Genomic DNA, 121896 nt, shown 5'->3' with positions numbered 1-121896 from the left:
TGTGGTATATGGAGCTGCCTGAAGTGTACATATGAAGTAGACTTGCTCCCTCAGCCAAAATCGAGGGAGCGAGGGTCTGTCCATATAAACTTCCCTCGTCCACTTCACGAAGTGGAACACACTTCAAAATGGCAGCAGGGATTCCCCTGAGGGGAAGTGCTTAGAGAGAAGTTCGCAAGTGCGTGTCTAAAAGGGGAGTGGAACACGCAGCCCTGGGCTGAATTTGAAATAGCATACTATATGCTATTGTAAATTAATTCAAGTGATGCCAAAATTCAGAACATTTGGACCAGGTTTCACAGACAGGGCTTAGATTAAGCCAGGATTAGGCATTAGTTCAATTGGGACATTTAAGAAGCTTTAATAAACATACCCTAGAAAACAAAACTGGTGTACATCTTGAGACAAAACAATGGCAGTGACATATTTAAGATATGTCAGTGCAAGTTGCTTTCAGTTAAAACAGCTCAAACATGCATTTTAGTCTGGTCTGGGACTATAGGCTTAAGTCTTGTCTGTGAAACCGGGGGCTGGTGTCTTTGTTGATAGGACTCAATAAGTTAAAATAAACTACAATAATCACTTTATTTATTATAATGCAGTTTGTAAAAAACAGGATTCAGAGGCAGCACAGTACATACATTAATCACATTTAAGTCATATGTATGGGACACATGAATATACATACACAGTCAAACAGAGAGAGAATTTCTAAAAATAACTAAGTATTCATTTTTAATGTATTTTATCCATTAAACTCCAGACCATAAAATTATAAGAATTACAATACTTAAATAGTATAGATTATGTGTCCATTGTCTATTTAAAAACATATAAATCTGCTATTTAGCATGTGGAAAGTGCAAAAGTGCAAAACCTTTTAGTAGTTCAAAGACTAGTGGCGTCATCTTCACTTGCTACGCTGGTGCAGTCGCCTTCCACAGTGACTCTTGGGATGGCCGTATTTCTTTCCCACACTTTTCTAATGGTCTCTGGAGTCAAGGAAGCCAGAGGCTCAATCACAGACACTTCAGTCTGTTGTACTGCAGTCCCAAGATGCTCAGGGGAGTCAGTATCTAAAGCCCACCTATAGGCTTTGTTAGCTGGGGTGGTCGGTGACACAACATTATCACAGAGTGGTCCACCTAACCCCTCATTTTGGGTCCAGGAGGGTGCAGAAGGGGTGAAAAAACTACCTACACCAAGCAAGTGGGCATGATGGAGGGCGCTGTCAATGCTACGATGCAGGTTGATGGGTGAAGGGGGATGAAGATCAAACTCAATAAGTGAGAGAACGTACTCATGTTCTTGCCATTCCACACCGCTTGTCCACAGAGGAGAGGCATGGTGGTTGTAACTGCTGCTGTACAGGACACCTCCGCCAATAACTCCCACATTCTCATGCACTGTCATGATTGAGGTCACTGGAGTTTCTTGGTTTTGGATCACTGACTGGATGACAGACTGGTTGACATTTGCACGGGACTGCCTGTGACCTTTCCAGTTATTTGGCAACAGTTCAGCCCAATTCTTATCCGGACTCCTCCAATGCCCCATTTGTAACCTGTCCAACAGCCTGTTCCTGCATTTCCTTTTCCCTCCTCTCTTAGCTGTCTGCTTACTTCCTTGTGGTTTCCAGAACACCCTAGATCCCAGTAGTAGAAGAGAGAAACTCCAGGCCACCTCAAGCAGTCGTGCTGAGAGTTGCCCGAGCCACCAACCCCAACTAAATCTGCGCCAGTCACCAAGTAACCCATACAGCCAGAGGAAACTATAGATTTGCAGAGTGCAGGAGAAAACCCCTAGGAGGGCACACAGCACCAGTAAGCGCCTGACACTGTTTTCTAAGCGTTTCAGAGCACTCAACCTTGGTAGAGGGGACATGTGGGAGATGTAGAGTTGCTTTAGACACTGGAAAAAGATTCCTAAACAAAGCAGTAGTCCCCAGGAAATAGTAAATGTTTGTAACATTAATGGCAGTTCTGGCAACAAAGTTTTGGATAGAAGGTCAGTCAACAGGAGGGAGATACAGTGCAGTGCTGCTAGTACCCCTGTCACTGAAACCCGTTGGGGAGATGTTTCTTCCCTCAGAGCAAGAAGTGCCAAGGTGGCTTGGGCCCAGAGCAATAAGGGAATTGGTAAGTTATACAAAGCAGTGAGGGCAGGGCGAGGCAAAATATTTCTGGTACCGTACGGGTCAATTATGAGCTGTACAAATCGAAGCAGACCTGTTAGCAGAAGCAGGATGTTGGCAAGAATTAATGACTTGCAAAAGGGATGGAGCATATTAGTCCCACCAATCACTCCAAAAGTTGCAGCAACCACCACCAACAGAAACAGTACAGCTGAGCCAAACACATGGACCTCCCAAGCAAAGATTAGTGTCCGTTTCAAATCTTCCCACTGTAGCCGGGTCACATTACCACTGGTGGAGACCACGCATGGACCTAGTATGCATGTACCTATGACGCTAGATGGGTCACTCTTTGTTAATTGTCCAAACAAACGTCCTAACCATTTTGGCTTTTCGTCATCTATAATGAAAAGAGAGAACATTTAAGTTAGAACCCTCAACAAGTTGTTTTCACAACAGTTGTCAATAGTTTGGAAGAAAATTGACATATTTATATGGTATATTCATACCTTTGTTTGAGTAATCTCTATCTGTGCCCCTGGTTTTTGCCTGCAAAACAGATGTAGCTGTGGACGATGACTCCACAGGTAAATCAGATGAAGTCCCTTCATGATCCTCCTTACCTAAAATTCATACAAATAATCAGTGTTTCTTGCCTTGATTTTTTTGTTATTCAGTACTGACATTGGCAGTGGTTATTCAAAAAACATTGCCACTGTTTAACAGAAGAAACCTCTCAGATAAATACTAACCAGTCTTTAATGGATGTGTGGCTGCAGGCAGATGGCTGGTGACATAACGTTCCTCTCCCACCACGAGATTCTCAAAGGACCCTTGAATGGAGCCAGACTGTGTCATAAGAGTGCCATTGTGTCCTGATGTTTCAGGCTTTGTGATGGAACTTAAAATCTGTGTGAATGCAATATACTTTGTATCTTGAGTCTTCCTGTTTTCCTTGTTGTTCACCTCTACATTTGTATTAAATGTCTCTAAATACATATTGACTGGAGAGTTTTCAGTAGTGTTTTCCTCTGTAATTGGTTTGATGGTTGTCAACAAAGGTTGGTCTTTGTTCATTGTCTCATTGCTATTTATGTGGGTGTGTGAAGTCAACTGAACAACCATTGTGGAAGTGGCTTCATCAGGAGCACTGTTATTTTTTGCTAAAATGGTATCGTCATCTTCACCATCATTATCATCATCAATATACTGGGTTAGTTTTTCTGGAATTGGAGGGGCATGGTGAGCACCTAAATCTTCCACTTCAAAATATTGTTTCTCTGCTCTGTCTGGAATGAACATGTCCATCTCCAGTGAACCACTAGAGGGCATCATAACCTCAAGGCTCTGGTGAAGTCCACTTCCCTCCCCAGAGCCCTCATTTATGCTAAAGTTGGGCCCAAGAGGTAAAAGCAAGTCTTTGGACAAGCTAATGCCTCTTTCCTCAATCCAGCTTGCGTGACGTGTCGTGGGTAGATTTTTCGGAAAGACATCAATTGCCTGAATGCTCAGGTTGTTGTGGTTCAAGGATTGTGTTGAGTTAGAGCCAAGGGAAGTGACAGGTTTCTGGAGAAGAGGCAGTCCAAAAATCAGAGGGAGGAGTAAAGCCATTTTGTTCCAATAATTTCCAAAGGCCGTCAAGTAAAAACAGTGCCAGGAGCTGAATGGTGACAGAACAGGATTTACATAAATCAAAAAGACTTTTAGAGGCTAGACTTTTCAAAGTGAATAACATTTCCCAAATCAAAACCTGGATAAATTGGATATTAATAGATATATTAATAGGAAATTAAAATAGTGGAAAAATAATGCAAAGGTGAAAAAGATTGGTCCACATTTAGGTCCCAAACCAGGGACTACAGACAGTTAATACAATCATATTCGGCTCTATCACTTTTTACTTGTTGATTCTTTTACTGAACAATTCTTCTGCATTGTGCTATTTTTCAATTTAGTTCCAATTTTACAATGTATGTAAATAACTTGACTGCACAATAACTTTTGATTTGTTTATACGACATTTGCAAAACAACTTTGGAGCATTTTCGAGTGAAGAATATGACCTGCTAAAAAGGGCTAAGAGTTGATGAACCACCACTAAAATTGACATGTTACCTTTAAAAAATACAGTAGGATACCATTCTGTACACCTCGTATATGTTAAAATATAATATATATAATATATAACAGTAATGATGATTTGAGTGTTCAACAAACATCAATATACAACCTATACAAACATATCCTATTGTTTTGATACGGTCAATAATTGTTTAAATGTTTTGTGTAAATGTCTACCTCTCCATCATACTGTTGGTGGACTACATTGTAATAATTGACTACAAAGATTTGATAGTATTAAAACAGAAACTCCAAATACTCCTCACGGAAGCCTTTGAACACGTACCTGAAGTTCCTGAGGTCAGCCGTAAAGTGAATATCACAGTTCTCTTGAGTATTTCTCAGATGTGAATCATGTTGATGTATTACTGTTGCTGTCGTCATTGAATGTAGTCCTCTTAAAACTGCTGTATCTTTGTGCTGACGCTTGTTCAGCCTACCTGACGTTTCACTGTAATCTTGCTGCCATCTGGTTGATGTCCTGCTGGACTTACATCTTTAAACAGGCTTTTGTTGCCCAATCCTAACAACAAAAGCTACAAAACTCAGGAGTTTTGAAATGTTAATGTAAAATTTAAACAAAATAATGTGAAGTCAAGGTTTATAAATATATATTTGCAGTCTTAAAAAATACAGGCACTTTCCTCTTTCAATTTTGTGTGTCCGTTCTGGTATCACAGATGTGGAAAGGTAATCTCTTCGATATAAAGGATTTCAGTAAGACCATTAGTTCACTAAACCAGTCTGTTCCTACATAACATAAAAGCATACTGAAGGCAAACAGAACAAGAAAACAAATGTTTTTCTGATTCGACACAGTAATTCAAATCACTAGTGCCAGTTCCCCTTTGCCAGTTCGACCATGTTAGGCTAACATCACTGCTTGGTTCTTGATACAAACCTGCCATGTGGGGCTTAACGTGTTACTCAGCAGAGACAACATGTTGGATTTAACCAGGTCTTATTTGAATGTATGTCAAACACTCACGCACAAAACCACATAAAGAAGAGGGATTTTTTCCTTCTTCTGGCATTAAAACATGTTTTAAAGTAAAAATAGTTTTTAATTAAAGGGTTAGTTCACCCAAAAATGAAAATTCTGTCATTAATTACTCACCCTCATGTCGTTGGACACCCGTAAGACCTCCGTTCACATTCGGAACACAAATGAAGATATTTTAGTTGAAAGCTGATGGCTGAGAAAGGCTTCACACAGGCCTCCATTGGCATTCAGTACATTGACACTTCCAAGATCCATGAAAGGCACTTAAAACGTCGTTACAAAGTCTATCTCACCACAGTGGCTCTACAATAATTTTACGATGCGACAACAATAGTTTTTGTGCGCAAAAAAAAATCAAAATAACACCTTTAACCAAATTGTTCTCGACTTCCGTGTGTGCCTCCACGACGCATGCGCGAGAATATGACGTAGCGCCGGCGTTCGGGAATCCATGAAATACACACTTTAACCCCATTTTGAGAACTACGCCGAGACCTAAAGCACGATCAATGTAGAATCCAACAGCTTAGACACGAGCGTCTTCCTCTGCTCGTAAACAAATCGCTTCTGGGTCATATGTCCGAATGCCGGATCTGCGTCATATTCTCGCGCATGCGTCGTGGAGGCATACACGGAAGTCGAGAACAAGTTGGTTAAAGGTGTTATTTTGATTTTTTTTTGCGCACAAAAACTATTGTCGTCGCATCGTAAAATTATTGTAGAGCCACTGTGGTGAGATAGACTTTGTAACGACGTTTAAGTGCCTTTCATGGATCTTGGAAGTGTCAATGTACTGAATGCCAATGGAGGCCTGTCTGAAGCCTTTCTCAGCCATCAGCTTTCAACTAAAATATCTTCATTTGTGTTCCGAATATGAACGGAGGTCTTACGGGTGTCCAACGACATGAGGGTGAGTAATTAATGACAGAATTTTCATTTTTGGGTGAACTAACCCTTTAATGTACATTATTTGATGTATTACTGTATTGCAAAAATAATATTGAAGTAAAAAAAATAATGCTTTGAGTAGCCTATATACTTTAATAGGTGTTTGAATAGGTTATATACAAATTGTATGCAAATAAAAACAGAAATAAAAATAAAAATAAAATCATTTAAAATGCATTCATATATATATATATATAACCAAAAATTATTGGCTTGAAGTCTTTTCATCATTTTAAGGCGTATACATATGGGCAGGTTAAACAGTTTGTGTGATGCTTTAAAAAATATATATATACTGTATATATTTATAACAAATTATCTATTATCAGTCAAAATTTCACAATATTCCAAGCAGTTTTCCCCGATTTTATCCAGTTGTGTATACATTGTAAATAATAATAATTATAATATTAATAATAATAATAATAAAGACAGTTTCTACATACAGTTTATTTGGCATGTGTTTGTTAACATTTACTGTCATGTAGTTAAATGTGCAGCTCTTTGCAAAAACAAGGATAGGGAATTTGATAGGCCTACTTACTTATGATTTCACATAGGCCTACCGATTTTCTGATATTTATAATTGTGCTCATGCTGCGAAAATATGTAAATTTTTAAATGGCTTGTGAAGAGTCATATATTTATCCAAATGATAAGACAGGTCATTGTGGGGTTAAGAGAGAGACCGTGGGAATTAACTCTTTCTGAACTCATAACAGTCATATGACATACGACATACAGCATATCTCACCCGGTCCACCTTAAGAGCTCAGTCAGGCAGGCTTTTGCTGGGCGATCAGGGGGAGGCCCTCACAGACACATGCTTAGCACTTTAAGGCGGACTGGAGCGAATAATGCTTCGCTTAAAGGCACAAGCACGCTGAAATGACATATACTGAATGACTTTTTTTTACAACTTCATCTCGCTCTCTTACGTACATTACGATACGCAACGTATTTTTAATGCATAAAAGCCGTTTGAGATTGTTTTGTTGTTGTCTTTTCTATATAGCCTATTTCTTTAAAACCTTACTCTCATTAATATAAGCAGAGTATTTTACAATGCAATCATAAGCAGTTGGTCCAGAGAGTATGGAAAACAAATACATGAAGAAAAGCATGTAATTTACCTCGGTTTAAGAATACCAAACATCCTTTTTAACGTGTTTCATCATATTAGTGTAGCATAAGTCATATCAACAGCATAGCAATGGGCAGCGTAGTAGGTCTGTATTTTATGTTACAGTGAAGCCGTTTAACATAAAGTGCCATAGGCTACAGATCGAATGCGCGCACCCGTGCAGGTTGCTGACGGGCTCAACCAGTGTTGCCATGTCCGCTAAATTAAAACATTATGGAATTTTTATTTACATTTATTATAATTATCACATAATTATTATTCATTATAGTTACAATCGCTGCCTGGTTGCGTATGCCCCCCATCCCGCCCCCCAATAGCAAGATAAAGTGACCCACAGTGAATCTATGAAATATCCCTTCTTACTATTGACGTAATAATCATTATAAAAATTGTTACATCATTTTAGAAATTGTGAAATTAACCTAGAAACCAATAGATTAATTAAGAAATCTGCAAATCAAGTCAGCATTGAAATTTGATGCTGTTGAAAAATAGATCAGAGCCTGAAATTTGAACTAAAGATATCTAAAGATAAGCATGAATAAACAAATAAAAAATAATAATACTTAGTTTCAGAATTCATTTTTGTATACTCTACATATTAATAGACTACTATATATATATATATATATATATATATATATATATATATATATATATATATATATATATATATATATATATATATATATATATATATATATATATAATTTTGTTATCTAAATATTGCATTTTTAACCTGTCTAATGGTATTATTATTAATTTGATTATTTGTATGCGTTTTGATTATCAAATTGTTATTACTGTCTTGCTATGCATCCTTGTGTTACGAATTAATTGATTTATCAATTTCTCAGTTGATTATTGAGCAGTATATACGTGTTCCCGATAAATGTAGCTTACCTCCTGATTTTCTTCTTTTTAACACTACAAACTTGAATTTGTATCACTCGTATAAAGAAAACTGCATATAAATTAATGTATTGGTTCTCCTCGCGATCTGGCAAGATCTGGCAACACTGTGCTCCGCGTTCATGGCATTGTGAATGTGAGTGCGGCAGCAGTGGAGCCGGAAGGGGGAGCTGCGATTCCGTCCGAGCCTTCACGCTACAGGACAGCCCGGGGTCTAGCGCTGTCACAGCAGGCCTACTTCCGTCAGCTCTATCGCAAACATCATTATTAAAAAATAACATTTACAGCCATTCAAGCCGTCCAAGCAGCGCGTTTGTGTATTTTTCAATACGGTAGGACATATTTGCAATCGGCCTCAGCGGGGTTTTAACCGTTTCATTTATGTGTGTACGTTAGCAGAATAAGCACACGTCACGACATAAATCGCACTTAAATAAAGGCAAATGTGTTTGATTGCGAAAATAACGAGATATAGCAAAGTAAACCGACTTTACATGTGCACGGTCAGATTTTGTTGAGCTTTAGTGGGGTTTTTGTTTTTTGAACGGCGTGTTTTGGCGGAAATTGCTTTGGCTTTTATTTAAGGTAGCATGGGAGGGTTAGCACGCGAACTCGCGTTAGCCATTCAACTGCGCGCGCGTTGCCGCATTTTCTGTAGCAATAAAGCTAATATCACATAGCAGCATATCATACATATATTTGCTATTGCAATGCAAGTCCTTGCACTCTTTTGTGTTTTTGAAGTTTCGTTTGACAAAGGTTAGCGAGTTAGCATTGATGCTAGCATTTTCTCCAGGCAAAAGCATTGAGTGGTCCCAGTATGCGATTGACCATAAACAGCGCTAGTATACAGTCACATGCAATCTTAATTATTGCTCATGTTCTTGATTCAAAAAGGTGATATTTGATCATTCAGAACGAGGTTTGCTTTGTGATTTGAGAACAGCCTCAATGTAACTAATTTATTTTTACTCGAGGGGGTCCAAAGTCCGGCAAGGTTATAGAATGTTTCTATCTGAAGAGTTTTTCACTACTAAATCACATGAAACGCATTTAACCTCCATTTTATACAGCTCTATCTAAATTGCACAAGGATGCATGCAGATTGCATGTGTATGGTGGGTTGGCTGCTGGTGCAATTGTTCATATGCCAATGTACAACTAGATGTGATACAAAATATCTTCTTACCGTTTCACCTACGATACAGTATATCTTTGTTTGGATTGGCATATTTTTAAAAAGCTTATAAGCTTTTGTTCACCTTCATGTGTATGGTTGGTTTTAAACTGTTAGTCTATAGTCTAGAGCAGTATGTAGAATTTGTACATGAATAAAAAAATAAAAAATTATATATATATATATATATATATATATATATATATATATATATACATACATACACACACATATTACCTGTCAAAACTCATGATTAATTGTTATTTCAAAGAATAACAATGCTTTTAATTTAAAGTGCTTCGAAGTTCATGAGAAACATCAATTTAATTTGTCCAATTTTGACTGGTAGTGTGTTTATATAATTTATACCCCTTGTGTTCCAGGCTCCTGTGCAGGGTGGATTGACCTGTCATGAATGAGCCCATTGAAGGCGGTGCGATCTCGTTCGACGAGTATGTGCGGCAGAAGGCACGCACTATACCTCAGCACCGCATGAAAGAGTTTCTGGAGTCGCTGGCCTCCAAAGGCCCAGAGGTGCTGCAGGAGTTCAGTCAGCAGACCAGCGGCACCACCACCACTATGGTGTACCAGCAGGGTGCCAACTGCATCTACACGGACAGCACAGAGGTGGCAGGCTCATTGTTGGAACTGGCATGTCCGGTATGAAAATGATCACACTTTATTGTCTTTTTAGCTGTAATTTTAAGAAGTTAAAACTAGTAGTCACTAGGGATGAAACGATTACCGGTTTCACGATAAACCACGATAAAATTTAGTGACGGTTAGTAATATCGTATAAAATTTTATTATCATTAAAACCGCGTGTGATTATCACGGTTGTGAAAACTCGAGGTAAATCCTGTGTAGTCAGCGTCAGTCAAGCGCAGCACCGCTGTTTTTTGAATGATAAGAAATGGCAGAAGGCAGTGACAGCACTTCTGGGGATTGTTCAGCCTCTAAAAGGACCAAATCTGAGGCGTGGTCATATTTTGGCTTTTACAAAAGTCCTGAGGGAAACTTAATCTAAGATGGTCACCCTGTCTGCAGAACATGCCAGAAGAAAGTCACTGTAATAGGGGAAACACTTCAAAACTACGAACGGCAAGTGGACTTTGACCTCAATACCAAAACTACATCTGGGAAATAATAACGTGAAGCGAACGAACAAATTTAGTCAAGACTAACATTTAAGGGATAATAATCAGGGCTTGACATTAACAACCGCCATTTGGGGGTGTAACGTTATTTCGGCTGCACACTAACCACTCTGGCGGTTGAACTTATAATAGTCTTCTCAAAAGTCATCTGTTATAATCGCGTTGCGCATTATAACCACTCACACGTGTTTCTATTGAGTTTATGAATGCAATGTCTCAGAGGCGTTCAGATTAGCCGGAGTTTCATTCAGAGCGCGCGCCGCTCTCACACGCTGAAATCTACACTAAAAGCAGAGATAAACGTGCGATGTATGCAGGAGATTCATTCATCATATAGTGGTTGTACTGTTTTTGTTCTATTTCAGCAGCGAAAATGGTTTTAAAAACACAGCAGAAACACAGCGCGTCTGATATGACTGGCATAACGCTGGTGAATTTAGGGACCGTCTCTAAAGTTACATACAACATTGGTAACGTTACACGTTTCAAACTTCAGCATTTGAAGAGAATGACAGTCATAAAACTGACTGTAAAGTGATCATTTAGGTGTCAGGTATGATGCACACATTTTGATATTTAATAAAATAAACTGTCAAATCATATGGAAATATGGATATGCATTATTTCACTTGGATACTGTTTGGGCTCTAACACAAAATATGTGTTACACAAATCATTGCTGAACACTAAATATATTCAAGCAATATTCTCATCAGAGATAATATTAGAGATTATATTTACGACAAATTATTATTATTATTTATGCGTTATGCGTTGCTATTGACGACGGCCATTAAGGAAGGAAATCCCACAGAATCTAGCTTAAAAAAGTGCATAGAGCTGCTTGATTTATTTGTTGTTTGTTGATTTTCAAATATAAAACTTGTTTAAATGTTTTAAGTGTGTGCATCAGTTCTTTTTGAACACTTTCATCTCGTTTGAACAAAACCGTGATAATATTGATAACCGTGATAATTTGGGTCACTATAATCGTGATGTTAAATTTCCATACCGTTTCATCCCTAGTAGTCACATCTGTTTTATATTTGCGCAGGTGCAGGTGACATCTACGCAGATCTCCCCCCAGCTGGCTGCAGCTGTGCATCAAGCATCTGAACAGCAGATCCAAGTACAGGTTTGTCATTCTGTTTTTCTGCATCTTATCTTCAGGGCTATTATACACTGTTTACCAGGAAGACTGAGGTTGTTGGACAAAAGTCAGCGTGAAAGGAAAGTTGTAATCTAAAAAAAAGAAATAATCTTTTCTTCCCTATTGTGATGTATATCTGAGTGAAAGGCTTTTTGAACAAGAGAAAAATTAGGGCGAGACTTGATTATGTACATCGGGAATTGGTTGTGGTTTGCTATTGCTGTGATCTCATGCGAGTGACAGGTTGCCCCGTCCTCTCGCCAGTAAACAGACCAGTAAAGAGACCCTACGCTTAGAACGCTAAAATAGGGCCCAGAGTTTTTCATGCGTTTCATGCATGATGTCTAGTGCTGCTTGTGGATTGTCTGCTTTGTAATTTAGCAGTTTGACTTTTTTTTTTTTTTTTACAGATTTTTATGTCCTGAAACTAGAACATTTGAGTTGGCCTTATGGTTGCTTTGGAGCTGCTTACTTTTTAAGGGTAATATTAGAATTATTGGGCATCTCAAATGCAGTGTCAACTTAGCACCTTTCCCAGAAAGATGTTGCCAGCGATTTGCCATCAATTTTAGAAGTAAAGAAATAACAGATCAATAACCTCTTCTACATCATTACCTCTTTAGCCCACCCACCAATTTGCGCTTGTCATGCAGTAGTAAATATAGAGAGATGCAAACATGGGATTACTCCAGCAACAAACTTTACAAGATGTCTTTGCATTGCCATTTGCCATCCATGTGATCCTAACATTAGGAAAGTGTGGATGAACTCTATTTTGAACAATGATACTGATTGTGTCAGTAAGACACTGTTCGTTTGTTTGCTTTATTTTACTAAGATTCATTTTTAAACAAGACATGGTCCTTGCAGGCTTTTCAAAAAGACTGAAAAAAAGATGCTGTGCTGACTATATTGGGTCACAAGTGTGAGTAACTGTTTTTACTGTGTGTCACTATTGCTCACTTTACTGAAAATCATGAACGATGAATATGAGTTTAGACACAAACTTTATTTGCCACAACCAATTCTTATAAAGCGGATGTAATACAGCGAAATGTTTCCCAGTTGGCAAATGTTTCGATTATGTAACGAGATAAACAAATCTTAGTTTCAACACTAATACTACCTCACAAATACATAAGGAATAAATATGAACAGGATTAATTACCACACTGTCACAGACGAGTATATCCTTGGTATTTGAGGAGTAGGTTTGTCTTCTGATTCGGAATCAAAATCTGGCTCAAACTTGTATGGCAAAGTTTTCTGAAGTTTTCAAAACAATTCCACGTTGAATGGCGGGGATGTTGAAAATGATTTTAATTTGCAGAACTGTTACCCAGTCATAGCATTGGGTGTTTACTTCCAAGTCTTGAATGTGGCACACCAATCAAAGTGTGTTTAAAAGAGAGGGTCAAAAACATATCTCCGAAGGGTCTTTAGTTTTATCATATTTATAAAAGACAGATACGCTGTACCGATTCTTTCCGAAAACAGCCGTGCTCGTGGAGGAGTGCAGAGGGCAGAGCTAAAGAGTCATGGCATTGTCCCTGGATCATTTTCTATTCAATATACATTCGTGTTGTTTACATTATATGCACTTACGTGGCGATTGCCAACAAAACACAGACATTTGATGCAGTTTCACTCACCACCTGCGGTTTCAACGCGTAACCGGGAACAAACAAACAAACTGGGGCTGGACAAGAATATTTGAATATTTGTTCGATGGGTTTGTATTTGATTTTCGATTTTGGGATTCGAATATTCAGGTTTTTTTTGTGAGCTTGCATTTTGGGTTAAGCTGCGTTGGTTTGACCTTGTGGAAAATAGAATAATAGAATCAAAATGTATTAGCCTTTTTACCTTTTAGGGATGTGACCGTTACATTGCAGTGCTTATGCACTTGTGCGGCTGTGAACGAATGCAGCCGTGCGCAGTTTACTTTCGGTTTGCCAATTCGGCGGCGGGTTGCTATTATTCTTAATGAAAAACACAACAACAAAACAGTACAATGACAAACTCCCTTAATTAGGCGCTTTGACATTTCGCTTTGATACCAGATCTTCCTCGACCATCTTGTCATTCAGCTCCTCACTCGTTCGTCTCACGCTGCACGTTCAGTTTTCAAATGATTTTTACTACTATAATATATCAACTGGACGTAACAGACCGGTGTGTTTTGTATCACTACAGTGTCCGTTCTCGGCCCATATAAGCCCTGCCCGCGTGAGGCGCGCTGCTTCTTGAGATTCCTGCCTTTATTAGAGAGAAGAATATGTTCAGCTCCTTCCCTCCTAAGCTTCGAAAATTTGATGTTGATTTCTACTGAAACTTCGAAGCTCAAAAAATGGTATTCGGACCAGCCCTAATACAAACACACTTTCAGAACTCTGTTGCTGCGCCGAAAAAACAAACTGCATCCACTGTTTCCTAATGCTGGGTTATTTGGGAAGCTGAACAAGGTTATCTTTCCATCACAGTCAAAAACCACACTTCTTTAGTGACATTGTTGATTTCGTGGTGTAAAAACAAAATGATAGACAGCGCAGCCGTCGGCTACGGTAACCAAACGAAGCACGTTGATGGACGTGCTCTTGCTCCCGCTCTGGTTGATGTGCGCATGCGCTCATCCGGGAGAAGTGTCCATACATGGAATTCCGCCCTTAATGGCCTCATACAGGGCCATACTTGAGAAAATGTTTTCTGAAACTTGTTAGAATCCTGAAGGAATGTATTTGGCATAGAAATACTCCGCCATGCGTCCAACAAATTTTTTTTAAAATTTTGGCCATGTTTAGCATGAGAACAGTGTAAATAAGTCAGAAGGCATGAAATGGCTTATACCCCTTAAAATGCTTAGCATGAGAACAGTGTAAATAAGTCAGAAGGCATGAAATAGCTTATACCCCCTTAAAATGCTGCAAAAATTCTATTTACAATAAATGCTGTTCTTTTGAACTTTCTGTTCCTCAAAAATAATGCAGAAAAAAGTTTCAAACATTGATAAGAAATGGTTAAACACTAAATCACCATATTAGTTTTTTTTTTGCACAAGGAATGTAAAAATATTTTTTTCCTTTTACAAAAAAGTTTTTTTTGAAAAACAATGACACACAGCAAAAAACCTTACTCCAGGCCTGCAGGCCATTTTTCTTCATGTGCCCTGCTGTAAATGTTTCTACATCTCCCCATTGGCAGGTGCAGATCCAGGGTGAGCAGGGTCAGACTGTTGGTCAGGTACTTCAGGTGGCGTCTCCCACCCAACAGCAGCTCCAAGGAGTTACCACAACACAGCTGGTACAGCAGGGAGAACTTACAGAGGAACAACAACAACAGGTAATGCACACCAATACATGATCAGCTTCTACAGTTTATGCATTTTAGATTCATATCGTAACGTGGGTATGTTTCTCAGATTCAGGCCCAGCTGGTGGCAGCAGTTGCCGGAGGTCAGCAGATTCAGATTCAGACTGTGGAGGCTCTGTCCCCCCCTCAGCAGCAGGGCTCCCCTAGGGAGGGAGAGAGGCGACCTGGAGTCTCACCTGCTGTCCTCCAGCCTGCAAAGAAACGCAAGGTGGACGTTCCGACAGTTGTGTCCTACTCAATTCCTCAAGGGCAGCAGCTGGCTACTGTACTGGCCATCCCACAGGGCCAACAGCAGGGCTACTTGTCACTTCGACCAGATCTGCTGACCGTTGATAGCACTCATCTCTACAGTGCAACCGGTACCATCACAGGCCCAGCCGGTGAGACCTGGACCATACCTGTGTACTCTGCCCCACAGCAGCAAGGCGTGGCCCACATTGCCATTCCTCAGGAGGCCTACAGCACCGTGCAGGTACAGGCATCGCCTAGTGATAGAGACAAAGACAAGATGGTAATTGGTGCGTCTCAGACTGCCGGGGCAGTGGCCGTTCCAGTGTCTGGCTCGGGAGTGACCACTCAGGAGGAAGTTGTACATTCGCTGTTCCCAGCACAGTTTATGAATGGAAACATTCACATCCCTGTAGCAGTGCAAACTGTAGGGGGTGCTTACTCTGGGACGACACAGGCCCTTCATATATGGGATCCGCAACAGCAGCATCACATACAGGATGCGGAGGCTCAGGAACAACAGCTCCATCTGCAGGTGAACACATTCTAGGAGGAATCCTGCATGCTTAAAGTCCCTGTAAAGTCAAAACTAAACATGTGTTCTGAGTTCCTCACACCACAGATAAATGTGTTATTAACCACCCAGCCAAATTTGAATCATAAAAAAATCCGGGAAGTACATAAAATAGCTTATCAAAAACCTGAAAAAATGAGCAGCATTCTCTGCTCTCAAACGCTGGGGGTGTGTTCGCTGTCGGCGCCGAAACCACGCCCACTCGCGGGAAAGCGGCAGTAGCACACAAGACAACACTCACTGATCACGAGCGTGTATGATCACGACGCACCAGATGTCGGCGGGACGGGAGGATGAAGGCCTGGGCGGGGGATAGTCGGTTCTGCAGCGGATTATCAGTGAATCCCAGTTGTCTCAGGTGAAAGTTTGTAAAATGATCCGGTGTAAAGTCACTGAAGAGGCAGGTGTCGGTGGTGATCCTCAGCTCTCCATCAAGGTTGCTGTTCACAAAATTAATCCACCTCTTCATCGTTTTTGTTTTGTAAGCTGTTATGTAAGTTGTTGACTATAGTAACTAACAGTACTAACAGTAACTCGCGATCGAACTGATGCGAATGTGCTCTAGTTATGATCATGTTAGGGGAGGAGCCAGGCTCGGTGGCTCCAGTGCGTCATCGAGCCACCGTTTTAGCCCCGCCCAGAAAATCCTGAACACAGCAACGGTGAAAAACTGTTTAACGGTCTAGCTTCTGAATTAAGTACTTCATAGTTCACAGTCTTTGTAATGTGTTTCAGCAATACATTTCTAACATTTATAATGTGTTTAGAAACAAATCTCAGAATTGCCTTTACAGGGACTTTAAGTATTCGTAGCTTCCAGGCCGTCTCAAGTAATTTAGCATTTTTTTAGTTGGTGATGTGCATTTAACTGTGGTGAAAAATGCATGTCACTTCTTTGGCAAAGTAATGCGTCAATGATAACGTTCTGTTTTTATCAGGCGCAGGCAGAGGCGGAGCCACAAGTGGAACCTCCTCCTGAGCTGGTCCTCCCCAACACGCTGAAGCCTGAGGAAGGACTGGAAGTGTGGAGGCTTTGGGTTCAGCGGAAAAATGCTGAGCTGGACAAGAATGAACAAAATAAGCTGGCACCTATTGGACGTGAGTTTATGTATCTGTCTCTAATTCTCTTTTTATATACCGCGGCTCAATCTAGGGTTATCCCTATACAAAAATTTCAGTCGTTTATAGTAATATGAGTAAAATTTAATGATAAAATAAAGCAATAGCGTTCAAGAATTTCTCAATTATGTGTGCACATGCACGTGTAAGTATTCAAAAGCAGCTTCCAGTCTGCACTTGGGTACAGAATTGAGTCAGATGTTGTTTTTTAGGAAGGTTTTAAAGAAGAGAAAAAGAAATTAATACTTTTATTCTGAAAGTTTTATTCAACAATTATAATGTTACAAAAGATTTCAAATAAATGCTGTTCTTTGTCTTTTGTTCTTTCTATTCATCAAAGATTCCTGGAAAAAATTTATTTCCACAAAAATATTAAGCAGCACAACCGTTTTCAAGATTGATAATAAAAATAAACATTCTTGAGTGCCAAATGAAGAACCTTTTTAAAAATATATATTTTATATTTAAATTTTTTTTAGTATAATTTCACAAGATAAACTTTTCAACAACATAAAATAAATCTTACTGACACTCTATACTTTTGAGCAGTAGTGCATATAAAATATTTTTGGCTGCAAAATTGCTTTAAATGTCTTTCATTTAATTCCCATAAACATATATTTTCATTTTGAGTCCATGGTCAAAACTAAACTATTTTTGTCAAGACTCTAGTGGTGTTTATTAATATCTGTCTCTGCAGGTCGACAGCCACTGCGCTTCCAGGACGATCTAGTGTCAAGTTCAGTGGGCGAGTTGAATTTGGCTCTGTCCCTGATGACCCAAGAGTCTCGTGGGCTGGAGGGAGAGCCCTTTGAGCCTGATTCGCTATACTATGTTTTTTTATGTATACAGAAAGTATGTCTTATTTCTCCTTATGTAATGCCGCCTTTTTGTTTCAACTGATTCTGTTGGATCTTTAGTTTTCATAAGCTGATTCTTTTTTCTTGTTTTTGTTTAGTACATGTTTGAGAACGGTAGGGTAGATGACATCTTCTCTGATCAGTACTACAGCCGGTTTTGTCAGTGTTTACACAAAATTCTCGAGGAGTGGAGGCCCAGTGTTCACCCTCTTGGTAAGAAGTATGAGTGTGATTTGAAATGATCTGCTTTGGAGTCTTGTGGACTGTATGTTAATTGTCGTTGTTATTTGCCAGGCTATATTATCCCAAGTCATGTGACCGAGGAGATGCTATGGGAGTGTAAGCAGCTGGGAGCTCATTCTCCATCCACTCTCCTTACTACACTGATGTACTTCAACACTAAGTGAGTCTTCCATTCTCAATTCTTTAAGCATGGTGGAAGTGAGTGTTCAGGGGTTAAAATGTTTTCTCTGCACAGGTACTTCCACTTGACCACAGTTGAGCAGCATATGAAGGTGGCTTTCTCCAAAGTGCTCAGACACACCAAGAAGAACCCCACCAACCCTAAAGACAAGAGCACCAGCATTCGCTACCTAAAAGGAATCGGGCCCCACCATGTTGGACAGAAAGGTTAGCGATTAAATAAAGCTAGATGTTGTCACGTTACAAGACAAATATAAACTTTACACTTGTGTGTAGTGTACTGTACACTACTGTTCAAAAGTTTGGGATCAGTAAGAATTTCTTTGTTTTGAAAATTATATTTGAAAGAAGTGTCCTTTGCGATGTCACAACTTGACCTTTTTCTTCATTACCAACCCTATCTTTGCACGCAAAATGATAGAAAAAGATTCTCATTTCATGCGATAATAAAATGAAGTAAATAATTAAATGAGTAAATTATGAAATAAGTAAACTATTGCACCCCATATCTACCCCCCATGCTCAAGATAATATCGAGTATCAGCAATCTCATTCACACCGGACGCGAATAAATTCACTATTCGCGCAAAGTAGGACGCTTGAACATTTTGACTTCATTCGCGCGTGACATTCACTGCACAACAGATGCAAATTCGCATCATGGGAGGGGCTTCTGCCAGGCGGTTCGTCTCGTTGAGAAATGGCTGACATGTCTTTTTTTTGTTATTAAAATTCTTCTGTTAATGTGTGACAAAACGAAGGTTTAAGACTATTTCAGGCAATAATGTAGTTGTTTAAAGCTCAAATCTGTGGTTTATTTATAAAAAGAGTACCTATTTGAACATTTTATCTGGCGTTTTCAGAGTTGTGAGATCCAGGCGATCAGCGGGCGTTAACCCCAGCGAGAGCAGCCTTTCCTTGGTTAGTCCTTCAGACATTTGACGCTGGCTCTGTCTCTGTGGTGTCTCGAGCTATTATTCGTCTTGTGTTTATGTAACGGGTGATCTTTGGTCTCATGTAGGGCTGGGCGATATATCGCATGACATTGTTAGGCGCATCTCGTCAGTAAAGCCGGTCCCTTGATTAGTAGTAAATCGCCATCACCTGCTTTCAGATAGAGCGGCATTTACTACACAGAGCCGTAGTTCACTGACAAGCTGAGCCATATTGCATTAATTATCACGCCTGCGATTTTATAAAACATTTTATAAAACATTATAAAAAACATTAATAATTTTTTTTTTATAAAACAACCTTACTAACCCCAAACTTTTGAACTGTAGTATAAATGTTCAAACATTTTATAGTTATGGTTACCATTGGTCAACCAAAATGGGATTATACAATACTATAGCTGTATCTATAGTAACTGTTAAAATTAAACAAATCATGGGAATTTCTACAATGCTTTACAAAACGTATGCCTTTATTTTAATTGAAAATATTGGTTGGAAATACTTTTGTGTAATTTTACTTTGAACAACTGGAAACGTTATAAAGTCATGGAAGAGTCATAAATTTGTTGTTCAAAAGCTGTGGGAAGTTATAAATCTCGTCTTTTTTTTTTTTCTAGTGACTGATGACATGTACGCAGAACAGGCTGAGGACCCAGAGAACCCGCTGCGCTGTCCTATCAAGCTCTATGACTTTTACCTCTTCAAATGGTGAGCCACTTGTGATTTTATCAATGTGTATATTATAATATAGCTTTCCTCAATATAGCTTGCCTCTCCCTCATTTTTCCGTTTTCTGTCATCAGCCCTCAGACTGCCAAGGGTCGTAATGACACATATTACCTGACACCAGAGCCGGTTGTGGCACCAAACAGCCCTATTTGGTACTCCACTCAGCCAATTACGAGCGAGCAACTGGAACACATGCTAACACGCATCATGATGGTGCGGGAAATCCAGGAGATAATCTCTATTGCGCAGGCCAATGTACACTGAGAGGAGATGAGGGCAAGCAAAAGAAATCAAGATGGAATGAGAGAGAGCAGCTTTCTCCAGCTCTCCATCCTGCCATTATCCTCTCCTTTCTCAAAGAGACTGAATCAAGTTGCCTCTGCAGCCTCTCCTTATATTCATTCATGATTAAAAGGAAAGCGAGAGGTTCAAGAGGGGTTTTCAATGAACTGGACATACGTACGGGCCTTTTTTGTTTTAGATACAGGAACCTATTTCTGTTTGTTCGCCTAATGACCATGAAAACGTATTTGCCCAAGATCCCTTGATGTGTGCATTTTCTCTTTCTGCCATGTATGTTATGCTCCATCCCTCTTCCCACTGTCCTCTCTCTCTGTTGTAAAGATCTGGTGGTTTTTAAGACCGCAGGCTAAACTGAAGTCATTATTGGCAGTGGACTGGAATATACAATGAGAATGTCAGATGAATTTACATTTAAAAACACGGCCTCATCAATCTGTAACACCTAACACAACCCTCCGCTCACCCCCAGGAGCTTGCAGTAGCAGAGTTCACGTACCTGAGGAGTGTATTATACATGAAGACTTTTTGGTTCCGTTTTTATTTTTTATATATATACATGCATCTATGGTAACCTGATATGTATTGATATTATAGTGGTGCTGGAGAATTGAAGCCTGTCTTTTCAAACATGCTTTTTTGTACAGTGAATTACCTGTATGTGTCGTCTTTGACCCTTTCAGCAGTCTTTGGGCAATTGTGTCGTATAAACACACCTCATTCTTGACACAGAAGCAGAATGCATTTCTACACAAGTAGTTCACGAAACTATAATCTATTTTTTTTAATCAGTGGTTCTTGACCAGTGGGCTTCAGCAAACTACCAAATTAATCATTTATAATCTAGGAATACAAGAATTAAAATAAGAAATATCTTTAGTTTTAGTTTATTTTAACCCACCCCCTTAACAGTTTTTCTTGAAAACCCTAGATATATGCAATTTAATAACATTTTATGAATACACGTCTATTTATGCCAAGTTCTAAAATGTTTTATCAGGTAGAAATTGTGAGTACATTGGTTTTTTTTATTTATTCTTATCCTTTGTCTTCAAACAAAACAAAACAAAAAAATCACAAATTACTGGAAAAGTCATGCAGCCTTCGAATATTGTGGAGAATGGGAGTCAATAAGGTCGAGAACCAATGTTTTAAATGCTACAAGTGAATTTAGGCATCTTAATACGATGAGCATTATGAAAATTGCATAGTCAGAATTTGCTTAAGATTACATTTAACAGTATTTTTGTCAGGGTTAGATGACAAATTAAATAATAAATTGAGTAATTAATCTAATATTGGCAGATATGACTGGGTATAGATATATTGTAGATTGTGCAGTCATTATTTACTCAAGTCTTACAGGTTGGACAAAAATGTAATTTTTCTCCATAAAACATTTTCAATTATCTTTTATTACAAAGTCTGGAACCAAAACCTTCAGAACGCACAACAACAAAATATCCGTTTTGTACATGACCTTTTCTACAAAGTCAAATCCAACAACACTTTTCAAAAGGAATAAATAGCTGTGATCCACTTCATTCTTTTCCTGGTAGTGGGATCTGCAGTCTCTTCAAGGCATTGGTGAAGTATTTAGGAAGGGGGCAGGACACTGTAATGTCGCCTTGACCTTTGACCCGTGGCAGAACGATCCTTCGGGAGTGTAGGTGAAGAGGGAGATATCGTGCTTTACTCTGAACCAGGCCCAGCCGTCGCAGTGTGCCCTCTGGCAGCTTCTGTAATCCGGAATATGAGACCCACATGTAGTCAGTCTTCAAACGTGACAATGAGTCATGTCTCAAGAAAACAACACCACCTCTTGAATATTCATTATTAGCATGATGTCATACAAGGCCATACTCAAAAAAAAAAAACATTTAAGAAACTTATTTGAATCCTGAATCCTTTTTTTTAATTTTGGCCATGCTTAGCATGAGAATCCAACTCTTTAACAGAGTAAATAAGTCAGAATGCATGAAATAGCTATTGTCAATATAGATACTAATAAGAAATGGTTCTTGAGAAAGTCAAATCAAATCAGCATATTAAATATATTTCTGCAGGATTATGTGACTGAAGTAATGATGCGGAAAATTCAGATTTTCCAGGGCGGGAAGAAATTACCTTTTTTTTTAAAAAATATATTAAAAAAGAAAACATTTATTTAAAATGTAATACTTCACAATACAACTGTTTTGTTGTATTTTTGATTAAATACATCTCCTTTCAAAAGCATTAATAAATCTTACTGACTCCAAACCTTTGAACGGTAGTGCAGGTTTGATTATCATTCAAGGAACCAGTGCTACAACACTTGCTCTAACATTGTTATATTTATCATACCTGGGGTGCTAGTTTGTTCCAGTGAGCATATTTATGGTCTCCGAGAATGGGGCAGGTCAAAGCAAGAGCCAGGTGCACTCGAAGCTGGTTTTTTACACCTAAAACAAAAATTATAAGAGATTCTAGTCATCATATGCCTTCATTTCTTCATTTAAATAAATTAAACATAATATGTTACAGTATTTATGGGCAAACCTAGATACATTTATAATAATTAGGGATTATAAGGCACAATTAGGAATAAACGCTCTGAGTTTGGGTATGCTTTTCACATGTCATGGTCAGTCAATACCTGTGACAGGCTGCAGTTCCACCAAGCTGCAGCCACTGGTGCTGTCCAGAACTCGATACTGTGTGACTGCACTTTGTGCCTGCCGATTAGCTCTCACCCTGGTCACTCCATCTCCCTCCTCATTCACTTTGAACAAAGGGCTCAGACCCATCTGAGGAGCATAAGCATTTTATTTCACATTCTTTCTAGTTATGTAAGATCCTATTCTTAAAGGAACACGCCAACTTTTTGGGACTTTAGCTTATTCACCGCATCCCCCAGAGTTAGATAAGTCCATTCATACCATTCTCATCTCTGTGCGTGCCATAACTCTGTCTGACGCACCCACCGTTAGCCTAGCTTAGCACAAAGACTGGAGGTAAATTGTTCCAGCTAGCCTACTGCTCAATAAGTGACAAAATAACGCCAACATTTTCCTATTTACATGTTGTGATGTGTATAGTTACATCGTGTACTAAGACCAACGGAAAATGAAAAGTTGTGATTTTCTAGGCCGACATGGCTAGGAACTATTCTCTAATTCCTGCGTAATAATCAAGGAACTTTGCTGCCGTACCATGAGTGCACAGGCACAATGATATTACACAGCGCCTGAAAATAGTCCCCAGCACGCTCTCTTTGCAAGCAGGTTGTCACGTAGGTTATGTTGACAGAAGTTAGCCTATTTTCAGGTGCTGCGTAATATCATTGCGCCGCTGCACTCATGGTACGGCAGCAAAGTTCCTTGATAATTACACAGGAATGAGAGTATAGTTCCTAGCCATATCGGCCTAGAAAATCGCAACTTTTCATTTCACGTCGGTCTTAGTACATGATGTGACTATATACACATCACAACATGTAAATGGGAAAATGTTGGCATTATTTTGTCACTTATTGAGCAGTAGAGACTAGCTGGAGCCGTTTACCTCCAGTCTTTGTGCTAAGCTAGGCTAGCGGTGGGTGCTCCAGACAGAGTTATGGCACGCACGGAGATGAGAATGGTATGTATGGACTTATCTAACTCTGGGGGATACGGTGAATAAGCTAAAGTCCCAAAAAGTCGCCGTGTTCCTTTAAAGTTGACATGTCAACTATTTTCTAAATGCATCATATTGATTTTATTGTGAAGAATTCATGCAGGTTTCTTTTTTTGACCTCATAATGTTTCATCAAAACGTAAAAATGTCAGACTCTCGAATCATTCCGGTCCGCTTTAAGGATTCGTTCACTTTAAAATGACTCACCCGCAAGCCATCCTAGGTGTATATGACTTTCTTCTTTCTGATGAACACAATAATAAATATCCTGGCTCTTCCAAGCTTTAAAATGGTAGTGACTCAAAAAAGCACATCCATCCATCAGTTAATAAAGGCCTTCTGAAGCGAATCGATCGAGTTTTGTAAGAAAAATATCCATATTTAAAACTTTATGAAGTAAAATATCTAGCTACCGCCAGACTGCCTTCTGTATTCAAACTCTCGCAGTTCAAAACGCTTACACTACGTCCGACGTCGCACCAGTTTGGCTTTTTTTCTTAGGATGATTACGGAAGGTGGCCCGGCGGAAGATAGATATTTTACTTCATAAAGTTTTGAATATGGATATTTTTCTTTCAAAACCCCATCGATTCGCTTCAGAAGGCCTTTAGTAACGCCCCGGAGCCGTGTGGAGAACGTTTATTATGGATGGATGTGCTTTTTTGAGCTTCAAACTCAATAGACCCGTCATTGCCATTATAAATCTTGGAAGAGCCAGGATATTTATTAACTCCGATTGTGTTCATCAGAAAGAAGAAAGTCATATACACCTAGGATGACTTGAGGGTGAGTAAATCATGGGGTAATTTTAAATTTAAAGTGAACTAATACTTTAGACCCTGCCCCTTTTTTTTACAATAGAGTGCAACAGTCGGGTTCCTACTGGATTCATTTTCTCCATAGGGAAATTGATTTTTAACGTTAACTTATAAATGTTTAAAGACAGGCCTACTGTGAGTTCAGAGGTTGTTAAACAATGGTATATGCTTTTGTTGAAGCCATCTGTTTGCATTATTTCAACTTATTTTGTTAAAATAATTGTGTTTTACAATTTGTGGAGAAAAACTGCATTCCCCATGATGCTGTACAGAAAATTAGCCAATCAGTGAGTCTTAAATGAGCAAACCCCGCCAAAAGAGCTCTTTTGCTCCACCCACTCCAGCCGGTTTCACTACGCTCTCAACATACTTAAATAAATAACACTTTAACAAGTCTGTTTTTATGAATTAAAAATACTGAAAACTGAATGGAGAAAATACTTAATAACGCCATTGAAAAAGTGGGCTAGCACTAATGCACTCTACTGGTTGCAAGCTCAGATTTAGATCTGTCTCCATCCAATCATAACCCAATGGATTGAACCAAGACCGACCCTACATTTTATTATTTTTTCAATATTCTGTTTCACTCAGATGTACTCAGATTTTATCTTCTGTTACTTCTCGACTTTAATAAATCAAATTTGTCTTTTTATGGGGACTTTATAAACAGGTTAAAATAGGAAATTGTTTTTATGAATACAATGTTATATTACCTTAAAATGCGGCTGTGGTCCCATGACCTCCTTCTCTATAATGGGAATGTCAATCACTCCCTCGGATGGAACAGGCACACCTACAGTGACCGCCCTGAACAAAATAATATGTTTAAGTTTGTGTAGGTTATGCTGGTACATGAGAAAAATGTTGCACTAGACAAGCACTTGAAGTTTATGAGTTTATGACATGCCACAATGTAAATACGATAAGAGTAGCCTTTCAAAAAACAATTATACTTAATTACATCCAAATAAAGACAAGCAACACATTCAGTTTTTGAAGTTTAACTTACATGAATGTCCTTTCCACTTTGTGTGATCTGATGAGTGTTTGTACATGTTCAGCTGCTTCCTCTGTTTTAGCCAGTATCAAAACTCCAGTAGATTCTTTTTCCAGACTATGGCAAAAATGCAACTTTGATCCTGCCTGCATGCCATCAGTTATCTTTGCCAGCAAAGGCAGACACTCTGAAATGCTGTTTCTGATGCCATCTACATCTATAAGAGTGAAATTAAGGAAAATATTAGTATATCAAATTATGTCTTCAACACTGCATTAGTGGTGCATAATTTAAAAGTGAATATTATTTAGTACCATACAATCCCCTCAATATACAAAACATTACAGAATATATATATTAAAAAAATGTTTTCAGTAAATATTACTGAAACAAAAAAGTACTACAATCATTTTATAGAAAAAAAGAGGGCTATTGAGATATCAAATACTCACTATGCAAAGGCACACCATATGGTTTATTTATGGCGATTATGTTTTGGTCTTCATAAAGCATGCTCCTGTAAAGAGCTTTTACGAGCACACTGGGGTGAATAGACTGTAGTTGCTGGCTGAACTGTTTGAGTTCATTCACTCTGTTCTGTAGAGGTGACACCGGAACCTTTGGAGTGGAACGAAAAAAGACGGAACCTAAATGGTTGCACATAAATTTACTATAGTCAAAACAGACAATACACGCATAAATAAACGCAGCCAACCTCATTTTTGTCATCTATCCGTGTTTCTTTTTCGCCCCGAAGTCTGTTCGCGATATCTGCTGCTTTCAGTCCTGTTTTCCGGTTAGAAGCGACGGCCTCAGTCTTTGAAGCTGTGGCATACGCTCTCATGAGCATCGTATATGTCACCTCACGTGCGTGTCGCATTTTCACAGATCAACAATTCAAAAGTAACTCCCTTTCTAAAAACCTGCGCCCCGAGATCTTACATAACTCATTGCTGTATATATCAGATGAAAAAAGCGAGCATGACAGCTAAAACCGAGTAACGTAATCAAGTGATCATTAAACACATAAGAACAGATGAGCAAGAAGAAATAATGCACAACAATTCAAAATAAAAGTCACTAGGCATCCCTATATATATATATATATATATATATATATATATATATATATATATATATATATATATATATATATATATATATATATATATATATATATATATATATAGGGATGCCTATATATGCCTATATATATATATATATATAGGGATGCATATATATGTGTGTGTGTGTGTGTGTGTGTGTGTGTGTGTGTGTGTGTGTGTGTGTGTGTGTGTGTGTGTGTGTGTGTGTGTGTGTGTGTGTGTGTGTGTATACAAAATCAAACAAAAATACTTGATTAAATAAATCCCTAAAATAGGCTAAGTCGTTCCGAAATGTAATTACACGGGTTTGTTTTTGATTCATTACAAAGAAGCGGCTCAAAATAATTTGTTCTGGATTCGGACTGTATGATTTTTTTTATTCTTTGAAAAATAATCTATTTGCTATTTTCCATTAATGAGTCTTTGCACAGTTCAATGTGTAATAGAAAAAGCAAACATACTGTAAGAGTAAGCCAAGTAGCCTACTTTGGTGCTTAGGTTTATCAGGTTTGGTTAGATATTTAGATTTTTTTTCCCCAGCGGGGTAACACTCTTTATGAATGCAATTTCATTAAATAAAATATTAGGTCCTCTGCAAACAACAAATATGCTTCTGAACCTTTTGTGCAATTTCGTTTAACACGTAGGCTACACACAAAAAAATCTAGTGAATGTATGACATTAGTACAGCAGTTAAAATTAAAAGTAATTGGGTAAAATAAAGAAATACTATTACATAAAAATAGCAGACTAACAAAATTATTGACTTAGGCTATTTTATTCACAAAATGTTTTGATTCACAAAAAAAGTGGCTCTAGTCATTAGAGAAACAGCCTACACCGTTCCTCTGTATGTTTCTGATTCACAAAAAAGAACCATTCAGAAGAGTCATAAAAACATGGAACTTGTTCTGAGTTTTCAGCCCCATTTGTCGGTAAATATTAGTTTGATCAAAAGGCCATACAAAATGTAGCCTAATATGAACAACAGATATTTAGTTTGTCATTATGCATGAGGCTGGCTGAGATGAAAAACAGAGGATGACAAATTCTTTCTAAATATTGTTTAGCAACGCATACGGACAAGTCTATAGTTAATGTTAAAATAAAAAAGTGTCTGGTGTGTGAAGAAGAAAGAGAATCTATGTGTGCAGAGTATGTGTGTGTCTTTGGAGGGAGGGCTGCGCTGAATAATGAATAATGGCTGGGTTTGTGCTCACAGCTGAGTGAATTAAACATGAAGCCAACACTAGCAAACTCACAGGTATGTTCTCTCTCTTTCTTTCTTTATATACATAAATAATATCAGATTTAAACCTTTTTGTCTGTTAGATGCTCTTACAAAATACCCCCCAGAAACACTTTTTAAAGACACAATACAGCACTTTTTTCTTAAATCAAATCTCATAAACCTCATACACAATCTCAAAGAGTGGTAGAGACAGTTTACTATTTGAAATGGCTTTTCGGTAGCTAGTTAGGTTGTCTAAATGAACTGCTGTCCTGCTGGTTGGGGGTCAGCAGCCGCCTGCACGGTATCTCATGTCAGCCTGGTGGAATTTGAGCTCCCACAGGCCGCTGGTTTATATGCTCCTATCAGGTCCTAGATGTGTGTGAGTGATAATGTGCCATTTCTTTTCACAAATGGCGCGTTGCATAACTGTTTGTAGAAGAGCGAGACAGATAGATAATGTCCAGACTCTCAGTTACAGTAGGGTTCTGCCTTTTATTTTACACCAGAGCAAACCTACAGCATTATAATGCGGCTCATCACAGATGACAGATGTTGTCATCCACTTAATACCCCGTAAGGGCCACCAGTGATGGGTGAATAATACTAGATAGGTGGTGTGCTGGAACCCATCCCCTGACAGGTGTAATATTAGGCTACACATCTTCCTCAGTTCCGCCGATCGAGTTTCAAACAGGATTCCCCAGGTAAGATGCTTAAGGGGCGTTGATGTCATTGTACGGAAGTGAGTTGGACCACACTGCTGGGCACAGATAGCAGTGCCACTGAAGACAATAGGTGGGAGTTTCAACAGGAATTCGGACTGAGCTGGAGCATCACCGGGACTTGGGATGTCGCATCAGACTGGTATCCATGGTAAGTACAAGCAAATCTTTATTACAATACCCTGCAGCCCATATGGATATATACTATTTGAGTAATATCACTTTATATTTTTACTCTTCTCCTTTCAGTGAAAGGGAAGCATGAATCTTTAGTCCAAATTGTAATATAAACTTTGAAGATTCACAAAAAAGGCAAAATGAAAGGTGTTTGGAATGACACCTGTTAAAGCTCCAGATTTTTTTTTTTATAGTCAAATAATGTATTAAAACCTTGCATTAACCTTTCTCAGATTTCCATGGAGTCTATTTGCAAATATATACAAATTTGAAAGCAAAGGGAATTATCTATTAAAAAAGAAAACTTTAATGTTTTTGAGTTGGAAAATTGCTTAACTCTTGGTTTTCGCAAACAAACATATGGTTACACATGTATACATATAGTTATTTAGTGGTATATATAGTTATATAGGTTTGAATTCGAGTGATAATATTAGACTGTTTTATGTGAATGATGATGGGAGGTAATTTAAGCTTACGGGCGGAAGCGCCGCTCCTCATCCATCTCACCTGCACCTACATCATTTATGAGTCCTGATGCCCCGTTACCATGGTGAGGCCAAGAATGAGGCACAGGCCGCACAGTGTGGAAGTAGTGTAAAATTTCCTTTGTTTCATTCAATTTTCTTCTTCTTTTTAAAAACGAACTGCTCTAGTATAATGTAAGTATTTGTAATATGACATTAAATAATTCTCTGTTTTAACCATTTTCTCTGTTTATTGTCATACCTCTCTGCTGAAACCAGCAACTCCAGACTTGAGAGAGTTCCTCGTGAAGGCGAGAAGAGGAGCTGTCAGAGCGATGAAGATTGTGATAAGGGCCGGTGAGTAGGAGCATGTGTTTTTCTATGTATATTTCAATACACTGAGAATGGTTTGGTTTGAGTGAAAAGATTGAGGGAGCTTTTGATTAGTTTAGTACTATTTGCACTTTCCAATTCATGAATCAATTTAATAGAATAAACCAAGTAAAAAAAATTCTATTTCGGGTACCACAGGTTGGTCACATTTAGATATTTACAAAAAGTATTTGGACACACATACAATTTATGAACGTCACTGCATTAGATAAAATATCAAACCATCTACAAGCAACAAATTACGCTAGGCTTTTTTTGTCTTTTTTGCAAGGTCATTTTAATGGTTGTATGAAGTTAGTACCCTTGTGAAAAAGTTAATATATCTTAAATGTTCTATTGGAACTTCATCAGACAATAGAAGTCATTAGGAAATTATATACGTAGTCCTACTAAGTGGGTCAAAATAATTGAATTTTTTATTTAAATGCAGCTAAAGTTGGCTTGTTTTATCTTTTAAAACCTAACAATGAACATTTGTGAGATGTTATGTTTAAAACACGTGCTTTCTTAACTTTCTTTTAAAATAAATGGCACTTGATTTGGTGTTTTTTATATATATATATACACACACAGTATTTGTTAAGGTACAAGTTGTTACTCTTAGTAACAGCTTGTACCATATATTTTGGTCACTTGCTGAGCCTAAATAATGTCAAGTAAAAGGTGAAGATAAATTGGACTGTGGAATGTTATACATGCAGTGTGTGATAACAGTGGCACCGTGCTGTTTTTGGACCCAGACTGATAGTCAGTGCATTTATCTGGGGCTACTGCAAGTAGTCGAGGTGTGTGTTATGAGGTGTGTATGTGTGTGTATCTGTCTGTGTGTGTTTCAGAGCAGCTGGTGTTGGGAGCGTACAGAGAGGTTTCTCAGAGCTGGGATCAGGACTATGACGCATGTGTCCTGCCCATGTTGGATGGCCTAGAGCCCTGTTATATCCTTTACCGCCTTGACTCACAGAACCAGCTGGGATATGAGTGGCTGTTTATCTCCTGGTCGCCAGACCAGTCACCAGTAAGTAGGAAACACATGATAAAGTGAAATGTGTACACAAACTCTCACCCTCTCACTCTATAAATAATGTTCCCTTTAGCCATTGTGTTTAAAATAATGTGAATTACCCTTCTGAATGACAATACCTATGCATTCTACACCACACAGGTGAGGTTAAAGATGGTGTATGCTGCTACCCGAGCCACACTGAAGAAAGAGTTCGGTGGAAGTCACATAAATGATGAACTGTTCGGAACAGTCCAGGTGTGTAGACATTTTATTTGATCATTTTACCTGTATATCATCTATTAACTATTTATCAATTGTGCTTCTAAAACAACAGCTGAGGGAGTGATGATATATTTGACTTAATCCTTCTTGTTTATGAATTCCATTCCAATCAATCTCTCAAATTTTTTCCCTTTTTTTGAAAGTCAAGGAAATGCTGTAGTGGATTTTTGAATTTCCTTTTGGGAATGCAAAAATCATATATACCTTCTGAGAATCTGATTGCGGTAATTCCTGTTATAACTGACCAATCAGAATCAAGTATTCGAGCGTTCAACATTATGTGATGCCTGAATGTCACGACTGACCAATCAGAATAGAACATTTTACAGAGTTGTGTAATATGAATGATTTAATATGATCTAATGTGTTTTCCTGACATATTACCTTTACCCATTTGTTTTCCGCTTTAGATATACTTAAAAATAGATTCTTTGTTGAATAAAAAAATGACTAAAACATGGAACCATTCCACAATGGTTCTTTACACTGGAAAATGTTTCTCCAGAATATTAAAATGTTCTTTGGAGAACCAAAAAGGTTTTTTATGGAATCACTGTAAGAACCCAATATTGAACCTTTATTTTTAATTGTAGAAAGTAAGTTTGTTCTTTTAGGAACTGTTCACTGAAAGTTTTTTTGGAGAACCCAAAAATGATTCTATGGCATCACTGTAAAAATAAAAAAATAAATAAAAAAAAATCCTTTTGGAAACTTTATTTCACAGACAAGGCTTAAGCCATAGTCCCAGACTAAAGTGCATTTTTGAGCTGTTTTAACTGAAAGCAACTTTAACTTAGATATCTTAAAATATGTCAGTGCCATTGTTTTGTCTCAAGATATACACCAGCACTTTTTTTTTTCTAAGGCATGTTTATAAAAGATACTTAAAGCCTTGTCTGTGAAACCCGGCCTAGATTTAATTAGTGACCAAACTTTTTCTTTTTTTACAATAAACCTTGAGCAAATGTTTTCCGTTTACTCACCTTTGCACAGGTTCTTTCATTTCACATAATAAGAAGTGTGATGATGTGTCATCTAAGCACTATTTACTGTTCTGACCTTCAGGAAGACATCTGTTTCCAAGGTTATCTACGACATCTGTCCTCTTCCTCCAGCCCGGCCCCCCTCACCACTGCTGAGCAACAACTCCATCAGATTAAAATAACAGAGGTGAGGAAGGCCCAAAATGTGGAAATCGCTGCATACCAAGACTGAATATCTGACAGTTTGTCTGACTTGAATATCTAATAAATGTATGTATTTCTTAAAAATGCACCTAACAGGACAGAGTGGCACGGGTAAGTGTCCTGTGTTTTCATTTTGTTTTCAAGTGTGTGAGTACTAAGTGGATTTACATTAAACTTTTGCACTTTTCTTTTTAGGACGAGCGAAGACGAGTTGCCACCGTAAGTGGACAAGCAAAGGTAGCGACAGCTCTAAATATTATTAATATAAAAATGAATAATAATAAATCTGCATTGTTTATCCTTTTGATCTTTCATTCAAAAATTTCGCAAAATTCTAACCTTTCATTGAAGTAAAAGAATTGAAAGTGGGGGGAAATCACATTATGAAATAAATGCTTTCCTCCAAAACACGTTGGCCATAATTGTTGGCATCCCCAGGATTTTTTTGATTAAAATATCTCTGAAGTATATTCCCATTAATATTTAAATTTTTAGCACACCAGGTTGACTAGGAACATGAAATTGTCTAGCTATGATGGCTTGTTTCACAGGAGTATAAGGAAAGAGGAAACACAAAGGCCAAATTCCCTTAATCGTTCATCACAATGTGTAAAACCAAAGAATATAGTTCTGACATGCAGCAAAATATTGTTGAGCTTCACAAAATAGAAAGTGGCTGTAGGAAAATAGCTATTTCCACCATCAGGGCAATAATTAAGAAGTTCCAATCAACTAAAGATGTTACGAAGTTGATGTGTGTCTATATTGACTTAATGGACGGTGAGGAGGAGAGTTGGAGTGGAAAAAGACTCTCCAAGGCTCACAGAATTGCAGAGATTAGTTGAGTCTTGGGGTCAGAAAGCCTTAAAAAAATAAAATAAATAAAATAAAAAAAACAACAACCCCTACATCACCAAATATTGTTTGGGAGGGTTTAAAAAAAATCCTTCTTGCTCATCCAGAAACAAACTCCAGCATATTCAGTTGTCAGACATGACTGGAACTAAAAGGGACCTGGTTCTGTGGTCAGATGAAGCTATAAAAAGAGTTTTTTTGGCAGAAAACCCACCAGATGGGGCAGTCGTGGCCTAATGGTTAGAGAGTTGAACTTGCAACATAAGATTGCGGGTTGGAATCTCATGTCTGGCAGGAATTGTCGGTGGGGGGAGTGAATAACCAGTGCTCTCCTCCACCCTCCATGACTGAGGAGAGACCCTTGAGCAAGGCACCGAACCCCCAACAGCTCCCCGGGCGCCGCAGCAATATGGCTGCCCACTGCTCTGGCAGTGTATTAACGGTGTGTGTGTGTTAAATGCAGAGCACAAATTCCAAGTATGTGTCACACGTCACTTCACTTTTCACTTCACTTATCAGATGGGTTTGGTGCAAACAGGGATAAAAAGTACCTGATGCCCACGGTTAAAAATACAGCTGGATTTTTAATGTTGTGGGCCTATTTTTTTTTTGCTGGAGGTCCTGGACATCTTGTTCAGATACATGATATCATGGATTCTAGCAAATACCAACAGATAAAAAATCAAAACCTGACGGCCTCTGCTAGAAATCTTATAATGGGCCGTGTTTGCATCTTCCATCAGAACAACGATCCAAAACAAACATCAAAATCAACACACAAATGTGTCACTGAGCACAAAATGAAGCTTCTGCCATGACCATCCCAGTTCTCTGACCTGAACCCTATAGAAAATGAGTGGGGTGAACTGAAGAGAAGAAGCACCAACATGGAGCTGGGACTCTGAAGGATCTGGAGAGATTCTGTATGAAGGAATGATCTCTGATCTCTTGTCAGGTGTTCTCCAAACTCATCAGGCATTAGAAGAAGACTCAGAGCTGTTATCTTGGCAAAAGGAGGTTGCAAAAAGTATTTAATAAAAGGGTTAATAAAGGGCTAAACGATGCAGATGTATTTTCACAGCCATCTTTGATCATATTTACCAGGGGTGCCAATAATTCTGACCACAACTGTATATATATATATATATATATATATATATATATATATATATATATATATATATATATATATATATATATATATATATATATAACACATATGTGTGTTTGTGTGTGTGTGTGTGTTTCTGATACAGACAGAGATCAGCGTGGAGAGTAAAAATCCGACTTTACAGGGTTTGGCATTCCCATTGCAAGAGGAGGCTAAACATGCTTTACAGCAACTTAAACACAAACGCATCAATTACATTCAACTAGTAAGTCTCACACACATACACTATGAACATATTTTAAAAGTAGTTTCAAAAGCAAAATGTTCAGACTGCCGCTTAAACTTTTAACAGTAATGGTTGCACTGAATAAGCACATATGCATTGTTATACATGCATTAGTTGCTTCACATAATGCTTTGTATTGAATGGGCTGTTTATTTTGTGCATTTTTAAAACAGGATTCTCGCCATAATATTTCATGTTGGAATAATTTATGAAACAATACACCTAAATTCAAAATATGCATAATACAGTAAACGTATACTAGCATTCAAAAGTTTGGGGTCGATAAGTCTCTTGCTCAACGAGGCTGCATATTTAATAAAAAATACAGTCATATTTTGAAATATTTTTATAATTTAAAAATAACTGTTTTCTATTTTAATATATTTTAAAATTTAATTTATTCCTGGGATGTCAAAGCTGAATTTTCTTCAGTCTTCAGTGTCACATGATCCTTCAGAAATCATTCTAATATGCTGATCTGGTGCCCAAGAAACAATTATTATTATCAATGTTGACAACAGTTGTGCTGCTTAATATTTTTGTGGAAACCGCAATACATTTTTTCTTCTTTTGAAACATTTAATTGTTTTAACAGCCACTTTTGATCAATTTAATGCATCCTTGCTGAATAAAATTAATTTCTTCCATCTTATTGATCCCAAACTTTTGAATGGCTTATGGTTGTGTATTTATATTACCACATAGAATATTATGCCTGCTGCACTTATTATCTACATCATCCCAGTCACAAAGCACTTTTTTTTTTTTTACTGTATCATCTTTAAGAGGCTGGACATCGAACGAGAGACAATTGAGCTGGTCCACACTAGTCCTACAGAGACCAAAGAGCTGCCAAGCAGAATCCCCACTGATGCCCCACGATACCACTTCTTCCTGTACAAACACACCCATCAAGGACAGGCACTGGAAGCTGTAGGTTAGTGTCAATATATTATTATTAATATTATTAACTTTTTTTTTTAACTTTTAAATATCACAATAAGCTGAGTTGGCTACTTATGATTAGTAATGTTTCTACAAAGCTGATTTCATATTTGTGCTTGAATATGTGGACCAGTTTTCATCTACTCCATGCCCGGGTATAGTTGTAGCATCAAAGAAAGGATGCTCTATTCCAGCTGTAAGAATCGACTGCTGGATGAGGTAGAGAGAGACTACCACATAGAGATCGCCAAAAAGGTACACTGACTACAACAACTGGTCCTAATACTGTACAGTATGTTTTCAAGTTAGCTGAGTAGACGCTTTGACCTGAGTTGAAGAGTACAAGGTTGTCTGTCTGTCTGTCTGTCTGTCTGTCTCTCTCTCTCTCTCTCTCTCTCTCTATCTATCTATCTATCTATCTATCTATCTATCTATCTATCTATCTATCTATCTATCTATCTATCTATCTATCTATCTATCTATCTATCTATCTATCTATCTATCTATCTATCTATCTATCTATCTATCTATCTATCTATCTATCTATCTATCTATCTATCTATCTATCAATCTATCTATTTCTAAGTGAGAACATGATGTGCCTGTGATTAAACAGGTTACTTTGCATAGTTTGTGATTGAGATTTCTTTAATGAGAAACACCCTACTTTATCCTTTCATCAGTCAATTTCAAAAGCTTAAAATAGTATATTTCACCCAAAAATTAAAATTAGCCCAAGATGTACTCACCCTCAAGCCATCCTAGGTGTATATGACATTCTTCTTTCAGACAAATACAATTGCAGTTTTATTAAAATATGTCCTGGCTCTTCCATATAATGGCAGTGAATGGAGGTCAACATTTTGAAGTCCAAAAAAATTTATCCATCCATCATAAAAGTAATCCTTACGACTCCAGGGGGTTATTAAAGGCCTTATGAAGTGATGCATTTGTGTAAGAAAAATATCAATTTTTAAAACTTTACAAACTAAAATAACTGGCTTCCGACAGATGGCCGTACGCATCGATTTACGGCGAAAGAGAGCAAGAGCTGTCAAAGCTTATGCTACTCCTTCATCTTACGTAATACATTGCGTACGTATAGGCCGTCTGCCGGACGCAAGTCATTTTAGTTTATAACATTTTAAATATGGATGTTTTTCTTACAAAAACCCATTGATTTGCTTCAGAAGGCCTTTATTAACCCCCCTGGAGTCGTATGGATTACTTTTATGAGGGATAGATGCACTTTTTTGGACTTTAAAATCAGGACCGCCTTTCACTCCCATTAAAAAGCTTGGAAGAGCAATGATATTAATTAATATATCTCTGATAGTATTCGTCTGAAAGAAGATAGTCCTATACACCTAGGATGGCTTGAGGGTGAGTAAATTCATTTTTGGGTGAACTATCCATTTAAGGACAGTTAAATGCTCATGTTTATGTTATTGGCTACATATATTAAAGGATTAGTTCACCCAAAAATAAAAATAATGTAATTTATTACTCACCCTCATGCCGTTCCACACCCGTAAGACCTCCGTTCATCTTCGGAACACTAATTCAGATATTTTTGTTGAAATCCGATGGCTCAGTGAGGCCTGTATAGCCAGTAATGACATTTCCTCTCTCAAGATCCATTGATGTACTAAAACCATATTTAAATCAGTTCATGTGAGTACAATGGTTCAATATTAATATTATATAGCCACAAGAATATTTTAAGTGCGCCAAAAAAATAAAATAATGACTTATACTGTATAGTCATGGTCGATTTCAAAACACTGCTTCATGAAGTTTCGGAGCGTATCGAATCAGCGGCTCGAATCATGATTCGGATCGCGTGTCAAACCGCCAAACTGTTGAAATCACGTGACTATAGCGTTCCGAGCCGCTGATTCGATACAGTGATTCATAACGCTCCGAAGCTTCATGAAGCAGTGTTTTGAAATCGGCCATAACTATATAAGTCGTTATTTCGTTTTTTTTTGGCACGCCAAAAATATTCTCATCGCTTTATAATATTAATATTGAACCACTGTACTCACATGAACTGATTTAGTACATTAATGGATCTTGAGAAAGGAAATGTCATTGCTGGCTATATGCAGGCCTCACTGAGCTATCGGATTTCAACACAAATATCATAATTTGTGTTCCGAAGATGAACGGTCTTACAGGTATGAAACGGCTTGAGGGTGAGTAATAAATTACATTATTTTCATTTTTGGGTGACCCTTTAAAGGTGCACTGTGTAAATTTTAGCGGCATCTAGTGGTGAGGTTGTGAATTGCAACTGTCCACCACTCACCCCTCCCTTTCAAAGCACATAGAGAAGCTACGGTCGACATAGGACAAAGATGTCATCATCTGAGACAGCAGAGAGTAACTAGCGCTCTGTAGAGCAGTTTGTCCGTTTAGGGCTACTGTAGAAACATGGCGGCGCAAAATGGTGACTTCACTGTAAGGGGACCTGCGTGTATGTAGATAGAAATGGCTAATTCTAAGGTAATAAAAGCATAACGGTTCATTATTTAAAGTCTTTATGCACCTCTGAAAACATTGTTATGTATATTATATTGCTTTTCTGTCAACAGAGCCTCATAAATACTACACACGGCACTGTTAATTGTTAAAAATAAAACCAACATTAGTGAATATATACTGTTGTTCAAAATCATTCTAATATTTTTATTTGGTGCTCAAGAAACATTTGTTATTATTGTCAATGGTTAATATTTTAAACCATGATCCATAGTTTTCAGGATTCATAGATGAATAGAAAGAATAGAAATAGATAACTTTTGTAACATTATAAATTACTTTACTGTCACTTTTGCTCAATTTAATGCATCCTTGCTGAATAGAAGTATTAATTTATTTGAAAACAAAACAAAATAAATCTTAATGACCATTACATTTTGAAAGGTTCATAGAGCATTCCTTTTTGACATTTGCTTCTAATCAAATGAATGCATATTTCAGTTAATCTATTTATGCGTCATGTGTGTAGATGGAGATTGATAGTGGAGAGGGGCTGACGGAGGATTTCCTGTATGAAGAGGTGTACCCGAAGCAGCATGCTCTGAAACAAGCCTTCACCAAGCCAAAGGGCCCTACAGGGAAACGAGGGAACAAGCGTATAATCAGAGGAGCGGGAGAGAATGGAGATGAGAGCTAGATTCATACAGTCAACAAATGTAAAATGACACCGGATACACATGTTTAATTACACCCTCAATGGTCTTGTCTAAGCCTTCCATTTCATTGTTATTATTATTTTTTATGTTAGATTTTAACTAGTCTTCTTTCACTCTGAAACACATTCTCACACGGTTTTCAATGCCACATAAATGTGTTGTTTAGGTGATGATTTTTATGTTATAATTAATAAAATCTATTAATCTGTCTTATTAAATCTCAGTTTTTGTTTTATTATGAAGAGCATTTTGTTTAGTTAACACTTTAGCAGACCTCTCAGCCATTTGGTAAAGCACAATTTGGCTGTTAACTAAAACTACAAAGATATCTGGTAGATCAGATAATCAAAAATCATTAGTTATAAGTTAACTGCAGTACAATACATAATGGAATAAATAAAATAATACATTCTAGTAAGCCTAGAAATAGGGATGCACGACATCGGCCACCATACCGGCATAGGCCGATATACTGTATGTACGTTTTTAATGTTATTGTTATCGGCCTGATAAATAATGGGTTATTTCCTCCAGCTGAGACACTTCAGATGCACACTGTTCACCATGATGGTTTTGAACTGCCTGAAATGTGATTGGAATCACTTAAAAAAAGAAAATACAGTGAAGTGCAACATGTGCAGCGCAAGTCTGTCATAAAATGATAATGAGAACATTATAATTGTGTACTTTGGACATGGCTTAATGGTGAGACTTTTGTTTTTGCAATCAGGCTCTCAAAAATTATATAAGAATTTGGATTCAGGCATATCGGTTATCGGCTTTCAGATATAAAGAACGATCAGGTATCGGCCAGAATTTTATATCGGTGCACCTATAGACTTGTTATTATAAATGTTTAGTAGAAGCAAATAATAGAACATTTTGGGTCCTTAAAAAAATATTAGAATTTTTTATTTATGAGCCTACATTTTTATTTTATTGATATAATTTTAGTTTTTATTTATTATAAAAAAATGCCCATGTTTTTTTTTCTGGATATGTGTTTTAAAGAGTTAGTTCACCCAAAAATGAAAATTCTGTCATCACTTACTCACCCTCAAGTTGTTCCAAACAAACCTGTATACATTTCTTTGTTCTTCTGAACACAAAGCAAGATATTTGGAAGAATATTTGTAACAAAGCAGATAGAGCAACCATTGACTACCATAGTAGGGAAAAAATTACTATGGTAGTCAATGGTTGCTCTATCTGCTTTGTTACAAACATTCTTCCAAATATCTTATTTTGCGTTCAGCAGAAGAAAGAAACTCATACATGTTTGGAACATCATGAGTGTGAGTAAATGATGACAGAATTTTCATTTTTGGGAGAACTATCCCTTTAAAGGGTTAATCCAGGGCCTGATATTTTACCAGGATGTTAGATGTTATGGTAACAGTTTACAATAAGGTTCCATTAGTTAACATTTAACTACATTAGTTAACATGAACTAATAATGAACTGCACTTCAGCGTTTATTAATCTTTGTTAATGTTGATTTCAACATTTACTATTACATTATTCAAGTCAAAAGTTGTGTTAACACTAGTTAATGCACTGTGAACTAACATGAACAAACAATGACAGCTGGATTTTTATTAACCAATGTTAACAAAGATTAATAAATAGCCTACCGCAACAAATGTAGCCTATTGCTCATGGTAAGTTCATGTTAGTTAATGTATTATGTTAACAAATGAAATCTTATAGTAAAGTGTTGCTGATGTTAATAACTATGACTAACATTCATTCTGACGATACACATTTTCTGGAATTGGACTTACCCAGCAATGCTTCCCTTGCAGTCACCTCCCATCACAGCCCCTTGCTGTAGCTCTCAGTCCATGCAGCTGGCGCAGAGGTCAATTTCAGCGACTGTTTCAGCATTCCTGGAAAGCTCTGTACTGGGAAAGTCATCCGCAGCTGAAACCGGCCCGGGCGCTTCGTCATCGGCACACGGCAGCCAATGGAAACGCAGTGCCCGATGATGAGGCCGCGAGCGCTGAGATGTAGCGCAGTTCTTGGAATGAGCTGAGATTCCTAGAACGCGCGTCAACTAATAAAACAGCCCAACGTGCGGCAAAGGCGTTTCTTACTACTCTTATTTCAGGAAAATAATAATCCACCAACCAAGCCAAACGACCTTTTACTCTGATTAGATTACTAACGTTACTACAAAGCTGTTTTGTTATTTTATACGCCCTCATTTCGCTTCGCGATTCCCTGGAGAATAGTTGGCATTAGAAGAAAGGCTCGTTCGGGTTAGACAATATTATGGAATATTTATGTAAAATGTTTTAACGAAATTCCCTCGGTTTGTGGCGCTTTGTCGCCATTATTGCTCTGCTGGAACAATGTCAGCAGCTTTGGCACAGGACCGGACTTGGATTGGCGTGAATTTTTCTGCCTGCAACGGTAAAACTTCAAACTGTCATCTTCCATTCTGCTGTGTGTTGGTGAAGTGCCGAAGGTGACGATTTTATGCCCACAAAGGTAAGAAAAGGTAAGTCTTGTTGGAAATCTTTTTTAGTTTCTTAGATACTGTGAAGTGGCCAAACCTGTTTGATGGGTGCATTAGTTTTTGATGAACTGAGGAGTGGTTAGCTACATGTAGCTGTGAAATAATTCATTTGCTTCGATCTCGTTGAACACATCCGGTGAAAATTCCTGCTGCTGATGTTTCGAAATTAATAGTTTTGTTTGGATCTAAGTGCCTTTTTAAACGTAGCCTACATTTAAATACATATACATTTTAAACGTAGGCTATAGGCCTACATTTCTCTGTCACAGAATTTTATTTGAAATATTCAATTGAGGTTCTGCTATTTTCTATCACCAGAATTCTACAATTTTAATCTGATTTATAAAATTGTATGGACCTAATAACATGCCTGTGTGATTATATTTGATACTTTGTGTTAATATATTTTTAATAAAATCTATGAAAGAAAACAATTCAATATTTTGAGAAACAATCAGTTTCTCAATTCTGTTGCTCTCATTTACAGAGAAAGCCACATTTACCTCTTTTTCTAAATGTCACCTCAGAAATTGTTTAAATAGGCTGACTAAACCATCAATGTCATGATATTTATTTATCTATCTATCATATTGTACTTCCTAGGAAGACTCATTGAGTCAGATGTTGAAAAACAGAAATAAAAACACAATAATTCCAATAGCATATTGATCTGATTTATAATGTTTTACTGTTTGTGACTTTGTTGCCATGTAAGATCTGTTGTTTACCCTGCAGCTTTCCATTGAACTTCTTGCCACATTGTGTAAATGTAGTGCATTTGAGTACATTCTCTTGTTCTTGGCACACTGTACTTCCTTTGTTTATTCATTCTTTGAGTTCAGTTGAAATGGTAAATGACAAAAGAGAAAGAGCAGCACAGCGATTTTTACCCTTTGAACTTTTAGCTCTGCTATCTCACCTCGCGTCATTTTGACATGTAGAAAACAAATCTGTTGATTACATATCAAGATGTGTTTTTTTCTTCCATGTGAAGAAACCTTCAGGAATGGTTGCAAGTGGTACAAGTGCTCAAAATGAGAGGGACAAATCAGAAGTTCAACAAATCCAGCAGTCCCAAGCAGCTCCATACTCATGGGCCCCGGCTGAGGACTTGCGTTTCATCACCACCACCTTTCAGCACCTACACACTTCAGGTACGCCTATAGTCTTAAAAAGAGACCTGCAGACACTAGCAAATATTTTATATTTGACAATATATAACACATATCAAAGACAAGGCACAAAAAATAAATAAAGAGAAAAAATAATGATTTTGTTAATATATATATATATACAGTATATATATATATATATATATATATATATATATATATTTATACATCTTTTTATATTTTATGAAGAATAATTTATGACCAAGGTTCTTACGTGTATACAGCAACAGTTTGTCTCTGTTCTGGTAAATTATTAGTAAATCAAATATAATTATTTATTATTGTCAATTTTTAATTATTTTTGTCAATTTTTTAAAAAATAATTTATAATAATAGTCTAATTATATTTGTTATTTTTTTTCTAAATCACATAATCCTTCAAGAAATCATTCTAATATGCTGATTTGGTGCTCAATAAACATTTCTTATTATTATCCATGTTGAAAAACTATACGAAGCCTCTGATGGGACATGGTGAAGAAGAAAAAAATGAGATGGGAGAAAAAATAATGGCAATGCTTTTGCGTTCTCTTGTAAATGTTTTGCGTTCCCCCACGAAACTTTGTGTCCGCTCTGAAAATGTTTGCGTTCCCCCGAGAAACTTTGCGTTCTCTCGTTCAAAGAGCGCAAGTTTTTGCAAAGGAACGTAAACATTTTGTGAACGAACGCAAAGTTTCGTAGGGGAACGCAAAACATTTGCAAGAGACGCAAAAGCATTGACTTATAATTTTTCCTCCCATCCATTTTTTTCACCACCATGCCCCTTAGGGGCTCCGTCTTACTGACTGTCATATTAATAGTTTCTTTATGTTTTAGGATGGTACTGGGGTGGTATGACAGCCAGTGAGGCAAGGGATGCCCTCATTGGAGCTTCAGAAGGTACTTTCCTTGTGCGTGACAGCAGCCATCCACTCTACCTCTTTACCCTCTCCGTAAAGACCCAGAGAGGCCCTACTAATGTCCGTGTAGAATACGACAGTGGCCGATTCCGTCTCGATTCTAGTTTTCCAGCCCGATCTTGCCTGTTGTGCTTTTCGGCTCTTCCTAGTCTTGTGCAGCACTACGCATCCACGAGTCAAGAGAAGGAGAGGCTAGCAGAAGAACATTGCATGGTGTCAAAGGACAATGGCGTCCTGCTAAAGCTCAGGAAGCCTCTCCACAAGCCTCAGGCCTTTCCAACATTACAGCACCTAACACGCCTCACGATAAACAGACACACTGATTGCCATACACAGCTGCCGCTGCCAAAGCCGTTGTTGCTTTACCTGCAAGAATACCCCTTTCAGGTGTGAGGACACTTGGGGAGGACACAGGTGCAGGTAGTCACTGGTGAATCAGCCATGAAGTCGCAAATCTTGTTGCCCGGCAGGATTATAAAGAGAGGTGCATTTGTGCAAATAAAAAAGGACCATTTTGTGTAATTTCTTTTTTAATATTTGTAAATATTGCTCTTGGTAGTAAATCAAAATTTTTCTATGTCTTTCTGTGCTTCCAAGTATTCATGGAGCTCCAACTCAACATACATACTACCATCACCGTAACATTGAAAAAATAAAATATCAAAACCAGCATATAAATAATACTCTATCTTAAGTATCCTGAGTAATACTGTCTCCAAAAGTGTAATTCCTTCAGAAAGCATCGGTACACTCCAAAAAAAAAGGTTCTATATGACACCAAAAATGGTTCTTCGTCGTAACCATAGAGGAACCACTTTTGGTACTATATAGCACTATATGTTAACATGTTCTGTATATGGTAGCGGTGCTATATAGCACCTTAGTCAAAGAACCGGTGAAGAACCACTGAAGCACCAAAATTGGTGCTATATAGCACTTAAAAAGGTTCCCCTATGATTACGAGCCAAGAACCATTTTTGGTGCCATATAGAACCTTTTTTTTTTTTTTGAGTGTATTTATTTATTGAGAAACAAGCTGATAAAGGAAATAGTTTTCAGTTACATATTTGTCAGAAACCTTCATGCCCTGGCAATATGGGACATGCTGTCAGTCCATCTTTATTTGACACAGAATACATTTAATTAAACAACATCATCATTCCGGGAAAACCTAAGCGCTTCGTTTCCACAAAAATAAAATTGGGGATATAACATAACAAAAAGTCTTTTGAATGTGAGGACAATGAACTTCCATTTTACATTTTCAAACACCCTTCATTTTTCATATGATTACATGTTACAAGCATGTTATATTTTGAGACATATGATGACGTTTACCTATAGCATCTTATAATGTAACTTTCTTCTTTTCAATAGACTAGGGTTGCCAACTTTAGGAGAGGAAAATTAGGGACACTCTTGGGTTAGATAAACAGCATTTCTTTGCACCACATGTTATGTAGTGTGCATATCTGCATCTATCTATGTGTTTAAAAAGTCTCTATTTTACTGAATTAAATGCTTAAATAAGTCTGAGACACAATAACTTTTCTTTTTTGCTTACTGACCCGTCATTAATACATTTTAATTTCACACACTCTTATATACATTTTCTGCCTAGGCTATAGGCCAATTATACAACTAGAGAATTTCAACTTTCCTCCCATACTCCAAAACAATTATAATACAGTAAACATTTAAATACAAGCACCTCAATTTTTAATCTCCTAATTATAACTTATTACATCATTATTTTGACTTTTTATCTCATATTTTTTTTTATTTTTTATCTCATAATTATGACTTAGAATGTCATAATTTTGAGTTTTTAAGTCATAATCAGTGTTGGGGTAACACAATACAAGTAAGGCGAGTTATGCAATCAGATTACTTTTTTAAAAGTAACTAGTAAAGTAACAAAATCGCAGCTCTCCCATCCTCATAGAAATTGTGAGTAAGTGCAGAGATATTGTGTGTGCAGAGTAAACATGATGGTTATTGTGGTTCTAGCACAGATCAGTGTGTTCTAGACTAAATGTGAGCATGCATTTACTCATCTCACGTGCACAAAATGAATAAAAACAGTGCAATGCAAACTACACAAACCTGCACCAATTCAATCATGTTAAATAATTCATTTGTTTTATGTATTTAATCTAACTTTTATTAACTAATGTATTTGCTGCTGACTTTCGATGATCTTTAGTTAAACATCGCATTTGTGTTTCTTTTTTCCTTTCTTTTTTATTGTTGAAGAAAGTGTTGAACTTTCTTTTCTGCCTTAATCTTCTACAATCCAGAATGGCAGCATATTTGAGGCTTGTTTGAGCTGTGCATGCTTTCTACTAGGGGTGTAACGATTCATCTACTACATCGATGTATCGATTTATTTTCTAATGATCTAACTACATCGATCTGTGCTCGGCAAGTTGGCCTTCCGGGCGACATATATCGATCTAACATCGTTTTAAAAGGTAATCAATCGATTGTATCGATCATAGAAAATAACGCATTGGATTTAAGCACGTCAGACTTTATATGGATGTTTTTTTCTTAGCACTTTTAATGATAAAGGCGTTAAACGTTACTCGATTCAGTCTGCCTATCTGTGACATCATCGCAACGCACCAGCAGCAGCGCTCATTGAAATGAATGGGATTGTGTCGCGTGTCGCTGGCGGTGTGAACGGGACTTGAGAAAACAAAACATAACATGGCGCATGGCAAAGGAGAAGCCAACGTGCGAGAAATTATCAAGCCACCAAGAGAAAGAGCTACCTGTACTTTCAACCCTTGCTTGTTACCTGTGCATTCCTGGCACCAGTGTGCCAGCAGAGCGAGCTTTTAGTACAGCTGGAGACATAGTGAACGCACAGAGAAGTGTTCTGCGGTCAGATCATGTTGATATTGTTGAAAAAGAAATCTGTAGAGTCATTGAAGAGTAGTTGGTTACATTTTATCTTTTGTTAAATATTGTTTGTTTATTAAACTGAGAAGGTTATTAAACTAGCAGGTTCAGCCAGTTTATTCAACCTGAAGAAATGTTGGTTGCACTTTATTTTTGATATTAATATTGTATTTGTATTATTTTAATGTTGAAAAACAACAGCAAAAGTAGCAGGTAAACCTACTATTAATTAAACCTGAAGAGAAGTTAGTTGCACTTTATTTTTGATATTAATATTGTAATATTATTATGTTGGATAACAAAAGCAGAAGTAGCAGGTTAACCTACTGTTGAAATGGTGGTTGCACTTACTGTGCTTTTATTGAAAATGTATTGAATATTGAAAATGAGAGCAGAAAAGGTTAACTTCCTGTTAATTCAACCTAAACTGTTGGTTGCACTTTATTCAAATAAAATTTGAATGCATTTGCCATTAATTGTTGTTTACTTGTTTGTTTATATCCATAATTAATTGATATACCGGATTCCCTTACAAGAAACAACAGGAATCTAGGAAACTTCACCTGCACTGACCAGTATCCAGATATTTATTTCAGTCACACAATTTTTGGCTAAAAAGTTACTGAATCGATTTCAAGTCACTGAATCGTTTCGGATCGTATCGTTCTAAATGAACCAATATCGTCCTTGAATCGTATCGACAGCCTCAAATCGTGATATGAATCGTATCGTTGTTAAAACGAATCGTTACACCCCTACTTTCTACTGTACAGACGTGAATTTGCATTTCCTTTAGCCTGGGGCATATTCATTTCACTTTTGGTGAGAAAAAATATAACTTTTATTTTTTTTGTTATCAAAAACCAACAATCAAGCAAACCTAGCCCTGGTGAGAAAAAGCAATGCAAAAGTAACAACGCGTTACTTTACATAAAAATGAACCAAGTAGTGCTTGCAAACCCTAACCCCAACACTGGTCATAAATATGGCAAACAATGTCAAAACCGAACTTCGACATATAAAATGTCATAATTTTTATGACATATAATAATTAAACAAAGCAATATCTTTTCTTATATGGTGGAAATGGGGTTTCCTTCCATACTGTTGATGCACAGCGGATGTTGATCGCTGCGCTCCGATGGATTCAGTTCAGTGAAGCATTCGTCAGACTGATTCAAACCGGTAACTCATCTTTTTGAACTATTGAGTGAAAAACTGGCTCAGTTGCACCGTTATTTTTGTTTATTCACATTAAAATATGTGTCACTGGAATACTTGAAGTGATCTGTCGAACGGCTGGAGTGCAAAACTCGAGACTTTTATGTTGAAAATATCAGTGTGCGTCAGGCGGATAGCAGTTTTGCTTGTTGTCACAAGGTTGCACATTTCACTTTGAATCTGTATGACAATATGGCGGAAGGAGAGGAGCCGTAAGTGAAATTTTTTACAAAACTGCACATAAATCCCTCGTAACAGTACTTGTAGTTCAATCAACAGGACGCAAGAACGTTAACTTGCGGGTAGCAGAGCATGAATGAACCTTCTTTTATTCTCTCTTTTTAGGGAGAAGAAAAGAAGGAGAATAGAGGAGCTGAATGAGAAGTTAGTGAAATGAAAGATGAGAATTTAGATGTGGCAGCCAGCAGGTTTGCTTTGGGAGGTTAATAATAAGCTTAATCTATAATCCAGATACAGTTCAGACATTATTTTGAAGAGCTCCCCGCATATACTATAAATATAATCTGTCTGAAAGCTAGGTGAAAGCTTGCAAAACCTCCAAACACTGCTGTTTGCACACATGCCATAATGTTCTTTCATAGCGTATGATAAGACACCTTCTTTGTATTATGAAACTTACTTAAAGTCAGTGCCATCCAACCCATAGCTTAATTAATTATTATATATATGATATATAGTATATTATGTTATGTGTGAATGTGTTTTTTAATTATTAAATCATCCGGGTGATGTGTGTTCTGTGTAGTTAAATCTCTATATTTTTTTCACAGCATGGTTGTGGACGGAGGGAGTGTGGACAGCAGTGACTGGCAGGGAAGATGGGACCATGTCACAAAATTCTTAGAGAGAGCTGGACCCTTCACTCATCCGGATTTTGAACCCAGCACTGAGGTAAGATGTAAATCTTAACACACGTCTTTTATAACATAACATAACATCACATCACATCACATCACATCACATCACATAATCTATAGATAAACACAGCTGTGAAGGCATATCATCAGAATATCATAATAATGTTTTTCTCTCCTTAGAGATAATGACTGCTTTAAAAGTAACAGACAGGCTGCTATTTTTATGGTTCATAATTTCTACACAGACTATGTACACTGTGCTCTACGTCTCACCAAAAAAACAATGTTATTTAAAATGTCCCCCCTTTAAATAATCCATGCCTGATAAGACTATAATTGCATTGATAAAGATTTGTGCTTTGAAAATGATTATGCACTTAGGCCCTGTTTACACCTGGTATTAAGATGCGTTTTGGTCGATCGGATCACCTTAAGTAGATAAGGGAGACACATACCTGTTTACACCTGGTGTTTTAATCGTCTCTTTTGTCCACTTTCAACCACTTCTGTCCTGATTTCTTCAAGGGAAGGGTCTATGGTAGGTAAATCTATGGGCTTTTTCAGATCTTTCTATCTAATGGGCAAAATAACATGCTTGTGCAATTTACATATGAATGCGACTGGAAAGTAGACGATGGAAAAACATGCAGACAGCAGCAGCTTTCGTTTCTGTTTCGTTTCTGTCGTTTTTTGACAGCCACAAGACCACGGCGAATGTGTGTTAGAAATCAGGAATGGCGAGAGAACATTGTGCTTGGTACGTTTTTCTTCAAACCAAACTTGGGTCTCCTGCCAACAAAGTTTAAATCCTGCCTGCTTGTGCGCTTCCCATAATGTTTACGCAATATGTCAGTAGGCGGAGAGAAGGCAGTCTTTTGTGGCTGTTCGAACGCATTCAACCGCATGAGTGTCTACACTACGAAATCAGTCTGGTCAAATGTGTTTTCGACTACCTCGAAGTGGTAAAAAGTGGACAAGCTCAAATTTTTTAAGACCCTGTTTACACCTATATTTAGCGTCAACGTCGTCCACTTGTGATCTAATCGACCAAAACCCATCTTAATGCCAGGTCTAAACAGGGCATTCGGGTCATTTTTCTTCTGTGTACCTCTTTTTAGCTACATGCAGAACATTGATTCAGGGTCTGCTCTGCAATGCTTTGTCACTGACTGTCATAAAGCAGTGTTTCTGAACCCAGGGACCTCAAGATGACAACATTAATTAAAGGCAAAACATCTAAAAATCAAGATATTTATTATTTTATTTACCTCTTCAACAACTGTGTAGATGTGGGATGTCTAGACCTTAAAGTCATGTAAATTAATACAATTGTAAAAACATGGTATTATTAAAATGAAAAATACTATATCTTTTTTGGGATATGCAAAGCTTTAAAATATTTTTTCTGAATGCCAAGACTTTCATAACAACATGAAATGGAAGTTGCAATTGTGACGTATGTCTGAGTGAAACAGTGTTTCAAACGACTTGATTTTTGTGGTTTGCTGTGATGTCATTTGAGTGACAGGTTGTCATGTCCTTGTAGGGCTGGGCGATATGGCTGAAAACTGTATCACGATATAAGTGTTTCATATCGGTCGATATCGATAATGATTGATATTTTTATGACCTATTTAAAATAAGGACCAGAAGATAAATATTTTAAATTTTTATAAACTTAACTTTCCTCTGATTATAATCCCTTCAGTTATAAAGGCAGAAATGTCAACACAACCATGGAAAACATTCAAATAATTAAAATATAAAGTTGATACAAGTCGAAAATCACAATGAACACTTAACCATTATCTCTTAACATTAAGGTGCAGTTCCTCCGTTATTTCTTTGTAACTGTTACCGTTTAGATGCTTTGTCATAAGGCACTGATGCAGAGTAACATTACCTCTCCATGTAGTTTCAATGGCTGAATCCGACATCAGATGTTATTGGTCTGACTACAGTCTAACTTATACAAACCAAAAAACTGCCATACTGGCGAGCTGACTTGTTATCCTGTTTTATCAACAATTTCCTTGCTCGCTGCAGCACTCACTTTCCATTTATCACTCCACGCCGGTTCTGTTTACTGAATAATCCAACACGAGACAACGATATGGCGCAACCAACAAGATACAGTTACATGATTGGCTGTTAGTGTGTCACTCCCTACGTTGCTTGGTTACCAGAGAGCGAGTGCCTTTGTTCATGCAACCAAACTTGCTTCGCAACCTCTGGTTTCTTCCGACGAAGAAAAAAAAATTATAGAACGTTTTATCGAACGCATTTTTTATTGATATCGATTACATGTCTATCGCGATACATATCGTTATCGTTTTATCGCCCAGCCCTATGTCCTTGCACCAAAAATACATAATCAGAAAAGAGATGAGATGTCACAGCAATAGGGAGAGGAAGTTATTTTGATTAAAGATAATGGGAGCACATGAATTAAAAAAAATAATGATAGATCATTATTCACAGATAAATCATTTATAATAAATACTGCAATGTTCCATACAAAAATGTAATAGTCAATTTTGATTTCATGGCGACTTTAAAAATCCTTATCCTTAATTTTTATCCAATGAATCTCAAACAACTGGAAGAGTCATGGGGCAATTTTTTTAATCAAATATTGTTGTGGACAATGAGTCAAAAAGGTTTAGAACCAATGTCATAAGGGACTATAGTTTGAGCCATTTTAGCGTCATCTGTTTGTTGGAAAACCTGAATGTTTCTTTACTCCCTTTTCTTTCCATAAAATGTGCTCATCATCTTCCAGTCTCTCCAGTTTTTGTTGGACACATGCAAAATTCTGGTTATTGGAGCTGGCGGACTTGGATGTGAACTGCTCAAAGATCTGGTACGATCCTTGTTGTGCTGCATTTGTTTATACAGATTCTGGTTTGTTCCTATTCTTGAATGACAGCTGCAATAAGACTACTTGCTAATGTGTTTTCTGTCTTATCATGCTCATATATGATACAATTTCATCACCCAGGCCTTGTCAGGCTTTCGACACATTCATGTGGTGGACATGGACACCATTGATGTTTCCAACCTCAACAGACAGTTCCTCTTCAGGTTAATCTTAGTCAGCTGATATATGCTTTCTGAACCTTTTCTTGTTCTTGTTCTGTAATGTAAACTGCTTTATGTTGTATCTATAGACCCAAAGATGTGGGCCGACCGAAGGCAGAGGTTGCAGCAGACTTTGTAAATGGCAGAATCCCAGGGTGCAATGTTGTCCCGTATCCTTTCCCTGATATAACTTTTTGTTTGATGCACTACCATACAAACGTTTGGGGTCAGTAAGATTATTATTATAATTTTGTAACAAATTAGCTCAAAGGGGAAATATTTAACATGAATCTTAACTCGTTACAATTAATTATGAATATTTGGATAAATTAACCGAATTAACTTAATGTAACTGAATTAATATTACAATAAAATAATCAGTTCGTCCAGCAAACATTCAGTCCTGATTGTCTATTAACTCTTCAGAATGGATATTTTCTGTGGCCACAGTAAAATAACTTTCTTAGCTCATAGCTATGATCGAATCGTTAAAGTGACCAGACAAAAGTAAGCAGACCAGAATCAACTCATACAAATGTGCACAAGAGTTTATTTAGTAAAACACAAACACATAACTAACATAAACGCACAGCACAAAATCAGACAAACATAGGTTAGAATGGAAAGTGGAAATGACGGAAAAAACGGATCAGAACCGAGGAATAAAGCTATGAAAAGAGTCTAAAACCTGGAAGAACCATCAGTTAAGACAACAAGTGCCTTTGTTTGAACAAAGGGGTTTACAGCTTAAACTAACTATACAGCGAATTTGTATATCGGACGTTACTTGCATTTGCCTTGAAAGGCGTCCAGATATACAGTCGCAGGAGAAAGTCTTGATAGTTCGGTCCGATGTTGCAATCGATTCCTTCCGTGTTGAGTGAAGGAATGACGGTGAACTTGCCAAGGGGGTAATCCTGCACCCGGAAAGCGTACTTTCCATAGGGGAAGCCATTGCTAACCGAGCCATCACCTGCTGTTAGCATCCCATTGACTCCCATTCATTTTGGCGTCACTTTGACAGCGAATAACTTTACATCTGAGGCGTTTAAAGACTCCATTTGTCCATTGTTTATTTCTAAAGAAACAGATAAAGTCAAGGGAGAAGCATGGGGAGAAGCCCATAGAGAGCCAAAAGCAACGGGACCAAATATTTCAACAACGTAATTCCACTTTGTGGTTTTTAGATTTCACTTTGCACAACTACTAGAAGACTTACAACTGTCAGACCGGTTGCTCACGTCACATCTACGTCGTCAAGCTCAGTCTGAGGCTGCGCAGTACGCTCAGCCATCAGGAAGTGAGTGCTTCTAATTGACTTCACTTTTCCCCGTCAAAGCCTATGAGGTCGCTGTGTCCACATGGCTTGGTGTGTGTGTGGCTGGCCTGCGCGGCTGCGCCGGTTACGCCGGATGAGGTCTCACACGAACAGCGTTCAGGAAAGGAATGTTAGCGAGTACTCCGTCTAAATCTAGAAGAATTTTGTGCTGGCCTTTTAAGTTCCAGAGGCCAAAAAAACTGAGTTTTGGCTTGGTGCACTTCTCAGTGGGAGAGTTCCTTTGTTTTGAACAAAGGGCTGACTCATTCGCGTTGAAAATTTGTTTGTTCATTTGTATTCTGATAAATAAAACGAACAGTCTATAAAAAAGTGATGTCCACCAAATTGTGAGTCATTAAATGAGCAATATTTTGATAGGAGACACCAGCTAGATGGGCTAACATTAACTAGTATTTCTATCATCAAACATGTATAACATTCTACAATATAAAAAAGACAAAACAGAAATGATACACAAAATATACTGGGGAGAATGCATGTTCCTTCATTAAACAGATTGTCAATGAAATAGTGGATAGAATTCCATTTCTATAGGGGATTGAGTTTCTGTTGGTTGTACTGTTCTCTCATGTGAGAACACAGCCCAATTCTTAAAAAATTAAGAATTTTGCTCTGTGTCCAAGCACATTAATAGAGAGGCGAAGGGAAGGAAAAGATGTGGTAGAAAAAAAAGTGTTCAAGCAATAGGGATAACCGCACCCTGGAAAGGATTGTGAAACAAAACCCATTCAAAAATGAGGGGGAGAATCACAAAGAGTGGACAGCAGCTGGAGTCTGTGCTTTAAGAACCACTACGCACAGACATATGCAAGATATGGGTTTCAGCTGTCGCATTCCTTGTTTCAAGCCACTGTTGAACAACAGACAGTGCCAGAAGCGTCTCGCCTGTGCTGAAGACAAAAAGGACTGGACTGCTGCTGAGTGGTCCAAAGTTATGTTCTCTGATGAAAGTAAATTTTGCATTTCCTTTGGAAATCAGGGTCCCAGAGTCTGGAGGAAGAGAGGAGAGGCACACAATCCACGTTGCTTGAGGTCCAGTGTAAAGTTTCCACAGTCAGTGATGGTTTGGGGTGCCATGTCATCTGCTGGTGTTGGTCCACTGTGTTTTCTGAGGTCCAAGGTCAACCCAGCCGTATACCAGGAAGTTTTAGAGCACTTCATGCTTCCTGCTGCTGACCAACTTTATGGAGATTCAGATTTCATTTTCCAACAGGACTTGGCACCTGCACACCGTGCCAAAGCAACCAGTACCTGGTTTAAGGACCATGGTATCCCTGTTCTTAATTGGCCAGCAAACTCGCCTGACCTTAACCCCATAGAAAATCTATGAGGTATTGTGAAGAGGAAGATGCGATATGCCAGACCCAACAATGCATAAGAGCTGAAGGCCACTATCAGAGCAACCTGGGCTCTCATAACACCTGAGCAGTGCCACAGACTGATCGACTCCATGCCACGCCGCATTGCTGCAGTAATTCAGGCAAAAGGAGCCCCAACTAAGTATTGAGTGCTGTACATGCTCATACTTTTCATGTTCATACTTTTCAGTTGGCCAAGATTTCTAAAAATCCTTTCTTTGTATTGGTCTGAAGTAATATTCTAATTTTCTGAGATACTGAATTTGGGATTTTCCTTAGTTGTCAGTTATAATCGTCAAAATTAAAAGAAATAAACATTTGAAATATATCAGTCTGTGTGTAATGAATGAATATAATATGCAAGTTTCACTTTTTGAATGGAATTAGTGAAATATATCAACTTTTTGATGATATTCTAATTATATGACCAGCACCTGTATGTTATGTTGATATGTGTCAATATTTGCATTTCCCTTAATAAGTAATGCAGACATTTTAAGAAAATCCAGGACTTAGATGAGACATTTTACAAGCGTAATTACATTTAACACCTAAGATTTTTACATTTCTCTAAAATGTCTTAACTTTTTTTTTTTTTTATCTCTATGCAACATGTGACACTATTGTTCTGCAGTGTGAGACTAATTATTATGACACTATTTATTTTAAAATCTGAGTGATGTAACTGTGTCTTTGTCACTGCATAGAATTTCACATTGTAGTCTGTGGCCTGGACTCTGTTATTGCCAGAAGATGGATGAATGGCATGCTGGTATGTATTTATTTTCCTAAACATCCTACAAATAGGTTCATGCAAATATATAGACATAAGGTTATCTTTATGTCATGTAAATATACAGTGAGAAGGGCTTTTGTGCATTTGGCTTTCTCTTTTTCAGTTATCCTTGCTGATTTATGAAGATGGTGTCCTGGATCCCAGCTCCATTATTCCTCTAATAGATGGTGGCACAGAGGGCTTCAAGGGCAATGCCCGAGTCATTCTTCCGGGCATGACAGCTTGCATTGATTGCACCCTGGAGCTTTACCCCCCACAGGTACATACTGGGATTTTGTGTTAAGTTGAATTTCAAAATGTCTTTTGTCATACTCTTTTTTTTTTTTTTTTTTTTTTGCCCTACACAGATAAACTTCCCGATGTGCACTATAGCTTCTATGCCACGGTTACCTGAACATTGTGTTGAATATGTCCGCATGTTGCTTTGGCCCAAAGACAAGCCTTTTGGAGGTACATTATTTGACAGTATCTGCATGGAACTAGGTGTATAACCACAAGCTGATATTTTGGTTATACTGCTGCTAGGTAGTCTGCTAATATTTCAGATTGTAATGTATTTTCCTTAGATGGTGTGGCGCTAGACGGTGATGACCCTAAGCACATCCAGTGGGTGTACCAGAAATCTCTGGAGAGAGCAGCAGAGTTCAACATCACTGGGGTGACTTACAGACTCACTCAGGGTGAGTGAGACAGGCCTACTCAGTGGGCCTTTATCAGGCATTTCGAGAAATCCTCTCGTTTATAGACAGAATTTTGATGGAGAAAAATGATAATGATGGATTAAAAATAATTAATGTCATATTTCTGAATTATTCTGCCAAAAGGGAGAATTTATAGTGAAAATAAAATGGCCCAAAGATTGATCCTTGAGGAATACCACATAATATTCAATGTCTTTGATATATTAACTAAAAAGTTATTTTCTATAATATACACTTTGAACCAATTTAAAACATTTATAATGTTGCAAAATATCTGTTTCAAATAAATTGTTCTTTTTGAACATTCTATTGATTAATGAATCCTGAAAACATTGTATCACGGTTTCAGCAAAATATTAAGTAGCACAACTGTTTTCAACATTGATAATAATAAGAAATGTTTATCGAGCAGTAAATCAATATATTAGAATTGATTTCTGAAGGATCATGTGACACTTAAGACTGGATTAATGGCTGTTGAAAATTTTGCTTTAATCACATTTAAATTATAATTACATTTTAAAATATAAAATATATTCGAATGCAAAACAGGTATTTTAAATTGTAATAATATTTTGCAATATTAAAATTTTTCTGTATTTTTGATCAAATAAATGCAGCCTTGGTTAGCATAACGCTGCGTCCGAAATCGTATACTTCCCTACTATATGGTATGCGAAAAACAGTACGCCAAAAGAGGTAGTATGTCTGAATGCATAGTATTTTAAAAACAGTAGACGAAATTACCTACTACTTCAGGCGAGATTCTGAAGTGTGCATTCGATGGACACTTTACTGGCAGTGACTCGATCAACTGACGCTGGTAGGTCACGTGACAGTAACAACATGGCGGCGAATTTCATTCAAACTCATCCATATTCATAGAACGTACTTTTTAAACGGTCACAAAGTAAGTTCAAATTCAAATGTAGTACCTACTCAGACAGTATGCGATTTCAGACGCAGCATGAGAGACTTCTTTTAAAAAATATTACTGAACCCAAATTTTTGAATAGTAGTGTATAAACCTTGAAACAGAACTTTATAAGTACCAGGACCGCTTATTGGGAAATCAAACCATATTTAGGGACTAGAATATCAGAGAAACGTCAAGGTGCATTCATTTTGGGAGTCTTTTGACTTGGGACAACCATTCATAACACCTTAACAATGTTGTAGCAACATAATAAAAACATTCAGAAGATCTTCGCATCCGCAAACCAATGCCCTGGCATCATGGTTCATGCTTTTGCACAGGCAAGCACCAATCAAATTTCTTTTAGAGAAAATGTCGAGTTTATACTTATAATCATACATTTTGCTGGTTGTAAGCTATTGTTCAGAAGCTCCTATTGTTTGGCAGTAGAATCGAATACATCCCTACTATATAGTATGCGATGTTGATGTACCACCTCATGTGTTTCAGGGGTTGTGAAGAGAATAATTCCTGCTGTGGCTTCTACAAATGCTGTTATTGCTGGTATGCTGACATTGCAAATGTTCTCTGGTCTTGGCATGTTTTAAAGGTTTTTGTTGAGCTGTGACTGAAGATAACATTTCTTTCTTTCTTACACATTTCAGCTGCTTGTGCCACAGAGGTTTTCAAAATTGCCACAAGGTAAGTTATAATAGCATATTTCCCAGAAGAGAGCATTGATTTCAGTGCTCCTTCCCATATCTCATTTCTTTACCTTTGCCGAACAGCGCCTATGTTCCCTTGAACAACTACCTGGTGTTCAATGATGTTGATGGGCTGTACACGTACACCTTTGAGGCTGAGAGAAAGGTTAGTGATTTGAACATGATTTGAAGTACATAACTAGATAAAATAGTCATTAATACTTAATTTCTAAAAATCAACACAGCTTAAATGTTATCCATGTTGTATGTGTAGGAGAACTGTTCTGCCTGCAGTCAGGTGCCACAGGACCTGCAGTTCCCACCTTCAACTAAACTACAGGAGGTTCTGGACTACTTAACTGAGAACGCCTCTCTGTGAGTCACAATGTTCCTTAATGTTTACCTGAACATAATTCCTTATAGTAACAAATTAAACAACTCCATATATACATCATTAAGTTCATGTTCCTTTATTTTATTAAAGGGATAGTTCACCCAAAAATTTAAATTTCTGTCATTATTTACTCACCCTCATGCCGTTCCAAACCTGTAAGACTTTCGTTCATCTTGGGAACACAAATAAAGATCTTTTTTGATGAAATCTGGGAGCTTTCTATCCCTCCATAGACAGCAGGGCTGGACAATAAGGACTGCCCGATGGCCTGGGGCCAGCGTCAAAGACACTCGGGCCAGTTGACAGAACTGTCTCCTGCCCGCTCGGGCCAGTGCTGTATCTTCACTGATAATTTTTGTATTTGTAAGCTTTGCCTATTTCAATATTCAAGCACACATAGACGAGAAAGTGCACGTGTCTCTCAGTTTGGTTCTTGCGCGGCGCAACAACACTAGCTTGAGCGCACCCACAGAGCGCAAATATTCACACAAAATTATGTCAGAAGCCTGTCTTGTCGAGTATCATCTTAAACATACTCGGTTATGTCTTTTAAATGAACGTAAACATGAAATATGCCAGTCACCGCCAGGGTTTTTGTCATTTTCACAAGTTTCATGGCCCACAGAATATCTTATATGCAAATATATCAAACGAAAGAACAGACACTCTCCTTTATTATTATTTTTTATCAACACTTGAATGTGGGTAAGTTTCATGAAAAAAAGCAGAGAAAATCGTGTTTTTATCAAATACTAACGTTACATCCAGATCGGATTCAGAACTGGTGCTTACTGACGCTTGGCTGGCCGCTCAGTTCAGCCAGCCGCTATTGAGATGCAAGTATAACGCATTCTCTATCACTGTATCTGTTATTATTTTATTATTATGAATATAATCTTAGGAATCTATTATTTTGTATTATAGATGTTTTAGGGGGGTTTCTCACAATTAAAGCAGTCAAATGAATGTGATCACGACTGGGTGCTAACTGACGCTTGGCTGCGAACAAAACGCGTACACTATAGGCCCACTGTCTCTGTAAGGAAATATATTAGTTTACAATCATGAATATATTATTAAATATATATTAACTTACACAATCTAGAGAGGTTATTCAGAAATAAATTGGTCTAATGGTCATGATCCCAAACTAGTTGGTTATTCCCACTCTCATTCTGAAGAAATATTTTCGCAGCTCATGTTTTGAGTCTCATGGAATGTAGGCTACACTACCAGTCAATAGTTTGGAAACATTAAGGTTTTTTAATGTTTTTGAAAGTAGTCTCTTAGAGGTCCCATGGCATGGCATTTTTCTATTATTTTATAATGTTTCCTGAGGTGTACTTATATTGTTAGTATGATTTTTACATCATAAAATGTCATAATTTAGAAATAAAAGGCATTTTTTCTATACTGATGTTTGCCCTGTTTCAAGGGGCGTGTCTGCTGCGAGACTTCAGTAAAAACGCCCACTGTTGTGATTGGCTGACATCTTTGCATTTGAAATGAGTATCAGATCTTGTAGCGGAGGGGGCGTGGTTTAACGAGGTCTACGAGCAGGCACGAGCCTGCTGCCAGAGAGACGGATGGACCTGAGTTCACTTCTCATCAGTTCTCTCAGCACGTCTCAGTTCAGTGAACTGTTGTAGTTACAGCATATACTTCAGGTTATTCGTTTATTTCTAGTCGGAGGGGCTGTCACTCATGTCAGAAAGTTAGTAACTTTAGTAAATAATGGATCAGCGCTGACTCGAGACGCGAACCGTTTAGAACGATTCAGTCCGATTTGGTGAACTGGTTCGACCGGTTCACTAAAAAAAAAACGGTTCAAAAGAATGATTCGTTCGCGAACCGGACATCACGGCCCAGAGTCGGAGCGATTGCTAACAAAGTTATTTATAGTAACTAAGTTACTGAGTTGTGAGAGCGCTGTCTGTCAACGCAAGTTTATTTTGTTTGTATCCGAGAGTTTGAATAAACACGAGTCCCAGTCATGCCGAGTCAGTCTTCATCATTATTCTACCAACTTTGTAACACATGTAATGTACCATTACAGCTGTCGAGATGAACAAGTTACGAGTAAGTGTTGATTATAGCATTATTTTTAGATATTTTCCTATCATATGAAAAGCATCAGTGAGTACACAGCGCAAACAAATACGCAACAGCAGTAATCTAATGTAATCCATTTCATTGTGGGAATAGCTGGCTAGCCTAGCCGGATACCCTCACGCTCCACCCCCCCTTCTGCTTAATCTCGCGCCGCGTATGGTGCCTCCGCTGTGGGCGAGATGCAGTACTGGGGGTCGGTGATGTTGAAGGCCGACCGGTCAGTGCAGCCCGAGCTTCGGCGTGTGTGAGGTTTATCTCTAAAGATGTGGCTCTGCCGATGTTGAGCAGAAACTCACGACTGTATGCACATTTTAGAACAGATAGACGCGACGAGGACGTACAAAAACACTGACTCACAAGATAGAAAACACCGTTCTGTCGAGAGAGAGAGAAGCCACAGCGTGTGCACGAATAATAAAGTTCTGTGTGAACCTGAATAATTAGCTACACATCAGAAATCACTGATCACAGATCAGAAGGAACTGAAAAAAGACTTCTGTTTTCATTTGTACATCCAAACACTGAGAAACTGCCAGCATTCACTCGTTCACAAGCCATGATCTCTCGAGGACAAATATAGCGCTCGCATGGGCGTGCCAAATTCTCTGGGCGGAGGAAAGGGAGGTAACCGTTCCTGTTATGACGTCATAACAGGAGAATTCAAGATCAGCTCGTCTGGGCTGTCATTTTCTCAAAGGCAGAGAAAGACAGCCAGAACTCTGTTTACACCGATCTAAATTTCTAGCCACTTGGGGACAATATTCAGGCTAGGGGAACTCATATTAATGTTGAAAAACCTCATAAAATGAAAATTTCATGCCATGGGACCTTTAATCTCACCAAGGCTGCATTTATTTGATCAAAAATACAGCAAAAACAGTATTATTGTGAAATATTTTTTACAATTTAAAATAACTGTTTTCTATTTGAATATATTTTAAAATCTGAGTTATTTCTGTGATTGTAAAGCTGAATTTTCAGCAACTATTACTCCAGTCTTCAGTTGTCACATGATCCTTCTGAAATCATTCTAATATGCTGATCTGCTGCTAAAGAAACATTATTATTATTATCAATGTTAAAAACAGTTGTATAAAAATTTTTTTCAGGATTATTTAATGAATAGAAAGTTCAAAAGAACAGCATTTATCTGAAATGTAAAGCTTTTGCAACATTACAAATGTTCTAATCTTTACCCATTCAAACCATTTTTTTTTCAAGGAAATAATAATGTTTCAAAAATATTTTAAATGCATATAAAGTATAATATAAATATAATATAAATCTTTATTCTTGGTTTTAATAAAATATACCTTAAAAGTAATACATTTAGTTTATTAACTATAACCCCATATTACTGTAAATTAATTAAATGGTAATTTAAAGTGTATCTAACCATTTCACTATACTAGACCAATGGCCAACAACAAAATGGCAATACCAAAATAAATGCATAATACAGTTCTCCTCTTCTGAGCAAAGTCTACAGAAGGAATCTGATTCAATCTTCCATTGAAATTTTATCATATTCCTTGATGTTATAGAAATATTGAATGTGACAATGGAAAATGTGAATTAAGCAATTTTCTACATTTTCCCCCCTCATCGCAATAACAATGAATCTTTCCCCCCCTAGACAAATGAAGTCTCCTGCAATCACTACAACTTTGGATGGAAAAAACAAAACTCTGTATTTACAGGTTAAATGATTTTTATGATTGGTCATAATTTAGTTTTCTTTATATGTATTTTATGCATTAGCTGTATTATATTTAAAGTTATTTAGTACATTTGAATCTGTTTGTTTTTATTTTCAGACTGTGGCATCTATTGAAGAGAGAACACGACCAAATCTAAGCAAAACACTGAAAGGTAAAAGTCTTTTGTGATATCATGTAGTATGTAACTAATTTAATAAGCATATTTCAAAATTATATTGGTGTCGTTTAACCTATTAAATCCCCCCTTGTGTTTGCAGAGCTTGGACTAGTGGATGGCCAAGAGCTGGCAGTGGCTGATGTCACCACTCCTCAGACTATGCTCTTCAAGCTCAACTTCATCTCATAGGACAAACGCTTCATTCTTATGGACAGTAGTTATTGCAGTCGTCATCAAAATGAAGCAAACTTTGAAATGTAGCCTATAAGCTCCATGTTTCAGTGCATCAACAGCATCACATGCACAGGCTCAGTCAACTCTGTCCATCAAAGACACTTACAGAAGGTGTTTGTTTCGTTGTCTTGCACTGCTATAGCTGTAGAAGTCATTTTGGTGGATTTCTTTTTTTTATGCAAACTGTTTATCTATTTATTTTGTTGTTGTGCATTCAAACCAGTTGACAGTATGTTGTTCAATGTCTTGTAGAAAAAAAGAAATCGTTCATGTTTTGAATTAAAATGGGAATCCTTGTTTTAAACAAGTATTGAAATCCTAGTCCTGTAATGTTTTCCTAACTTTAAATTTAGAATATAATTTTAACCCAATTTGTGAATACATTTACTTAGTTAAATATTTAAAAAAGGCTCAAAATATGATGGAATCTCCAGAATAAAAAATATTTTGTAAACATACAGAATGTTGCATTGTCACTAATGTTAAGAGAGTCATTTGGTATACTGTACTGTTTTGATGTGTTTTATGTGGCACTATCATGTAAGACAGATTTTCAGAAATACAATGCAGACTCTTATCTACAAGGTCAGACCTTAGTGTCTTTTTAAGTCACATCACATACATCAATGGATAAAACTGCAAATGTTGCTTGGCAAGTTACAAACTGAAACAAATGAAGCTACAGTTACATTATTTGTTTAATGAACTGGATCACTAGTGTCCCATTAAATATTTAATATTCACTTAATTTCTGTAACATATATTTTCGGTAAAGTACAATCTGCGAAAAATGTCCTCCTTTCAAAGGCAATAGACACCTGTTTGACACCTAGACGTTTGACAGAAAATTATTCAATTATGCATTGACAATAAAAGTCATTTTACGTTCAGTCACAAAGTTGAATTTGTCAGTTTTCTTTCTTAAAGGAATAGTTCACCCCAAAATGAAAAATTAGCCCATGATTTACACACCCTCAAGTCACCCTAGGTGTACATGACATTCTTCTTTTAGATGAATACAATTGGAGTTATATTAAAAAATGTCCTGGCTCTTCCAAGCTTTATAATGGCAGTGAATGGCTGTTTCTGTCCATAAAAGTGCATCTATCAATCATACAAGTACTCCAAACGGCTCAGAGGGGGTTAATAAAGGACTTCTGAATCTAAATTATGTGTTTGTGTAAAAAAAACATCCATATTTCAAACTTTACAAGACAGAAGAAGGCCTTTATTAACCCCCCAGAGCTGTGTGGAGCACTTTTATGATGGATACATGCACTTTTATGGACTTCAAAACAGAAACAGCCATTCACTGCCATTATGTGCCATTATAGGTGGCGATTTCGGATTCAGCCACGGGCGAATCCCCGTTCATTTTTGGGCGAACTATCCCTTACTTTAGGTTTGTTAAACTTGTTAGGTTTCAAATAACAAGTGATACTTCCTTTACTTTTTTATTGAATAACAATAAACTCAACGCACAGACATTCGTAGTACATATATGTTATAGTAATCTATACAGTATAATATAAAGTTATAGCATATACCGGTAATAGAATTCTATACAAAATTATTATTTTTTTTCTACTGACGTTGGTGACGTCACGTGGCCCTGACGTCACGTTCAGGATATTTTGATGCTACGTGGATGGGAAGTAGTTTTCGAGCTGCCAGAAGAAACCTAAACAAAACAATGCGAAGAAGTCCAACCTAGACGCCGAGTAGCGCGAAAGCAAAGAAAAATGTTGCCCAGTCCGTCGTTTATTTATTCATATTATCGTCTTTCAATTTAGCATGGAATTATGTCGACTGTCAGCGAATTGCTTGTTTTGTGAGCAGAATTAGCCGCCAAGCTAATGTGGACAGCGGCCTAACATAAACACACCAACCTGTTCCGGCTGTTAGTGTGGAATACACCTGCTCTTATTTGGGATGCTTTTAATAATGTCGTGTTTTATGTAGACGTTCAGTGGACTGTCACACAGCCGGTGGAAGTAAAGCAATATGAGTTGGTTCAACGCGTCACATCTGTCGAGTTTTGCCAAACAAGCTCTGACAACTGCTCAGAAATCCATCGACAGAGTTCTGGACATTAAAGAAGAGGAGCAGTGGGGTGACACGACCGAGCCGTCCTTTGCTGGTAAATGTAGTAATAGATGATTGGCAGTCCAGGCAGGGTCTAATCTTCAGTGACATTTACTGCACAACGTTAGCGATATATTGATTCATGCTTCATATGTTTCTGCAGGCTACAATCCCCAAACTGCCACATATATACATATTTTCAGCTGACTACATACATTTTGCATAATCCATATGCAGTCAGATAGCTCATATAACATTAAACACACATGGAAACCCTCCCGCAGAACAGAAAAATAAAACAAAAGTCTTTACAACCAAGTCATTCAGTCAGAATCACAAACCTAAGCCAACATGAAACTTCTTCAAAGACGATCTTTGTTTCCGAGAAGAAACCACCTGATATCACAAAAAAGCCACTAAAGAATACAAAAGAGTTTGCAATGTTGATGTATTGTGTTTCCAAAGGTGGGATTTGTTTTCTTCCTTTAGCTTCTGTTTAGAATGATAAAATAGAGATGTATGATTCAGTAGCTTTAGGCTTGATCTATTTTGCTTATGAAGCTGCTTCTAAAGGGATAGTTGACCCAAAAATTACAGTTCTGTCATCATTTACTAAGACTCCTTTGTTCCAAACCTATAAGACACACAAATGAAGATATTTTCTCATAATTGTCCATTTATTGAAAGTCCATGCAAGCAAAACATTTTACAGATCAAAATGACATGGTAAAAGTAATCCATACTGTATTTAATTCAAGTCTTATGATATGAGGAACACATTTTTAGCCATGAACATTGATCAGTGTACATGCATAGAGCTCATCAGATGTGGTAAAAGGAAGCTCATCTGTTCTTGCTTGACATGCAAGAATCCAGGTTTTCACGTGCCAATGAAGAATGTGCTTGAGGTGACTTTTTGTACTTTTTGATCTGTGAAAGTTTTGGTTCCATGTACTTTCTATGGATAGACATAAATGACTAGAGATGAAAGGAAATGGTATGGGTTGGAACTTGGAACCACATGAAGGTGTGTACATTTTGACAGATACCATTTTTTTTTTAATAAGGATTGAAATAATCTATTTTAAGTTATTATTAATTCAGGTGCGCTGATGCCATCGGATGAGAATGAAATTTACACTTTGTATTCTGTAGAGATGCTTATAGCTGAAATTGTTTTCGTAGTTGATGATCTTTGCTACATTATATATAAATAAATGTGATTTTATATGACTTGAACTGTTTCTTTAAAATAACCTTTTTGTCGAATTGTTGTCTTTTTTTTTTCCAGATCCACCAGGCAAGCCGATATCAACAGGATGGGGTAGGAACCAGTGGAACTCGCCGTCTGAGGAGCATACCAACACTCTCCCTCCATCATCTGAGGCCATTACTAAGCCTGTCACACGGACCGTTGTTGATGAATCTGAGGATTTCTTTAGTGCCTTTCTGCCTCATGGGGATATACAAACTGTAAGCAACACTAAAGTGGTGTCTGTGCCACCTGCCAAGTCAAACAGCAGGCTACGGGAAAAAGCAGACAAGGAGAAGGAGCTGGAAGTCAGTGATTCACAAGGTCAGACAGACCTCAGTAAATACAGCAACCAGGAAATTGTTGAGATGAGGCAAACTGGGACAGAGCTTTTGGAGCTAAATTCATCCTCGGGAGATGAGCAGTCAGAACCAGAATTGGTTGTTCCTGCTTCAGTCGTTGCACTGGAAGAAGCTGCCGAACAGGAGACCAGTGGGGACAGGACAGAGTCAGATGGTTTGGCTTTAACGTCAGATGTCACACTCTCAAATGTACCTTTATCCTCCTCAGAGGCCGAATCTGTTGGTGTGTTTGAACCAGCTTTGACCATTGAGACCGAAAATCCAGAAAAAACATTGCCTGTTCCATCTAAAGAAATCCTCTTAGAATCCAAAGATGCTAAATCAGAGGACAGACAAAGCAACACCCCGTCTCCCCCTGTTAGTGCCTTCTCTTCTGGTACTTCCACTACCAGCGACATAGAGGTTTTGGACCACGAGAGTGTGCTAAGCGAGAGCTCGGCCAGCTCCAGACAGGAGACTGCAGAGTCTAAAGCTGGTCTGCACCTAATGCAAGGCTCTTTCCAACTGCTCTCCGCCTCAACATGCAGCGACTTCCCTCGTTTGGATGAATACCCAAAACTCACGGAAAGTTGTGGCTCCTCGTCTGACGCATTTGAGCGCATTGACTCATTTAGCATGCAGTCGCTGGACAGCCGCAGTGTCAGCGAAGTGAATTCTGATGATGAGATCCCGGGTAACCGCACATTAGCCTCCATCACGGCCGGACCTTTGCCTTCTCCTGCTCAGTCAGCAGCACAGACTAAACAGGAGGAAGAGGAGGGTTTAACTGAGCCAATGAATGACCATTCACTGGATGATAATGAGATGGAGGAGAGTGGCCGCAGTGCAACTCCAGTGAACTGTGAGCACACGGATGAGCTGGAGCAAGACGAACAGGAAACTGAATACGACCTCACACTGACCAACCAAAAAACTGATGTGAACGAAACTGCAGTATCACAGAGTGCTGAAGAGAAACCAGAAGATTCACCATGTCAGCTCCAGAAGGTTGGAATAATACATAAATATTTATAATAAATATAATATAAAATAATCTATAATATAATATAATATAATATAATATAATATAATATAATATAATATAATATAATATAATATAATATAATATAATATAATATAATATAATAATATAATTAGTGCTGGGGAAAAATCAATCGTGATAAAAGTTTGTGTTTATATAATATATGTTTGTGTACTGTGTATAATTATTATGTATATATAAATACACACACATGCATGTGCTGTATATATTTAAGAAATATTTGCATTAATATACTGTATATATAATTTATCTTGTATACAAATATAATTTTTTATAAAAATATAACACATTTTTCTTAAATATATACATGTGTGTGTGTGTGTATTTATATATACATAATAATTATACACAGTACACAAACATATGTAAACCCAAACTTTTATTTTGGATTAATCACGATTAATTTTTCCCATTGCTAAATATAATATAAAATGAAATATACACTGCTGTTAAAACGTTTGGGGTTGGTAAGATTTTTTTTAAAGTGCTTGAAAGTCTCTTATGCTCAACAAGGCTGCATTTATTTGATTAAAAAAAACTAAAAAACAACAACAACAACAACAACAACAGTAAAATTGTGAAATATTATTGCAATCTAAAATATTTTCTATTTTAATATTTTAAAATGTATTTTTTTCCTGTGATAGCAAAGCTGAATTTTCAGCAGCCATTACTCCATTCTTCATTGTCACGTGATCTTTCATAAATCATTCTGATATGCTGATTTGATACTTATTAGTGTCAATGTTGAAAATAGTTGTGCTGCTTAATACAAAAGTTCAAAAGAATAGAATAGAAAGTTCAAAAGAACAGCATTTATTTGAAATAGAAATCTTTTGTAACATTACAAATGCCTTTACTGTCACTTTAGATCAATTTACTCCCAATTAATGTTCTGTTATTTTTGTTTTTCCTAATCTCCTCAGATTATTGAGGAGCTTTCTAGCCGACTAGAGAAGAGAGAATCACAGTTGCTTGTGGTCAGTAAAGACAAAGCCAGACTTGAGGAGGAGTGTGACAATCTCAAAGAGTGAGTTGAGGAACCTGTGCTCCACAAAACCATCTGATATTCTGTTTTCTTAAAGGATAAATGGTTGAAATAGCTAACTAGGGCATAGAAACAGATGGAAGCAGCATCATTTTTTTACACAGCTTGAAGAAAACTTGATGCTGTGTTCACATGCTGTTGGCAAATGAAGAGATCATTTAACAAAACACTACTGTCCACACCGTTCTACATGTACATAAAAAATGGAATCCCAATAAATTTGTATTGTACTTTATCATCTTGAATTCTCTGTAGGTTGGCATGTTTTTATTCTGTTTAAGACATTTAACTCTGCTGCATGTCTCTTATTTCTTATATAAACTTCTTACATGTTTTAACAAGATCTATGTTTCACAGTGAGATGATCAGCTTGAAGGAAGAAAGCTCTGCTGTTCTGTCTTTAAAAGACGAGTTCACTCAGCGCATAGCTGAAGCTGAGAGGAAAGCTCAACTCGCCTGCAAGGAGAGAGACATCGCCAAAAAGGTTTCCATTTTTTATGGTTGTTTTGAATTGATATCATTCTTACAACCCCAGTCTTTGCATTGAAATGCATTATATGTCATTTGTCACAGGAAATCAAGGGCCTCAGGGAAGAACTGGCAAGCAGGTTAAACTCAAGTGAGACTTTGGAACTGATAAAAGAGAAAGAGGAACAGATCCGAGAGCTTCTTGAAGAAGGTGAGTGTTCTAGGCTTTTATCCGTTCAACATGACCTTGACTATGAAGATCATAATAAGATAATAAGAACATTTACTGCGGGATCCTAGACGGATCTGGGTATGGTTGTTTACTTGTTTCTTTCTGATTAGGTGAGAAACTGTCCAAGCAGCAGTTGCAGCACTGCAACATCATAAAGAAACTGCGTGTGAAAGAGAGAGAGAGTGATGCACAGATCACCAAACAGACCAAAAAACTAAAGGAACAGGAAGAAGAACTAAAACATTTGCAGCAGGTCAGGGACACAACCTTCAATCCAAAGCTGCGTTGTTTATAAAATGAACATGTTTACAGTTGTAAAGTATATTCAGAATATTTCACATTTCACATATCAAATGCCAGCAGAATGAGAAGAGAATGTTGAGGTTTGTACAATGTTAATCGCAGGTTTTGGACGGTAAGGAGGAAGTAGAAAAGCAGCACCGAGAGAACATTAAGAAGCTGAATGCCGTGGTGGAGCGGCAGGAGAAGGAATTGAATAAACTCCAGAGCAGCAGCGAGGAGCTTCAGGAAAAGAGCCGCAGTTTACAAGCAGCCCTCGACAGCTCCTACAAGTAAATAAATGCCGCATAATTGACTTGCTAATATACAGTACACTTATTCACTGTCCCACTCTCACTGCAGTTCTGGCGGTGGTCTCTCCCAGTTTGTTGATTTGATTAATTTTTCACTGTCTAGAGAGTTGGCAGAGTTGCACAAGGCCAATGTCACCAAGGATAGCGAGGCCCAGGAACTGGCGCTGAGCAGAGAGGTGCAGGCGAAAGAAGAGCTGAGTCTGGCTTTGGAAAAAATTCAAGAAGAGTCCCGCCTACAACAAGAGGCACTGGCCAATCAGGTAATTTTTTGTAAATGCTTATTTTTATTTTTATGTCATTATCATATTATTATTACTAGTTTATATTTTGCTGTATTTCAATAAATGCTTGTTTAAATATTTTGAGGAACTTTGTTTACTTTATTCTGTGGTTACTTTTCTAGTTATACATGCTTTTCTTTAGTGTCTTTTTAATCTCCAAATTCTAGCTATCGTGTTTATGTGTGACTGTTTTTTTTATGGTTTGTTTGTTTCTAAAATGTGGAGGTGGCGGATTTGAGGCTGGCTCTACAGAGGGCTGAACAGCAGCAGGCCAAGAAGGAAGATTACCTGAGAGAGGAGATCAGGGAGTTACAGCAGGTAACCAGAGCACCTTATATCCAGCTTACAAGAATGATTGCATTTATTTCATTTCAGCTATCGTAGAGAAACTACGGCAACTTACTATAAGCTTAAGACTATTGCATTTTTGTTAAAGGAAGTATCTCCCTGATTTAAGGAGAAAAAGACAAGTTCTAGTGCAAGGTAGAAAAAAATTCAAATAATTAACAATTAATTTTTTCTGCACATTAAATATGTAGAAAACTATTCAAACATTTGGGGTTAATAAGATTTTTTTTTCTAAAGAAATTTATATTTTTATTCAGCAAGAATGCATTAAATTAAATGGCAGTAAAGTTGTTCTTTTGAACACTTTGTTCTAGCCTGGATGCCAGCCGAACTTAGCCCCGCCCACAACATTTTTACTCGGGCAGTTCGGTCTGGACTTGCTCAATAGAGAAGTAATTATGCCCGAACAGAAGCTGTTCGGACCAATGAAATTGTCAGGGCGGGCTTTAGACGATGATGGACAGATGATCAACAGTAACGTAATCATCCACGTCATCAAAAGCCGCTTGGGTTGAATTTGTTCTAATCCTAACGGAGAACTTGTTCATATATGCATTCACCTTTACTATTTCTCTCAGAAATGATGATCGTGTTGGTAAGTACTCTGTGTATCCTTAAATTCTTTTTTTACAACACCGGCAAAGTTAGTTTACACTCATCTTTTTCTTCTAACGTTAGTCCAGCGTGCGTGCAGACAGGGTTGCCAAGTGTTTACAACAAAACCCGCCCAATTGCTAACGTTCCTCAAAACTAGCCAAAAACAAGCCCAATAGCTTTCCAAGGGGGTTCTCCGGGAAAAAAGGCATTTGGGGGGTAAAATATGTGTTATTTTGGAAGGACTGCCTGCTAAAATTCGCATTCCTGGGTCTGTATATCACATAATTGCGGTCGCTTCAACCCGTGGACTTGGCAACACAGTGCAGTTGAGTTCTGTTGACATTTGACAACTAACGTTATGCGTCGCTCGGTCGCTCCGTTGCTCTGATTGGTTGTAGGTCTATCCAATTGAGGTCTTTCCTGGTTCGGTTGAAACACGCCCCATAATCACAGCCCAACGGAGCAGAATCAGACTCATATTCTGACTAGAATTGAGTATGACGACGTCAGGCTAACTTTGTTCATCAAAGAATGCTAAAAAAGATGTCGGTTTCCACAAAAATAATAATCGGCACAACTGTTTCAACATTGATAATACGTTTCTGGAGCACCAGATCAGTATATTAAATCATTTCTGAAGGATCGTGTGGCACTGAAGATTAAAAATACTTTAAAATAGAAAACAGTTGGTTTAATTTGTGATAATCTTTCATAATATTACTGTAGTTTTGTATATAAATGCAGCATAAGAGACTTCTTTCCAAAAATCTTACCAACCCTAATCTTTTGAACGGCAGTGCAGGTGATGGTTATGCTGTAATTTTACTCCTCAACAGAGGTTACAAGAAGCGGAGACCAGAAACCAGGAACTTAGCCAAAGTGTTACATCAGCAACACGGCCCCTCCTGCGGCAGATAGAGAACCTTCAGGCCACGCTTGGTTCCCAGACAGCATCATGGGAAAAACTAGAGAAGAACATCTCTGACCGCTTAGGTGAGACTTGCTTGTTTTGAATGAGCATCAGTGGCTTATGTTTAAATCTGATGTTTTCAAACCGTAAACCACATATGACACTCACCAGTTGTTTTCATAATTTTGTCATTCTCTCTTCTCAGCTGAAGCCCAAGCCCAGCTTGCTGTTTCCATAGAGAGAGAGCGTTCTGCTACAGAGGAGCTACTAGCCATCCGAGCACAGATAGCATCTTTAGAATCCCAGGCTTCCTTGTTGAGGCAGGAGAAGGGCCGTCTGCAGGGGCAGCTGGATGCAGAGAGGATGCGCCGGGAAAAACTGGAGGATGACTTTAGCAGGTAGGAGACTTGTTTAACATTGGGGCGGCTCAGTGGTTCATGTAGGTTGTCTACAAACCGGAAGGTTGGTGGTTCGATCCCCGGTTCCACCTGACCAAGTGCCGAGGTGTCCATGAGCAAGACACCTAACCCCAGCTGCTCCCGACGAGCTGGATGGCGCCTTGCATGGCTGACACCGCCGTCGGTGTGTAAATGAGTGTATGAATGGGTGAATGTGAGGCAAAATGTAAAGCGCTTTGGATGGCCGTAGGTCTGTTAAAAGCGCTATATAAATGCAGTCCATTTACCATTTAACATTGAAAAAGAAGTTGGCATTGTATGTGGCAGTATTCTCACACTGATTTCGGTATGTGTAGGGAGCGTGTAGAGCTGGAGAATCTTAAAGGGGAACATTCTCGAGTCTCAGAAGAGGCCAAGAGGGAGAAGGTACTGTTTGCTCTTTGAACACTTTAGGCAAAACATACACAAACAATTATTCTCAATGTCTGTATTATTTGGTCCTCTTCAGTTGCTTCTCACCAACCAACTGGAAATGGAGAAAATGAAGGTGGAACAGGAGAAGAAGAAATGCTACCTTGCACAAGAGGCCCTCAAAGAAAAGGTTTTACATTCTGAATCTGCCTTTCTATGAATCTTTTCCTCCAAAAATAGTTAAAATAATCATTGTGTACAAGGTCCAAAACTTTTTATCACACCAAGCAGTTGTCATAATAACTCTGGCATACAATCAACTAATTTCAAGAGTCTAAAATGAGGGATCTCTGTGTTTTTGTTTGATCAGGAGAGGAAGTCTCTAAGTCTGTCTGTGACTGATGCTCCAGCATCCTCAACTCCCTCACTGTCCCGCTCCAGTTCCGTTAGTGGGGCCGAGCATGCTGGCTTACCGTCCTCCATGTTCTCACAGGTACATTCGTCTCACCCCTGTCCACACCTATTCAGATGCAGAGAATCTTTTTTCTTCCTAAATATTTCACAGTCTGTCACAATCACTTTTTTTTTTTTAGCAGGAGGATTCTCTCGACCATTCTTTCAGCACTATGACCATGTCCATCAGTGGAACTAACCTATATGAGGCGGCTCGACTGGGTGGTGGATCCAGTATCATTGAGAGCCTGCAGTCTCAGCTCAAACTCAGAGAGGGCGAAATAGCCCAGCTGCAGGTACACCTTTTAAAAGAATCGTCTTTCATCCTGTGCAAAATTACATCCGGGTTTGGAAGATTATGATTTTACTGTAATGTTTAGAAATGAGTAATTTACCTTTGTGTTTAAAAGCTGAATATTTGATGTACTAATTTGGATTCAATTCCTCTGGTTATTCGCAAGATGGAGATTGCTAGTCTAGAGAGAAGTCGTACCGTGATGGCGGAAGAGCTTGTGCGACTGACCAATCAGAATGATGAGATGGAGGATCAAGTAAAGGAAATCCCTAGACTGAAAGTGCAACTGAAGGTGAACACTAGCAAAATGCTACTTTAAAGCAGAGACAACTGTAGGCAGTTTATAACAGACTGCTACAAATTGACCTGCCATCTTTTGGCTACGTCTACACTAATCCGGATACATTTGAGGTCCGCACTGAGATGGCATTTTTCTCTGCCAGAAAATTGATACATTTGAAAACGCTGTTTTCATGTTGTAGTGGTGACTCTGAAAATTGAGGTATTTGAATAGGTTGACACAGTTAGTCATGTGACGCATATTGTTCCGATAGACCAGTATGTGCCTGCTATGTGCTATTCACTGTCACATTTTGCTAAAGATACATATTACAGTTATACATACAGTGTTTCCCACACATATACTCATTTTTGGCGGTGCGCCACAGAATCAACACCGGCCGCCACATATTGTCGTTGTTCTTTTTTTTTTTTTTGCACTATTTAAAGGTCCCGTTTTTCGTGTTTTTTTTTAAGCTTTGATTGTGTTTACAGTGTGCAATATAACATGTGTTCATGTTTCGCGTGTAAAAAAACAGTATTTTTCACACAATTTACTTATCTGTATACCGCTGTTTTCACTGTCCTCAAAACGGCTTGAAAGATTTCCCTGTTCTATGAAGTCCCTCCTTCAGAAACACGTAACGAGTTCTGATTGTGCCAGCGGTTTTCCGTGTTGTGATTCGACAGCAGTTTAGTGCACGCAGAGTGCATGTTACCGGAAAGGTCACGCCTCTCACCATAACGGGGATGCATGATCTCAATGATCTGTAAGTACAGCGTCCCTGGGAAAGCCAAACAAAGGTGACTTGACTCCGGGATGAAAATAACAGCGTCTCGACGACATGGCGACAAACAAACTATACGAACGCAACCGAACGCAACACTTCCTATTCTCCACGCGGGAGAAGCAAGACCACGCCCCCTTTTCCGCGTGTTCTTGTGGGCGGAGGTTAGTCGACAAACTGCTCTACTGACGTAATTAAAGCAGGAAATACCAGGATGTAGTCCTAACCGGCCGTTCGCTGTAGGCTTTGAAAGGGAACTTCTGTTAAATAAAATATCTCGCTTGGCATTGAACTTTGAGCTTTATAATTTTACAGGTATTATAAATGCTCTAACAGCAACATTACACACTAACTAAAGTTTGAAAAATGGGATCACGAAGAACAGGACCTTTAAAACATGCAGCGTATTCGTTCAACTGCATTTCCTTTCCCTGCTCTCCCACCGTCTCTCTGTCACTCACGCGTTTCTCTAATTCACACACACACACACACACACACACAGGATATTAATACATTTGCATTTGGTTATTATTTTATTTAAACAGAGTGTTTGCGTTTAAAGTTGGGGTAAGTGCTTTCTGATAACCAATGTTGATTTCAAATCACCAAAACAAACACGGCCCTATTTTGATAGCTCCGTCCCACACTTGCGTAACCCAGAAAGTAGAGAATAAATAAAGCAACCTCTGCCTTCACTCCTGGAGTTCTCTCCAGCGCTGGAAAGCTGATCCGATATTTACACGGGTCCTACTTCTTGCCTGGTCGTAAGCCTTCTTTTGTTCCACAGTCATCTTCCACATTAGTTTTTTAACAAAAACACATTTGTCTCTCTCTTTCTGTCGTCGCTCGGCTAATGTCCGTCCTGTGTCGTGTCTTTTGTATAATCTTGTCCCCATCATTAGTAGACATGCCCCTTACTGCTGATTGGCTATAAGTTTGGTTTGGTACTCAGCCCGAGACACTTTTCTAAAGCAGTTTTGAAATACCACTTACCCCAACTTTAAAAAATTGAAATAGATATATACTATAATATTTTTTGTAAATATTTTTTGTGGAAATCTGATACATTTCCGCCCCCAGAATTTTTAGATGAATAGATATTACAAAATACATGTTTATATATATATATATATATATATATATATATATATATATATATATATATATATATATATATATATATATATATATATATATATATATATATATATATATATATATATATATATATATATATATATATATATATATATATATATATATATATATATATATATATATATATATATATATATATATATATTGATCAATTTAATGTGTCCTGGCTGACCACTTTTGAACTGTAGTGTAAATGTTTAAATTATTTTTTTTCCCATGCCGAGTAAATGGTTCCCTATTACAGTCGGTCTCTGTTTCCTCTAAATCTAAACAAAATGCCCAGATGATCTGTTTGCCTAACAAGCACAATAATGTATTAAATATAAGGCTTTAACATGTTAGTTTAACACTGACCAACTGTTTGTGTGCATCACAGGATCTAGAACAAAGGCACAACACAATCCTGCAGATGTATGGAGAGAAGGCAGAGGAGGCGGAAGAGCTGCGTCTGGACCTGGAGGATGTGAAGAACATGTACAAAACGCAAATAGATGAACTGTTAAAAAATCAAAAATAATAGATTCTGCGAAAGGACTGGCTCACAGTGACTGGAAGCAGAGCTTTGCTGTAGGAGTAATAGTGCTTCACATCTCAGCATTGGTAAAAAAAAGTCATTTAAATGTATTTTTTTCTGAGAAAATATTCAACATATTTCAAGGGTCATATAGTATATAGTTATTTAAGATATGATTCTTCTCACGGTTGTGGGATTTTATTTAAAATAATTTTTTCCCCTCAATAAATAACCATGTTTGGGTTAAAAGTGATATGACTATATCTATCAGTGTATAGGTTTGGTGGTTTCTTAACACTTGAATTTGCACAATGAAGAGAGAGTTCAGACTTTCTGAGTTTGGATTTTAATAATGAATTAATTGCTATATTTTCCTCTGATCTTCATCCTCTGGACTGCACATCTTACTGCTAAGTAGTTGATTTGTTGACTGTCTCTTCACATTGTGAAAACAAGTAAACATGCTTTCCAGGCAACTCAAGGGGTTAGTAGACTTAAAGTTATTAGTTAAGTTCTCATGCTGAATGAGTTTTAGTGATGAGGGGGTCCACAGAAATCTTCCACTGTCATATTCTATGAGATATGATCTCTGTCCGGACTGTCTGATGTAACTGTAAGATCTTCCCAGTATATCTTCAGTTTTTGTTGCACACATGTAAATAAAGTAAGAGATATGTATTGGGCAGACTCAATTTGTTTTCCAGCCTTATTATTGTTTTAATGTTTAATAATGACTATGGTATTATTTTAATTATATAGTAATTCATGTATTATAATTAATAATAATCTGCTTTAATTTTTTCGAGCTTTATTATTGTGCTGATATGTAATGGTTACTAAGCTATTATTTTAAGGTATATAACAAGGGTTAATAATAATAATCATTATTTCTGCTTTTATTGTTTTCTGACTATTAATGTTTTTAATGTTAAATAATTGTGAAATATTATTTTAATATTATTTAATAATCTCTGCTTTATTTTTCCAAGCTTTATTATTGCTTTAATGTTTAATTACTAAGAAATTATGTTTAGTTTAGTCATTTAATAGTAATAATGATAAAAAGCTTTGCTTTCATTTGTTTTCCAGCTTTAATGTTTAATAATGACTGAGATATTACTTGTATTTATATAACAATGATTAATATTAATTTCTGCTTTTATTTGTTTTCTAGCTGCATTGTTTTTAATGTTAAATAATTACTAAATATTTGTATTTTAAATTATATAGTAACAATTATTATCATCTGCTTTAATTGGTTTTACAGCTTTATTCATGACTAATAATTACAGAGATATTTTTTTGTAGTTGTAATTTTTTGTAAAGTAACAAAGTTACAAATAGTATTGTTGTTGTTTACTGAGCATTCTTGCAATTCCTCGTGCGCCCTCTTGCGGTTTTCTACAGTAGCACATGCCGGCTGATAGTTTCCGGTAGTATGGCGACTGCATCCCTAAATGTACCTTCTGCCTGTCCTTAGTTTCTCCAAGGAGGTACGCAATTATATATTTTTTTTGTTATAACTGTGACTATTCATCTTAACTTATTTAGAACTACTAAAAGAGAACAACGTTAATTTCCTCTTGTGTGTGTAATGCATATGTGTTTTTGCGCTGGATATAACTGATGGTGGGACAGCTGGAAGAGCCTCTGACCCTGGCAACGTGTCAAGTCTTTGTGGTTGTCGCGGTCCCCACCTCAGCTTGCACTATTATTATTTTTGTTATGTGTTATTTTGGGGTCGTGGTGTGTCGGTGCATTTGGGTATCACGCTTTGTAGTTTGACTGCTACCTTTAACAAAAGAAGAAGAAGAAGAAGAAGAAGAAAAACTTGTGCAGATTTCACCAACTTTTACCATATATGGACAGGAAGAGTTTTTAAAACCCAGTATGGTACATTTACTCTTCTGTAGGGCATTTGCTCCATAAAGCGAATGGGATTGGAATACAGTGCGCCTTTGTTAATCTGTTTGATCTGCCCTGTCTAGACAGATCGCATTAGACACTGCATTTAGAAGAGACGAATATAATAGTTTTATAGATAACATCCCCTGGTAGTCTTACAGTTATTTTTTACTACTGTAAATCATAAGTAGTTAAAAAGGGCATCTCTTTTAATTAATTCCAGACGTTTGTCAGAATATTTCTGTCATTGTGTTAAATATCTTTTAGTACACAGCTGTGCTTGTAATTCCAGAAATGTTATAGTAGCATTTTGGTGTAAACTATGCTTGTCGCGTTGATTTGTGCAAATATTGCTCAATTATCAGGTTAATTTGGACTTCTACTGTCACATTTGCACAATGTGGGCGTGTTTTTTCCCCCACTGGGTTTTAATTATGTAATCTGTAATTACTTTGTCATAGTTACAAGGCAACACAGCAAAGCAATTAGTCATTTCCCCTTACAAAAAAGTACCATAGCTTCTAACTAAATAAAGATAAAAAAAAAAAAAAAAAAAAAAAAAAAAAAATATATATATATATATATATATATATATATATATATATATATATATATATATATATATATATATATATATATATATATATATATATATATATATATATATAGCCTATATATATATATATATATATATATATATTTATTTATTTATAGTAGGCCAGGCCTATGTTAATTTATTAATGTTTTGTCATGGAATCTCATGACTTATTTTTAAAGTCACAAATCCTATTTTATGTTGTGGTTGTGATTATCTGCTAAACTATTATTTATATAAAATTAGTCTTTAAAAATAGTCTTTAAAATTAGTAATTTAATGTCTGTCTGGCCTGTCCCACATCAGAAGTCTTGATTGGTTCAATTGTATCCAAAAATGTAGAACAATGTCATCATTTTGACATGATGTATGTTATTAATATTGGATTAAATTAATTTAAATAACAAATTTTTGCACAAGTAACATCCTATGAACCGTTTCTACACACTGTAAAAATTAGTTATGACATTACATTTTACTTATTTTTACATTGCAACTCCTCAAAATAAGTTAAGCAATTTTCAACTTTTTAATAAGTTATACAAGATTCAGCTAATGTGTTTAAGTAGGTTTTTTTTTTTTTTACAGGGCAGCCTGACGAATTTTACAGAAATTGTAACGTTGACTGCATTGTCAAGTTCAAACATTCAAAATTGTCGCTCAAAGTTATTGTACGGGAAAAAAAGATACAACTTTTTTTTTTTCATTTATATAAATTTTTTTTTAAAATCAGTAACTACAAACCAACATAGTAATAGTTGAATTCATAGGTTATATTTTATTTTATTTATTTATTTATAATTAATTTATGTGATTGATCAGTTATTGTCTGATTCCATTCAAGTACTTTGTGGTAATGAAAAATAATAACAAACCGAGGCAGGCATTATGACTAATTAGAAATATTTGATGATCTTACAGAGCATTTTTTTATGTATCTTATCAGAAAATATAATTTCATAATGATTTTAAATAGAAATCCTCACTGTTACTGTTCAAAATTAGTTATCAACTCATATCAGAGTATATGCATGACCATCTTTTCTGTAGAATGTGCACTTGTTTTTCTATTAATTTCCCTCAATCCTGGCCTTAAAACAATGGAAGGAAAAAGGTCACTAATATTTCCTGTGGTATAGGAGTTTCACATTGGAGGAAGATCCGTTCATTTGCAGGTTCCCACACTGTTGTTACTTCCAGAGCTTTGGTGTTTGTCCTCCCCGTAAACCATTAGTTCTCTCTCTCTCTCTCTCTCTCTCTCTCTCTCTCTCTCTCTCTCTCTCTCTCTCTCTCTCTCTCTCTCTCTCTCTCTCTCTCTCTCTCTCTCTCTCTCTCTCTCTCTCTCTCTCTCTCTCTCTCTCTCTCTCTCTCTCTCTCTCTCTCTCTCTCTCTCTCTCTCTCTCTCTCTCTCTCTCTCTCTCTCTCTCTCTCTCTCTCTCTCTCTCTCTCTCTCTCCTCTCTCTCTCTCTCATAAATGATTGCAGGTGGTGAGAGCCAGTGTGGTTCCTTCCATGTGGCTTGAGGGACTATGTTGCTGCTGGTAGCTCTGTGCCTGGCCTGCACTGAAACCATCTCTGCCACAGACAGCGGCCAGAACAGCAGCCGCACGCCACAGCTGGACTACAGCAGCCTGGCGCTGCCTCAGCAGCATATTCCATTCTTTCTGCACAACAACAAACCATTGGCCGAACTCTGCAAGGAGGACCCGCTTTGCCCTTTTAAAGTAAGCTATTTCCTTTTGTTTCTTGTGGAATGTTTGCTGAAGTTGGGTTAGAAGTGAGTGGGATATTTTTCTGAAGACATTGTCATACATCGGTTATAATGGTGGACTTCTTTGTAGTATAGCGTGTAACTTTATCACTAGTGTTGTGGATATGCTTTACTGTCGTTAGATGATTATAAACGGGATGTTCTCTTAGCTCTATGTCTCTGTTGGCTGTGACAGGATGCTCTGTTGCTCAAGAAGTCCTGCTGGGGGTATGAAAAGAGCTGCTCCGCTGAGCACAGATTCAGCTATCCTGTGTGCACCAGTGTTGACTCAGGATGGTATGCCTTTCTTCACTGACCTACATTTTTCTTTAACACCTTTATGTTTTCCCACTATTCATAACCATATAATTACCCATGCACACTACATTGCTGTAGGATACCCCTACGGCCACAGATGTATAAAAGCAAGCACCTAGACATGCATTTGTGAAAGAATGGGTCGCTCTCAGGAGCTCAGTGAATCCAAGCGTGGTACAGTGATAGGTTTCCACCTGCAATTGGGAACAACAGCAACTCAGCCACGAGGTGGTAGGCCACGTAAAATCACACAGCGGGGTCAGCGCATGCTGAGGTGCACAGTGCGCAGAAGACACCAACTTTTTGCAATCTAGCTACAGACCTCCAAACTTCATGTGGCCTCCAGATTAGCTCAAGAACAGTGCGTAGAGAGCTTCATGGAATGGGTTTCCATGGCCGAGCAGCTGCAGCCAAGCCTTCATCAAGAGCAAAGCAAAGTGTCGGATGCAGTGGTGCCAACTGTGAAGTTTGGTGGAGGGGGGATTATGGTGTGGGGTTGTTTTTCAGGGGTTGGGCTAGTTCCAGTGAAAGAAACCCTTAATGCTTCAGCATATCAAGACATTTTGGACAATTTCATGCTCCTGACTTTGTGGGAACACTTTGGGAATGGCCCCTTCCTGTTCCACCATGACTGCGCACCAGTGCACGAAGTCCTGACCTCAACCCAATAGAACACCTTTGAGATGAATTAGAGTGGAGACTGTGAGCCAGGCCTTCTCGTCCAACATCATTGCCTGACCTCAAATGCGCTTCTAGAAGAATGGTCAAAAATTCCCATAAACACACTCCTAAACCTTGTGGAAAGCCTTCCCTGAAGAGTTGAAGCTGTTATAGCTGCAAAGGGAAGGCCAACTCCATATTAAACCCTACGGATTAAGAATGGGATGTCATTAAAGTTCATGTGCATGTAAAGGCAGGCGTCGCAAAACTTTTGGCAATGTGTTGTATATGTATGTAAATAGGCAGGGCAGCAAAAACGACAACTGTCATCATTTACTCAACCTCAAAACTGAAAGATCGGAATTTGTGTAGAACACTTTTTGTTGGAGGTAGCCATTGATCACTGTCTATTTTTATTGTATGGTAAAGAGCAGTTTTTAAAATATCTCCTTTTGGGGATGACAAACATTTGGTACGACATGACAGAATTTATGTTTTTGGTTTTCTACTGTTCAATAGCCTGGGGTCGGTAAGATCGTTTAAGTTTTTTGAAAAAAGCCTCTTTTGCGCACCAAGGCATTTATTTTATCCAAAATACAGCTATAATACAACTGTAAAGTTGAATTTTCAGTATAATTTATTTGCAGTCTATAGTGTCACATGATCCTTCAGAAATCATTCTAATATGCTGATTTGCTGCTTAAAAAAAACATTTCTTATTATTATCATTGTTGAAAACAGTTCCACTTCTCAATGTTTTTTTCTTCAGAATTTTTTTATCAATAGAAAGTTCAAAAGGACAGCATTGATTTGAAATATAAATATTTTGTAACATTATAATTGTTAAAAGTTATAAAAGTATTAATTTCTTTAAAATAAAAAAAAATCATTGACCCCAATATGTATAATTATTACATGAAATAAGCCTATTTTGAACTAACAATGAAGAACAATGAAACAATTTTTTAACAGTATTTAATTATGAATCTAGGATAATGTAAATGTATAAATATACTGCTGTTTAGTAATCGTCAATTAATCTTTATTCATAATGCATTAATTAACATTAATACATACAACTTAACATTAATAATGCATTAACTAATGTTAATGAATTTAACTTTATTGTGAAGTGTTGCCCAATTATGCTAGTTCCATAAATTATTGTGGATTACACTTATTTTTTCACTTTGCACTGCAAACCCTGTTTACCGTGGAAAGCAAAGTTGTGTTTCTTTAATCTAATGCTAATACAAGCTACCACAAGTTACTAAGATTTGAACACAGCCTGTTTTCCTGTTTTCGCTCAAGCACTTCAAGGATTTGACCTTCAACACAAAGACTACTTTTATCCACTCCAAATAGTGCTACTGTCTGTCTTCTTTCTTTAGGGCAGGCTCTATTCAGGCCGCCCAGGAACTTTTCTGGAAGCAGGCAGATTTTGGCTATGTGAGGGAGCGTCTCAGTGAGATGAAGACATTGTGCAAGCCGTCGAGTCCTGTGAGTTTCCCTCTTCTACCTCACTTTCCTCTCTGCTCTTTGTTCACCAAGCCTTCAACTCAGTTGCTTCGTCTTTACCGTGGTAAAGCTCTGATAAAGTTCGTGCCTCACCTCCAGAGCTTTGAGCATGAGCACTGAGCTTAAGACATAATGGCTGTTTTAAATGTTACTGCTTCAACATGTCCAAACAATCCTGGGAACAAACTTGCAAATACAAGTTTGACATTTTTTTAAAGGGTGATTCCTCTCTGAAGTGCTCCAGTCATATGCGGTTCTGCAGGGCCACAAACCTGTACCTGGACCTGAGGAGTCCTCGCAGAGGTCATGAGAGGTCAGTGACCCCCTCTAGGGTCGTTGGAGGTCAAGGAAAAACCAAAACTCTGTGAAATTGTTTTCTTTCTGGCAGAACTGCGAGAACTTCCTGTCTAAATGAGTTCTCTTTCTCCATCTCTTTTCCTCTCTGACACTGCAGGTATAAAGAGGATTTCCTGGAACAGGGTGAGATCGGTGGTCACTGCAGCCTTAACAGTAAAGCACTAGCTGCAGAAGGGACACACAAGAGTCCTCTTCAGTCTTGGTAAATAACTTATGTCCAAATAAAAAAACTTAATGGATTATTTATTATATTAATATATTTCTTTACCTGTGTGGCAAAACATTTAGCAACTAAGATTGATAAACTACAGTTCAAAAGTTTGGGGTCATTAAGATTTTCAGTTGCACTTTATATTAAGGTGTCTTTGTTACAGTATAATTATATATTTAAGTACTGAGTAATAATGGTTATCTACATGTACTTACTATAGGGTTAGGGTAGGATTATGGATTGGTTGAGGGTTAGTTGCATGTAATTATACATAATTTACTGTTATTACTAAGGTAAGTACATATAAGATTTAATATTTATAAATTATATATTTTTATTCCAAATAAAGTTTTATTTATCATATAATCCTTACAAAATGTATCACAGTTTCAACAAAAATACTAAGCACCAGAATTGTTTTCAACATTGATAATAATAATAGTAATAATGTTTCTTGAGCACCAAATCAGCATATTAGAATGATTTCTGAAGGATCATGTGACACTGAACACTGGAGTAATGATGCTGAAAATTCAGCTTTGCCATCACAGGAACAATTACATTTTAAAATATATTCAAATAGAAAACAGTTATTTTACATTTTGAACAAATAAATGCAGTCTTGGTGATCATAAGAAACTTTTGAACAGTAGAATATATCTGCTAATGCCTCTTGACATTCACCCAAAATATATTTTTTGTCATTTACTCACCTTATGCCACCAAAAAACTTTTTTTTTGTTCGCAAAGGAGATATTTAAAAAAATGTTCATGCTACTCTTTTCCCTACTATAAAAATAGACAGTGATTAATGGCTACCTCCTACAAAAAGTGCCATAAAAGTGTCCCATATGACTTGTGAGCTATATTGCATTTAAAAAAAAAAATACATTCAATAGCTTTGATGGTGAGTAAATGATAATAGAGTTGTCATTTTAGACTATCATGCCTACAAAAAACGAATTAACGGTGCGAAGAAGCTTCTCATACAACGGCTGAGGGAGTGACAGCGTATTTTATATCTTTCTCTCTTCTGACCGACATAATCGCTCAATATTTTTTTCCTTTTTTTGGAAAGTCGTGGAAACTCTATCATAGATTTTTTTCTTTTGCTATTGGAGCAAATGGAAATACAAAAAAATATATTTGCTGTCATCTCTCATTCCCCACTATAGAAGTTTACCCAACTATGACGACTTTCGCTTCTGAGAACCCCGGAAATGTGAAAAGGATCCATACTTAAGTTTTAAGGTATAAAAAAGCCTTTTATGTACGTGTAACTTTTTGTTTATCCTCTCTCAGGTTTGCTGAATTGGAGACATACTCAGAGCTGGACTTCCACCCCCTAGACGATGGCCATTGTGATGTTATAATTGACAGACCAACCGTCTTCATGAAGATGGATGCAGGTAATCTTTTTGTGCGAATAAGTAAGGTTTTTTTTTTGTCTTTTTCGTTTTTTTAAAAACTTGCATGCTTCGCTTGTCTTTTGCAGGAGTGAACATGTACCATCATTTCTGTGATTTTGTTAACCTCTACATCTCCCAGCACCTCAACAATTCCTTCAGCCATGACATAAACATTGTCAATGTGGGATACAGTAAGTGTTCATCTCTCTTAAACACACAAACATCCTTTGCTTCTAATGTCTTCCAGTAAATCATCAACCGTGAGGGCTTAGAGAGTGTTTCTTACAAACACTAATCGAAGGTTTGTTGTTTAAACCGACTGCCAGTTTCAGGAGGTAAACAGAAAGATAAAAAGGAAACGGTGTGCTGAAAATAAAGTGTCTTACGAGAAAACCTTATCCTGCCTATTGTTCAGATGCTGGTATTTCAAGGGAGAGGAAGAGGGAAAATTAAGGGGGTGGAGAAAGAGGGAGACTTTTTTTTATGAAACAATGTGATCGACAATGCCAAATAAAATCCACCTTGTAATATTATTATATATTTATGTACTTGAGAGTTAAGTTTGTAACTGTGTATAAGGTTACGTTCACACTGTCAGTTTTGGGGATTGACAAATATACTAGAAAAGGCAGTATCCTAACAACTGTGTTTCATTTTAGAAAGAAATGTTATCGGTAAGGATTTTCAGTCAGGATTTAGAGTTACAAATGATTTGCTCTTATCATCTGATTGTTGTTGTATCTTTCTATTAGTGTTACTCGATCTTAATGCTGCATTTGATTCTATCAACCACAACATTCTTTTGAATAGACTCAAAAATTCTGTTGGCACTAGTGGAATTGTATTGGCATGGTTCAAATCATACTTATCTGACATTATCATTTTGTATCAGTAAACAAAGAGCTGTCATATTTATCACAAATTCAGTATGGAGTACCTCAAGGCTCAGTACCAGGACTGTTGCTTTTCATCTTTGGACTGTTGCCAGGACTGTTGCTCAGCTTTGTACATGCTACTCTTGGTAGATATAAGGAAGCCACATTTGTATTAACCCATTTAATCCCAAATTTTTCCCAGACACAAAAATATCCAAATCATGTGTCATTAGTATCCCTTTGAAACAATCAATCATAATTTTTTGAAATTTTCATGGAAAAGTGTGTGAAAAAGTGTGTTTTATGATCGGTCACAATTGTGACCGGTGGGATACTGTGTTGTATCAACCATTGTATTGATTTAATATAGGACTATTTGACCTGTGCAGTGTGTTTGTGTGTGTTTTTGTGTGTGTGTGTGTATGTTTTTTTGTTTTTTTTTGTTTTTGTGTGTCTGTGTGTGTGTGTGTGGGTGTGTGTGTGGAGATCAGACATCAGAGGAGACGTGACCATGTGTGAGTGTGTGTGTGTGTTTGTGTATGTGTGTTTGTATGTGTTTCTGTGTGTGGAGATCAGACATCAGAGAAGACGTGACCGTGTGTGTGTTTGTGTGTGTGTGTGTAGATCAGACATCAGAGGAGACGTGACCATGTGTGTGTGTGTAAGTTTCTGTGTGTGTGTGTGTGTGAGTGTGTGTGAGTTTCTGTCTGTCTGTGTGTGTGTGTGTGTGTGTGTGTGTGTGTGGGGAGATCAGACATCAGAGGAGACGTGACCGTGTGTGTGTGCGAGTTTGTGTGTGTGTGTGTGTGTGTGTGTGAGTTTCTGTCTGTCTGTCTGTGTGAGTGTGTGTGTGTGTGTGTGTGTGTGTGTGTGTGGGGAGATCAGACATCAGAGGAGACGTGACCGTGTGTGTGTGTGTGTGTGTGTGTGTGTGTGTGTGTGTGTGTGTGTGTGTGTGTGTGTAAAATTAGGTAGAAAGTAAGGTAGAACAGTTAGCCTATGTGTATTAGTATGTAGATACAATGGGTTATCCCACCGGTCACTATTGTTGCCGATGACATGTTTGTGAGTTCTATGACCACATTAAACAAAGTTGAGTAATTGCAAATGCATATATCAATACTAGACACCTTAAACAAGATGTGTACCAAAAATCTATAAATCTAATCTTTATGTTAACATACTTTACCAGCCTTTTCTTTGGGAGCTTTCCTGCTGCCATCCTCTTCTCTTGGCACAAACAGGAAGTAAACAGCTCTGGTCATGTGACAATTTACAGTAAACATGCGACACTGCATATATTTCATTGAGACCCTTTATTATTTCAATATCTGCTGGAAATGCATTGATAGATCATTCAGTAACATTTTTATAGCCTTAGAAATGAAAATTTTTTTTACGGTCACTATTGTGACCGGTGGGATTAAATGGGTTAAGGACTGACAACTGTGTTCTGTTGTTGTGTGAACGTGGCCATTTTGTCTAGAATTTGAATGGTCTTTTTGGATTTTAGTTTCAATAGTAAATTATGAGAGATTAGGAAAATAAGGATTAGAATCTGTAATCTAATCCAGTTTAAAGGGATAGTTCACCCAAAAATGAAAATTCTGTCATCATTTACTCACCCTCAAGTTGTTCCAAACCTGTATGAGTTTCTTTGTTCTGCTGAACCCAAAAGAAGATATTTTGAAGAATGTTTGTAACCAAGCAGATAGAGCAACCATTGACTACCATAGTAGGGGAAAAATACTATGGTAGTCAATGGTTGCTCTATCTGCTTGGTTACAAACATTCTTCAAAATATCTTCTTTATGATAAAATGACGACAGAATTTTCATTTTTGGGTGAACTATCCCTTTAAGAAGATACGTTTAGTAGCGACTTTTAGTTCCTGTTCCTGCACAAAAAGGCCATAAGTAAACAAATATCCTTCTAAAAGGTCTCGTCAATATAGCGAATAAATAACGTAATGTTAAGTAGAATTAAATAGTCAAAGCCTTCTTGCACTGGATGTGCTGGTTTCAGCCTCATTACTGGCTGCAGTGGCAGTCACGTCCTCATCTCATAAATCAAACACTTGCGATTCATCAACTACCTGCTAATGCACTTGCATTCATGTAAAGTAGCCCTGTTGACATGTTTGGGTGAGTAAAGGCAAAACACACAAGATATAGTACCTTCAATGCCCTTTGATGGCGATATCGCTTCTTTATAGCAGAAACAAACTGCTGTAGAAAAAGTTAGGTGCCATGCAAAATGTAATGTATAATTGCATTACTCAACACAAATGTATTGGAGTAAAAAGTAAACTTACTTGTTCAAAAATGTAGTCAAGTAGAGAGTAAAAGTTGCAGATATCTTTGATACTCAGTACAACTACAAAGTAGTCAAAAAGATACAGTAACTAATTACATTTACTCAAATACTTTACACCACTGTTAAAAGGTTAGGGTCAATAATTATATATATATATATATATATATATATATATATATATATATATATATATATATATATATATATATATATATATATATATATATATATATATATATTTATATATATATATTTTTTTTTTTTTTAAATAAATTAATGAATGCTTTATTTAGCAAGGAAACGTTAAATTGATTAAAAGTGACAGTAAAGACATTTATAATAATTATTATAATTTTTTAAAATTCAAATAAATGATGTTTCTTCAGCAGCAAATCAGCATATCAGAATGGTTTCTAAAGGATCATGTGACAAGGAAGAATCGAGTGGATCAAGTATCCGCGTATACTAAATGAGGCAAGGGTGTAAATTTACATTCAAGCTATTTTAAAGGCACGAGGAAGTTATTTTCACAGGAAAAAAAACATTTGAATGTGTCATTTTGATTATCAAAGATGAGTTTTAAGAGATAACATTATTGACTGCAGAGGGACTTGTATTTAAAAAACTGTATTTAATTGAGTTGTTTTGTCTGTCAGAGTATGTATGGATATGGAGACCTGTTCAGTGAAACTTGGCGGGCTTTCACAGATTATGACATCATTCACCTCAAAAACTTTGACTCCAAAAGGGTAAAATACTTTTACTCCACATCACTAGTTCACACTTTTATCAGCATCTGAGTGTTTTGATGCTATTTAAAAGTATGTGTTTTTCACAGGTGTGTTTCAGAGATGCATTTTTCTCTCTCCTACCGAGAATGCGATATGGCCTTTTCTACAACACCCCTCTTGTACGTATTCTTGTCTTTGCATGCCTATGTTGCTCTCACCCCCCCCCCCCCCCATTTAGCATTTGTTCTTCTCATCATGTTCATCTGCTGTCTTCTGTCTATGTTAATGCATCTCTGTGTGACATCTGTGGATGCTGTGCGTGTGATATAGAATATTTGCCTTGTGTGAGACTGAACTCATCTGGTGCTGTCGCTCAAATCATCCTCATATTAATGATTGTGTGCCTCTGCCTTCTGTGTGCAAATGACATGTAGAGAAGATTTAACTGACAGATGTGTGTAATTTGATAGATCTCTGACTGCCACAGTGAGGGGCTGTTCAAGGCGTTTTCCCAGCATGTCGTTTATCGACTCAATGTCCCACAAGATGGACCGAAGGTAAATATGCTTGAACTCTCTCTCTCACACACACACGTACAAATACTGATCACGATTTGATTCCTGTAATCTAATAATAGAGACACAGTCATTCTTTCTGAATCAGATACTAATTTATCTGTGTTTGTTCAGAAAAACAAAAAAGAGTGATTTCACAAAGAGATTATGTGGTTATGAGCATCACACTTTACAATTTAATACAGGAAACTGTTTATATAATGCACAACTTGTTTACATATACTATATAACATAATTTATGCACTATATTAGCTGTTTTTCTCCTGTGCTAATTTTGAAAGTGTGATGCTCATAAAATCACATAACAATCTCTTTGTGAAATCACTCTTTCCTGATATTATCAAAGCACAAATAGATATAAAAAATAAATAAATATTTTAGTTGTACTTTATAATATTTTTAATTATTATAATTTTAAATAAATAATAATGATAATTATTTATAAATTAAATGTTTATTATTTTATGTATTATTTCTATTTAATTTAATTTAAATATTTTAATTTCATATTATATTGTTTATTTTATTTTAAATATCAAATTGATTTGAATTCTTATACTTTGAAATAAATAACTTTTAAATTATAATTGTATATTATATAATTTATTATATAATTTTAAATATTAGATTCATTTTATTTCTTATCAATTTAAATAACTAATTATTTTATCATTTATATTATATTATTTATTGTTTTATTATTAATATTAAATTAATTGTAATCCTTATGCTTTTAAATACAGAAATATTAAATTATAATATTATAATGCAATATTATAGCCATAGTTTCAATATTGTTTGCCACAGGCTTTTGTGTAGCAATAATGTTTAGATTATAGTCACACATATATATAGTGCAACCGGAAAGTATTCACAGCGCTTCACTTTTTCCAAATTTTGTTATGTTACAGCCTTAAACCCATAATTTTTTCCCTCAGTTATACAAACAATATCCCATGATGACAATGTGAAAGAAGTTTGTTTGAAATCTTTGCAAATGTCTTAAAAATAAAAAACGAAAAAATCATATCATGTACATACAGTTGCAAGAAAAAGTATGTGAATCGCTTGCAGAATCTGTGAAATGTGAATAATTTTAAATAAATAAGTGAGATAAGATTGAAACGCATGTTATTTTTTTATTTAGTACTGTCGTGAATAAGATATTTTACATACATTTTTTTTACATATAGTCACAAGAAAAAAAGAATTGCTGAATTTATTAAAATGACTCCGTTCAAAAGATTATGAACCATCGATTCTTAATACTGTGTCGTTACCTGGATGATCCACGGCATTTCAGGGTGAACTATCCCTTTAAGAGCCAGGGAGTTAAATCAAGGTAAATTGTATTTAATTTGTCTTCTGGGAAACATGTAAGTATCTTCTGTTGCTTCTGAAGGGCAGTACTAAATGAAAATAAAATGATATTTATACAAAAAATATAACCCCCACACTTAATGCATTGTGTTTCCTTCTGGAGCATCAGTGAATGTTTGAACCTTTTTTAATAGTTGTGTTTGAGTCCCTCAATTGGTGTGAAAAGATGGATCTCAAAATCATACAGTCACTGCTGGAGAGGGTTCAAATATGCAAAAGATGCTGGAAAGCTGAAGAATGTGCAGGACCTGGAGGATTTTTCTGAAGAACATTGGTCAGTTTAACTGCTCAGGGTAAACAAGGGGCTCATGAACAATCATCAGAAAACAAAAAAAACAGCCGTGGATCATCCAGGGAACGACAGACAGCACTGAGAATTAATGGTTCATAAACTTTTGAACTGGTGTATTTTAATAAATTCCGCTATTTTTTGTCTTGTGGACTATATGTAAAACATTTTTAATGTAAAATATCTTATTCAGCACAGCACTAAATAAAAAAAATAATGCATTTTGCATCATCTCTTTAATTTTGTTAAAATAATTCACATTTTCACAGATTCTGTAAGCGGTTCACATACTTTTATTCACAGCCTTTGTCATGACATTCAAAATTGAGCTCAGGTGCATCCTGTTTCCACTGATCATCCTTGAGATGTTTCTACAACTTGATTGGAGTCCATCTGTGGTAAATTCAGTTGATTGGACATTATTTGGAAAGGCACACACCTGTCTATATAAGGTCTCACAGTTAACAGTACATGTCAGAGCACAAACCAACCCATGAAGTCCAAGGAATTGTCTGTAGACCTCCGAGACAGGATTTTATAAAGGCACAGATCTGGGGAAGGGTACAGAAAAAAATTCTGCAGCATTGAGGGTCCCAATGAGCACAATGGCCTCCATCATCTGTAAATGGAAGAAGGTTGGAACCACCAGGACTCTTCCTAGAGCTGGCCGCCCAGGCCAAACTGAGCGACCGGGGGAGAAGGGCCATAGTCAGGGAGGTGACCAAGAACCCAATGGTCACTCTGACAGAGCTCCACCATTTCTCTGTGGAGGGAGGAGAACTTTCCAGAAGAACAACCAAATCTGCAGCACTCCACCAATCAGGAAGATATGGTAGAGTGGCCGGATGGCACATGACAGCTCACCTGCAGTTTGCCAAAAGGCACCTGAAGGACTTTCAGACCATGAGAAACAAAGATTGAACTTTTTGGCCTGAATGGCAAGCGTCATGTCTGGAGGAAACCAGGCACCACTCATCACCTGGCCAATACCATCCCTACAGTGAAGCATGGTGGTGGCAGCATCATGCTGTGGGGATGTTTTTCAGCGGCAGGAACTGGGAGACTAGTGAGGATTGAGGGAAAGATGAATAAAGCAATGTACAGAGACATCTTTGATGAAAACCTGGTCCAGAGCGTTCTGGACCTCAGACTGAGGTGAAGGTTTATCTTCCAACAGGACAACGACCCTAAACACACAGCCAATATAACAAAGGAGTGGCCCAGCCAGAGCCCAGACTTGAATCCGATTGAACATCTCTTGAGAGATCTGAAAATGGATGTGCACCGTCACTTCCCATCCAACCTGATGGAGCTTTAGAGGTAGCCTGGCTCCGCCCTCCTACGTACTTCCGCTCAATTTTCATTTCCCTTCTGTACATCGTCTGGGATTGCGGTATATTCTCTAGTTTTCTCCGGTCAAATTTTAACAGGTCCAATCAGCGTACAGAGGGAGTGGCTGAGAATGATGATGTTGATGTCGTGCGCTAGTTTGAGATGACCAAACGTTTGCGATTGGTTATGGCAGACCCAGAGTGGCTCTAGGCAGATCCAATAGTTTTAAATTTCAACAGAGTTCTGGCCTTCAAGGAAGTTAACGCTTGTCAATGGAGAGTGGCCAGACTCAGTACAAATTAAATGTACGAGAGTCTGGGAGGACCAGGCTACTTGAGAGGTCCTGCAAAGAAGAATGGGAGAAACTGCCCAAAAATAGGTGTGTCAAGCTTGTAGCATTATACTCAAAAAGAATTGAGGCTGTAATTGGTGCCAAAGGTGCTTCAACAAAGTATTCAGCAAAGGCTGTGAATACTTATGTACATGTGATATTTTTCGAATTTTATTTTTAATAAATTTGCACTTCTTTCACATTGTCATTATGGGATATTGTTTGTAGGAAATTGAGGGAAAAAAAACAATGAATTTAATCAATTTTGTAATAAGGCTATAACATAACAAAATGTGGAAAAAGTGAAGCGCTGCACTGAACTTATAGTTTATTCATTGTCATGATTGTACCATCTGCCACTAGATGGCACTGTTGTACAAGTTATTCCTTCACATTGTCTTTGTCAATGAGGGAGCCCAGTTCTTTCTCAACACACATATTATGTACATTTACTTCCTTTTTAACCACCTAAATAAAGGTTTAAATAATACATTGAATGTTTGAATATATTTTGAAAATTTATTATGTACTGTATGTTACAAAATGTATAGCGAAATACCAAAATTGTTATACAAAACATATAAATGTGCTGAGATATGTATGAAATCTGTGATGTCCTTTTGCTCTGTCAGGAGGGCCAAATCCGTGTCACTCTGTTGGCAAGAAGCACTGAGTACCGTAGGATAATAAACCAGCAGGAGGTGAATGCTCTTTCTCTCTCTCTTTGCTCATCATTGATTTATCACTCTACTTCCTTAACTGCCCATTTAAACTCTTATTTGCTGAAGACCCCTGCTTGGTAAAAAGCCTCGATTTACTTGGCCTCTGTCCACATGAGTGTGAGGTCTCGTTAATCACCCTCTGAATCCCTGCTGTGTGTGTGTTCAGCTTATCAATGCCCTGAAGACTGTGCCTTTATTCGAGATCAAGCTGGTGGATTACAAATACAAGTGAGTTATTCTGTCTTTATTGTTTTTTAATGAAGCGATTGTATTCTGAAAGCTGATGTGTATTCTTAGAGAGATGCCGTTTTTGGAGCAGATCCACGCCACACACAACTCTGATATCTTCATTGGGATGCATGGAGCCGGACTGACCCACCTCCTCTTTCTTCCCGACTGGGCCGTCATATTTGAATTGTATGTAACTCTCTGCTTTCTAAGTCGAGCTGTCAGTCTGAGGAATGTTAATACTTCTTCATTCCACTTCACTTTTAAGTTTTAGATGCACTTTAAAACCCTCAGAGTTTATGTAAACGGTTATTTTTGACCGTCTGCAGTGTTTAAATCATGTTTATACCAATTTGCCGAAGTAATACTTTTTGAACATGTTTGTATTAATTCAATTCACTTCACATTTATTTGTATAACGCTTTTCACAATACATATTGTTTCAAAGCAGCTTCACAGAAAATGAGTATATAGAAATGTACATATACAAAGCACACATTTAGTTGACAATGTATTATTAATCAATGTAAAAATTTAAGCCACAAGCAATGGGCTCAGTGAAGTAAGAATACACGTTGTTAACAATGATTAGGGTATGTAGAAAATTGAGCATGGGTGCGTGTTGATGCAGAGCTGCGTCATCTGAAGTCCTCGCAGGTGTTGGAGTCGTCTCTTCACAGGTGATGGTCATCTGAAGTCTTCATAAGAGGCTGGATCCAGACTGGAGCTGACGGACTCTCTAGTTACCTCGGGATGGGCGTCCCGAGATAAAACAGAACAGGAAAATAATTAGCGTAGCATTAAGCAAAGACAATCATGTGCACTGATATAACTGGAGTACAAGATTATGAGATGCATTATGTGAATGCTTGGCTAAAGAGATGCATCTTTAATCTATACTTAAACTGGGAGAGCGAGTCTGAGCCCTGAACATTATCAGGAAGGCTATTCCACAGTTTAGGAGCCAAATGTGAAAAAACGTTCTTCCTCCTTTAGTCCTTTAGTGGACTTCCTAGGTACTACCAGAAGCCCAGAGTTTTGTGATCTTAAAGAGCTACATGGATTATAGGGCAATAGAAGATCAGTTGTTATAAGTTTTTATTAACACAACTGAAAAGGTTAAAAGTTTATAGGAAACAAAAGTTATAAATTACAAATGTTAGAAGCATTAGCATCGACATTACGACATCCTAAGTAGAAATGACCAAGATATTTGAATGATGAGATGAAGTTGAAATTGAATATTGAAATTATGTTGCGATCATGACAAAGCAACAGAAAGCAATATTAATGCATGGCCTCTTAGAACTTCATTTTTGTACTAATCAAGGAATATTTTTCCAATAAATACTTTTAAAACACTTACGTTCAAAAATTTGGGGTTGATAAAAAATGTGTTTTATGTTTTCGAAAGAAGTCCCTTATGCTCATTAATGTTGCATTTATTTGATCAGAAATACATTTTAAAAATATTGTGAAATATTATTACAATTTTAAATAACTGTTTTTTATTTTAATATATTTTTAAAGTGTATTTTACTGAAATGTCAGTCTTCAGTGTCACATGATCCTTCATAAATCATTCCAATATACTGATTTGCTTCTCAAGAACATTTATTATTTTTGTCAATGTTAAAAACATTAATATTTTTATGGATATTTTTATTTTCAGGTTTCTTTGATGAATAGAACGTAAAAAAACTACCATTTGTTTGCAAAATTGTGTAACCTTTTAAATGTCTACTGTCACTTTTAATCAATGTAATGTGTCCTTGCTGAATGAAAGTATTAATTTCTTTCAAAAACAAAAATTGTACTGATCCCAAACATTTGTATGGTAGTGTACTTAAAACAAGAACTTAAAGCAAGAACCATCAATTACTTAAAATTGTTACAATTTTAAATCTTTATCTTAGCCACAGACAACCACCATTCTTGGATATTTAGGTTGCATTCTTGCTTAAAAAAAGTTTCTTTCTGTTTCACTACTGATAAATGAATCCATCACGACTCACTTCAGAGTGCTGTTTCTCCACGACACACCTATCAGCATGTGTTAAGACGGATTCCCCAGTGTGCATCTGACACCCATGTCATGTTATACATCTACCCAACTCTCATGTGGATGCAGTCAAGCTTCTGTGCTGTACAATGTACTTTTTAATGTGTGTTACGGAGGAGGGAAGCATCTGACTGTGTCTGTGCGTGTGTGTGACAGTGAAATACAGCCTAATTAAACAGTTATCCATCAAACTGAGTCTGCGGAGGCTTTGTGGGCCACTTCCTGCTAAGTTTGGGACATAAAGCATCCCTCTTTCTGTATTCCATAGGTACAACTGTCAAGATGAGAGCTGCTACCGTGATCTGGCCCGACTGAGGGGAGTCCATTACATGACTTGGCAGAAAAGGGACAAAGTGTTCCCCCAGGATAAGGTGAAGAGAGCACACACACACACACACACACACACACACACACACACACACACACACACACACACACACACACACACACACACACACACACACACACACACACACACACACACACACACACACACACACATAGCCAAACCTGTGCACCCCTGCCTGGATTAATTCCAGTTTATATAATTTCATTCCAGTATTCCTTTATACAGTACCAAAATCACATTCATTGTGAGTGATGTTAGTACCTTTAAACTAACTACATAACCTTCTATTAGAGAATTCTAATATATATTTCTCTAATAGCAATATATACCCACCGGCCACTATATTAGGTAAATCTTGCTAGTACCGGGTTGGACCCCCTTTTGCCTTCAGAACTGCTCCTTCGTGGCATTGTTTCTACATGGTGCTGGAAACATTCCTCAGAGACTTTGGTCCATATTGACATGATAGCATCACGCAGTTGCTGCAGAATGGCTGCACATCCATGATACAAATCTCCCGTTCAACCAATCCCAAAGCTGCTCTATTGGATTGAGATCTGGGGACCGTGGAGGTCATTTGAGTAGTGAACTCACTATCATGTTCAAGAAACCAGTTTGAGATGATTTGAGCTTTTTGACATGGTGTGTTATCTTGCTGGAAGTAGCCACCAGAAGATGGGTATACTGTGGTCATAAAGGGATGGACATGGTCAGCAACAATACTCAGGTAGGCTGTGGCATTTAAACGATGCTCAATACTAAATGGATCAAAGTGTGCCAATAAAATATCCTCCATACAATTACACACCTAGCACCAGCCTGAACTGTTAATACAAGGCAGGATGATCCATGCTTTCATGTTGTTTGCACCAAATTCTGACCCTACAATCGGAATGTCGCACCACAAAATGACACTCATCAGACCAGGCACTGTTTTTCCAATCGCCTATTGTCCAATTTTGGTGAGCCTGTGCGAAATGTATCATCAGTTTCCTGTTCTTAACTGACAGGAGTGGCACCGTTGTGTGTTTTCAAGGTCCTGCTTCAAGGTTCAAAGATGCTCTTCTGCAGACCTCGGTTGTAACGAGTGATTATTTGAGTTACTGTTACCTTTTTATCAGCTCGACCCAGTCTGTCGATTCTCCTCTGACCTCTGGCATCAAAACAGCATTTTTGGCCACAGAACTGCCGCTCGCTGGATATTTTCCTCTTTTTATGACAATACTCTGAAAACCGTAAAGATGCCACGTTCAAAGTCACTTAAATCACATTTCTTCCCCATTCTGATGCTCAGTTTGAACTTCAGCAGATCTCCTTGACCATGTCTACATCCCTAAATGCATTGAGTGACTGATTGTCTGATTAGATACTTGTGTTACCGAGCACTTGAACAGTTGTACCTAATAAAGTGACCGGTGAGTTGTACGAGTTTACAAGTTTAACATTAGTTACACATGTTTGTTAACATGAGCTAACAATGAGAAATATTTCTAAAAGATTTATTAATCTTAATTTATATCAATCTCAACATTTACTAATACATTATTAAATTCAAAAGTTATGACTGACCTGTTAGTTATATTTAATGGACCGGATCTAATATGAACTAACAATGAACATTTGTAACATTACAAATATAAAAACAAATACTGTAACTGATCATTGTTTGTTAGTATAAGCTGATAAAGTGTGTATATATTACATTATATTACATTATTTACTAATATTTTGTTCTGTCTCAGGGTCATCACCCTACTCTTGGGGAACATCCTAAGTTTACCAACTACACTTTTGACGTAGAGGAGTTCATGCGGTTAGTCCTTCTAGCAGCTGAACATGTGACCCGGCACCCGGAGTGGCGTGCAAAACAAGCCCGAGATGAACTGTAGCCTGTAAAACATGGTGGTCTTCTGCAAGGAGATAGATCAACACACTCCTACGAACTCTCTGCACTCTTATACTCATATAGCCATGCTAACGAAAAACAAATGGCTAATATGTGAAAGCACATTTTACTTTCAGAAAAAAGCATCTGCGCTGATCCTCTAGCTGTTACATTCTACACAAAGAGGTATCTAGTAGTAGTAGTAGTAGTACTTCATTGATCCCAGTTGGTTTTGGTTTGACTTATTTTGTGTGGTTTTGTACCTGCTCACAGGTATATGTGGGATTTTATTAGAGACTACACTTTTAAACCTGATTTAAGTGTAGCATTGTGAATGATTTCAAAATGACCATGGGTTTAATTTCAATACAGTTTATAAGACATCTTTAGAAAGCACTTTTCCCCCCGAAAAATCAGGTGATCAGGCTTTGGGTACTGAACTAATGGTGAGTCCACCCACATAGTTTGGTAGCATTATTTATGACAGTCAAACAACATTTGAAATCATTTGTTGGGCTTTTCAATGCATTAAGGCCAGGGAGATTACCTCATATTTATTACAATGTCAGTCTGGCCAGTTAAAATAGTAATTTTTTAATGCAAAACTATGTTAAGGGATTTATTACTCGTCTTGTTGCACACATTAAGATATGTCTTCAGTATTGCTTCATTTTATAAAATATTTATATCAGTATTATGATCCTCAGACCCTTAAAAAAAGTGTGCGAACAGTTGCAAAAGTCTGAATTTTAAGTTCTGAGTTTGAGTTGAAGTCAAAGTGTTTAACTAAATCCTATGATGATATTTAAATTGTGTTTTTGATAACATCTGTTTTGTATTTGTATGCATTTGGAAAATGAAATGAAGATATTTAAAACGTTTCTTGTGTACGAGATTTCATCATTCTCAAATACATTGAGAAATAATGACAAATACATAAAACGTTATTTATGGATATCACTAAATTTAGCCTTTATCATATATATAAGTCATTACAAGAATGGCATTCAGTGACTTAGCATTTGACTTATTTCTGCAGTTCTCTCGGTTTCACAATGTAAGACTTAATATGACAGCGAAAGTGCACTGGTTTGAGATCTGCTGTCACTGCCATTAATCTCTGCGACCTCAAAGCTCAAATCGGGGACTTGAGGACACAGGGAAAACCTATGAAATCATTACCTGTTAAAACAGGTTTATTTTTTATTTGAAACATTAATCTTTTTTAATACATTTACAGCTTTTCATGTTATATGTATAGCACCCAGAGACATGACAAAAAATAAAAAAAATTTCTTCTTCTTCAAAACACCCAAAATGTGAGTGTAATATTTGATCCATTATGTTAAAATGAATTTATATAAGATAGGGGTGTAACGATACCCTCATGTCACAGTTCGATACATACCAAGATACTGAACTCACGACACAATATTATTGCGATACCAAGACATATGGAAAAAAGGTTAACAAAAATGTACTGTTGATTAAAAATGCTAAATTTGGTGAAATGAATAGTATTGGACTTGGTGCTGGTAACCAAATGCACAGGACAATGGTGACACCGGAATAAAAATATTCATGATTCTGAAGAATTATTTTAGATGGATATGCTTGCACTTTGTCGCTGAATTATTTAAAATAATGTAGGCCTCTTTTTACTCTTTTAGACATTTGGCATCAGGACCCGCACATATTTCCCCATTGCAATATTATACATTATAGATATTCAACATTATACAGTAGTTTAATGTGGCCTAGTACTAACTCGCATAGTAATTTTCATTTTGGGTGAACTATTCACAATACATATTGTCACTATCCACGATACATGCTGTATTTTTGTATTGCGATATATTGTGACACTACTAATATATGATGGAGATGAAGACATGAAAAAATGTACCGAATAACAGAATAATCACCTTGACACGCTCTTGCACTTGTATATTGTGGCCGCTAGATGGCGGTATAACACCATTAATGATTCAGCATCATTTCTTTCGAGTGTGTCCATCAGACGCTGATGTCCCGTCTCATTCTCACACGCTGCATTCATCCTAACTGTAAGATGACTCTCTAAAGTTTGTGAAATGGCGTTCAATATAATTTTAAGACAATAGTTTTAACACTTTAACACTTTCCTACTGTCTTTTACCTCGTACGCTCTTGACAGAGGTAAATGATAAAGTAGCTAACGTTGCTTTCATTGTCTCTCGGTTGTTATAGAGAGGCTAAATGAGTATGTGCTCGAACACAGACAGTTTATTACAAACGGCGGGCTGCACTTGCTCTGTAATTACTGCTAGTAACAGGAGAGTTATTGTCGCGCGCGTGAAGGATTATGCTCCGTCTCACTGCTTTCTAATGATGAACCCCTCTACACAGCTAATAACGCCAGCCTTTTCCCTTCATGTCTTATTCAGTGAATTCTTTCTCCGCGCGCGGGTGGCCTTATTTTGTCGTGTTTAAAGTAATGGGATGTCACTGGTGGAATTGTTTGGGAGTGAGCAATTATTACCGCCCTCCTTCCCCTCACTTGTGCAGAAGAAATGAGCTCCCCAAACCCTGTATCCTCACTACACACTACATCATGTAAATAAGCGCCGCTGCTGTTACCTCGAGAGGAAACATGATGATTATAAGGTTCGTTCCTCGAAATGTATGTCTTTTCTGTTTCGGAAAGTTAATTTTTGAAGTCAATTTCTTAATTGAAATGGTTATTTTATTAGTATAAGAGCGAATAAATTGCATGGTGTTATCTCAGGCTACAGTTGAACGTTTTTAAATGCATTTCTAGCTGTGCCTTTAAGAAGTAACAAGGTTGACAGCTTTAGTTCATTAGTCAGTAGCTCAAGGTCATGACACTAAGGTGTCATATATCTATTTTTATATCTATTTTTTGATTATACATACAAGTGATAATGGCAAATTATGTTTTTGCATTACTTTTACTCATCAAAATAATGTAAACATTTGTTATACAATGTACAAGATCCAAGTCAGTTTAAAATAATTTAAGTTAAAAATGACTTGTGCAGTAAGTTGATTGTACTTAAAATTTTAAGGCAGCAACTTAAGTTTTTAAGTTAAAATAGGTGGACATTTTTACATGTGCACAAACTTGGATGGTGGAAAACCCTCACAATAGAGCTAGTGACAAAAAGAGGAAACTTAATTAAAGTACTTATTATGGTATCACTGAAAAAAAAGCCCAGTAACATTTAAATAAACTGATTTTATTCAAGTAAAAAATATTAGTCAACATCCCTGAATCCAAGTAAATACACTGATTTAGACTACAAATCAATTTTAAATAAAATATGCGCAATAAAATCTAAAATTATACAGATAGACAAATACTAGCTTTTATTTTGTATTTTAATATCGAATATATTTATTCATAAAAATTACTATTTTTATTTCCATATTATTTAATTAAAATGTAATAAGTAAACAAATTAAATAAAACATTAAAACAAAGTTGATGTTTTTTTGTTGATGCCTTTAGTTACACATTAAAGTTGGTGTTAGCTTTTTGTTGTCACTGTTTGCTCTTTTAATGACCCCAAAATGCAGTGCATGATATAATGAAAAAGGAATATTTATTGCCAAAATCTGTCTGGCTGTTTGTGGGCCCAACTTTCCTGTCTGGCCCTGTTGTCGTTTGGCTCTATATGACACACACTCTCTTTTATCCTTCTTCCCTGGGTGTCAATATTTCAGGAAATGAATTTTCGCTCTGACTTTTGACAGAGTGCTACGCAATGATCCTTCGGCACCGTTCAGTTATGATTCTCCCATTCTTGCCTGCTTTGCAACCTAGATTAGATTTGTTTGTTATCATCCATCACCCATTTCCATTGTATTCATGCATAATATCCATTATCCTGCGTGTATCAACGTGGCTTAATCTGATTCATCTCATGAAGAAAAAAAAAAAATTCTCACCACTGAACAGAAATAAATCAATTACCAACGGCTCATCTTACATACCCACTTCTACAGGCGTCCCACAAAGCAAGAAAACATTCTCTTTCAGAGGATAAATGTGGAAATATTGATTGTGTTGGAACAAATATTCCTCAAGTTATGATCAGACATTTCCATAATGCTCAGTCCTCTGAGAGAACAATCTCAGAAGGAAGAAGTCTCAGCGGGGATCCTATAACACAAGCTCTCTGATAAAAGACATTTGTGCCCTTTCCTCCAATTCGACTCTGTCAGCATTATTACCACTTGTCTTCTTTCATATGCCAGTTGTACATTAAATGCTGTAAGCCATATGCAAAACGTTCATTCTTGGGTCAGATAGTCTGCAGAAACCAACTTGCTTGACTGACAAAAGGAAGTCCACTCGTGAAAGCAAGAGGTGCTGTCCATGGTGCTGAAATCAACTAACGTCCAATTGTTGCTTTGTAGATTATAGGCTCAATTTGATTCATCCTTTCCTCATGGAGATGCAAATTATGCAACGACAAGTGCAATAATGTGCACAAGTTATCAATTCCCTGTTACATATTTGACACATGCACTTATAATAGGTGCATATACGAGGCTTATTAATTGTCACGATTGGACAGTCTCACTTCATCACTTGCGCACAAGCCTAACCACATCTAAATATTCTGCGCATGGCGCCACAACATGTGATGACTCCGTACATTCTCTCTGCAAAAGTGCAACTGGCCAGCAATTTTGCCCGAGGTCCGTGAAAACAAGTAGCGAACATCTAGAGAGCTTCACAAGGTTGTTTGTGGTTAATATTTTATTAGGTAAATGTCCGGGCCAAAGAGGATGTTCAATGGTGAAAATAAATAGCATGGAATATTGAGTGCAACGGCAGTACTTTTAAAATGAGGATTTATATTTCTTGTTGTACCGAATACCCCTTCATCTCTTTTTTTTTATACCTGAAGGAGACAAAGATTCCAATTTCCTAGCCGAGACGACCTGGATTGGAGACGCATATCAAAGGGTAGTTGGTGTGTAGGTGGCTTAACCCAGGACTTTTATATCCCTCCTTAAGTCAGACCATGAGAAAATACAACATATTAGAGGCATCAGATGTTAAACCCCTAAACTACATGTGACCTTTTGCTGTTGGATATGGTAGAACTGGTATTTGCGGTGGAAAGCGTTGATTGAGATTTCATTTCACCTGCCAGGCTCAACCTTGAGGGGTGTCAGGCTGTGATTGGCTATTGATAACATCATTTGCCACATGATAGAAATCTAAAGAGTCCCCGGCTATGAGACTGAACGAAATAGACAAAATCGATCTAGGATTAACCTGTTTGAGCGCGTGGTAAAACCCCGACTGCGCTTCGAGGCGGGCGGGTTGGAGAGGTGTAAAAATTAAAAACCCTTTCACTCACTTTTTGCCTGGCTGTCGTTATAGTACAGCCGCTCACTTCAACACTTGTAAGCGATGACATCAGTTAGCGTGGCTACTTGAAAGATCGCGCGCGCGGGGAGGGGGGTGCAGCCGACGCACGTGCGCGGAATAAGCAAGGCAAGTTCGCAGTTCTCTTGTCAAATCGATCGCAGCTCGGGAGGAGTGTGCGAGGCGCAGTTATCATCGCAGACTTCCTCATCACTCACAGTCCCAGCGGTTCTGCAGGAAGACAGCTGTTAATAACCTAACAAGCATGTCTGGAACATTATAAGGCCATTAGTCTACTAACCCCCATATGGATTTACGCACTTCTTCTCTGAGATTCAATCGCTGACGGTGCTTTTTCTTTTTCGTCCTCTCTCATTCATCCCTTGCGTGATTTTTGGCGAAGAGATTCGCAAAATAATGGGCAAATTCGCTTTATGAACTCTCCGTTTCGCTCTCCGTGTGATGGACAGGCGGCTATTGAGTTCGAGCTCGGCTGGAGTGAGTAGAAAGTAAGCTCGTTTAAAACAAACATCTGTCTTCAGGACTTCAGGAGAATGCCCTCGCTTTCATAAACGGAGGTAAACATGCTTCTCATTCTCTCTTTTGGGTAGCTCTTGAGCTTTAACGGTGACATTGATTAGTTGTTGGCTGCAAATTGATATTGGATGGGTTTCCAGGAGCGCTAAGTAGAGCGTTAGTCGCACGCTTTCCCACAAGCACCGTTGCGTATAGCACGTGAAAAGAAAAATGTTTGAAAAATAAATCCAATGCGTGCAAATTAAACGGATTTTTTTGGGGGGGTAATTGTTTTGCGGTATATCCGAGTCAAAGGGATATTTAATAAATAACATGAATGCATTTTGAGCATTACAATGCTACTGTACACTAAAGCAATTGTTAAAAGTCTTGATAAAAATCTAATTTAAAACGATACTCTGCCACGTGACGCGCTTAAATTGAACAGACATAACTTTATGTGGGCTTACTGTGATAAACATAACCAATTGCAAAAGAGATATTCTAATTAGTTTTGAATAACATTTATTTTCACTAAAAAACACGCAAGGATGGAATAGATGTTTTATAAATAAAAACATATTCTTAAATTATTTGAGTGACAGCGTGTCTCGCGCCTCCCACTAGTTCTTCCTCCTCCTCACCATCCTCTTCTTGTTCCATTGGCAGGTTCACATGTTGCATGGTGGCAGTGCATGTCCTTAGACCTCAAACCAGATGATCTATGAATACACAATAGCCTATAGCTACATGTTTATTGTAATGCTGTTGCGTTTCCTTCCAGCAAACAAGTGAGAGATCCTTTATGATGATAACGCGCGCTGCCATTTATTGTTCTGACACGTTTAATAACTTTTAGCACATCTACAAGATGAGTATTTTCGCACTATTGGAGGCGACGGCCTTTGTTCAGCATCTTTGGACCTTAAACCTCCCGTAACGACGCACTCGTTCTACTTGATAAACGATCTACGTCTCGGTTAAAGAAAAAGTAGCTACATTCCCCGCACGTGTAGGCTACATAGCATATAGATTTCAACAACGGGGTTAAAACATTTAAGTAATGACAAAAGTTAAAACACAAGTTACCCAGAGTGCGTATTGTCACCTTTCGTCAGAACAGTCGTGTTCGCCAGAGGTAACCATAACAACACCGCGCTCACGCGCTTTCCATCGCAATCAGTTTTCTGGGGTTTACATAAAACGTACTGTATCGCAGATTTGCATATCATAAAATAAACTTTTACAAATTATTTTAGATAACTGACGCCGCGCTGTGGCGAGAACAACAAACCTCGACAGATTGCGCACGAAAAATTACATTTACATTAATTAATAATTGACTTGAATTCGTTATAATAGTCGCCCCGCCGAAGCCATGGTATTCGCACAATGTGTGCAACGTTTTAGTGCGTAAAGACACTAAATGAGCGATCAGTTGGTCTTTCTGAGCTGCCTATTAGCACATATCGAATCTTGCGCTGTTAACGGCGCTTTGAATGGTCCCTCAATGGAGAAGGATGTACTGAGAGCGCGCGATGTACCGAGAGCGCTTGCCGCCTGGACTAAACGCACCAACCTCCTCACATCATGTAGTAATTGCTCTTCATCTTCATCTCCACCCCTTTCCCGCTTCCCTGCCATTTGTTCTGTCCAATAAATATTGAGAGCGAGTAATTATTCCCCCTTTGTTTCGCGTCCTCCGCGGCGCGCTGCAGAGTCGGTCGTGTCATTAGTTCAACCGAGGTTGGGCGAGAATTGTAAAGCGACTTAATTGTCATCGACACTCACATTAACAGCCAAGCAGCACAGCTGAGCCCAGCGGAGATTGCTCAATGAAACCTGTGCGTAAGAAGAGCCACGCATGTATTTTTTTCAACTCTGTCACACACACAGTCATCCCTTTCATTTGGGCCTTGAATCACAGTGTTCCCTTTGAGAGAGATGTAGGATAGAAAGCTGCTGAGAGAGAGGGAGAGAGAGGGAGAGAGAGAGAGAGAGAGAGAGAGAGAGAGAGAGAGAGCATGTGCACTGTGGAAGAGCACATCTGGGCGGCTGCCTGCAGTCGATTGGTTTCCCCTCTTGATGTCAGTTCGGTGTCTCAGCATTAACTCATAACCTTTTCTTTATAAATCTTGTATTAATATGACCCATATACAATTGTAGTTGACCTTGATATTTAGGCTTGGTTTTCAGATAATTACCCATAGAAACACATTATAAGGCATATTTCTCATTTAGGAAGTACATGCATGGGAGGACGAGTCATGTACGAGGGAGGGAGGGAGGGGTGTGGTGGGATGGAGAGGGGGAACGAGGGACGCTCGGGGGGGATCTCTGATAGATAAGGCACGGATTGTGAGCAGCTCAGCTGGTCAGATCTGCTCTCTGAGCTGGCATTAGCCGATCCACTCTGTGCTGCCGTGATGGATGGATGCTCTTAGAACGGACAAGGACCTGGGAGAGAGAGGCAGAGTGAGAGAGCATCCCACATAGAGAGATGTTGGGAGGGTCATTAAAGAGAAGGAGGGAGCGGTATAAATCGAAAGGGGTGAGAAAGAAATTAATGATGGAGGGAGAGACAGAGTGAGAGATTCACGAGGAACAGAAGGCAGTGATGGGAAAGTCTCTCATCTGTAAATGAGATTGTCCCTGATGGCCATTTTCTCCCCCAGTTCACTCATTCTTCTTTCCCTCACAAACCTCAATGCTCTGCTGGACACAGGTCTCAATACCGTGCTCCGCGAGTGCTGACAGTGAAAAACAGAGACACTGGAGGGAGTCGGGCCTCGGGAGACTCTTTCGTATTTTTCCCTCTCTCACGTAGTCGCTTCACACCACTTGGCCCTGAAACCTTAAAAACAAGGGAGGTCTGAGAGTGCACATTAGTCAACAAAAAAAGTTTAAGGGCAATAGAGTTGAAAGCGCAAAAGTGCATCAGAGCTAGATATAAAAAACCAAAGCAAGTTTGTTCACGGTACACAAAGAATACATGAAGAAATAAACTGCGGGGAAGCAGATTTTAATACACAGCTATCTGTTCTACCTGATTCCAATTGGAAAATCGCACATCTCAGTGGTCAGATATTTCCAAATATTCACTGTTGTCCATATCAACGCTGTATCAGACTGCTCATCCGGATAACTGAAACCAACACTCTTTCTTGTTTCATACAAACGCAATTGGCAGCATCTTGCATCTCAGTTATTTATTACAATGAAAATCACCTCAGGTGACTATTAATATAACTTGGTTTATTGTTTCGCTCATTGAAATGTACTTTTAAGATACAGAATTTACGATAATTAAAAAAAAATGTCTCAATATTTGACATGTTTTGTCAGGAAAGCATATCATGATATGCGTATTTTGTTAATTTATTGAGGTTTATTTTGCAATATGACTGAATAACTGTGCATTATCCCTTACATAATGACCTCAAAACAGTATATTTGACCGCTGTCCCTGCATGCAACCAGTCTCGTCTGATATTTTGTAATATTTATTTACTTGTTTGTTAAGTAGTAAGCAGGATGATACAGTTAGCCAATCAATCATCACAAAATAAATCACAAAACCATGATACAATACCTTCCTAATATTTGAAAAACCTTAGTAAATAGTACACATTTGCAAAAAAAAACAAAAAACACTGAAATTCATGGTGGTATAGAATGACCATGATTTTTGGTCAAGTATCATGATGCAGTACGACATACATATATGATTCTGGTAATAATTCTGTAACATGGTCTATATCAAAGCACCATTTGATACCTTGACTGCACCATGGTGCTTTATTGTAAGGGTTCTGGCTCATATTGCTTTCCATTATCTCTTCTGTCATATTTTTTTCCCATTGACATAGCTTTACAATTTTTACTGTCTGTCCTGATGGTATTAAATAGCGTTGGAGCCCTCCTGCTTTCTGCAGTGAGTGGCGGCTTGGATTGGTTTATTCCACTCAGAATGGATGACACCCATTTCAATGGGATTTGCTTTAAATAACAGGCTAAAGGAAAAAAGCTCTTTGGCTTTAGCATGGGATACATCGAATAGGCATGCACTTCAGTCTGATCTGAGCAGTGTCAGTGAGAGCTGTCAGATTTAAATTAAAATATGTTGAGGTGTTACCACACCAGAAGCCAGAGCTATTGTGTTAAAAAAAGACACACACACACACACGCATGCACGCATTATAACCCCAAACCATAGGTTACTCCTCTTAGTGGATTGGGTTGCTTTGGCATAAGGTAAAGCAATGCCTTCAGTATTCAGGTTACAACTCTGAACGAAAGGAATAAGCTATTAAATGTGCATCAGTTTTGTGGGCGGCTTTAAGTGCTTTTGTGGCCCAAGCAAATGGAACCGAAATGTTGCTTTTCAATTGTACAGTTTCTCTATCGATAAACCTGTTTTATCTTTTTAGTGGCTCGTATGAGCTTTCAAACCTATTGTGAGGATTGAAATCTCAAGAAGTGGATAGTCTATAAACTGCATGTATCTAGGCTTTTACACACACCTGATAACAAATACTGTTTTGGTGAAAATCATATGACACGTGCATATGTCACCTTGAGCCATTCAAGCTGTATTGAATAAGCTTGAATGCATAACAATTCAGGGGCATCATGCACTTTTATGAAAACGTGCAAAACGAAGAGGCACGAAACCAAAACATTTAGCAAACTGTCTATATTAAGTGTCTTTGTACTAACATTTAAACTAATAATTTGATACAATGTACTTATTGTGTACATTCATGCTTTTACATTGTACTTATATTCAAAAATACCTGCATGTAATTACAGCTGTAATTCATTTCTGTTATTACTTCTATAATTACATTGCAGACCCTTCCCTTAAACCTTAACCCATCCTTAAACCTAGTCATACCATCAAACCTGTCTATATCTTTACCTGTATCCCACCTCAATAGCAGCAAAAGTGTTTTGCAATACAACATGAAAACAGTAAGTACATTGTACCTAACAATTTTTTATTATTGATGTAAGTACATAGTCGTTAAAGTGTGAACTAGGGTCTAGTAATGATAATATCTAGTATGTCTAAAAGAAACAGTGTTGTGAAACTGTACTATTATATTTAGATTTGTTTATTTATATTAATATAATAATTAATTTATCAAATTATATACAGGGCTTGACATTAACTTTTTTGCTCACCAGCCACTGTGGCTAGTGGCTTTTCAAAGTTACTAGCCACTCAGAATTTTAACTGTGAATTTGGCTGCAGGTATATTAGGCTGCTGTCGCTTTAAGACCTGATACACAGATCCATTATACTGTTACACATGCATTTTCCTTCTCCCTTTCTCTGTTTTTATGTTCACTTAAAACATGACTCTGTTTACATAAATACTAATTTTGACATTATTTTGTGTGTATTTTACTTTATGTGCGCGCACTTTAGGCGTGAGCACAAAATCTGTGGGAATGAGTAAAATGATGTGGAATACGCGCGATCCCAAAATTCAAGCCCTGTAAGAGCAACATTATTCTCTTGGAGCAAATGAAACGAGAGAGTGACTGAGGGGAAGCTGGTTTGTGTGTCAAGTTAACTTGAGCGAGAAAGCGCAGCTGGTATCGTCTATCTATTCTGCGGGAAAAGAGTATTGGAAGCGTTTCAGATATTTCAGTATCAATATGTATCGGAAAATTGCTATTTATGACAACACTACATTGCACTTAGTTTATTATTTCAGATGGCTTTTTAAAAGACTACAATTGAAAAATGTATATATTATATATAAAATTCAACTTGCCAAAGTGGCTAGTAGGGGTGACTGCGTAACACATTTGGAGGGTTGGCGGGTGTTAATGTCAAGCCCTGGTGCAAGTTTACACCACTTTGTGTGTCTGATGTGCACATGTGAATGATGGATAGCATTATTGTCTGTGTGATTAACTAGCGCTCACATGCATTGGTTTGTTCACTGCAGTCGAGCGAGAGCATCTCTGTGTAGTGCATATAAGGTGTTTAAGGCCTTAAGCCTGATTTATTAAAGCAATAAGCCACCCAAGGCCACGCCTTACACTGATTTTACTACAGCTAAGGGATGTTCTTAGGATAGAAATGAAGCTGAGTGCTTAACCCCCCCCCCCCTTAAACACAGTAAAATCACAGCCTCGAGTGGCATATTGTGTTCATAAAATGGTGCCAGCAGCAAAATGATAAAGACACCAATATCCCAATGAATTAGAGTCACTGGGGTTTTGGGTTTTATACTAGTCTATGTATGAGTATATGTAAATCCAAAGATTTTTCACTGTGCTGCTGAGTAGCTTGGGAGTTTGGTTTGAGTGTGTGCGCGTCTTGATGTGTATAAAAGCCAGTGTGTGTAAAAGGGAGAATAAGTACAAGAGGTTAGACGGCCGCGCTCCTGAGGGAACACAGCAATACGGTGTTACACTCCAGAGCTCCACAGACAAATTAATTCACTTATTGACACCGCTGACACATCTCAGTGACTTTGTAAAATTAACAATTGATCACACTCACTTGCACTTTCTCTCCTCTTTTCTTTCCTCGTCTCCGTTCCCCCTTTCTCCTTCGGCCGCTCTCTTTGCACGCCTGGCACGTTTAGTCATTATTATAATTACGCGGCAGCCTGCGGGAGTCTGGTCATTAGCGATAGAGGGGTATGAGATAATCGGGACAGTGGCCGGCCTCAGCACGCCTTTGCAGGGATGAGGGCAAGGAGAAAGACCCGGGCTCTGACAGCGGCGGACCACTCTCATTGATTGTCCAAATTCACATCCAAACAGGACATAGTGGCAGGGTCACAAAACACAGGGACGATAAAAAAAGAGCAGTGCATTTATCACTCAGAGAAAGAGAAAGACGGCACAAGTAGAATATGATGACAGACTCTTTGGTTTTACTGCTGCACGCTTTCTCACATTTGTTTCCTTCATGTGGTTAATCATATATGAAACATAGATCAGAATGGGCTAAAAGTTTGGATATTTTAGATATGCTGACTTTTCACTAATCCACAGATCCATGAATGGTTTTGTGTTTTTTACAGATTTTTAGTTGGGGGTCTCTACCCCAGTCAAGCCTTGACGTTCGGCTTTTGTGATTCCCCGGGAACATTTTTTATTGCACTTTTTTATTATCATCCTTGTCTCAGATGAAACAGAATATATTTTTTTGACACATTTTGACATATAATAGCTTTTTTAAATACAATTTTTTAGGAATAATTTGAGGAGAAGTTATTAAACATAATTGCGAGAGATGTACGCCCATCTAATCTTCCAATTAATACCAAGGTATAAAACCAGCATCTTACCTCTTCCCGTTGTTAGTTCTTTTGGCATCCCTCCTCCTCCAATTCCCTATTTTTTCGGAGGGCAATCGGGGCAATCGGAGCTTGAGTAGAATAAGCCCTCCAAGCATCTCCAAGCTCCTCTATAGCAGACAGCAAGCCAAATCTGTTTACCACTTTCGCTAAGATTATACAGCCAATAAACCTCGTAAATGTGACATTGTTCAAACGGTCTTTTTTTGCTGTTTAACAGAAGCGATTAAGATATAAAAGATATATTGCTTTTTCCATAATAAAGTCTAATTTTGGAACCAATTAAAACAATTTCAGACACTGTGAAGTAAAACTTTTCAATGATTTTATAGTCGGACAGATGGCTGACAGATGTTGGTGCACAATGCTGTCAGGTGGTAAAAACAAAAACCTGACATATTTTTGCGTGTGATTTTGCTTGTGTGAGTAATATGTTTGAGTCAAGCGTAGTACCATATAAGATTGTACTGCTTTGAGGCAGTTTATTAGCCTATTTATTAGTTTATTAGCCTGTAAGTGCTATAGTTATGCTATACCTTCATAAAGCACACAGGAACCTGCTGTCTTGATGTATCATTTAACACACACACTGAAATCTAATGGAGGACTTCATTCTTCTGTTCATAATAAATTCTAATTGGTAATTATAATAATTGTTTTTTTTTTGGGTCTTTTATGAATCGTTTTTTTCTTTTGAGGACCTCTCCTAAACGGTTTGGCTAATGGCTGATGACATTTTTCAGTATTTTTTTGCCACCATCAAAAGCACAAGCAGTCATACATGCAAATTAACCAACTTGTTAAAAATTAATATATGGGCTGAAAACAAAAGACACAGCTTGTAAATGAACAAATGAAGCAGTGAAGCATCTCATTGTGTTAAAATGAGGTCATCATGCTGAACTTCATGGAGCTTGTACATCAGAGCAAAGCTAATTGGACAGTTAAGAGCGTCTGGGCTGTCTCAAGACACTGCCGTGAGAAGAAGCACCTCAGCAAATGAGCTGTGAGCTCAGAACTTCAGCTTAGTACTAACTCCACATCTAATTCGGAGGGTTTAAATGTGATGTGTTGAAATCTTATGAGAAAGACACACAGGTGCTTTTATTTTAAGTTATAAAGTAAGCATGTACGCACACACACAAGGCCCTGGAAGGAAAGACTCTGGTTACAGATATTTCTTTTTGCTGGATCTGTGAGGAAATGGAAGAGAGGAAAAAAACTGTCTGGTGGAGTCATTGGATCTTGGGGACTGTGACTCCAGTCTGAGCAACAGGCTGTGGATGGGACTTAAGTGCAATGAAGATCAATTCTTCTGTAACTTTAACTCAGTACCCTTGTCATCATATTTCCCTTGGGCTTGAAAAAAAAAAAAAAAAACGGTAGTTCAAGGCTGCGTTAGAGCTGACTGTAAAGATTTGTATACCTGAAGCATACCTGCTTACAAATACTACTTGAAGATACATGGTGAAGTTTGTGAAAATCTGTTCTTACACCTCTTACACATGCATTTGTCACCAGGTACAGTACAACCACAAGTTGTATTATTATTTTTTAAAGTACATAATAAATCAGTGGAGTCATGCATGTTTTAGGCCTGAGAGCAAATTATATTTCCATAAAAGTAAAACTCAATAGTCTAGTCACAAAACAGTTTTCATTTTGCGTGCAAGCAGACCCAAGTTCAAATTCTGAACTGTTATATAGTTTACAATTAGCAAAATGCTACTCATCACCATGCATTTCTGTTAAATGCAATAAATAATCTTTTTGATAGCTTATATATAAGTTTGGTGCATGATGGTGGCTAGATGATGTTAACATTTTCTGTTTAAATCAAGACGTGAGAGAGGTGTCATTTCAGCCACAACGTTTTAGACAAACACCTTCAATAATCGTCAAACTTAATCATCAAAGACACAAATTATGTTTGGTTAACAAAGTTCAAGAGGAGCATGTTCAAATAATCAACTTAATCAGCATGAGAGAAGGCATATATTGGATATAGACCTCTGTTCCACTTCCACAACAGTTTTCCAGCGTCCCTCCACTACCCTAACTCCTTACTCTTAACTGTTTCCTATCCCAACCAGAGATGGGGGCAGGATTTGGTTTGTGCCAAATTACGAGCTAGGAGCCCTCGGACAGCAAGCCAAAAAATATGCATACTTTTTACTATATCCAATTATATGTAAGGGTCAACTTGTGAAATATATATTTTTTTTAAGTTGCATTCAAAGTCTGAGTGGGCAGTTTGCATGGTCATGATGTTTCTTCTAGATGTGTGTTCGCTTTTGTGTGTGAAAAGGGAAATGCGTTAATGTATTAAAGGAAAATGGAAAAGGTAAATGTATAGTAGCCTTTTGTCATCTAGTAGATTAAAATTAGAGACTGCTCCAATATTCTCTAAAATAATCACACACACACACACGCACACGCACACACACACACACACACACACACACACACACACACACACACACACACACACACACACACACACACACACACACACACACACACACACACACACACACACACACACACACACACACACACACACACACACACACACATTCTTAAATATGTGGTTTACAGGGACTCTCCATAGGCGTGATACTGTACAAAATATATTCGATTCCCCTACATTAACCCTACCCCTAATCCTACCCATCGCCGAAAATTATCTGCATTTTTAAAAAATAAAAAATAAAACAAAACACAGTTAGTATGTTTTTTCAAGCCATTTGTTTTATGAGGACACTTCCTACCACATTTACCTGTACACGCACGCACGCACGCACGCACGCACACACACACACACAAACTTGTAAATACATATTGAAATGAGATGCTGTATAGTGCAGGGTGGTGAAATTGCCTGCTTATCTCCAGTAATATCGGCTGAGTGAGAGCTGATGTACTCATCTGCAAGCACACTGATACGGCAGGGTCAGCAGTGCGGAAACTCCCCGTGTCCGTTCGGATTGGCTGTCGGAGCTTTACTGCGAGCTTCCCCGCAGATGCTTGTGCACATAAACGCACGCACCGATATTGCCTAGAGACGTGGGAATGCAGCAGGCTGAAAATGTTTCAATGAAAAGCCAGATAAATGCACCGGAGGCTTCGGCCTCCCACCGCATTTCAATATTGTGCATTTTCCCAGAAATCCGAGATGCTTTTAAGGACTTCTGTTGGCCCTCACGCCGTTTGGGCTCATTTTCGGCGGGGCCTCTCGTCTGAAAGATAGAGTTGTTTTCCAGGGATTCATTTTTCTGCTCTGTTTGAGCCCCGGAGCATGAAATGGCATATTTAGGATCAAGTCTGTTATTGCAAATGGCTTGCGTGTGTGTGAATGTGTTTGTGAAAGAGAGAGAGCAAAAATGAGCGAAAGAGTTACGGCACGATAAAGTTGACAGAACCGCAGGAAGTTGATGATTTTTTATTGCGTCTCCAGGTTCAATTTACACATGTACAGTATTACCCTGTGGCATAAAATTAGATAATATAATGGAAAGACTAGCATAATCTTAATCCGCTTACATATGTACGCTGTTCCTTTGGGTATAATGTTACACTTGGATAAAGGTTAAAAACAAGATTATAATACTAGATTATAACGTCTGTTTAAAGTGGGGCAAAAAGTCAATTAATTAAAGCCAAAGGGTGTAATACTTTATTCTATACAGCTTAAAGAAATAGTTCACTCAAAAAAGAAAATTCTGTCTTTATTTGTCTTTCTGAAGCTGTCTTCTGCACGCGAAAGGAGGTCATTCATTAAAAATTCACTTAAAAAGCAATCTGCGCTTTATACACCTTTCCATTAGATGGCAAAAATGGATGAAAATTTTACTTGCTTCTTCAGTTGTTTTAAAACCGTTGGCAAACTAATGTAAAAGAGCATTTTTGCTACCTACTGTAATGGAGTGTATGAGAGCAATGGCAGCTGCCACGATTTCACTGTACAATGGTTTAAATATCCCTTGTCTCTCACCAAATATCATTCAAGCATTCAGCCACATACTTTTTTGTTGTTGTTGCGTATTCTCTTGAGTTACAAAGTATTGCCATTGCATTAAGTCTCCAAAGAAGAAAGTAAGTCATACAGGTTTGGAAGGACACGAGGGAAAGGGAATGATGAAAGTATTTTCATTTTTGGGTGAACTGTCTGTATTTTAAATGTATTTTTGAATTATAGTAAGCCATTAGTAGGTTGATTTCCCAAAAACACAGCTGCTCTATAGTGCTTTCAAAACTTTTACCTGTTTGTTTGAGAATCCTGACCCCACCCATCATAATCATAAATTCTCAAGCAACATTCTGAATCTGGGTGTGGCCGCCTATACAGTGTCATATAGAATTATACTGTTGTCTACTTTGCTATATATATATCGCGTGGTGAATTTCACACAATCAAGAGTTTCGCATGAGTGTGAAAGATTTTCCTATTCAGATTTCGCAACATGTTCAAGTGGTCACATGGATTGTCCATGCTGACCAACAGAAAGCGGGGTGGTTTGAAAGTCACTTTGGTGTGAGCTGTGCTTCATACGTCACTGCACTGTTGAGACAACAGACTATGTTGCTAATATGCCCCTTTAGTCAGGGTGCCAATTGTTCAGCGGATATTTTTAAACACCTTTCAGAAGACAAAAAAAAATTGGGGTTTGAAAATGACTTATTATCTAAACCTTTATACAGTGCATCCCATCTATCCCTCACAGCCTCATTTTCATCCATGTAAAATTCCATATGCTGTCTGTCTGACTAAGGTCTATTGATCAAACAACTGGCACAACATTACAAAAAAAAAAATGTATTACAAAAACTATAAGATGTGTTAGAAAATTAGATGTGACATAGGACCTTAAAGGGATAGTTCTCCCAAAAATGAAAATTGTATCATCATTTACAACCCCTCATGCCGTTCTAAAACTGTATAACTTTCATCTATGGATAATAAAAGGAGATATTTTGAGAAGTGTTTTTTTTTTTTACAATGGAAGTCAATGGTCACCAAAACAGTTTAGTTAGCACCATTCTTCAAAATACCAGAAGAAAGAAAGCAATACAGGTTTGGAACAACATGAGGGTGAGTAAATGACAGAATTGTAATTTTTTTGGGTGAACTATCTCTTTACAGCTTAGTTTTTATTAGCATCAAATTAAACAGACTAGCATGACTAATGTCTTTTAGGTGAAATTCCACAGACAGTTTAACATCCAAAATAGAGTTATTTCAACCCGATTTTACAATTTCCTTCCAATTTTCTTGTCATATTAGTAATAGGTAAACAAGCAGTTATCAACAAACCAATAGTTCTTTCCTCAATTAGTTTTTCATGCTATTGCAAGAAGTCAGAAAGGGATTATTATCATCAGCCAGCCAGGCATGTAATATTTGAGTCATTTTGGTGCACCCCATTTTTGAGAGACTCTGAAATTCAATTCACAATTCACTGGACTGTGCTTTATTTTTGACAGGAAAATGGGCCAAGTATTCCACCTTGGGATGTGTGCCTCGACGTGTCGCCTCACCTGCATGTGTGTTTAGTTGTGAGATCCGGGCAGGAGATGACGGCATTAAATGCAGGGCACAGTTCTTTATCTTAGTCAGAGGTGGTTTTGAGCCGCTGCATGTCAATGAAGCACGGTTGTGCGCGCCTGAGTGTGTGCGTGGCTTTGTGTTTGTCATTAAGGTTAAGCCATATGCAAATCAAAGCAATCTCCTGACAGACCTTCCTACGCAGACCGTCCCACTTCACGTAATGATCAGCTCGGTCTGTTCTGTTGAAGAGTCCTTCAGTTAATACACTAATAAATACCACACACACACTTTCGCCTGTGAGAAAATATAGGTGCATTTGCATTAGTTTAGGGCAATTAGAGGTGTTGTGCAGAAGAATGGTGTGATGATAACAGGATGATTTACTATGTCAGGACTGTGGACGGCATTTTATGTATGTGTGTAAAGGTGCACTGTCAGCTTTTGTTTGTATCCTAATGCACTCCGTTATGGGTTTCTCTAATGAATGTATCAGAATACAAAGCTGTTAGTAAAGCTGCTGTGTGTCTGTCTGTGTACAGAGAATGGACAATTGCTGCTGTCTGAGGCTTAGTATGGCTAATCATTAGTCGCACACACACAGATGCACGCACGCACACACACGTGCGCGCTGGTTGTGCTGTTGGATGAGGTCTCGTTTTTTATGGGTTCATTTTCATTCAAAGCAATTCTCAGTGTATCCACAAGGGGACAGAGTGACCTCATTCAGATCTATGGGGGAAATCTCTAGAAAACCTTTACAAGTCACATGTAAGTAGTAGTAGTAGTAGTAGTAATGGCGTAATACTACTACTAATAATAACCATACAAATAATTATATATATATATATATATATATATATATATATATATATATATATATATATATATATATATATATATATATATATATATATATATATATATATATATATATATATATATATATATATATATATATATATAGGCTATACACCAATCAGGCATGACATTATGAGGTGACGTGAAGAACACTGATTATCTCTTCATCACGGCACCTGTTAGTGGGTGGGATATATTAGGCAGCAAGTGAACATTTTGTCCTCAAAGTTGATGTGTTAGAAGCGGAAAAGTGTGCAAGCGTAAGGATTCATGGGTCAGGGCTGTTTGGGGAACCAACACAACATTAGGAAGGTGGTCATAATGTTAAGCCTGATCAGTGTGTGTGCATTTTACTATATAATTTATATTACACACACACAAACACACACACACACACACACACACACACACACACACACACACACACACACACACACACACACACACACACGCACGCACACATATGGACTCACGTATACACACACACTCATATACAGTCATGTGAAAAAGAAAGGACTGCTTATCAAATGTCTTTGATTAATTGATCATCAGCAAGTGCAGACGTTTTGGCAGTTTGCTGGTCTGGAGCATTCAGGAGCTTCAAGGAGAAAAGACATCAGCAATGATCTTATCAATTGCTTCTGCCGTCAATCTGGGAAGGGTTATATGGCCATTTCCAAACAATTTGAACTCCATTATTCTACAGTGAGTAAGATTATTCACAAGTCGAAGACATTCAAAACAATCTTCCCACGAGTGGACGTCCCAGCAAATTCACCCCAAGATCAGCCTGTGCAATGCTCAGTGAAATTGCAGACAACCCAAAAGCTATACCTCAGACTCTACAGGCCTCAGTTAACATGTTAAATGTTAAAGTTCATAGCAGTACAATTAGAAGACGGGACAAGTATGGGAAGGGTTGCCAGGGTAAAGCCTCTTCTCTCTAAAAAGAACATGGCATGATAGCTTTGGTTTGCAAAGTTGCATCTGAACAAACCATAAGACTTCTAGAACAATGTCCTTTGGACAGACAAGACCAAAGTGGAGATGTTTGGCCATAATGCACGGTGCCAAGTTAGGTGAAAACCAAACACAGCATATCAGCACAAAACACCTCACACCAACTGTCCATCACGTTGATGGAGGGGTGATGATTTTGTGCTTGTTTTGTAGCCACAGGACCTGGGCACCTCACAGTCATAGAATCGAGTCGACCATGAACTACTCTGTATACCAAAGTATTATAGAGTCAAATGTTAGGCCATCCGTCCGACAGCTAATGCTTGGCCAAAAATTGAGACATGCAACAGGACAATGATCCCAAGCACACCAGCAAATCTACAAATGATGTTTCATTTTTAGAGGCTTGCTCCAAACACATTTCATTGCATTCTACTTGTACATGTGTAATAACAATAAACTTGAATCTAATCTAATCTAATTAACAAAGTTTGGGAGGAGCACGTTCATCTATCCAATCATTATGTAATTCCAACCAGCTGTCAGCAATCAGCAATCAGCAATCAACATGTCTACCCAATCAGCACAAGTGGAGGATCATATAAATACCCAGTCAACTTAACAAAGTTCCTTGACAGGTTTTCAGCATCCCTCCACCTCACCTGGTTACTTTCCTAACCAGAGATACGGGGGGAGTACTTCTCGGGCCAAATACCGAGCTCGGAGCCCTCTCCTCGGACAGCACACCAAATACGCATACCATTTATTCTATCTGACTTATTTGTAAGTGTGAACTCGTGAACAGAATGGCTGAAAAAGAAAAGAATGAAGATGTTGCAATCGACCAGTCGAAGTCCAGGCCTCATCCTGACTGAAATGTGGCAAGAGCTGTGCATAAACAAATGCCCACAAATAGGGGTGTGCGATATATATTGTCTGCGATAATATTTTAATTGTTGTTTTAACGATGTGCGCGATCTGACATTATCGAGTATATCCCTCACACACCTAGTGCCTGCATAAACTACGTCTTGTAGATTAGACTAGTGCGGGTGCGCATTTAGAGGGCACGCTTTTGACTGCGTGATTTAGTCTATATTTATACCATTTAATATAGTTAATAAATATGACACGAAGAGTGCAGTGTTTCTCCAGGTATCAGCATGATAACAAATGTGATACTGATTTTATACAAGTTTACTAAACAAGAAGTTAAGTGACTTACATTTTAGACACCATATTGCCTGTTTTTGCTCGGTTTCGCCAACGAAAATAGTTCAAAATAAAGCCACAGCACTGTGATTGCATCTCTGAGCAACACACGGAGGTGTTTCCTTACTGAATGAATCAGCTTTTTGAACGAATTAGTTGAATCAAAGATTCAATGACTAAAATAGATTAAGGGTATTTCTCAAACGGAAGGCTGCGTCCTTCCTAGTCCAGTCCTTCTGAGGCTTGTAAGCTAGTGTCCAGTAAGAGTAAGTGTCTAGTAAGTGTGCATGGCTACGTCACACATTTCCCGCTCCCACAGTCACGGCACGAAAATACTATTGAACCTTAATTTTGGAAAATTACTTTGTATTACAAATCTTTATATTTACTGGCTTTCTATTAATGCAATACAGTGAATGACAGCCGTCTGTGGTCTCCCAGTGGCTTACATTATTGTCAGTTTAGTGTTAGTGATTAATTTACAGCAAAACAAAAGATAACATCTATGCTTTCATGTCCAAAAACATTATTTTGTCTTACATTTCATAATAAACTCCGACAAACTCAGTACCGACTCATTTTCCATCAGTTTATTTTTGTGAATTTAAATGCGTGCAAAGGATTGTGGGTGATTTTAAGGCCGCAAAGGATACATCCGATGTATCCTTCTGAACAGGCCGAATGAAGGACGCAAAACGAAGGCTGCCTGGGTCACAAAAACTGTTTATTGATTGTTATCGTTTTTCATATTTTTATATCTATGTTTACTGTTCTGATTGTGGTGTCTATGTTTTTAGAGAATATGTTGTGACAAGGGTGCGTAATGAATGACCACATGAATTTCCCCCTGTGGGATAGTAAAGTTCACCTTGACCTTGATCTTGACCTTCCAAGGATCCTTCAAATTGAGGCTCTGTCCCAAATGGCATCCTAAACCCTCACGGTCTTCCTCTGAGTCCGCACTTTCATTGCGTAATGCCGCTTTGACTGCCGGGAAGAAGTCCGCTGCGTAGCTCGCACCAGTGCGGGCTCGGCAGAAGTGCACATCGAGGGCGCATATCGACCTCAAAGGGGGTGCTCGCGAGCAGCCTTCTGAGACCTAAAATGACAAATGGGACACCCTGCGGTGCACGCAGCGGCCATTGTAAGTCCACAAAAGTGCACATGAAGTGTGCCATTTGGGACAGGGCCTGAGATGGCCTTCAGCGACTTTGGCAGCCGAGACATGCCGCCTTCCGTTAAAAAACATTGCGCGATAGTCAAATGCTTCGTTCATGAATGAATCAGCCGTTTAAATGAATCGGTTAAATCTCAATGACTCACTCATTAGCGCCGAACTTGCTGCCACCTACTGGCAATATTCATGTCACATTCAAAGTATCAATATCCAACATTTTATGTTTAAAACATCAAAACATTATTAATGTATTTGTTACTGTTTGATGCAGCTCAGAGGTGACAAATGAATATACTATAGTGCATCTAAATGCCACTTCAGATACAGCTTCGGTTTCATCTCCATTGTAAAAATGCATTTTGTTGATACTTATTTGATTTGATTGGTAACTGCCATTTTGTGTCTTAGTATAATTAAATTTGATTCAATATGTGAAATTGACACAAAATATGATGTATGCATATAATTAGGTTTAAAAAAAGAGGGGGGAAAAGAAGGTAAAAGTCCATTTAAACTTTTTGGAAAAGATTATTTATGTCACTGATGTGAACTGACAACCACACAGGATATGAAGAATATCAAAAAATGTAGGAGTAAGCTGTCCACCGCAGTGCTAAACCTGCCAAGGTGCAGCACAATAACACACTCAGCAAAATATTGTCTAATTATCGATAAAATCCCAGAAAATATTGAGATATAATTTTTTTGTCAATATCGCACACCCCTACCCACAAACTTCAATAAACTGGAGCAACGTTGTAAAGAAGAGAGGGACAAAATTCCTCCAGAACAATGTGAGAGACTGATAAAGTCAAACAGAAAATTGTTGCTTCAAGTTATTGCTGATAAAGGTGAATCTACAGGCAACTGAATCATAGGGTGTCCTTAGTTTGTCACCCATGGCTTTTACATGGTGTGATATGTCATGTGTTGTTGTTCATCTGAGGTTTTATTTAATTTTTTTACAAAGGTTTTAAGAGGACCAGGTGATATTTTATTATGTCCTGATACGGAAAACTATGCAATTCAATAAGGCGTCCTTTCTTTTTTCACATGACTGTAATATATATCAGTAATAGGAGCTGGAAGGAGTGCGTAATTGTCATAAAATAGACAAATGTATGTGCATATATTTGACATTAACTTCCTATAATGGTTGCAGACAATATAGATGTTAATGATGGTACATTTTTCATGCTGTCATCTGTGTGCTGTGGGCTATGCTTCCCGTGATACTCAGTATTCATTTTGTAATTCTCTTTGGACTATCAAGGTAAAAGAGTCAAGCAGGAATTTGACCCGGTCGTTTTGTATTTTTACCTGAGTCTGTTCGCTCTCAGAAACTTTTATTTCTTGGCATGTTCAATGTGCATGTACATCTGTGTATTGGCATGTCTATGTATGAAAAAAGCAGTGAAAAAGAGAACGTGAATGCGTGTGTATGTGATTGAACTTGCAAGATCGGTGGTCTCTGTGAGTGTGTGATGAGCCCGGGGGTAGGTGAACTACAGTAAACAATATATCAGTTCCATCTCTGTGGCCCCACCGCCTGTGTGCGTGTGCGGGGTTGCCTTTGAAGAACAGGGCTTGCATCGGGCCCTGAGGGTGGATATCCCTCTCTGAAGCTGCCCTTCTTTTGCTCACCCCATCTCTGTTTCTATATTGCTCTGCTTCATCAGTACTTTTATTCCTCTCTCCCTCTCTGTCTTCAGACCTTCCATCTCATGTCAAGCCTTTTTATT

General features: G+C 37.6%; 8 protein-coding genes across 17 annotated transcripts; 6 read left to right on the top strand and 2 right to left on the bottom strand.

Annotated features, from left to right (window-relative positions):
- Positions 1 to 562: 562 nt before the first annotated feature.
- Positions 563 to 7456, bottom strand: LOC307142817 (proline-rich transmembrane protein 3). Of its 3 annotated transcripts, none has more exons than XM_079843938.1 (5): positions 7340 to 7456; positions 4542 to 4778; positions 2887 to 3794; positions 2644 to 2757; positions 563 to 2534 (listed from the first exon to the last, which is right to left on the bottom strand). In XM_079843938.1, exons 2-5 carry the CDS (start codon positions 4637 to 4639, stop codon positions 889 to 891), a joined length of 2766 nt encoding a protein of 921 aa, XP_079700064.1. In that variant the 5' UTR covers positions 4640 to 4778; positions 7340 to 7456; the 3' UTR covers positions 563 to 888. The 3 variants fall into 3 exon arrangements, with proteins under 3 accessions (XP_079700064.1, XP_079700063.1, XP_079700065.1); XM_079843939.1 differs by having other exon boundaries at positions 573 to 2534; positions 2887 to 3700; positions 7340 to 7453; XM_079843937.1 differs by lacking the exon at positions 7340 to 7456 and having other exon boundaries at positions 4542 to 5196.
- A 933-nt stretch (positions 7457 to 8389) lies between these two features.
- qrich1 (glutamine-rich 1) lies at positions 8390 to 21351 on the top strand. Its single transcript, XM_079844726.1, has 12 exons — positions 8390 to 8594; positions 9823 to 10099; positions 11651 to 11731; positions 14948 to 15085; positions 15165 to 15878; positions 16856 to 17015; positions 17737 to 17891; positions 17995 to 18109; positions 18191 to 18299; positions 18375 to 18526; positions 19893 to 19983; positions 20079 to 21351. Exons 2-12 carry the CDS (start codon positions 9851 to 9853, stop codon positions 20266 to 20268), a joined length of 2154 nt encoding a protein of 717 aa, XP_079700852.1. The 5' UTR covers positions 8390 to 8594; positions 9823 to 9850; the 3' UTR covers positions 20269 to 21351.
- Positions 21199 to 26851, bottom strand: rpusd4 (RNA pseudouridine synthase D4). Its single transcript, XM_079844727.1, has 7 exons — positions 26495 to 26851; positions 26232 to 26397; positions 25792 to 25996; positions 25496 to 25589; positions 22943 to 23093; positions 22651 to 22748; positions 21199 to 22043 (listed from the first exon to the last, which is right to left on the bottom strand). The coding sequence occupies exons 1-7, from the start codon at positions 26657 to 26659 to the stop codon at positions 21846 to 21848; spliced, it is 1077 nt and encodes a 358-aa protein (XP_079700853.1). The 5' UTR covers positions 26660 to 26851; the 3' UTR covers positions 21199 to 21845.
- A 1042-nt stretch (positions 26852 to 27893) lies between these two features.
- On the top strand, positions 27894 to 38957 carry twf2b (twinfilin actin-binding protein 2b). Of its 4 annotated transcripts, none has more exons than XM_079844902.1 (11): positions 27894 to 28149; positions 28790 to 28992; positions 29765 to 29842; positions 30715 to 30893; positions 31041 to 31136; positions 32229 to 32351; positions 32546 to 32587; positions 34462 to 34581; positions 35389 to 35539; positions 35681 to 35802; positions 38561 to 38957. In XM_079844902.1, exons 2-11 carry the CDS (start codon positions 28968 to 28970, stop codon positions 38726 to 38728), a joined length of 1104 nt encoding a protein of 367 aa, XP_079701028.1. In that variant the 5' UTR covers positions 27894 to 28149; positions 28790 to 28967; the 3' UTR covers positions 38729 to 38957. The 4 variants fall into 4 exon arrangements, with proteins under 4 accessions (XP_079701028.1, XP_079701030.1, XP_079701027.1 ...); XM_079844904.1 differs by having other exon boundaries at positions 28092 to 28149; positions 32229 to 32333; XM_079844903.1 differs by lacking the exon at positions 27894 to 28149 and adding an exon at positions 32447 to 32461 and having other exon boundaries at positions 28841 to 28992; positions 32229 to 32333.
- A 1553-nt stretch (positions 38958 to 40510) lies between these two features.
- On the top strand, positions 40511 to 44880 carry cishb (cytokine inducible SH2-containing protein b). Of its 2 annotated transcripts, none has more exons than XM_079844906.1 (3): positions 40511 to 41250; positions 42263 to 42422; positions 43257 to 44880. In XM_079844906.1, exons 2-3 carry the CDS (start codon positions 42275 to 42277, stop codon positions 43730 to 43732), a joined length of 624 nt encoding a protein of 207 aa, XP_079701032.1. In that variant the 5' UTR covers positions 40511 to 41250; positions 42263 to 42274; the 3' UTR covers positions 43733 to 44880. The 2 variants fall into 2 exon arrangements, with proteins under 2 accessions (XP_079701032.1, XP_079701031.1); XM_079844905.1 differs by having other exon boundaries at positions 40633 to 41240; positions 43257 to 44863.
- A 2539-nt stretch (positions 44881 to 47419) lies between these two features.
- On the top strand, positions 47420 to 62754 carry uba3 (ubiquitin-like modifier activating enzyme 3; the record flags this gene model as incomplete). 3 transcript variants are annotated; one of them, XM_079844899.1, is made up of 18 exons in its annotated part: positions 47420 to 47679; positions 47813 to 47851; positions 48259 to 48379; positions 51128 to 51208; positions 51347 to 51429; positions 51516 to 51596; positions 54614 to 54657; positions 54831 to 54895; positions 55023 to 55178; positions 55267 to 55369; positions 55486 to 55599; positions 57047 to 57100; positions 57202 to 57238; positions 57325 to 57406; positions 57515 to 57615; positions 61383 to 61446; positions 61564 to 61618; positions 61725 to 62754. In XM_079844899.1, 18 exons carry the CDS (start codon positions 47660 to 47662, stop codon positions 61811 to 61813), a joined length of 1389 nt encoding a protein of 462 aa, XP_079701025.1. In that variant the 3' UTR covers positions 61814 to 62754. The 3 variants fall into 3 exon arrangements, with proteins under 3 accessions (XP_079701025.1, XP_079701026.1, XP_079701024.1); XM_079844900.1 differs by lacking the exon at positions 47813 to 47851; XM_079844898.1 differs by lacking the exon at positions 47420 to 47679 and having other exon boundaries at positions 47784 to 47851.
- Positions 62755 to 63478: 724 nt separating this feature from the next.
- tmf1 (TATA element modulatory factor 1) lies at positions 63479 to 76448 on the top strand. 2 transcript variants are annotated; one of them, XM_079845234.1, is made up of 17 exons: positions 63479 to 63998; positions 65235 to 66544; positions 67526 to 67629; positions 68005 to 68131; positions 68221 to 68326; positions 68458 to 68600; positions 68753 to 68919; positions 69044 to 69200; positions 69447 to 69539; positions 71003 to 71159; positions 71282 to 71474; positions 71831 to 71900; positions 71983 to 72075; positions 72256 to 72378; positions 72479 to 72634; positions 72800 to 72925; positions 75235 to 76448. In XM_079845234.1, exons 1-17 carry the CDS (start codon positions 63863 to 63865, stop codon positions 75373 to 75375), a joined length of 3402 nt encoding a protein of 1133 aa, XP_079701360.1. In that variant the 5' UTR covers positions 63479 to 63862; the 3' UTR covers positions 75376 to 76448. The 2 variants fall into 2 exon arrangements, with proteins under 2 accessions (XP_079701360.1, XP_079701359.1); XM_079845233.1 differs by having other exon boundaries at positions 63479 to 64408.
- Positions 76449 to 76785: 337 nt separating this feature from the next.
- On the top strand, positions 76786 to 98482 carry eogt (EGF domain-specific O-linked N-acetylglucosamine (GlcNAc) transferase). Its single transcript, XM_079843810.1, is given in 17 exon segments — positions 76786 to 76865; positions 79357 to 79595; positions 79818 to 79918; positions 81991 to 82099; positions 82336 to 82430; positions 82572 to 82676; positions 83988 to 84094; positions 84181 to 84272; positions 84274 to 84285; positions 87942 to 88034; positions 88124 to 88195; positions 88487 to 88573; positions 92556 to 92624; positions 92812 to 92873; positions 92943 to 93062; positions 95204 to 95306; positions 97027 to 98482. Coding segments are annotated over 16 exon segments (1569 nt in total). The 5' UTR covers positions 76786 to 76865; positions 79357 to 79400; the 3' UTR covers positions 97174 to 98482.
- Positions 98483 to 121896: the final 23414 nt, after the last annotated feature.

The sequence above is a fragment of the Gobio gobio genome, assembly GCF_949357685.1.
Source record: "Gobio gobio genome assembly, chromosome: 19".
Lineage (NCBI taxonomy): Eukaryota > Metazoa > Chordata > Actinopteri > Cypriniformes > Gobionidae > Gobio > Gobio gobio.
This window is presented reverse-complemented; position numbering and strand designations above follow the sequence as displayed.

What these genes read in the sequence shown, in the direction of transcription:
- LOC307142817 (XM_079843938.1), bottom strand. Translation starts at nt 4,639, where the DNA reads ATGACGACAGCAACAGTAATACATCAACATGATTCACATCTGAGAAAT. An exon ending in GCTGACCTCAGGAACTTCAG is followed by an intron (nt 3,795 to 4,541) that starts GTACGTGTTCAA and finishes GTCACCATTCAG; the next exon opens with CTCCTGGCACTGTTTTTACT. An exon ending in TAGAGATTACTCAAACAAAG is followed by an intron (nt 2,535 to 2,643) that starts GTATGAATATAC and finishes TTTTCATTATAG; the next exon opens with ATGACGAAAAGCCAAAATGG.
- qrich1 (XM_079844726.1), top strand. Translation starts at nt 9,851, where the DNA reads ATGAATGAGCCCATTGAAGGCGGTGCGATCTCGTTCGACGAGTATGTG. An exon ending in CAGAGGAACAACAACAACAG is followed by an intron (nt 15,086 to 15,164) that starts GTAATGCACACC and finishes TATGTTTCTCAG; the next exon opens with ATTCAGGCCCAGCTGGTGGC. An exon ending in GACTTTTACCTCTTCAAATG is followed by an intron (nt 19,984 to 20,078) that starts GTGAGCCACTTG and finishes TTCTGTCATCAG; the next exon opens with CCCTCAGACTGCCAAGGGTC.
- rpusd4 (XM_079844727.1), bottom strand. Translation starts at nt 26,659, where the DNA reads ATGCGACACGCACGTGAGGTGACATATACGATGCTCATGAGAGCGTAT. An exon ending in AAAGTGGAAAGGACATTCAT is followed by an intron (nt 25,590 to 25,791) that starts GTAAGTTAAACT and finishes TATTTTGTTCAG; the next exon opens with GGCGGTCACTGTAGGTGTGC. An exon ending in GGAACTGCAGCCTGTCACAG is followed by an intron (nt 22,749 to 22,942) that starts GTATTGACTGAC and finishes TTTTTGTTTTAG; the next exon opens with GTGTAAAAAACCAGCTTCGA.
- twf2b (XM_079844902.1), top strand. Translation starts at nt 28,968, where the DNA reads ATGTCGCATCAGACTGGTATCCATG. An exon ending in GAAGATTGTGATAAGGGCCG is followed by an intron (nt 29,843 to 30,714) that starts GTGAGTAGGAGC and finishes TGTGTGTTTCAG; the next exon opens with AGCAGCTGGTGTTGGGAGCG. An exon ending in AGGTGAGGAAGGCCCAAAAT is followed by an intron (nt 32,352 to 32,545) that starts GTGGAAATCGCT and finishes TTTTCTTTTTAG; the next exon opens with GACGAGCGAAGACGAGTTGC.
- cishb (XM_079844905.1), top strand. An exon ending in TCAGCACCTACACACTTCAG is followed by an intron (nt 42,423 to 43,256) that starts GTACGCCTATAG and finishes TTTATGTTTTAG; the next exon opens with GATGGTACTGGGGTGGTATG.
- tmf1 (XM_079845233.1), top strand. Translation starts at nt 64,210, where the DNA reads ATGGAAACCCTCCCGCAGAACAGAAAAATAAAACAAAAGTCTTTACAA. An exon ending in AAGAGGCCAAGAGGGAGAAG is followed by an intron (nt 71,901 to 71,982) that starts GTACTGTTTGCT and finishes GGTCCTCTTCAG; the next exon opens with TTGCTTCTCACCAACCAACT. An exon ending in GACTGAAAGTGCAACTGAAG is followed by an intron (nt 72,926 to 75,234) that starts GTGAACACTAGC and finishes TGTGCATCACAG; the next exon opens with GATCTAGAACAAAGGCACAA.